The 107,242-nt window shown below is 39.7% G+C and overlaps 1 protein-coding gene across 1 annotated transcript; it reads right to left on the bottom strand.

The window, feature by feature from the left end:
- Positions 1-314: 314 nt before the first annotated feature.
- PALMD (palmdelphin) lies at positions 315-51,848 on the bottom strand. Its single transcript, XM_004775193.3, has 8 exons — positions 51,349-51,848; positions 33,314-33,394; positions 27,189-27,313; positions 8,155-8,269; positions 7,986-8,019; positions 7,755-7,868; positions 5,154-6,245; positions 315-683 (listed from the first exon to the last, which is right to left on the bottom strand). The coding sequence occupies exons 1-8, from the start codon at positions 51,391-51,393 to the stop codon at positions 640-642; spliced, it is 1,650 nt and encodes a 549-aa protein (XP_004775250.1). The 5' UTR covers positions 51,394-51,848; the 3' UTR covers positions 315-639.
- Between the last annotated feature and the right edge of the window lie 55,394 nt (positions 51,849-107,242).

Raw genomic sequence — 107,242 nt, 5'->3', positions numbered from 1 at the left:
TTTCAAGAAGAATCAATGTGTCAGTTATTATGGACAAAAGTCATGAACACTATCAAGATACTACAAACCTAGGCCCAAAATATGAGGTTAATTATTGCATGCACCTTTGAAATGGATGCAGAGTTTGAAGTCTCTAGCAAATAAACTGGTCCTTAGCAGGAGGGTGCAGTTGTCTTAATGCCTTGTAGATTTGGGAAACCATGTTTACTTGTTAGGGTGGAAGATGAATATTTCTGTGATGAGGTTGCAATGGCTTCCTATGATCTTTCAATCTTTGTATTAGCAAAACTACCATGTCAGTTAAGAGACTATAGTCAGGCTGTTTTAAATAACTTTATTCTTAAATTTAACACACTCTTATTAGAAATGCTTTGGTATCAATACAATAAAAATATGCTGGTTTCTCCCCCCGCACTGAATTGTGTCAAGTAACTGGAAAAGTTAAGCATTTGTTCTCCCTAGTTTTTTGGGGATTTTTTTCACAAATGATGACTACTGCTTATTCACATGGCTTAATATGGCTATAATTATAATTTTTGGAGTCTCAGGAAAAAAGAAACAAAATACCGAGAAGAGAAGTTGGCAAACGTTTCTTAGTTTCTTCTTCAAAGGATGTTTAGGTAGATGATGATACACATCTCAGATAACTTTTTTCCCCAGTTTCGCCATTCTCATCCTTAAAGCTGAAAATTTAAAAAACAATAGAGAGTTATAAAAGGAGAGCTTTAGTTTTCACTCTAAATGACCATTTCATAGAATGCAGGAAAGTTTGAAACATACCTCAGATGATTTTATCCAACAATGTGAGCATTGTTTTAGTAGCACAAAAAGATAGTAGAAATAATAAGCTATGGTTAACTAGGGCTGAAGCAGGTTCAGAACTAGAAGGAACCTATTTCTATAAAGATTAGAAAAATTAGTAGGGTAAACACAGCGTAAGTTGAGTAAGTATAGGATTAGTGTGCAATTGTACTATTAGCCTTAGACACATTCCTATACATCAATGACCATGTTCTGTTCCTATTTCTGAGCTATGCACTACTAAAAATAAAAAAGTCATTGACATAAACTTTAATTCATGGTTATAATTTAAGTCATCAAACTTGGTTATCCTGGGGGCTCCAACCTTGGATACAGAATGATAAAAACATTTTTCTTTGTGAGTGAAAAAATGTGAACCCAGTTAATAAGAGCTGGAGTGATTATAAAATTATGTCTTCATCAGGTATACTTTCAAGTGACAATATATCTTTTGAGCATATGCCACTGCTAATGATAAATATGATGTAAAAACCATTTTTTAAAACATAGATTTAGAATTTGTAATACTCCTCCAATGTTCTGGTATCATGCCCTTAATACTTAGGGTATCAGTATAGCTGCCTGGGTCATGTTCCAAAAGTTGAAAGATGCTTTCAAGGCACTGATCATTGTATTCATGTGTAAATATGGCTCAAGAGCCAGCTGTTTAACTGATTGCAAGATTTCATTTAATGAAAAAAAATTTAAAAAAAGGGAAGGCTCTTTCCCTCATTTTCCAGCCATTTAATTAGTTGTCTATTAACAAATGAAATGATCTCATCTCTGAGGTGCTCTTTTTCATAAATATGAGAAGGGATGGGGGATCCAATACTGTAACAAGACTATGATTATTTGTTGCTGTTGTTGTTATTCTACTTATATGAAATATTTTCATTTAAATGAAGTCAAGGAGCATTCTTTCCTCTGGAATCTTATGGGGAATGGTCATTTCTAAGGTCAGGGTCAAGAATATTTCCTTGAACTTAGGACCAGCTGGGAGAACGTCCTTTACTCTGTAGCCAGGAGGATGGTCTCTGTTGCTGGGAGATGATGGATGGTGGAGCCTGAGGAGAGGACTATACTTCCACAGCAGGAGGTGAACTGAAGGCAAAAGGCAAGGCTTTACGTTTTCTACTCTTGGATTTTATGGACCTCCACCTTGGTCATGCCAAAAATGAGAGTGGGGGAAAGTCCATTTTAAGAGACTTTTTAAAGGTCTCTCTCTCTCTTTTTTTTTTTTTTTAAAGATTTTATTTATTTATTTGACAGACAGAGATCACAAGCAGGCAGAGAGAGAGAGGAGGAAGCAGGCTCCCTGCTGAGCAGAGAGCCCGATGCGGGGCTTGATCCCAGGATCCTGGGATCATGACCCAAGCTGAAGGGAGAAACTTTAACCCACTGAGCCACCCTAGCGCCCCTTAAAGGTCTCCTTTAAGACAGTTATTCCTTACAGTTATTCCTCAATTTGAGATTCAGTAAATCAGGCACAGCCTTTGTGCTAGAGACAATTCGTTGAAGTTCTTGAAGGACATCCTAGATGTGCACATCCTTGGGAGGAGGGTGTGCAGTAGCTCACTGTCCAACTTCTTAAGGGAAGAAAATGAATTCTAGGGTGTTAGAGTCTGCTATTTTTTTCTTTAGGCCTATGGCTGGTAGATGGTGTGAGTTTCATGTAGAAGTTTGGGGCCTGAGCATGTTGGCAATAGGAAGGGGTGGCAGGTAAATAACCTGGGCCATCAGCTCTTCTTTATATTTCTGCTTTCTGCTCTTTTCTGATCTTCATCTCCTTCCCCGACAGCAATTCAGACACATAGTTTTGGCTGGTTGAACTTGGTGGAGGAGAGCTTGCCTCCTTACTCTCAGCATTCCTTGGCTCCCAATGATTGCCACAGGTTCGCAGTTTTAACACCAGTAGCATAGGAATCCCTCGGAGCTGAGGTTCCCTGCCTCTATCATCCTGAAATGCTGCAGATGTATCTAAGCGGGGGGAATAGAGCTAGAAGGAATACAAGAGTAGGTTGGTGAGGACTAACTACCAAAAAGCCAGCTGCCTATATGGTGGGCATAGTAGTAAAATCCCAGTAAAGCTTACTGGGACCACTCATTGGTGGCTGTGCCCAGCATTGACCTATACTTTAGAAAATGACCCTGTTACGTTTACATTAGCAGATGGACATAACTTTGCTGAATTTTCTTGTCATGTCTAAACCTGTTCAAAGGTTTTGATTAAGACATATGGACTTCCAGGCTCCACTTTTCAACCTCTTTCTTCCTTTTTTGTGCTCTTTTCCAAGTTCAAAATTGCTGTTATATAAGACTTTCATAACATTTACTCTAAGAGACTTATTATGCCTACCAAGAATATTTTAGCAGGGGGCCTAAAGCTTGGATGAAGGAATTTATTGAGATGATGGATTTTCAAGTATCAAAAAGCATTTTTGGGGTGTTGGGGGAGACGCTTAACCTACATGGTGCTTGTGGAATTGAACTGCACAGGTGGCTATCTGTTCTATGTATATGGATGCCTCCTGAGGCTGAGGGCATATGTCAATATGATACGCTTATTTAAAAACCCCTTAGAAAAATATCAGCTCTGTAATCCATGCACTGAATTTGAAAACAGGATTGTAAAACAATATCATGATGGAAGGCAAGGAATTTGGAGCATTCTGTTTGTAATATGCTTTGATTGATAGTACGGAACTTTGTATTGTTACTTGGTCTGGAAAAGGTCTTCCTGTTTTCATTATTTTAGTTCAGTGGCATGATTAGTGTTGTCTGGAAATGTTAGTCACTTCCTGTCTTTTTCTATGGGGTAAATGTGTTGACATGGGTAGGGGAGAAGGAATAAGGGCATTCGGTGGGAGGTGACTAACATCCAAGTTCAAAAATGGAAGGTTTTATAGTAGGTAATATTACTGCTCTTGACCATAATCAGTGTGATTTTCTTTTCTAAGTCTACTGTGTTGTTGTTTTAAAAATGAATTTAAGATGAAAAATTTGATCAGCAAACAAAATTCATTCTCAAAACGGAGAGGAACATTTAGTTTTAGCAGGTTTTCATTGTGGGGATGCATCACTCAACTATGAGGAAGATAACCGTGTACTTGCCAAGAGGTTAGAAATTCCTCAGGTAATTATTTCAGTGTATGCCTAATTTAACTAACCAAAAGAATGGAAGAAGTCAATTTAATTATATTATTGGCAGCCCCAAATTGAGCTTATGGGTTGCAGAAGAAACCTTCCTGAACTGTGCAAGTACTTCCACACTTCTACAGAATTATCCAGTTCTGCTTGCTGAATTAGCTGAGTCTTGATATTTATTGCTATTTAACAAGAATCCTTCCATTAGATACACTTAAAATTTACCATCCCATCCATTCATCCAGAATCTGTATGTCTGGATAATTTATGTTGGTCTTTAGCTAAGGTTAAGTACAGCTATTATAATTGATTTTGTCAGAATGTTCTTTCTTTCTTTTTTTTTTTTTTTTGTAAGTGAGGAGTAGAATACAATATCCAAGTGGTAATAAGGAATTTAAACCAATGAGCTATCACTTTTGTAGGAAAAAGTGTTATTTTCCATTTAATGCTAAACAAGCTAGATAGCTATAGAACTATAGAGAATGAAAAATATGAGTATGTAGAAAATGGAAAAAATTGCTAAGTTCAGGAAGACTATGGAAAGATAAATGTTACAGATAATTAAAATAAATTGACATTCTGCTTTAAAATGTAGAAAAATTAAGGAAATGAAGTTAGTTTAACTTTAATAAAGTCAGTTTACTTTTAAAGTAACTTTAAACTACTTTCATAGTTCAAACTATGAAAGTAGGGAGAAACAAGATATAGCAAAGTAATAAAATATCACATTGAAAATAGAATTTGTTTCTTTTTTTTTTCTTGCAAAATTAAGGCAACTTGTTAACTTAGGTAAGATGTTTAAATAACAAAAAGGTACAAACAATTAGCTGGCATCAGTTTCTGGTGGGAAAAGGCGTGATGTAGATGATCCAACATATTAGTGATCCAAATACATTCACAAACAGTACCACACTGTGACAGAAGACAAATTTCAAGTTTCTAAGGTCAATCCATTGATTACTATTACTATTGCACTATCCAAATAAGACAACAGTTGTTTTTTTCATTTCTATCTTTCCAAGTGACTTAATCACTTTAGTTACAGTGACAATAATTCAGGTCATCATGAATTTAAAAAAACCCCAAATCCTTAGCTTGTATTAGTCTATGAGATGGTCAAAAAAGCTGAAAGCAAAAGGGTTTGTTAAGGCAAAAGGAAGGTTGTCACATGATTAAACAGCAGTGGCAAGCCTTATCATTCTCATTACCTGTTAAGGATGGGTCCTCAGTCCCATCTCCAGCCATCTGAACGTCAAGTGGAGAATGAACTGGATTGCCCAAGCTTTCTTCTTGCTCTTTCCGGGATATGGAATTTTTGTGGGGAGATTTGTGGTTTGTGTTTTCGTAGGGATTAACTTCTGCTCTCTTTCTAGGAAGTGGTGTTGGTGTGGCAGGCTGGTAAACCTGGCTGTAGGGAGCTACGGGATGGTAAGATGGTTTCTCAGCGGCCCCTTCACCCTCCTCCTCATCATCAATCACAACCAGCTCGGCATGGATGATCCCGTCATACCCTGTCAGAAGCTTCTTTTCTTCTTCATTGTCTTCTGCCTGCTGATACCCCATGAAAATCATTGTCACAGGTTCTGAATCAGCCATATCAGAAGGCAGGGAATGAACGATATTATATCTAATATCTTCCTCATCCTCCTGGCAAGCAGGAGAAGAATCCTGGTGTTTTGACTTTCCAGCTAGGGCTTCACTGGGACTCAGTCTTGCCTCTGGAGAAGCCATATATTTGTCCTGGATCGTGTTGGATTCTTCCCAAGGAGTCATCAGCCTCCTTTGTAGAGTGTGGGGCATCTCCTCAACTCGTTGAGTCATTGATCGGGGTTGAGGTATGGGCCGAACGGGGCTGACATGATTGAAGCTGTTGCCCCTCCCCTCTGAAAGCCCATTGTCCAGATTGTTTACGGATTCATTCATATCATTACCCAGTGCATTAGCTTTCATCTTTATCCTTTCTTGAAAGTTTGGTCCAGGAGTTACCTTCTCCCTCTGTGGAGTCGTAGGCCTGCAGAATGGATTGGCGTAGACAGGCTCATGATACTCTGTTGGGGATTTAGAGTTTCTCTCTGTGGCTTGTCTCAAAAGTTCCTCCACCTCAACTGGGGCCAGGCCATTGGTGCCATTGTACGCTGCACTATGATTAGAGCTTACTGCATATACTGACTTTTGCCCATCGTCGTAAACTTTTATTCCTGTACCTTTAAAGTCATCTGAGGGGAGAGGTATTGAAGACAGGACTGTGCTTTCTCCAGTTTTCAAGTCTTTTTCAACTTTAATTTCCATGGCATACAAAGCTGTTGAGAGAGAAATTTGATCTCTGATGTAGTTAAAATTTTCTCTTCAAAAGTATAGCCTGCTTTCACAGTGTGTTTTTATGCTAAGTATACTCTTTGATATTCTTTTATGTGAGATGTTGTTGTCTGTTTTTACAACTTTTAATTGCATTCGTTGAATAATGGCCGACATGGTAATGACATAGGTCTTTACGTAACGATGCGTGGGATGACTGAGAAATGGGATTGAAAAGCTGATTGGAGAAGAGAAGCTGATGATTCCAAACAGTAAGGCTCAAAATATTATATACCAAAAAGTATTTTATTTATAAATAATAAATCTGACAAGACAGATAGATTATACTCTTACATTATTCAATGGGAGGAATCAGACCTCTTTTTTAGTTAGGAGGAATATGTAGCACTAGGCATTGCAACAGGTAAAAGGCCTAGCACAGTATATTTTGTTAAGTTACATCCTTGCTGTGTGGGCCAGTAGCCCACTGAAATTATAGAGGAGTGTTCTAAAGTTTCCACAGCAGGAAGCTTGTTTAAATGCAGAACAGCTATTGAAGAGGGAGGAGGGAGGTAAGAATCACGTGCTTCTCCTTCTGCCTTTTTTTTTTTCTGTTTCTTTTGCTCCAAATTTCAAGTAGTGGGGACAATAGAGCGGTATCAGCTGAACTGAAAACAACTGAACTGGAGAGCACTGGGTAGTAGAGCTCTGCTGCATGGCCCAGGCAGATTCCTTATGACTGGAGTTTTAAGAACCAATAGGAATCTGGGCCAAATGACAATGTGGCAGTGCTTACTTCCGTTGTGACCTCCTACCTCCCTTTCTGGACCCATCTCAGATTCCATACCTCCTCCTCAGTAGCCTGGTGGTTCTTGGCCTTCCCTAACTACCCAACTAAAACTGCAACCCACCTCCACGAGGGCACAGATTGTTGCTGTTTTATCCACTCCTGGACTCCTAGTGCAAGAACTGAGCTTGCCATGTAGTACATGGTCACTAAATATTCTGTTGAATATTTAAAGGAATGACTGTTCCCTGCCTGTGGAGTGTGGCTTCTTTTTCTAATCTAAACTTCAAAGGTTTCCACCCTGCCCCCAGACAAGCCTTCATTTTGTCTGGAGGCTTTGAAGTATGTTTTATGAAAATCACTCCCACATGGGGGTAAATCATATCTAAAGTTTCCAAGGTGATATTTTTATTTTCATAAAGGACCTTAGTAATCCAAGAGAGTGTCTACGAGATGGAGTACTTGGGGAGAGAGATTTTTGAACAGGGGAGCTTTGCTTTTAAGTTTGTCTCTTTCAAGTCTTGACCTTCTTTGCCTCTACCTAGTTTGCATAAATACTGTAACCCCTTTATCCCTACCAATGCAAGTGACTCAGATAACTCTTGGAACTTTGTAAAATGGACCATTGCTTCACCTGAAGCATCAGATGTCTTAGCAAGTTGCTAATATCTGACATTGTAAAATCTGAATTTGAGAACCCGCATTTGGATATAGATTTTTCATATACCTTTTCTGTTTTGTTCATCATCTTCTATTCCTTCATTTCTTTCCTTCCTTAATCTGGAAGGCACGTAGGATTTTGGAAGGTCAGGGATATTAGCATAGATGTCTTCAATTGACTCTGTAAAATTAATATTAATTCAAAATACATTTAGGATATATAATAATGAGAAAGATTTCTGTGAGTTTATTTAAAAATGTCATAGTTAGCCATAAAATAGGATGTTTGGAAACATACCTTCTGATGTTTCTTCCTTTTCCACCTTCACAGACTATAAGAAAAAAGAATCCTCCGTGATTAATACAGTTAAAACATTAAATTCTAAATGTGGATATAGTTTAAAGAATTATATACTATTTGTGGACTCATTCTGGGAGGAGCTCATAGTTTAAATGTTAATGCTCACCTTTATTATATCTTCTGTTGTCCTTTCAACTGATTTTAGTTTCCTTAAAATTGCCTCTTCGTTGGTTGAGATTTGGAGCTCAGCCTTTTCAAGATCTTGGATTTCTTTCTCAAGTCTGACAACAGAAAGATATGCTTTTCATTGCTTAAGGCACTACAGAGTTCCCAAATATATTTTCTCCATATATACACTTTCCTTGGAATACTGCATGTAAATATCTGGGTACCTTTTAAGAACATAGCATCACACCAACCACCACATTTATTACATATAAGGGATATGACACATGACTTTGATTTAACAGTTTTTAAATAAAGTTGAAACAAAAAATTTTTCTGACAAAGGGAATTCTTAGGTAAAGTGTTTGAACCTTGCCTCATTTTCTTTATTGCAATTACTAATGTTATGTCCAAATAATTAGAGAAATTTCTTTTATAAAGAGACTTAAGTTTAAAGTTGAACCAAAAGGAATGGTTCATTGGTAGTTATTATGTAGCTCACCAATTTTCTTACCTAAGTCTTCATATAAATTATTTGGAGAAAGCATTATAATTACTTTTTTTTCTAACCAATCAACACTTCATAAGACTATAATGTTTAGAATTAATTTAATAATCAAAATTATCACTTCGAAACCCTGTGTATCCTATCACTGGAAATGACATCTCCTTTTAATTTTATAATTTCCCAAGAATTGTGCCATATTATAATGAGTGGAACAGAGACATGAGAAATGGACAAAGCCTAGGGTAGTGGACTCAGTTGCTGCTGTTTATAGAGACTACATTTTCCGGAGGGGGGAAAAAAAAAGCACACATAGCCTGATGAAATGTAAGGGAACTTATAAGGACAAAGAAACAGATATTTGATATTGGACTGTCACAAACATTTTGAGCTGGAATCTTGACCAGAGTGCAGCTGCATATCCGATTCAAGTTAACATCGGGGTGTGTTGTCATGAATTCTGTCCTGTATAAAAACATCAGGCATGGCACTCATAAAGTTAGTAAGGCTGACCCTTGGCTACCACGACATATGCATAGTTTCTCAGCCAAATGCTCTAAACTCCAACGTCAGCTGCCTCTGGGAATGGCTGATTAGGCAGAGCAACTAGTCCAGGAGGTGAGAGCCAGGGGTATTCACATCTGCTATGGTAATTGTCAGTTTTCTTGACTTCCTTCTTTAAGATGATTATGGATCTGGGAGTTCAAAAATCTTGTGCTATTGTCACATCAGTAAGAGATGAAGATATGGTCTGCTTAACTATTCTCCTACTCATTGCTTGAGCTTCAAAATTCTGACTTTCCTGCTGCCTCTGGCCATTGGTGATTGGCTATTTGTAACTAAGGAAGATTTATCATATATCATAGAACTCCAGGTAAAATGTAGTACTTTTGTTTTCTTAGAAGTTACTGAGGTGTGATTGTTATCCTAGAGATCAATGGAACAGAACAGAGAACTCAGAAATGGACTCTCAACTTTATGGTCAACTGATCTTCAACAAAGCAGGAAAGAATATCTAATGGAAAAAAGTCTCTTCAAAGATATTGGAAAAATTGGACAGCCACATGTAGAAGAATGAAACTGGGCCATTTTCTTATACCATACACAAAGATAAACTCAAAATGGATGAAAGACCTAAATATGAGACAGGAATCCATAAAAAATCCTAGAGGAGAACACAGGCAACATCTATGACCTCTGGCTGTAGCAACTTCTTGCTAGACATATCTCCAAAGGAAGTGGGGCACCTGGGTGGCTCAGTGGGTTAAGCTGCTGCCTTCGGCTCAGGTCATGATCTGAGAGTCCTGGGATTGAGCCCCGCATCGGGCTCTCTGCTCAGCAGGGAGCTTGCTTCTCTGCCTGCCTCTCTGCCTGCTTGTAATCTCTGTCTGTCAAATAAATAAATAAAATCTAAAAAAAAAAAAAAAAAAAAAAAGGAAGAGAAAAAGAAGCAAAATGAACTACTGGAACTTCATCAAGATAAAAAGCTTTTGCACAGCAAAGGAAATAGTTGACAAAACCAAAAGACAACTTACTGAATGGGAGAAGGTATTTGCAGATGTCTTATAAGATAAAGGGCGAGTATCCAAGAACTATAAAGAACTTATCAAATTCAGCACCCAAAGCCCAAATGATCTCGTCAAGAAATGGGCAGAAGACACGAACAGACATTTCTTCAAAGAAGATATATATATATATATATACATATATATATATATACAGCAGACACAAGAAAAAAATCTCAACATCACTCAGCACCAGGGAAACCACAGTGAGATACCACTTCAATCTTGTCAGAATGGCTAAAATTAACAAGTCAGGAAAAAACAAATGTTGGTGAGGATGCAGAGAAAGGGGAACCCTCCTGTACTATTTGTGGGAATGCAAGCTGGTGCAGCCACTCTAGAAAACAGGATGAAGTTTCCTTGAGAAATTAAAAATAGAGCTACCCTATGACCCAGCAATTGCACTACTAGGTATTTACCCCAGAGATACAAACGTAGCGATCTGAAGGGGCACCTGCACCTCAGTGTTTATAGGAGCAATGTCTACAATAGCCAAACTGTGGAAAGAGCCCAGATTTCTACTGATGGATGGATAAAGATGTGGTGTATTATATAAGGGAATATTATTCATTCATCAAAAAAGTTGATATCTCACCATTTACATCAATGTGGATGGAACTGGAGGGATATTATGCTAAGTGAAATAAGTCAATCAGAGAAAGACAATTATCATATGGTTTCACTTCTATGTGGAATTTAAGAAACAAAGCAGAAGATCATCGGGGAAGGGGAGGAAAATAAAATAACATGAAGTCATAGAGGGAGACAAACCATAAGAGACTCTTAACTATAGGAAACAAAGTGAGGGTTGCAGGGATGGGATAACTGCATGATAGGCATTAAGGAGGGCACATGATGTAATGAACATTTGGTGTTATATGCAATAGATGATGATATCTGAACTCTATATTAGAAACTAATGATGCACTGTATGTTAACTGATTGAATTTAAGTTAATTTTTATAAAAGAGTCTATCTCCATCCATTGTAGCATGTCTGTCCATCAGTGGAATTATGGGCATGCATGTTGGTTGGGAGAATGGAAAAGTCTATACTAAAAGTGATAGATCGGGATGACTTTGTTTCTGCTCTTCACCACTTTTGAGAACCATTTCCTTTAACCTCCCTGAAACTTGGTTTTGTAGCATAAACAATGAGCAAATGGTATCTGCCTTACTTTATACAGAAATTTGGTGAAGCTAAGAAGAGGTGATGTATATGATTGATATCAGATGTTAAGTGTTATTTTAATGTAATTATTAAAAGTTTTCTGCCATATGCTGTGTTTCTTTCTCCTTCTACATCTTGTTTCACAGGGTCCTTTACTTTACACAATAGCATGTTTGAGACAGTCTAATGAGGAGCCTTTGAGTAGAATATGAGGCTGTTCAAATCATTGCTACAAGTAGCTCTTGGACTGCAGGATTCACCTGTGGAACCAATGGACAAGGGTTTAAACACTGGTTCATCTTCTATCTTATTGTGTGACCCTAGAAAGCAGACCTTGCTAAGCCTCATTATATTAATTCATTCATTCATTCAAAAGTATTTGTTTAGCATCTATTTTGTCAATGAAAATTAATTAACAATTAATTAGGCCATGACTAAATTTTGTCCTGGGCCCAGTTTTAATAATTAATTTTAATTAATTAACTAATTAATTATGTCAATGGTGACATGAGAAAACAGCTAGATATAAAAATCAGGGGGCTCCTGGGTGGCTCAGTGGGTTAAAGCCTCTGCCTTCAGCTCGGGTCATGATCCCAGGGTCCTGGGATCGAGCCCCACATGGGACTCTCTGCTCAGCGGGGAGCCTGCTTCTCCCTCTCTCTCTGCCTACCTCTCTGCCTACTTGTGATCTCTGTCTGTCAAATAAATAAATAAATAAAATCTTTAAAAAAAAAAAATCAGGAGCTCAGAGAAGTCTGGGTTTGATTTTAAATTTGGGAGTTAGTGGGGCACCTGGGTGGCTCAATCTGTTAAGTGTCTGCCTTCTGCTCAGATCATGATCCTATATCCTGGGATTGAGCCCCGCATGGCGCTTCCTGCCCAGTGGGGAGTCTGCTTCTCCCTCTTCCTCCCCCTCTGACCCCCTACTCGTGCTTGCTCTCTCAAATAAGTAAAATCTTAAAGGAAATAAATCTGGGAATTGGTATTTATGGGATTTCCTAGAAAGTCAGGGTTACCAAGGGCTGAATCCTGGAGCAATTAAGCATTTAGAGATCTGGGCAATAATACTAGTACACAAGGTATAATAAAGAATGAAAGAAATAGCAAGTGTTCAGCAAATGCTAGTTTCTTCCTGTTTCTTCCCTTTCCATATGTGGAGCACAGAGACAGATTCTGGATCTGTTTGGCCAATTACATCTCAGGGACTTAGAAAGACACTGTTATTTGTAGTTGTTTTCCACTGTAGAGAGGCCTATGGGTAATGTAAAGAGATGTGATTTTCATGGATGTCTTTAGACTAAAAAGGTAGGAGTATGAGGTTGAAAGCCTGCTAACCTCATCAGAGTATCTGCTAATGAATGTTTTTGAAGGTTTTTCAAGTCACTGGGTGAAAGACGCATTAATATGAGGTTGTAGTCAGATGACACATCTGTTCATGAAAACCAAACAGAAACAAACAAACACCCTCTTTCTGTTCTTTATCATTTACTCACAGCCAACTGTCAGTTAAATCGCATAATAAGGAAGCTTCTTGGTGCTAATTACTTAGAATCACAAACCTCTACAGGAAATGCTTACTGATACAGAGCATTTCCTAAAATTGTCACGTCAATGCAAAACTCTATATCCCATTTTTATATGTTGATTTGTTACTTCTGTATATTATTTGTGGACAAAATAAATAACATCCAAATATAAATATTAGAGATTTGTTCCTCCAGAAAAGCTTTCTAACAGCTCACCATGCCAGCGGAAGTGATGAGAAACCCAGAAAAGAGTAACAGAGCAGGTACCTGGCTGCTGCTGGCCTCCCTCTCCCAGGGAAGGCACTATAGTAGTCTGACAATGGAAGAAAAGGAGAACTAAGGAGCTCCACACTAGATAATGCACCAAGTTTCTGAGGATTGCCTGTTCTTAAAGAACCTAAAACAAAAATTGCAGGGGGCCTGGGTGGATCAGTTGGTTAAGCGTCTGCCTTTGGCTCAGGTCATGGTCCCAGAGTCCTGGGATCAGGAGCCTACTTCTCCCTCTGCCTGATGCTCCCCCGATTGTGCTCTCTCTCGCTCTCTGACAAATAAGTAAAATCCTAGAAAAACCTCCCAAAACAAAACAACCCCCCCCACACACAAAAATTGCAGCTGGTATGTAGGCACTATTTTTGTGTATATAGCACGGTGGGTTTCAACTAACAGTGATCTTCCTACCAAGGACATCTGGCAATGCTGGAGACATGTTGGTTTTCATATCTTGAAGACTTGCTACTGGCATCTGGTCGGCGGACACCAGCGACCCTGCTAAACATCCTAAGAGGCGCAGAACTATCCTTCATGACAAAGACTTCTCTGGTCCGAAGTGTCAATGGTGCTGAGGTTGAGAGACCCTTGACAGGTGCTGGTAGGTGCTTGATACATGCTTCATAAGGGATTTTTAAAATATCCATTTCTCTGATATTTTTACTTTCTTGCCATTATTTCTCTTTTCCATATAGCTAATATGGAATCCAAACTAGTATTTGTTGAATAGAATTTAATCAGTCTTATTTTCATTTAAAATTACTATTTGGGTTCATTTTCATTTCAAATTTCGGGGCACCAGGGTGGCTAGTGGATTAAGCCACTGCCTTCGGCTCAGGTCATGACCTCAGGGTCCTGGGATTGAGCCCCGCATCAGGCTCTTTGCTCAGCAGGGAGCCTGCTTCTCTCTCTCTCTGCCTGACTCTCTGCCTACTTGTGATCTTTCTCTCTCTGTCAAATAAATAAATAAAATCTTTAAAAAAATATTTCTCTGTATCTATATCTATCTATGCATTTATTGATTTTCTTCTGGCTCCGTGACCATTCGTAGTGAAGAGGATATTTAACCTTGATTTAAAGCTCAAAAAGAATTTGGAACTTAAATAAGGGACTTATATTTAATCCTTTTCCAAAAGTTTTGGGTAGAGACAAAAATTTAGCAAGTATAAATGAAGTACTGGGGAAATTTGTGTGTGTATATAGATCTGTGCATGAGTGTATATATGTGTGTTTGTAAGTTCATCATATTACACACATACAAAAACATACATATGTGTGTAAATATGAGGTTTTAGTTTTAGATATAAAAATAGAAATGTATATATATGTAAAGCTCTTTTGTACATGGAAAGCTTTTGGGGAGGTCACTAGGGGATAATTGTCTAACCTTCACCTGCTTATCTCTCAGCAGGTGGGTTAGAATTTCCATAAGTGCCACCATGCCCGTCTTTAAAAGGTATTACCTTTCTGAATGGGAATTGAGCTCCCAGAAATGCTGATTCAGTTTGAGGAGCAACAGGCAGGCGGACAAAGAGAAATATCCTTCTTTGTACCTCCTGGGCTGTTAGGCGGGGCCTGATGGATGAGTTAGCACCTCTCACGATTTCTGAGAGAGGGTGGGCAGGCATCGTGTGCCAATTTAGATAAGCAGAGTACATGGAAAAGGATTTGTAATGCTATCCATTATTGGAATCTTTCTTCTCCTTGCCTATTTGCTGGGAAAAAATAGGGTTATTTTCAAGAGCTCCCTAGGTGAAAGCAGGTAGCTTTCATTTCGTGCACTGTTCTAGTAATAACCTCCCTTAATCATCACAAAGTAATGTCCCCAATCCAATTTCAACATGTAATTTTTTGTCTTAGAAAAAGGACAACACCTAAATGCTGGACGCATCAAGAAGGGCTATTTCAGGAGGCAATTTTTCTGCTGCTAAGTTTCCATTTATCTCTTTCAGTTTTGGGGGGTGGTTAACAAGGACTAATAACCTAATGAAGTTTGCCACTGGGACCCAAAAGGCCAGAACTCGGGAGATTTACATCCTACCTTCCATCCTTTTATTTGCTAGTAATTATAACAACCTCTAAAATGTACTGAGTACCTACACTGTATCAGACGTTGTCCTAATTAGTCCTCCCAACAACCCCCTGGAGCACCATTATTAGTTCCGTTTGACAGATGAGCAAGCAGAGCACCTAGACAGGCAATTGGCCTGGAGGCTTACAGGTGGCTTGTTGCAGCGCAGAATTTGAAATCAAATCTCCACCGACAGTCTGAGCTTTTAACAACTTTCTAATTAACCACTATGGGAACACAACTTTAAAAAGTGGATTCCTGTGAACTTAGACGCAATATTCATTTTGCAAAGCAGTGTCAAAGGATTTCTTGTTTCCTTTCATAATAAAGAGAGAGAAGATTGACATTCAAGTGTTGACTCATCACATATAAAGATAATATTTCTGTCCTGGCCTTCATTAGGGTCACTGTGTTATACTAGGAATTTTTCTGCTTAGTGGACAGCCAGAACAGGATTAAAGTCAAGACTTTGTCTCCTTCCTTCTTCCTTCCTTCCCTCATTCCTTCCTTCCTTCTCTATCCTTTCTTTTCTTTTCTTTTTTGGCTGCTTGAGTTTGGATTTTGGTAGACGTTCTTAGAACAGTCTCTTCCAGAGTCTGAGGTTTCACTCAGCTCTGGTACTTTATAGAGAGCCTTTCTTTTTTCGAGAACAAAACTATTGTTCAGAGTCATAGGTCTTAAATAAAAGCTGGTTGGTGTAATTTGATCATAAAGCTGCAGTTTGAAGGTAATCACTGATGCTATGCTTGAAATTAAGTTTATGACTGGCTTTAGCCAGATACTTTGAAAGGACTGATGACCTGTTTGCCTCTTGGGGGCCCATGCTGTCTTATGAAAAGCAAGCACTGCACCCAAAGAGCACCCCATGATCACTTCTCTGGGATGGTGTGAATCAGCAGGACTTCATCCAGGTTGTGCTACCTCTGTCATACCTCTGAAACCAGTTGATGGACGTGCTAGCAACACCTCACCAGCCCCACCCCAAGCTAGACAAAGAAGGACCCAGTTTCTTTTGGGACTCACAGGCTCTCAGAACGTGTTTGCTTCCAGCAGATGTTGAATGCCTCCTGGAGTGGTGAGCAGTTGTAATCTTTGACTCCTCCCTTGGGTGCAGATTCTCTTTCCTTTCTTTCCCACAGAATCTTGGGAGAACAGGAGGTGGCTGGTGGCTTACCTACATTTGTGATTATTTTGTGGGAAGGTCTACTTTTTTGTTTTCACTTCTACCCATGGAAACAAGAAAGTGAACCCAAAGTTAACCAAAGCTAACACACTTGGCTTACTTCCTCAGCCCAACCAAGTTCCGGTTTTCTTATTTAGTGAATCTTATTTAGTGAAACATAATTTCTTATTTATTGAGTTCACAAAAGGTTGTCTTTGAGAGGGGAAGGGAATCATGTTTATAAGCCCCTAGCACAGGGTGCGACGTGGAAGAATTAGCTGGTAATGTAGTAGTTAGCCTTTTCTCTTCCTAATCTGCTAGGGAGAGGAGGACCATCTAGGACAACTCCAATAAAGAAAATCTACCAGGTCCATTTGGATATTTGATCTTCAACTTTAATATCAATGATTTTGGAGCAAGTGTGGGTTTACTATAGCTTCAGGGACACACCCGTCTTTAAAAATACAGTTCTAGACAGAAAACCAACATAACACTCCAGCATTATTAGAATTTTCATAATATTTATGGAGATGGTGTCTATTTAACAAATGTTATCTATTTTATAAATGAGATAATAGGTCAGTCTGTTTTGACAACCTGCTAATTCCCCCTCACCCCAATCCATTTCTCCTGTTCTTTGTAGTAATAGAAGACCTTGAGTTTTATGTATTTCCCTAGGTATCCTGCCATTTCCCGGTCTCTTTTTCATTTAAATGGTGCCATGTGACTAAATTCTGGCTAATAGGATATTAGCAGAAGTGACCTCTGCAATTTTCAGGTCATACCTTTAAAATAGAACTGTTTGCCCTGCATTTATACTCTCCTTCCTACAATGGAATGTGAACATGGCGATGGTGAGCTGTCTTTGGCCATCCAATCGTGGGCATTGTTTGGAAGCAAAACAAGGGGACAGAAAGAAACAGGGTCTCTCTATCATTTATCATCTCATAGGACATTACTTCTCCTCTTCCCTTGCTAAAATTATTATGGATTGTGAGAGAAATGAACTTTTTAGTCTTGTTTAAGCCATTGCTTTTAATGAATCTTTTACAGCATCAAAACCAGTATACTAAATATTGCATTGCCTTATGGGGATGAATCTTTGAGTCACCACTTGGATGAGATTTTTCCATATTTTTTCTTTGATTTGCAAAATTACTCATTAGTACCTTGCATTTCTGGTAGTTAGCCAGTAAAAATAGAAAAATAAATCAGCTTTGTGCAAAGCGGTTAAGGAATTTATAAGTTTCTAGATGATCTATCAAATCTGACATGGTTTATATGGACTATAGCTAGTTATTATTGAATGGCTAAGGTTTATAACAAAAAAAGAAAGATCTTTTTATTTACTTTTTAACCAAAACTCAGTTAAATTTATAGCATTGGAATCGTGACAAGATACTACTGAGTATATGTAGACGATGACTTTAACCCGGTAATCTTAAAGGAACATTTTTTTTTTGATTTTTATTTATTTATTGACACAGAGAGATCACAAATAGGCAGAGATACAGGCAGAGAGAGAGAAGGGGAAGCAGGCTCCCTGCTGAGCAGAGAGCCTGATGCGGGACTTGATCCTAGGACCCTGAGATCATGACCTGAGCCAAAGGCAGAGGCTTAACCCACTGAGCCACGCAGATGCCCTAACCCAGTAATCTTGATTGCACTGTGTTGGTCATATGTAATGGACAAATAAGTGATTACTAATGGATCAGAGGTTAAAGATATTTTATCTTGATAGATAGTTTGCTTCATAGAATTATCAAACTATATTTTCTCATAAAATTGAGAACATGTAGTCTAGTAGAAGGTGTGCTTCTTTGTTTTATTTTTAAAAACTAGAGGTCTGTTAAATTTCATTGAACATTTAACACACTGTTTAAAAGCACTTACTACATGTCAGGCACGTTTTATTCACCAAACTGAAATAAAAGTATATCAAAAAAGATGAAGAATACTTCTCTGCACAGGCATAGGACAAGAATTTGCCTTTGCCAAAGGGCATGGGTCTAATAAGGAAGAGCTAACCCACCAGTGCAAACAATCACATGCTATGGGTAAGCATGCCAGAGAATTAAAGGGCATTTGGCGTACGACACCCAGCATGCCCTGAGCCAGATCTGTTGCCTCTAATCCCAAGCATTTAAGAACAGGAGGAGCACTACAACACAGCAACTTCAAGATAACAAGAGGCAGAGAGCTAGCCCAGCAGTGACACTGAAAAAGTATCAGTCTGCTCTGGTAATTGGGAAGAGAGCAGATGTTTAGAAAAGCTGAATAATTTATAGTTACATGCGAGCAGCTTTTGCATGGGTGAATCTCATCTCCTAATATAACTTGGCAAATATTAATAATTATCTCATGGGCAGATGATACTGATTTGAAACTGCCATGTAGGCAGGTAATGTTAGAAGATAATAATTCAGTAGAAAAGCAAACCCTCTTAATCAGAATCATATTTTGTAAATTAAGGGTTTCATTTGCCACGAAAAATAAGAAACCAAACTGGTTTTCAGAGAATCAGCCACTTTCATGTGCAGATTACAAACATAATTTTCAAATTAATGCAAATAAATGCATGCTCTGGAGGTTGGTGTGGTATGGCAGATTGGTTAGTTATGGGCTTCTTGAATGTTCTGGTAGGACAGAAACCGGATGTGTGGCTTTTAATTAGAGCCTGGAAAGAGCCTTGTTGTACATGAGAAACACTTAATAAGAGTTAAATAATTTGAATGATAATGATTCAAATTGACCTCTCCATAGGTGTCATGAGTTTCCCAAGTGACCTTTAAATACTGTTATCACCAGGTCATGGCAAGTTAGCTGCAAATAGGCTTATTCATGATTTGGGGAATCTTTCTTCTTTAAAAAAAAAAAAGTTGTAGGAGAAAATATTTTTAGTGAATAAACCACTTGTAACCATATTATGAAATGACAAAACATATCCAATGATGTATACAGCCGCTGACTCTCTCTACTCAGAAATAATGACTGGCTTTGTGCCTGCCAACCCTTAGCCTTTGCCTCCCACAGTATTGTAGAGCAGCCACGAATAATCGTTTCTGCTTTGCTTTTAGTATGAATTGTTCATATTTGATACCAAGAACAGAACTCTATTATTTGAAGACCAATAAATATAATTTCCAACCTTAATATAACATAGAATAACCAACAATGATCAGTTTGCCTGGGGTGGTCTGAATGGACTAAATGACACTTGCTTCGTGGTAGACAAAAGATGCTTTCCAAGGGGCGTGGTGTGGAAGCTTTCTGAGCTGATAAATTTAGCCAAGGGGCTGCAGCTGGGGTGGGGGACACTCTTGGGCCATGGGAGGGCTACACCCTTTGGTAGCACGTTATACAAAAGGCTCTCTGCTTTTGAACATTCCTTATGACCATGACCTGAAGTATGGATCACTGAAACCAACTGCCCTCCCACTTTCTTCTTTGTTCATTTACTCCTTTCTTCCTTCTTGACTCATGTCAACACGGCCAAAGTTTTATGACATCCATACTAATGGTTTTAAATTTGTGTTTCGAGGACTGAATGTTGTTTTGAATGCAATAATCAATGTAAAATACTTTGAAAAGTTCAAAGATCTAAAGAGAGGTAAATGTAAATAATAGTTGCTTTGATGCACTTAGGATTCTCAATCTCCTCTGGAAGATAAAGATGGGTTCAAAGTGAGGGCTTCTCTATAGATGTTTATTGAACTGAATAGAGAACAAGCAGAGTGAGTCATGATGGAATGATCTACAGTCAGAAAGATCTATGTGTGACTCATGGCTTGACTGTTACCAGGTTTACAGCTTTCTGTGGTTTAGTGTCCTTATATGTGACATAACGCCAATCAGACTTCCCCCAGAGAATTGTCACTCTCAGAAAATTCTTAGGACATAATATGTGCTTCGTAAAGGGCAGCTGTTATTATTGAACTTCAGTGGAGTGGTATTATTCTAATCTACATTTTGGCCTACCACAGTGGGAGAGTATTTATTCTATGTGAATTTAACCCTTATTGCTACTAACCTATGAATGAGACTGGCAGATGTGAACAACGGAGAAGTCTAGAAGGCGGGGAATAAGGAAATAAAAGAGCATATGAAAGAGGGGAAGGGTGACAAAGTGAAGTGATGGTGAGCTATCAACAGTGACCTCAAAAACCAGAAGTATGACTGTCATGTAATTTTGCCCTTGACTCAAGATAGTTGGGTCTTATTCTTTATTTTTTAAAGATTTTCAAGGCTTTCCTTTTTAGTTGCTTAGTGTTTAAGTCATTGTGTAGTCTTTTTTTTTTTTTTAAAGATTTTATTTATTTATTTGACAGATAGATCACAAGTAGGCAGAGAGGCAGGCAGAGAGAGAGAGGAGGAAGCAGGCTCCCCGCTGAGCAGAGAGCCCGACATGGGGCTTGATCCCAGGACCCTGGGACCATGACCTGAGCTGAAAGCAGAGGCTTTAACCCACTGAGCCACCCAGGTGCCCCCACTGTGTAGTCTTTAGCTGGTCCCTTTCATAGTTGGTATTTTAAAGTCTGGCCATCCATTTAGCCAACCGTCCATCCATCCATCCATCCATCCATCCATCATGCATATTTTTCCATTAATTATTAAATATGTAGTGACAGGTATTCCCTACTATGTACTAGGCTTTCTCTGGTGGGGGTTGGGGATAGATGTCTTCCTTTTTATTTATTTATTTATTTATGCTGGAAATTTGATTTATTTTGCTCTTTTTGTAAAATTTAAAAATCTCCTGAATTAAAAATTATCAGAATATCTGGGAAATTAAAAACAACAACAGATGAACTCTCGCAAGCCTGATAAACCAATTAGTCAAATATGGAGAGTGAAAAACATGCTTGGAATGATTTTGACTCATGTAATTGCTTCAGAATCATTTCTTAAGTGTTTCTAAGCAACAGCAAATTTAAGAAGAAGAAACAAATGCTAGGTCCTCTTTCTCTCTCTCTCTCTTTTCCTCCTTTCCCTTTCTCTTCTCTCTCGCATTGTCACAGAAGAGCAGACTGTGTCCCTCTCTCTCACAATGTGACGTTAGCTTCGGCTGGCTGGGTCAGAGCAAGAAGGCAGAAACATTTAGAATGTGATTATTTTTCATGCAGCCTTCCTCGCTTTGTTGGATGAACCATCAGTTTCATTAAGGTACAGCTGGCCTTCACAGGTAGATCTGAGCATCAGGTAGGGGTGCAATACGGATAGAAATCACGAGATGAACTTTGATAAATTATAACCAGCAACAAAGTCATTTAACCTTTATTTTTCTACATCAGGCCTTTGGGATCCATTTTGAAATCGAATCTTGCCTGCACTTTTTTGAGTTAACTGGGTAGATTATTGTTTTATATGATAGTGAGCAGAATGCATTTCCTAATACTGCATCTCCATTTGTGGAGGAATTTCCCTTAACTTATGTGGGGGTGGTGGTAGCTGCAGTTATGGCCTGTGCCTCAGATTTTCTCATGGCAAAGAGTCACAGAGAAATCCACTCCTTCATGCAACTTACTGTTAGCACCATATGGGCAGGCATTTCCTAACCATTTGGAGACAAATGAAAGCTCATTAAAGGAAAGTGGAGGGTCAGAAGGGTACTTTGGACTATGAAAAAAAAAATCCTTACTAGAGAACATTAATCATAAGTAGATAATCCTTCTCAAAGGGGAGGCAGTGCGTTTGCCTCATTCTCCTTGGCAGTTAACCTTTTGCATTTTATGCTTATGGCACTTCTGTCAGGCGCTCTTTGTGCTCCAATTAAAGTCAGAGGTCTTTGGACACAGTTCAAAAAGTAGCAAGTGTCTGGAGGGCAGCGTGATGTAAGGCATTTTGGCAGAGGGAGTCACGGAGAGCAGTTGGGCAGCTGTATAGGAAAGAGGAATCTAGAATGTGAATGACATGGCTCCTTTGGATACTTCTGAGGGTGCTCGGAGTGGTGGGCGGGGGGGGGGGACGGTAATTTTGGGTGTAGGCTATTGGATGGAGGAAAGCAACAGATGTGACAGAAGAGGATTTTTAAGCCGGCCAATGAATGTGTGCACATGCTGTCTGGACGGAGAAGTCAGTGTTGAATTTGCACCTGTGCCTATAATCAAGAAGTAAATGGTTCACTGGTCACAGCAAGAACAGGGCTCATTTGGGAGGCAGATTGAAACTCTATTTAAGCAAAGTGATTCAGAAGGAGATGTTCAATACCATTTTCCTCCTGGGAACATTTCTTCCTAAGGCGTTAATCAGGGCAACAGGCAAAATACTCACTAATATTGTTCCAAAGCTAAGAATGTGTCTCTGAGACAAAAACCATGGAAACCTACTTATTTTCTGAAATGTTGCCTCTCTGAAAGAAAAGATGAGAGGATGAATAATCAGACATGCTTTACTTAAAGGTTGGGTGTGAGTCAGGGGAACTTTGGGTGTGCTCAATATAGCAGGGTCATCTGAATGTCTGTATGAAATGATGCATGCAGGAGAGTGAAATCATAGCATGGATTGGAAATGAAAAGTGCTGTAAAAGGGTGGTAGCATTTACAGGATTGAACTAATGTGAAATTTGTCTGCAGGATCTGGGACATAACTTATTTTTATAATGAAGACTTAATTAAATTTTAAATCCTGGGTCTTAATTTTTTAGTTACATGAGTCAAGACAAGTTAGGATCTACAAAAGTCATCTTTCTCACTTATTGAATGTTACCTACCTCATAAGGTGGTTGTGAGGAGTCAAAGAACTAATCCCTATGAAGTGCTTAACGCAGTGCCTGGTCTATAACTACACACTCTGTAAAAATTAACTGCTGCTGTTAGCATTTCAGTCTTCAAGCCGTAAAGAAAACCCATCAATTATGCCTGAATGGGAGGAATCCTTGTGGGGCGGGGATCTCAGTTTACTCAAAGAAAAAGATTCTTTGTACTGACATAAAGAAATAGAGATCTTGGTCAAAAGATAAACACCCCCGTCCTACTTTTAATTATTTTGACTCCTAAAAAGGAATAGGATCTAATATTTTTTGAACATCTACCATATGTCAGGCACTCCGGAAGCTGCTTGACTCACAGTGTCCTGTGAAGTCGCTCTCATGGTCCCACTATTATTAACAAGGAAACTAAGGCCCAAAGAGATGAAGAACGTTTCCAGGCTTCTATACCTTATGGATGGCAGAACAGGGATTTGAAAGCCAAAGGCCACGCTCTTCCAGTTCATCTCACAAGACCGTGTAAGTAGTAGGGGAATGAAATCTCCAGAGGCTGACTGGCCCTGCTACAGACTCTGAGGTAATAGCAACGTTTCTATTTTGATGTTCCCATTAAAATCTTATCCTCTGGCTGAGAGGCCTGGCAGATGGCAAATGTCACCCTTGAGCAGTCACCCAAGTCAAGTGATAAACCACATTCAGGCTTTGGGCTGCTTTCCCTGCTCGGGGAAGGAGGATGGTTCAGCGCCCCGGTCTGTCCGTCGACTGGGTTGTTTCTTGGAGCTCACAGGAAAATGTACTTTATTTACCTGCTAAGAAAAGCTCCTGAGGCTCTGTGGGCAGTTGTTTTGGGGAAAGAATAACTTTAACAACATGCACCTGATAGTTTAGCAGCTTTAGAAAGATCTGAGAAGAAAATGTTCAGTTACAGATAAAGCGGCTTTGGCACCGTGATTTCTCTAATGCTGGGCGGCTGCGGAGGCTGCGTGATACAGACAAGGCACAGATACTTTGTGTCTCCCCCTGTTGCTTCAGAACATTCTGTTCCCTGCCCATTGTCAACCAGACAAACATGCCATCATGGGTCACAGCGATGCATATTCTTTACTAACTCTTTGCAAATACGGCTTTTTAGGACCATTCCTTAAACAAAGCAATTTGCTATGGGGTGTTAGGGGTTTTAGCATTTTGAGAATACTTCTTTAGTTCTATAGTGGGAGAACACAGAGCCTGACTTGCTTTGAGGCCCAAGTTTACCCTTTAATGACTCTGTGACCTTCCTTAATCCCCTTATCCTCTCTGAGTCTGTTTCGACCTCTCTGCCATGGAGCCATCACTGCTTTCTTTCTGGGATTGCTGTGAGAATTCAATGATGTAATGTAAGTCAAGTGCTTTGCAAATTGCACGAGGCCATTTAAAAATGAACCATTTGTGTTATTATTATTTATGTTTGGGGCTTAACATCGTCTGGTATTAATAAAGGATCCCCTGATGGTTAATGACCCCCTGGAGATCTAAAACAAGGTTGCAGTGAAGCCACAGGAATGAAAAGCCAGGCATAGGGAATCCAGTCAATAATAGCGTAATAGCATTGTATGGTTGACCAATGTTGACTATACTTATCATAGTGAGCAGCGTGTATCATACAGGATTGTTGAATCACGATGCTGTACACTTGGAACTAATATAATAACATATTCAACTATATTTAAATTAAAACAAAAAATAAAAAAAAGTAAAGTCTAATAAGTCATAATGAGATGCCAGAAATTGGGTAGAGTATAGATATAGAACCGGTAATTTAATACAGACATCAGCGCAACATGGAAGAAGGTCCAGAGGGTGGTAGGAGCTGTTTGGAGAAAGGAGAACCGAGGGACTGAACATGCTTTAAAGACACAGAAGAGGGGTGCCTGGGTGGCTCAGTGGCTTAAGCCTCTGCCTTCGGCTCAGGTCATGATCTCAGAGTCCTAGGATCGAGTCCCGAGTGGGGCTCTCTGCTCAGTGGAGAGCCTGCTACCCCGTCTCTCTCTGCCTGCCTCTCTGCCTACTTGTGATCTCTCTCTCTCTGTGTCAAATAAGTAAATAAAATCTTTAAAAAAAAATAAAGACACAGAAGAGATAATAGCTTCTCAGATCACAGTGTGTGGTCTGGAATGCTGTGAGCGGTCACTTTATTGACAGCATCGGGAAGTCACATGAACTAGTTTCCGATCCAGCATGTCCTAATTGTGTGGATACTTCAACCTCTGGGCAAAAAGGGACGATGATGACACTTTGTCCCAGGGCTATGAAGATTGAATGATGATATATGTAAAGTACCTGACAGGTAATATGGCGGGTAAATATGGTTTCTCTACTTCCTGCTCCTCCCCCTCCTTTTTTTTTTTTTTGGTCGGATAAAAACTCTAACTAGGCATTCAGAGCATTCAGGCAAGGTCTGAAAGCAATCAGGAGAACCCTAGTAAATTGTCTGGGATTACTTGCAATGCCACCCAAACTTCTTTATGAAGTCTGAGTCTATGTCGCCACTTCAATTACCAAGTGCAGAGAAAAGTCGTAGGTGTTCAGTAGGAGCAAAGACTCTTAACCAGGGGGCTCTGAAGGGAAGCATGAAGGTGTTTGCAAAGTGCAGGGTGTGCAGGGATTAAGTTCAGAAGTCCTTCAGAGATAAGGGTTCCGTGTTGGTGGTGAGAAAGGAATCATCAGTTGAGCCAGAGTTTGGTTAGAAGCTCTTGCTAAGGGATGCCTTACGAGGATCAAGTTTTCCAAACTGGAGAGTTGATATATTGAGTTATTTTTTGAGTATTTGTTATCTGCTTTTCAGAAACATTTCTCTTTAAGCAAGCAACTGAGGGTTCATGAATGTGAACATTTCAATGATTACAACATAACTTTTTAAGAATTGTTAATTTAAAAAACATCTCAAAAAGAACACATAATCAGTGATGTTAGCTCTTAGATATACGAGTGTATGAAATGAGGCAAGTAAAATGAGAATCAGTTTAAAAAGGAAACTTTTCTCCGTGTTGTCAATTTGAGACCTAATGTGATCTGTCTATGGAGTGTGGTGAGGATGGACAGAATGTGGTCGTCAATCCACGGGATATTTTCAACTTCCAGGTCTTTCTTTCTTATAGTTCTCACTAAAGAGAACAAATTTGCAGTGACTGAGATTTTGAAAGCTACCTATGTTTCAAAGATCCATAGGCTTTAAATTATTGTCATTATTATACCACAAGAAATCCCATCTTTTTTCCACGCACAGGTTAGAAAATGATTGTGACATTTCCCACATCTCTTTCTTCCATGCTATCTGTATTTTGCGGTAATACTAATAACCCCATCTTCTATTCCAGTGTTTCAATGGTTTTTTTCACGCCCATCACCTCATTTTAAGCCAAGGCAATTTTAAAACTTTCCTTGTTATGTTGCAAGTTGCTGACTCTGGACTGATTTTGTGTGATGGGCAAGGAAGGACATCGAGAAGTGAGGTCCACACCTGTGACCAAATGATTAGGGAAGTAGAAGAGAGAAAATGCTAGTGATGTGTTCCTACAGTGTCTTCTCTTCCAAAGTATGGTTGTGACTGGGGGCAGCTGGGGAGAGGGGTGACGGAGGAACAGTATAAACACACCCATTGAGTTGTCACCTGTCGAGAGTGGGGGTTGGGGCTGTGAACAAGGACTGGTTTTTGATCACCTGTTATATGCCAGGTAAGTGCCAGTAGCTTAGCCACAATATGTAAAATACATATATTTTTCATTTGCTCAACAACTGTAAAAGATAGATATTGCTACTACCATTTCATAGATGAGGAGATAGGCTTGGAGAACTTTGGGTAAGTCACTAATATGTATTTAAAAAATAAATATTGTGTTGCTATGCATAGGGGATATTTATAGTAAAATTTCTATTGCCTTTGGTGTTGTATTGCCTTGGTCTTTATTAAAAATCCAGATGGAAGATCTGATTATGTCTCTAAAAATAAGAATGGCTCTTATACATGCAACATGGGCAAAGCCAAAATAAAAAAAGTTGTGGAGTAGCCCAGTGAGGGCCGTACCTGAGGATACTTTGTTCTAGAACCTGGATCTGGTGCTGGTCTCGTTGATTTTGTTTCTTCATCTCTTCCTGTTCTTTTCCGGTGCTGACTCCATCTAGAAGCCATTTCTCCCTTAAGGCTTTTTTCTGATATCAGGAAACATAAAGATGTTCTTATATCAGTCAGTAGTTTCCACAATCTCTGGCTGCTTTGAAATCTCATGAATTTTAATAGTGGACAGAGTAAAGAGAAATTATTTTTTCTCACTGTCTTGCCTGAATAAATCTGGTGTCTTCCTTCACTGCACCCTTTGTGACCCCCTTCCAAAGACAGTTTTATGTGTCTAAATCCCATTTTTCTTTTAAGTTCCAGTTCAGGTCCCTCCATCTCTGTGAAAATCTCTGGTCTCCCCCGCCCCATACCTTCCACAGCCCCATCCTCGCCCTCAGAGAACTCTCTTTCCTCAGAATCAGGCTGCACTGTGTATAGACACTCTGTCTTGCAGTTGTACAGGGACCTTATCATGTGATATCTATTATTTGTTTGGTTAATGTTGGTACATCTTGTGTCTTTGAAGTAAAATGTTCCTTGAAGCCATTTTTTTATTCATCTCAATGACAGTGTATGGCGAATGCTCCAAAAAATTTGGGGGGGGGGGATTATTTCAAATGGTGGGTGAAACAAGAAATTGCTATTGTATCTTAAACTAATTCAATGTTGGTCTTAAGTGGTGTGGTCAGCATTTATGACCTTGCCTATCCAATACCCGTCTTTCTTCTGAGAAGCTACCTGGTTCCAGCTACCTAAGCTTCACCTAAATGACTTGTTCCAATAACATGATGCAGAAATTCACTGATCTGTCTAAATACAGGTGAGTTAAATTTTTGTCAACTTTAACAAAACAAAATTTATGTTTTATTACATGGAAAAAAAGTCCCCTTGAATTTGCATGAAAGAATTACAATGCTGGACCTTGAACCTAAGAAGACTTAAAGCAAATGAGAAACATATAAATTTTGGAGGGAACTTAGCTAGCATCCCATCCATGTCTTACATAGGAACTGTTAGACACTATTTCCAAAGAGTTTGAGTTTTTTCTTTTCTTCCTGGAGAAAACTGTTCTCCCTATATAATCTACCTGTGTAAATTATTTGTTCAAAAATTACTTTTTTGGGATTCACTGTATCTAAAGTGGTGAGGAGAGAATAATGGGAACTTTGTATTTCCTGAGAATTCTTTCTCTGATGCATGATTAAAGTGAGAGTGAGTAAAGAGAACTTTTTTTAGAATGGTGCTGGGGTTAATACTACTAGCATATAAATCCTTTGAATTTTAAACAAAATTCAAATAATGTTGACTGTGCTAGGTAATTACCAGATGATGGCTATTTTAAGTAAGGCAATGGTTTTCAAACCAATTAGAAACATTACATTGATTACAAATATATATTATATGGAATTACACTTTGTAGGACTGATACAACCTGGATTGCTCTAGTTGAAGCAATGAGGGGGCTTGGCAGCCTATAGAAGCACAGAACACAGTTTGAAAACCACTAGATCAAGTAGGAACCTTGTCCTAGATCATTGTATTTGTGTTGGCCTTTTCAGAGTTTCAAGCAATTATGGGGTATGTGGACAACATACCCCATAAGAAAAGTTTGTAGCAAGGGAGTCTCTCTTTCAGTGTTATCTTAACCCTAAATTATAGCTCTTTGGCTGTTTGTAGAAATGCTCTCCCACAGACACAGTTAAATGTTATTAATCAAGGTCAAGATTTATCTTTGAGATCAAAGATGCCAAGAAAATCTTAGTATACTATCATTTTAAGAATTTACCTTAATTTTAATATATTTTTATTTGATGGAATGTGATGATAGCTAATGAGTAATAAAGAAGACAGATGACACCTATCCAAGTAAATTATAGTCCTTACAAACCACCTACGAGGACAGTTTCAGTAATTTATATCCATATCACTATAAGAAACATTTAGATGGGATGGTCTTATATTGCTGAGTTAGAGGGAGCAGAGAATAATTCTGGTGATGTGTTATGTGAACTTGGGCCTATGTAGTCTTATATAAGTGTTATATATATAGTCTGATATATAGTCTTATATAAGTGTTCTAAGTCTGGTTAGGAACAAGAATAATTTTAAGTTTAGCCTCATAAAACTTTGTCCATAACTCACAAATTGTCATTTACCTCTGGCGGAGAACTTTGCCAGAGGTAAAATGAAAAAATGAATTTGTGAATTAGCTCTTTGCCTCTGAATATAAAATACATAATTTTGATGTGCATTTAAATGATATGGTACAATCACGTAACAACTTAAACATAGTTATTTTGTTTTTATGTCATTGTTTAGACTTGTACTTTTGTCTATGAGGTTGATGAAAAATCTGTTCCACAACGACATTCATATTCAAAAGCCATATTAACTAAGTAAAAATATAAGGACATGCCAGTAATAGATCTTTGAGCAGTTTTTTTATGGAAAGTTTTTCTGTAAAAAACTTTGCATTTTATATAGCATTTAGAGTGGACTTGAAGAATAAATTAGTTTTGGGACACCTGGGAGGCTCAGTTCTGGTCATGATCCTGGAGTCCCGGGATCAAGTCCTGCATCAGGCTCCCTGCTTGGCAGAGAGTTTGCCTCTCCCTCTGACCCACTCCTCCATCCCCTTCTCATTCTCTCTCTCTCTCAAATAAATAAAATCTTGAAAAAAAAGTAAAAAAAAAAAAAAGAATAAATTAGTTTTTCATACCATGAATCAAATGGACTTCCAGAAAAGTTTTCTAAGTTGAGTGTAGTTTGTGTTTCTGGGTGGCAGACTGTGATCACGTTACTAGGTGAGGAGACCCATAGTGTACAAATCTCAGAAATGTTTGAAAGTTAGAACACTCCTCATGTCCCTGGAAATTCCCTTTCCGGCATGTCATTGGTATGATTGCCCAGTTCCAGAGCCAAAGAATATGAGTGAATTACTACTCTTATTTTGCAACGTATGTACTAATGACACAGAGCAGAGCTTTGTAAATGTTTGCGTTTGTGTTGTTTAAAGTGTGTCATCGAAGTGTAACAAAATAGTTGGCAATCAGGAAAGGGCTGAGGATAGTCAGTGGACCGGAGACAGATGGATGAAGAGGAACATCAAAGAATACCTGGTGACTACAGGGGCCGATAGAGCTTTCCTGACTTGGTGAGGGTATTGTAGAATCAATTTAAAAAAAATATTTCTGGGTTCTGGAAGGCACAGTTGGTTAAGCATCAGACTCTTGGTTTCGGCTCAGGTCGTGATCTCAGGGTCGTGAGATTGAGCCCCGTGGGGGGCCTCCATGCTCAGCAGGGAGTCTGCTTCAGACTCTCTCTCCCACTCTTCTCTCTCTTTCTCTCTCTCTCTCTCTCTCGAATAAATAAATAAATAAATAAATGGATCTTAAAAAAAAAAAACCTCTGCACATTTCCGAGCCCCATTTATAATGGTGCCTCGTTCCTGTTTGGTCCAGCTTACCATTTTCTGTAAAACATGATGCAAACAGCCACTCTTTCCTCTGTGTTCCCTTTGTAGTTTGTGCCTCCAATCAGCAGGACTCATCACGGTGTTTCTGTGTTATCTCAAGGTTCTGGGTCAGTTATTCATTGTAAAGACCTAGGTCAAACTTTATTATGTGTTCTTATTGTCCTCTTTAGTACCTGACATGTAATAAGTAATTAGTAATTTTTTTTTTACTCAAAGGCTCTCTATACACTCATACAAATCCTACCAGTCGGTTAAGACTCAGCTGAAATCCCACACCTTTAATAGTCTTGCTTTGACCACTTCAGATTAAAGAGTTACTCCCTTATATTCTTACTTAAATTAAAAAAAAAAAAATCTCTTAAAAAAATTTTTTTTTATTTATTTGAGAGAGAGAGAGTGAGAGAGCATGAGGGGAGGGTTAGAGGTAGAAGCAAACTCCCTGCCGAGCAGGGAGCCCGATGTGGGACTCGATCCCGGGACTCAGATCATGACCTGAGCCGAAGGCGGTTGCTTAACCAGCAGAGCCACCCAGGCACCCCCCGCCCCCGCCAAAAAACATCTCTTATCTTGTCCTAATTCTTTATTTAATCCTGGGTTCCCCACTAGGTTGCAGGCAGAAGGGCTACAGCTCTCCAGGACCACTGCTAGTCTCTGTGGTATTAATATGAAAATCAGAAAAAATTGCTGTTTCTCACCCCACCCCTTTGGCTCAGGGCACAGCTTGGGAAGATGTATGGCACCTTTGTGCAGAGAAAAAGAAATGCTATCCTTCAGCCAGAACCAGCTCTATGCCAGCGTGCCCAGTTCCAAGGGAGTGTAAGCAGGGATTTTAGCACCCCTTTCTCAGTATTTTTATGCCGTACACAATCTGCACAACAGTGTTCGGCAATCCAAAACATTATAAATATTCTGTTTGGATTGGATTAAACAATCTCCTGAAAGCAAACCTATATGGAAGATCATGTAGGACTTTTTTCTTTAAAATAAAGATTTTATTTATTTATTTATTTATTTGACAGAGAGAGAGAGAAGAGAGTGAGAGGGAACACAAGCAGGGGGAGTGTGAGAGGGAGAAGCAGGCTTCCCGCCGATGCACGGCTCAATCCCAGGACCCTGCCGAAGGCAGATGCTTAATGACTGAGCCACCCAGGTGCCCCTCATGTATGACTTTTTAGACTGACTTTGGCAAATATTGAAAAGAGGTGCCACCTCGGAAATGGAGTTTTCAGTGAGTCAGAGTCAGAGTACTTATGCCTAACTTGCCTCCTAGAATGAACTCGGGATATTTAACCCTTTCTCCTAGTGTGAGCTCTACCGTTGTTTGGCGACCCGCTCGACAAGGATAGCAATTGCTGAATGCCAGAGAGCTATCCATTGACTCAGAACCAGTCATTAGTTTATGGAGAGCCTCAAACTGTGGGTGTGTTTGTACTAGAGAGAGAGAGAGAGGGAGAGAGAGAGATGAGGGAGAGAGAGAACGAGCACTGGTTATGGTGTTAGAAACGGCTCAGCTCAACAATCACTGTGGACTTGCCTTTTGATTTGACTTTCACCAAAATAACTTGGTAAAGTTTGCTTTAATCTCACTGATCATTCTGGTTATGCACACAGCATTTCTTGGCTCTATCTATGCGTCATGTAAATTCAATGTGACCCACTGCAAGGATAGCAGGTTAACTATACTTTGAAATTAACCGTCAAACATTGGAAATGTCAATTTATATAGGGGCAAACAGGCAAACGGAATTTAGAGAACGGAGGCTAATTGGAATCTTGAACGATGTTTCTTTTCAGAGGAGGTCACTTGAACTATCAGAAAGCTAGGAGCAGCTGAAATAGGCATGTTTACCTAAGTGTGTAGACCCCATGAGTGTGCGACATTGTTTCACTGAGGGATTCATTAAATCTGTTGGTAGCAGCCTTGCCAGAGAGGTAGCTCCTTGCTTGGGTCTGTTCACAAGGACCTCCTGTTTGTCATTTGGTTGCATCCTGTGGCGAAGCTACATAATAAAATGTTGAAACCCAGTGTGCTTTAATTACAAAATGACCACACCCAAAGAATATGTAAAGTCTGATTTTAAAAATGGAGGTTTATTTCTGGTGATGATCTCATGGTTTGTCAAGACAAGACAAAGCAAAAGGAAACAAAACCCCCCAAACATACTCAAACAATATTGGATTCATGGCACTGAGCTTTTCAATACTAACATCCTTGACCAGGCCAGACAGTGTCTGTTGTGCACCCCCTGGGGGAAAGCTTGCCTTTCGTTTATTTCAAAAGGGACTTCCTAGCTGGATTGGTCCCTAGGGATCTTAAGCAAGATTGTGTTCAGGGGGCCAAATTATCAAGGCTAAATTCTCAAGGTTACCCAAGAAAATGAGGAAATTCAATAATAAAGGATAAAAGTAATAAAAACTTGTTTTCTACATGTTTACCAGAAGATATTAACCTCCTATGCAAATATTACTAGTTTCTCGGCCCTCCCCTACAGTTATTAGGGTGTTAGTAAAACTATGCTGAATTTTCTCCTTCCCAAAGCATCTTTACTATAGAGATTTTGAATGCCATTAGGATATTTGAATACAAAATCATTGAAATGAAATTAAAATCAGAAATTACCTTCAAATGCTGGTGCTTTAGTTTTTCTTCCTCTATTTTCAGACGCTTCTGTGAGATTTCTTCCTGTATTTTTCTTTTATCCTGAAATAAAAGGAGTTCCAGCGTAATCTATTTTTTCAATTTGCTTAAATATGTTTCCTTGGGGTTGTCGTCATTACCAAATGGCTGGCCAGTCGTACGCTCCTGGCATTGGTAGAAAGCTTCTTTGGAAACTCATATTTCAAAGGGAAGGGGGGCAAAATGAGACATTCAAAACATTTTGCTGATGGAAAACGATAGAAGGTGCTTTTTCAAAGAGAACTTGAAAATATTTCAATGTCTTTCCTTCCCCACTCTCCTCCCGTCCGCTTTAAAAAAATCTTCCCTATTAATCTAGCAAGATTGCGCTACTGAGTGATGCAATGGAAAAAGTGAATTTTAAGGAGGGAATTTTGAAATAAGCCTGAGGAAACCCTGTGAGGAGAAAGACTATTCCTGGCACAGGACTGAAGAAACTGCTGGGTAAAAGGTCTGCTTATGTAGGAAAACAGGATAGCTAGCCTACAGAACGTTTGAAAACTAGGAAGCTAGAAGGTGGGAGTGTTTCCTCCTTGTATAACTCGCTATGTGAAGATAGAGAAAAAAGGGTTCCGATAATGCTTGTTAACAGTAAGAGAGCTTTTAGCTCCAGTTTAAAAAAAAAATTCATGGGATGATGGAGTTTCTTTCACCAAGTTTAAATTGCATTACCTCAAAAAACCCAGGAAGCATAACTGTTAATGCCCAGTGGTTGTACTTTTTAGAAAATACAGCATGTACTGTACTACTATGTAGTACAGGAAGCCTAACTGTTAATGCCCAGTGGTTGTACTTTTTAGAAAATACAGCATGTACTTTACTACTGTGTAGCCTGGGTTTGATTTCTGGCTCTGCCATTTACTAAACCTGTGTTCTTGGACAAAATTCTTAAGTTTTCTGTGCCTCAATTACCTCATCTGAAATAATGGGGATAATAAGGGAATCAAGCTCATAAGATACGAGCGTTAAATATACGTCAAATTTCCTAGGATGGTGTTTGACGCATAACACTCTGTAAGTATTTGTTTAATAAAGTTAAGGAAATAAGGCATAATCTGTTAATCACAGAAAGTAGCACACTAATTCTGATAATGCTTCCATAAGCCTGAAATATCTTAGAGAGTGTCCCTCTCTGGAATTTTCTGAGGCATTTTACAAGCTATGCAAAAAGGCTCTTATTTCCTTATTTTTTGACCAGAGGTGACATTATCCTCCGTCTTTTTTATAAGAGGGGATTTTGAATCAGCTTTCAAAATTGAAAACTCTCAAAGGATAAAAATTTGTTGCCAGTGAAGACAACTGAAAGAATGTGAAGCAGGCTCAGAAGGTAATTTGGAAGGAAGAGTTCCAAAAATGCTTGGCAACATTGTTGAAATAAGTGCAAGCCTTCCTGATGTGACTCCTTTGAAGATAAAAACTCTTTTTTGATGTTTAAGTTCAGGTACATTTGTCGAAGAAAAACAACATGTTACTCTCCAACTTGATGTCATGTTTTTCTTTGTGTGTTAGAAGAATATATGACTTCATCAGTAACCTACTTTGTAAATTTTATAAGCAGTTATTTTGAAAAAAAAAAAATCAGCTAGGCAACAAGGAACAAACTGAGGGTTTTGGAGGGGAGGGGAGGGAGGTGTGGGGTGTGCCAACATGGTGGGTATTAAGGAGGGCACATATTGCGTGGAGCACTGGGTGTGGTGCATAAACAATGATTTTTGGAACACTGAAAAGAAATTAAAAAGAATAAATAAAAATTAAAAAAAATTAGCTAGGCAACAAATGTGGTCTTTAGTATTACTTGTTTAGGTCAGATCTGGTCATTAGGAACAAAAACTCTCTTTGAGAATTGACCTGTGAGTCAATTCTCCATTCTATCTAGAGGTTGTAAATTGAGCAGCTATTAGTAATATTTTAAATATATTAGGCCAAACATTTTGGTAAGTATTTTACAGGCACTATTTCACTGAACATCATAATAACAAAGGTATTGCGTTAATTTTCATCTTAGGAGAAGAAGTGTAAGTTTAACTAACTGAGTAACTAATTAGTCTGAGATCTCACAACTAGTAAGTGGCTAACCTAGGGTTTGATTCCAGGCAATTTGAGTTTAGCCTCCACACTCTTAGCCAACTCACCACACCATTTTCCCTAGTGAGAAATCAGTCCCACTTCTTAAAATTTCCCTCACTGTCCTGTCTATCATGAAGAACTGTGGCCAGTTCTGGCTGGCAACAGGAGTGGGGTCTCTCATTAGAAGGGAGTCCATTTTTCATTCCATATTTAGTGTTGGTGTCTAATCATCTCCCTTACGCCACAGGTAGCCCATAGAGAAGAGTGCCTTAAGTATAAGAGATGATGTTGAACCTAGCAAGGCTTCCCCACCCCTTTCAATAACCAGTTTGGGCTGGTTTCATCTTGGGTTGGTAATAAGGGAAGGAAAGCTGTGTGGGTAGAGGCAGGGCATCTGAAGTGTTTTGGCAACACAAGGCTTATAGAGGGTTGCTAAGGAATACCAGTGTTTTTTCTCTCAGAGGTAACATGATGCCTCCCTTATGTCAGTCTAGGTAATTAAGAAGATAATTTATAATGTTATAGGTATGATTCTCTTTTAAGATAGAAGTGCATTTTCCTCATAAAATATTCAATAGCAGATTATTATCCTTTTGCCAAATTTCATAGGGGCTTATAAGAATTACTGAAAAATAAGGTGGCAGTAATTTAATTTTATTAAGACAAAATAAATAAGTCAACCTTAAGTTACATATCTAGCTCTATTGCTAGTATACCAAAAGTTACCATAGCCTGCTAATTCCTTCCAAAATTATCATGAAACAAATAGATGTGGGATGCCATCTGCTTCCCAAAATTACCCCAGGAGCTTGAGCATGTCTATAGACATCCGTTATAACCTGGCACATCATATATTTATTAATGTTAACTTTTATGAATAACTTGCATTGATGCTTACTTTTTAAATGTTCAACTAAGGAAGACTTCTATTTAATGAACAGTTGCGTAGATAGATTTTTAGCTGTCTGACTTAGAATATTTTAGCAGTTGACACCCACAAATTCCAATTCCGTATAAGCCTACCTCTTGATTATGTTGAAAATTAGTTTATCTTGCGCAACTAGAAAGCTATTGTGAACACCCATAATCCAGTATTATTGCAATCATGTACTTGATAAAAATAAGCACCGTACTTAGGAGTGTGACTATTTTAGAGATATTATAGGTTAACAAGGAGCTAATATTCCAGAATCCCTGAATCTGTAAAGAGGACAAGACTGATCCTAAGTTATTTAATGATTAATTTATCCAATACTGGGGTACTTATGTACAAACACTCTGTTCAGGGTCACCTTTGAAGTTGTGCAGTATTTAAAATTTTTTCAGAAGTAGATACTTTTGGGGCTCCTGGATGGCTCAGTCATTAAGCATTTGCCTTCTGCTCAGGTCATGATCCCAGGATAGAGCCCCACATCAGGCTCCCTGGTTGCCAGGAAGCCCGCTTCCCCCTCTCCCACTCCCCTTGCTTGTGTTCCCTCTCTTGCTGTCTCTCTCTGTCAAGTAAATAACTAAAATCTTAAAAAAAAAGTAGATTCTTTCATCAAGAAACTTACACTCTTTTTTTTTTTAAAAAGATTATTTGTTTATTTATTTGACAGAGAAATCACAAGTAGGCAGAAGTAGGCAGAGAGGCAGCAGAAAGAGAGGGAGAAGCAGTCTTCCTGCTGAGCAGAGTCTGATGTGGGGCTCGATCCCAGGACCCTGGGACCATGACCCGAGCCTAAGGCAAAGGCTTAACCCACTGAACCACCCAGGTGCCCCCAAACTTACATTCTTATACAAAAAGAAAATCACTCATCCAAGTAACTATATAATTTAAGAAAAAAGGTAAGAAATTTCTTTCCTGGGGCACCTGGGTGGCTCAGTGGGTTAAAGCCTCTGCCTTTGGCTCGGGTCATGGTCTCAGGGTCCTGGGATCGAGCCCCGCATTGGGCTCTCTGCTCAGTGGGGAGCCTGCTTCCTCCTCTCTCCCTGCCTGCCTCTCTGACGACTTGTAATCTCTGTCTATCAAATAAATAAATTTAAAAAAATCTTTAAAGAAATGTCTTTCCTGAGACACAAGAGAAGGCTCTATGAGAGTTGAGGGGAGATAGAGAGCAGTTGTTTCTAGATGATGTGGTTGGAAGAGGCTCTAATGTAGCATTTGTGAAGAGTATGTTGGATGGCTGCTGGGGAGCAGGTGAGTGGGGGAGAAAGGGCACTCAAGTCAAGGGCTCAATGTGAGCAAAGGCTTGGAGGTAGAAAATTGGTACATTCTCTAGAACAGCAATTCTGGAATCTAAGTTGCCATATGGGTAGTGGGAAATAAAATAGGGATAAGAGGGAGTGCCTGGGTGGCTCAGCTGGTTGAACCACTGCCTTTGGCTCGGGTCGAGGTCCCGGAGTCCTGGGATTGAGTCCCACGTGGGGCTTCCTCTGCTTTGTGGGGAGCCTGCTTCTCCTTCTCCCTCAGCCTTTCCCCCTGCTTGTGCTCTCTCTCTCTCTGTCAAATAAATAAATAAAATCTTTAAAAAAAAATAGGGATACGAGGATGAAGAGAAGTCCTTAATAGAAAATATTCAATGGTAGGACAAGAGGTTTGGAATTTACTTATGTACTGATAGAGAGCAATGAAAAGTGTTCAGAGGGAGAGGATTCATAGAGTTAAAACCATGTTTTAAGAAGTTTAATCTTGTGTAATTGGGTAGTAGATGTTGAAGGAGGACCGTGCAAATGGGGATCATCAGTTAGGCCAGGACAACTTGAGCAAGGGATAGGAGAACATATGTCTGTCAGAGACCAAGGAGTTAAAGTTGGTTGGACTTGGCAACTGGTGACATATGGATGCAGGAAAGGAAGGGGTCAAATGTGAGTAAAAGTCTTTTATGCTTAGGTAGGGCAGAACTGTCAACAGATGCAAGATATTCAGGAGAAGGAAGAGGGGTTGGTAGGGGAGATGATGGATTCACACCAAGTTCAAGGTGTCTTTGGGACAGCCAGATAGAGTTATCTGGGGGGCCGTTGAAACATTGGTTGGAGAGAGATGTGGGGGTCAAAGATAGAGATGTTAGTGTTTCAGAAGGGATAGCTGAAGTCAGAAGATGGTCAGAGCACGACTGGAGACATATTTATGAAAAGAGAGGAGGGCTAAATACAGATCCTTCAGGAAGCGCCTACATTGAAGGGGTAGAAGAGGAAGGGAATCCATATGGAATTTTATTTCGAAGTCAATCAGAAATTATAATAGAACTTGACAAATTAGGCTAATTCAATTAGTCATTTCAGATTTGAATGAATGAATGAATGAATGAATGAATCTAGCAGATTCATTCTGCTAGAAGCTGAGTATCTTATAATTTCAATGTGCAGATAATGGTAACATGAAAATAAAGGGATGTGCTAACACAACATTCCCAGAAAAGAATCCTGAGCATAGTTAGAGGTTCACTAGAGTGCACTGAAACTTTGATTTCTAAAAGTCTTGAAAATTTCCTAAAAAATTCTTGAAAAAGGGACAAACATTTCAAAAGGGAAGGTAGACCATGAAGCCTGGGCAGTTTACAAGTGGAAACATGGCTACACAATTACAAATGATCTTGGGTAAGAAGAAAATAGAGTTGCTATAAAACAAAACCAAATAGTTTGGAATCAAGGAGAGCTCTCCAATGAGTTCATGAAACCAAGAATGAAGATTAGCCAGTGGTACCTACTTGTAATAGTATAAATAAATGTAAAAAAAAAAAAAAAAACCTCACGTGATGTGCAGATGAGAATCATGTGAAAAACATTGAGAGCACACAAAGCACAAGTGTATAAATGATTATGTATACTTAAGTCATATTGAGAGCAAAAAGGTAAAGGCAATCATTGGACAATCGCTGAGATACATAGTATAATAGCAACATGACGAAAATAGAACTATTCCGTTTCTATTTTGCTTCCACGTTTTTAATTAAGGAGAATAATTCTAACCCTGAAGAGGGTAGAGCAAATAAGCTTAAAGGAAAACTGAAGCATAAGAAGAAATAGAACACTGAAGACAGAGCTGTCCAGACTCTGATGGGGTTCATTTCAGAGAGTAGAAAATTTATAGACATGACAGAAAATTATTAGTATTATTTTTGTTATTTTTAAAGAGAGATTAAGCAGGGGTTGGGGGGCAGAGGAAGGGCCAGTGAGAATTTTAAACACGTTCCACGCCCAGCACAGAGCCCAGTGTGGGGCTTGATCTCATGACCCTGTAAACATGACCTGACCTGAAATCAAAAGTCTGATACTCAGCAGACTGAGCCACCCAGGTGCCCCAACATAACAGAAAATTACTGTCAAATAACCTTGGAATCTTGGGAGAAGAGGTCTCAAAGACTGAAAGTAGCAAATGTCCTAATTTTTGGAAGAGGGACAATGGGGGAATTATGAATATTTAAAGATTCGTGAACTTACTGGTTAATCCCTGGCAAAGTCATGGAATGAATTATTAAACAATGCTGTATTTAGACAAGCAATGTCTAAGAGATAACATTTGATTATTAAAAATGAAGCATTTAAAACTTTCTTTTGCTTAATTTTTCTAGATGGGCCGATGATGATTATGGTGGTTACAACAATAACTAACATTTACAGATATCTTTTTATGAGTCAGGAGCTACTTAAAGCTCTTCAATGAATCAATTTATTTTATCTTCCCCAAATGTTTTGAAGTAGGAACCATGTTTATCCCCAGTAGGTAGGTGAAGAAATTGATAAATGATATCTAGAGTACGGAAATTCAATACCTTGGTTTTAGCAGGGCTTTGGACAAAGTTTCTTATTTTATTCTTCCAGAAATTTGTGTAAATTCAAACAAAAAAATATAGTTGAAAGTGATTATATTAACATTAAAAAAACCCCAATGCCTCTAAGAAGAGAGAACACTAAAATTAAATCCAATAAACCAACAAACATAAATGTATTGAGGTAACTTTCTGACTCAGAATTTTGAGGGTGAAGTAGGGGGTGCTGGAAGATTTATTGTTAGAAACTGCTCCCGGTCGGCTAGTTTTAGGAATCAGTGAAATAAAAGAGGACCAAATCAAGATTTTGAAATATCTTGTCTATTAGGGATGTTGGACCTAAATTAATGATTAATTTTATTCTTAACAAATGTAAGCTATGGAACTTTGTACAATATGTTAATTGTAGAAGATTAAAAAAATCCAGACAACTTTAAAGAAAAATATAAGAATCCCTTGTACTCCCACGGCTTTAGAACTAACTGCTGTCCACATTTTGATGCATTTTATTCCATTCTTTCTTCAGGATACCCAAACCACAGATGTGCACCCTTACATACACATACGTGCAAACCACGTGAGGGGGCCCATACACAGTTTGTGTTCCATTTTTTGTACTTAATATTGTGTCATGAGTGTCTCTCATGTTACTACATTTTACTAATAAAAATATTAAATTTTATTTAGAATACCATTATTTGCTCAGTCTCTCTCTTTTTTTTTTTAGTGGATTATGTATTTTATTTTTCTTTCTTCTTTACATCATCTTTTTTTTTTAAATTTCTTTTCAGCATAACAGTATTCATTGTTTTTGCACCACACCCAGTGCTCCATGCAATCCGTGCCCTCTCTAATACCCACCACCTAGTTCCCCCAACCTCCCACCCCCGCCCCTTCAAAACCCTCAGATTGTTTTTCAGAGTCCATAGTCTCTCATGGTTCACCTCAGTCTCTCTCTTTTTTCTGCCCCTTAGGCTGCTTTGTATCTTTTGTTATAATGAGTAGTTATGTGATGAAGTTCCTTGTATGTAAATTTTGAACCACTTTTCTCTGAATATTTCCTCAAGATAGATCCCTAGAAGTTAGTTACCTAGGTATAGGGATGTTTTAAAAATTCTTAATACAGATTGTTAAAAAGACTTCAATGAAAAATAGTTTTAACTTATATTTCACCTCACCCTTACTAATTACGAATATTGCAAGTAAAAGTTCTTTTAGCAGTTTGCATAGGTCAAATAGTATCTCATTTTGATGTCTTAATGAGATTTCTGAGATTGGTGTGGGGAAATATTCATAATTTTATTGGCTATCTGTATCAATTATTTTTTAAATGCCTGTTTGTGATGTCTACCCTTTTTTCTGTAAAACCTATTAATTATTTACTTATCAATGGGTAAGAACTCTTTGAATTAAGGATAATAACCTTTTGTTTGTCATTTTAGTTGCAAGTAATTTTTTAAATTGCATTTAAATTTTACTTCTGGGTTATTAGAAGTATTAAAAGTTCAGTTGCCTGGGTAGCTCAGTCGGTTAAGTGTCTGCTTTGGGCTAAGGTCCTGATCCCAGAGCCCTGGGATCTAGTGCCATATCAGGCTCCCTGCTGGGCAAGGAGTATGCTTCTCCCTCTGCCTGCACTCCCCCTGCTTGTGTGTGTGCTTTCTCTCTGGCAAAAAAGTAAATAAAATCTTAAAAAAAAAGTGCTGAAAATGTTACTCTATTATCTTGATGTCTTTAATATCTTTATTGTCTGAGATACAGTAATTATCCATCTATATTTTCCTCCAGTTTCCTAAAGAATTTTTTTTAAAAGCCTCTTGCATCTAGCTGAATTATTTTGAATTATTTTGATTTATGGTAACTGCCAAGGACCTAATATTCTTTTTTCCAAATTTTTGGCTGATCTATAGCTCTATCAAAGGATTCTTTCCTATTGATTTACTTTTAAAAAAAAGTGTTAATTTTTATCATTTACTAATTTGGTATGTATATTAGGGTCTGGTTCCAGGTTACCTGCATAGTTGGGTTTGGTATTAATAGTACATAATTTAGATAATGTGTTGATGAGACAAATTAACATTTTATTGGTCAAGTTTTTGAGCTTTATTGCTTTTGTCTAAAATGTCTTAATTAGTAGCAATAGTTTTTTGGTTTTTTCCACTTGGGCTTGGAGTGATTTTTAAAAATTCCTATAGAAATAAAATTGAAAACCCAAACAATACTCTATCCACCTTACTCTCCATCAAAAAAAAAAAAGCCAGAAAACCATGTATTCTGGTAGAATTTTAAAAGTTACTCCTAACAGTAACTATCATTATCCAGAGATAATCAGAGATCAATACTCTTATATATGATTTATATCTGTGTGATATATTATAGCTCACATAAAATTGGAAGTGTATTTTACATATTTAGTAATCTGAACTTTTTAAATAAATCATGAACACAATGATATGTCATGTCATTAAATAGTATTCTAAATTATTTTTAATGGCTTCATATTATTCCATTATATGTAATATACACATATATATTATAGTATATATGTATACACACATACATATATGCATTCTATTTACTCAGCTAAATTCCCATTTTAGACATTGAGTTTGCTTCTACTTTTGTAATATAAGAAATGACTTTGCTATGTCGTGAGCACCTTAGGACTCCATCTGTGAGTGCATCTCTTATTTTTCTTTAGTATAAGATCCTTGTTAATAAAATTCTAGGTCAGAGGATAAATTAATTTTGACTTTTCTTCTACCAGTTGCCAAACTGTCTTGTTTAGTAATTTCATGCTGCCACCAGCAGTGAACAAGAATGCCTCCTTTGGGGTGCCTGCGTGGCTCAGTGGGTTAAGCTTCTGCCTTCGGCTCAGGTCGTGGTCTTAGGGTCCTGGGATCGAGCCCTGCATTGGGCTCTCTGCTTAGTGGGGAGTCTGCTTCTCCCTCACTCTCTGCCTGCCTCTCTGTCTACTTGTGATCTCTCTCTCTGTCAAATAAATATAGTCTTATATAAAAAAGAATGCTTCCTTTGAGGATTTTGATTGGAATTGCATTAAACATAAAATAAATTTGGAAAAATATGACGGATTTTTGGTATTTGAGCTTCACCTTAGGGAATGGTGTGCCTCCCCAAACACATATTGTTTAATAGTTTTATTATATAAATTCTGCACATTTCCTTGTCATAGTGGGTATAAGAGTATAAAAGTTTTTTTGTATAAATCTTACACATTCCTTAAGTAAGATTCTTTTCAGCTTTTAATGGTTGTTTTTTAATTTTATAGCTATTAGGAATGAGATATTTTTGTATTTCATTTTCTGACGAATAATTGTTTTTCAGGAAGTTACTGATTTTTGTGTATTCATTGTGTATCTGGCTACTGGCTTTTAAGTTAATGGTTATTCTTAACTTTACAGACACTGAAGCTAAGGACTAGAGTGTATTAATTTCCCCAAATGGTATGGTTGGTCCAGTGTTGAAACTGGTATTGAATCTAAATTTCTATAACTCCAAAGATGATGATTTTTTTGAAAGATTTTACTTATTTATTTGACAGAAAAGTAGAGAGATCCCAAGTAGGCAGAGAGGGAGGCAGACAGAGAGAGAGAGAGGGAAGCAGGCTCCCTGCTGAGCAGAGAGCCCAATATGGGACTTGATCCCAGGACCCTGAGATCATGACCTGAGCCGAAGGCAGAGTCTTAATCCATGAGCCACCCAGGAGCCCCAGATGATGCTCTTTATACCACACCTTTTCTCAAACCTGTCATTAGAAATATAGCTCCCCAAACAAGATGGTATAGCACTAAGCACTCTGTACAGGTCAGTGTTTTGAGTACCCAATTTTAAGGCTGACACTGACATTTCAGAGTGTCTAGAATGAGCCTGTGATATGAGCAATGATCGAAATCAAGAAAATGAAGCCCTATGGCTTCAGTGACTGGAGCCATGGTGAGTGGGTGAGTGGGATTTTAAGGAAACGAGATTCTGAACTTAACACAGAGGGCTGTTCTCAAATGGGAGAGGGTATTGGGTGAGGTATGGACACACTTTTGGAAGCATTTAAGGAGAAGCTGGGTGAGCATCTTTGGAGCATAGCATCGTGAAGATGGGGATATGGACCTTCTCTAAGTTTTCTTCAGCTAGAGCAGGAAATCTCTATGTTTTCTCCTGGCTCTATGATTATTTCTGCATCCTAGTTCTGAAACACCCTCATTCTGAAGTTATCCACGGGCATTGGATGTGGTTATCACTACATCTTATGAGGTGAATGAAAAAGCACGCATTTTCTAAACCTTATTTTATTCAGTAACTTTAGACTTCTTTCCTAGCCAGAGAACAAACTCTGACACATCTCGAAATGAAACTCAGTTGGGCTACTCATTTATTCCTTTGTCCTTTCCTGTTTGTTCTAACGAATAGTGACAAAACAAACAAGGATAAAGAACAAACACAAGGTAAACCCCCCAAAACTCAAGGGTGATGGTGAACTTTGTTGTTGGCTTTAGTGAAAAAAATATTTTCAGCTTGATGGCCTTCATTCATTTACTCATTCACAAGGTGTGTGTGTGTGTGTGTGTGTGTGTGTGTGTGTTCCAGCTAGTGCTGAGCTCAGTGCTGGGGAGCTGTGTGAGATGCAGTGATGTCCCTGCCTTAGCAAATCTCGGCTGGAGGGAAGAGACCTTGTGTAATGGAAGTGAGATGGGAAGGTCACAGTCTCGGAGTATGGGATGCTCTGGGACATGGTGCCAGCCCAGCCCTGTCGAAGCAATTACAAATGCTTCTGAAATGGCATCACTTTCTCTTTTCGCACCTCTACTCCCCTGTGGACTGTGGAAAGCAGAGGAGACTCTAAGGGCTGAAGGACTGGTTTGGGTTAGAAAATGCGGTTAAGTGAAGCAGAACCTCTACAGATTCTTCTCTCTCTTCCACTTCAAACTCTATTAAGAGTGAACCACAGAGGAAGTTCTAAATGGGGTGAGGTTTGTGGTTTTGAGGTTTCTTAGAATTTTATTGTGATGTTGCGGCCAGAGAGTGTGACAAGCAGAAGAATTGACCCAACTTGTGCTATTTAACGAATCCCTTAGCTTTTCATGGTGTTAGGTTTTCCACCTACAAAATGGGAACGATGACATCTGCTATCACAAATACTCATAGGATATTTGGACAAATGAGATACAGATGTGAAAGTTTTATATATATATAGAATATATATATTTTAAGGTCTAGGTGCTATGTGACAATAGGTGCTGTTATTATCATTATTAATCTTGTAATTCTTTCACTTAAGAAATGTCCTTTATGTTTTAGATCTGTGAGCCTAGGTGGATTTTGAGTAACAGTGGTAGCTCATTTGAATACGTTATACCTCTATGTCAATCACAGACACAGTTACACATGGAAAACATGGTGCTTCGGACAGGAACCAGTTTTGAGTTCTTTTCAGAGCTTCAGAGAATTATCTGGTTCCATGTCTCTAAGGGCTTGACTGAGTCCTCTCAGTCGCTGGGGGTTTTATGGAAAAAAAAAAATTAAAAAACGTAAAAAAAAAACCCCGTAAAAAACATTAAAAAAAAAAGTTTGGATCTCACTCAAACTGCTCCTATGGTCCCTTAGGAAAGCAGACATCCCACAGGCTTCTTGTTGAGGGGACTTGTGGAGGCAATGAATTTTAAGGGAGTCTCTTCCCCAAATGACATCATTGTCACCGACATAAGTTAAAAGATTTATATTTTATTTTTAGAGAAGCTAGGCCATTTGAGACGGGGGATGAGGGAGTGGAAGCCCCGTTTGAGTTTTAGCCAGAGCCCTGCGACCCTTGTTTATACTCTAGTTAGACTTCAGAGCTCAGACTCTGATTTACTTCAGTCCGAGTTTTGTAAAGAAGCAGCTTTTGTTTTTTAACCATCCAGTACTATGCAGAAGGTTCCTGGGGATCCTTGTTCGGAGAAGTCTTGGCAAAGCAGCATTATCATTCTGTAGCACGCTGGAAAAACCTCACCCTGTTATCAAAAAGCAGTTTCCTTAATAACTATCGAAATTATTATACCTCGTCACATGCCCTCCTTTGTGGGTGGGCTATTATGTTTGGCAAAGAAATGTGGTACAGCACATTTTGTTTGAAGCAACCTTTCCCTCTCTGGAAGAAACATGCAATCTCAGTATGGCTCTGTGGAAAATTGGGCTGAGGCTTGATTGTTCTAATTCTCACACTGGACTTCTTTACTGAAGAGATTCCTGCGTCTCCATGTACCATTGATATGGGCTGTCTTTAGATGCCCAAGACAAATGAGAAGACCTTCCTGTAACTTTGTCTTAACCACGAGGTACTTCGGAACAACGGTGCCTCTTGCGTTCTTTTAGCCATTATGATTTTAAGAAGTCCTTAGAACTCTAAATGAGGCAATGATCCAAACACACGTAAGGGTTTATCTTCAGGAAAGAGCCAGGAGGCTTGCTCTCCTTTTTACTTTCCTATCTGACAGGCAGAATGAATGGGGGAGAAATATATATGGCGGGCCCAGGAAGTAGAATTAGGGCTGGTTTCTGGGGTAACTTGGCACCATGCTGAGAAGGGCCCAGCACTTCATTTAACGCTGTGCTGTTGCCATGTTGATATTTTGAGTGCTTTTTGAACAAGGGTCCCCACATTTTCCTTGTGTGCTGGCCCCATAAATCATGTAGCAGGTCCTGCTTTGAGGCCATCAGCTGTCTTATTAAACACTAGAAGATCCCAGATATCGACAAAAAAGGAATGGGATGAAGTGTGGTGTCTGGTGACAGGCTATGCATGCTAATGAATTAACTAGAACCTGTGTGTGTGTGTTCTTGTTTTAATGTTGGTCTTTGTATTGGGTGGATTTCTGTTTTATGCAAGGAAATTTCTACCACCCAAGTTCCCACGTTTACAAGTCTAGAAAAAATTCCTTAGAAGTGGAAAGAAATAGGGAGTGGATCTGGGGAAATGTGAGAGCTCCTTATTATTTTGCGTCACGAGCGGCTTTGGCCGGCAAATCTGGCTCCGTTGCTCAAATTCCAGCGTCAGGACTTTATATGGCTCCCTTCCAAATGGAGTCAGTTCTAGGCAGGTGCTTGTTGTTGTGATTAGTTCTGTTGTCTAAATTGTGACAGAGCTCACCTCCTCCACATCTATGCTTACATGTCACCCCTCTGTGAGGCCCGTCCTGTCAACGTCGCTGTGATCCACAGCCCACTCCCTACTCCTGGTAGTAGTATTTCCCTTCCTTTCCTTTAAATACATAAGGCCTGGCTCATAGTAGGTGCTCGATCACCATTAATTGAATAAAGGAATGAGGAGACGGGTTGATAGCACACATTCCTAACAATTACAGATAAACCTTGATGAGAATTAAAACGTTCGCTTTATTCTTATCTCTTCACTCCCCAGCTGGGTCTGTTCTCGGAAAAATCGATTCTCGTTCTCAGAATTCTTCCGGGGTCAGCCTCCAAACTGCTATTTTTATGATCTCTAGCCAGTTTAAGGTCTAGGAGTCTTCCAATGTGAGTGTCCCCATGTTATTTAGGAACTGTATTTTCTAAGGTCATGGTAGGAATGGAGATAAGCTAAAGCGTTCCTTGCAGAGTAGGATGTCGAGAACATATGGAATGTTACTACTCCTAAGGGAGGGGATCTCTCTTTTTCTGGAAGGAATTGGTCTAGGTCTTTCACTGGCTTTACTGTGGGCCAAGTTTCCTGCCAGAGAGGAGTTCTGTTGGGATAACTGTCCTTCATCTCACTCTTCCTGAGGATGCTGGAAATATCAGCGTCATCTATCCCAGTGATATTAAAAGTGAAATTCAAATTACTAGTCTACTTCAATAGCTCTTCTTTTGTATAAAAACTGGCTATTTGTTAAAATATGTACTAACTTGAAAAAAGCCTTAAGAAACTTTTCATCTAATCACTTTGAAGCAGTCCTGTTTTTGAGTTACAGCTGAAAACTGAACTCTTTGGCTAAGAGATACTTTGATGATTAATTCAGTGAAGGAAGGGTTGGTACATGGACAAAGTAATGAAGGAAGAACGTGAGAGTACATGTATAAAATAGAATCCATATTTGACATACCCAGTCTGATATACTGGTTTTTAAACAATTGTTTCTGTGTACTTTCCATAATTTTTTCTTTATTCTCTTTGAGTTTTTGAGAAGACTTCTGACAATCTAAAATTCAGTTTACTGATAGAAGTGAAGGACACAATTACAGTATTAGTTTTCAATCTGAGAACCTAACTGCCACATTCCACCTACTTACTGTGCTTTATCTATTTATTTATTTATTTTTTAGAGGAATAAGAGGACGGGCGGGCACTTGGTTCTGTCAAGTTCTAGGCATAGACATTTGTGTTTTTCAACTCCTTGCAGTGGAAATAATGACTGTTTGGACACTCAAAACCAGGTGGAATAATTGTACAGTAAAGAGCATCTCGTTTCACAGTGAGGAAATGGAGGAACAAGTTTTAATATAAAAATCAAATAGAGGGGCACCTGGGTGGCTCAGTGGGTTAAGCCTCTGCCTTTGGCTCAGGTCATGATCCCAGGGTCCTGGGATCGAGCTCCCCATTGGGCTCTCTGCTCAGCGGGAAGCCTGCTTCCTCCTCTCTCTCTCTCTGCCTGCCTCTCTGCCTACTGCCTACTTGTGATCTCTCTCTGTCAAATAAATAAATAAAATCTTTAAAAAAAAAATCAAATAGATCTGAGAATGTAAAAAGGTTTTTTTTTCCCCCCGTTCCCTAAGAAAGTCTATGAATTGCTGTGTTTGCGTACATTGGAAAAGTCTTATGATTTTGTTTCTTAAGCATACACATATTGCTTCAGTGAAAGGAAATAGGAAGAAAACAGTTAAAATGAGAAGACTGTGTCTGAGTTTTAGTTTAGGTCAGAGATTTCGAAAATTTTAAGTACTTTCTAAAGTGAAACAGTCCCAGCGAATTTTCTGGATACTGTATGTTTTCATTTTCCCAGGGGAGATGGGGCAGTGCTGAGGTGGCTTCCTGGTAAAACAAGGGTGGGGAAAGCTGGCATGTCCCGGGGTGTCTAGCAGGAGGTGGATGTGTTGTTTCCATGGACACACCACTGCTCTATTTTCCCCTCTAGGTTGTGACAAATGGGACTGAGTTTTGCCTGGTGAGGTGAAGGCTAGTATGAATTTATTCCCCAAAACTTTTTTTTCCAATCGCCCCCCGCAACCTCCGTAACCTTCATATAAACAATTTACGTCCAAGGTAGAATTACTTTGTGATCTTACTTTGGAGATTTGCTTAATTCCTTCTAATGGAATAGTTCAGGCTAATGGAACAATTCAAAGTGTAGGTGTGTGTGTATGTGTGTGTGTGTGTGTGTGTATGCGTGTGTGTTAATCATCAGAAAAAGTACACACCAGTATACTCAGGAACCTACTTACTCTCTTGCCTGCTTGGAAGGCGTGATGCCTCTTGTTCTACCTCTATTTTCATTTGGAACCCTCAGTGTAAATTCCTGGTTTTCCTGAATAACTGGAGGCAGTCATAACTTCAGACCACGTGCTGTTTCAGTGGGAGTTAAAAGGTGCTCTGGAGGGAATGTGGGCTTCAATAAGGCTGTGCTATAGTTCCAGAAGGAAAGTGGGGAACAACGGGCTTGTGTATTTCGCCAGCTACATGATATAGTTTAGTAATTTGGGAGGTAGAAGCAAAGGCTGAGCTGGTGCCCACACAACTCACACAGTGTAATAAAGTAACCTTTAGACAACAGCTGTAATGCAAAAAGCCCATGCCAAAAACAACAGAGCAGGGCCCAGTTCCTGTCCCTTAAAGCCTGACAGCTGAAACGGTGGCTGACTTTAAAGACACACACAAAAAAGAACAAAACAAAACAAACAATAGTTCCAAAGCAAAGTTTTCTGAAGAAAGGGAAATGTACTAATTAGAAGCTAGACATTTCAAAAGCATTGTCTTATGGAAAAGCGCCAACCTTATTGGTGGACGTCTGGACTTCTGGTTCCTTACTATTGGCTGAGAAAATGCTTCAACTTCTTGAATCATTTTTGGGTGACACTAAGACATTGTATCCATTTAATAAAAATGCTAAATTTGGATTAGCCTTATTATTTATGCTCTGGGAACTGGAAGAGCAGAGAATAATATCCTCCTACCCATCCTGATTTAACATCAGTTTTTAAAAAGTACTCATTTCTTTCTGACAGCTAATTTCAGTGGCAGAAAATGCTGAGAAATTGGGATCTGGATTTCCAAGTTTTAAGAAAATTATATCACAAATTGTAGCTAATCGTAACTGACTGTGCCACAGATTTCCAGGTTACTGCCAAATACAGGATTTCAGAAAATTAAAAAAAAAAAAAAAAAAAAAAGCCAGGTCACTTAAGGAAAGTAGTTTATTTCTTGCTTCGATTCTTTCCCAGAACAGACATAAAAAATACACTATTTTCCTTCCCGGTATTAAGGAGATATTTTCCAAATCCGCAGCATTGCATGCATTGCATTCCTTTATCAGGATCTTACTCAGTTTGTGACTCTGCTGAAAACTGATCTCTAAGAATGAATCTGATACGTGCTTTTACCTACTTTTCTCTTGTTTAATGCTTAGTTTAATTAAGTACAATGACATTCATTCTGAATCTGTTAGGCTCTCTGGAACATACTACCTCATAACAGATAAAAAGTTTCAAGTTGTTTGTTTTATTCTTCCTCTTTCCCCCATTTCAAAGAATTTAACTTTTGGGTGTATTCCTTGCTTTAAAAAAGTCTCCAAGTTGAGGATCTGCTTTTTAATCCCCTGTCTGGCAAATACCCACTGGAGGAGAAACTGCCTTTTTTTTTTTGGACAAACTGCCTTTTTAAGGTACTGAGAAGGTACATGACAGTGAACCGAACTGCCTCCCAAGCTTCAGATTGCTCTTTAAGACGGCTGGCCGGCACAGTTGGGCGAAAATACAGAGACCACTGCCCTGCCCGCAGGTTCTGAAGCCCAAGAATGACAGAGGGTCACAGGGGTTAAGAGAGCGCCCGAGCCGCGTCCACGAAGGATGACAGTTCTGTTTTTCCACTCAGCGGCCGGAGCTCGGCGGCCCGGGGCACCAGCAGCGCGTCTGCCCTTCCCCTCAGCAACCACCTCCCCGAGTGATAGCTGGACGCAGACTTACTGTGATGGCCTGAAGTCTTTCCTTCACCAGCTCGGCTTCTTCCATGCTGGAAGTCAGGGGCAGGCAGACGGGGGCAGGAAGTCCCAAGCTACCATAAAGCAGGAGCCTCCTGGGGAAGAGGCGAGGGGTGACAGGGAGAAAGCCCTTGGCCCCCTTGGAGGAAGGCAGGAACCCCCGAGGCAGCAGGAGCGTCTCTGAGCAGATGTCCAGAGCCGGCCAGACAGACACATGTAATGAGAGTGTGCTGGGGAGGCAGACCCTGAGGCTGCTGGCGAGAGCTGACTGACAAGTCTGAGCGGCAGCCGCACCAGCCCTTTTCCTTCAGGAGCTGCCAGCTCTTTGTTGTAATGTGCACAGTTAGCAAGGCACATTTTCTCATTAACTGTTCCTTACCCAACTCATTATTTTCCAGGAGTGGCCCAGGGAGCCCGGAGGCAGAGGGTGTCATCGGCCTGTGCTCTAGCGACACAGGGCCACCTCTGGGTGTGTGTGGGTCTGTGTGTGTGTGTGTGTGTCCAAAGTTTACCTGCACCCTCCTCCCGAGTTTGCAGAGACAGAGCCTCGCCTGGACTGACTGGGGCAAGCCACTCACTTGCCTTTCTTCCTCTGACCGGCTTCAGGCAATAATAATAAATTCTGTGTTTATCTCAGAACTGAGTATGGGGGCAAATTTTCCTCAGGTCACCCTTCTGTCTCCCTCCTGCTCCCACTCAAGCAGTTGCTTTCAAATTTTGGAGTCTTGAGGTCAGGGAGAAATCAAAGGGGTTAAGGTGACGCTCGGCCCACTGAACAGTATTGGGTGTGATTTAAACATCCAGTACCACCCTCGGTTATTTCTTGTCTTGGATTGCCACGGGGTGCCATTCTTCCTCGGACCTTATTCAGAAATGACACTCTGGGCTTTCAGGAAGGTGCCCATTCGGACCTCACCAGTGCTGCAAGAGAAAGGAGCAAGCCTTTGAAAGTGTGGCCAGACATTTTGTAACTCGTGTGGTCTGACATTATATGGGTGTTCCCCTGACCTTTAGAAAAAGAAAGCCAAGCCCAGTGAAACACTTAGCAGAGGCTGGAAGCTTTACCATTGATCTTGTTTTCTTTCCTCTTTGATTTCTTTGATTAAATTTTGTGCAGTAAACCATAATTACCATCTACCTTGTTGTTCTGTGTTTGGATGTTATCAAGCACCTTCAGATCAACATTCAGCTGAACACGTTAAAGAGACAAGCCAGACAGTGACCATGTGGTTTAATTTCCTACACATTGTTGATCGTAATAATAATAGCTAATCTTTGTTGAATACTCTCTATAGAGAAATACTCCACATACTAAATATCATACAGAGTGCTGGGAGATAGATGCTATTATCCTTACTTTACAAACAAGGAAACCGAGGCTCAGAGCCGTAATTTGCTGCCTAGCTAATAATGGCAAACCCAAGACTGGCTGACAGACTTCATGAGAGCCGTTCATCAAGGCCTACCCAAGAAATGGGGCAAGGGAAGACACAGGTTGAAGGCTGAATCAGTCTTCATGAGAAAGAGTTGGACCCCCAGCCTGCTCTTCCATCTAGCTTCCAGAACACTTACATCTGGAAGCAAACCCCTTAGGGAGAACTCCTTGGGAATCTCTACAGTAGTTTAGTGGCCCTAGAGAGAAAAGATTTTTCCATATTGTCATGTGGAGCTACCCAATGGCAGAGTGAATCCCATCAGTGTCAAGAGTCTGAAATCATCCTTGAGAGTAGCCTGACCTTGTTCATACATACTCGAAAGAGATGGTTTGGGAAACTAGAGAAGTGGAGAATTGATTAGGCCTGGGCCAAGTCTGGTGACTATTGGATGGATACTTGTGCTTAAAAAAAATCAAGCCTTCAGAATTTTTTACTTTGTTTGTGTAGGTCCTGGATGAAATTAAATACAAGGGAGAAGTAGTGATGAATATCTCAACCGGAATTGCTATTTGCAGCCCGGAACAGATGGGCAGTTATCCAATTATTAGTCTGGATATTTCCTAAAAACAATTTACCGCTCAAATATCATTTCTGCTGTGGGAAAACCCAAAGGTCTTCTAGTGTAGGGGAGGACTGGATAAAATAAGACCAGGGAATTTATGAGGGAGCAGAGTTGTGACAACTGTTGGTACCATTCTGTGTTTATTCATTTATTTAGTTGATAATACTCCTAATTGCTAATATTTTAAAGGCATTTGTTATGCATTTATTCTGCACATACTTATTGAGTACCTGTGATGTGTCACACACTGTGCTAGGTGTCTGGGATACAAGGATGAGTAAAATTCCTGCTCTCTGGAACTTCTCTTCTGGTAGGTAATGAAAGATAAACATTATAAGCAAGCAAAACAGAGTAGGTAAGAAGATGGTTCTGTTGGACTCTTCTGAGTAAACAACCGGCAAGATGGGTGGAAAGTACTAGATTTTATTAAGAGAATGACTCTGTGAGAGAAGATTGGGGAGGTAGGCAAAGAGGGCGGAAGCCTGGAGTCTGAAAGAGTGGTCAGACCGTGTCACAAGTCTGGCTCAAAAGAGGGAGAGAGGAAGAGAAAGGAGAGTGCTGTGGGAACTGCCTGAGCTGCAGTGCAGGCTTCGTCAAACTGGCAAGGCCATCAGAAAGTCCTGCGGCCAAGGCATCTGGGTGGCTCAGTTCGTTAAATGGCCAGTTCTTGATTTCAGCTCAGGTCATGGTCTCAGGGTTGTGAGATGGAGACCCGTGTCAGGCTCTGTGCTCAGCGCCCAGTCTGCTTGAGTTTCTCCATCACTTCCCCTGATGGCATGTGTGCTCTCCTCTCTCTCTCTCTCATAAGTAAATAAATAAAATTTTAAGAAGATTTTAATTATTTATTTGTCGGAGAGAGAGAGAGTGCATAAGCAGGCAGAGTGTCAGGCAGGGGGAAAAGCGGATTTCCAGCTGAGCAAGGAGCAGGACTTGATCCCAGGATTCTAGAATCATGGTCTGAGCTGAAGGCAGATGCTTAGCTAACTGAGCCACCCAGGTGCCCCTAAAAAAAAAAAAAAAGAAAGAAAGAAAGAAAGAAAGAAAGAAAGAAAAAGAAAAAAAAACTTAAAAAAAATCCTGGAGCCAAAGTCAGCTACCAGAGAGGGCCCATGTCTGTCAGGAATGAGCTTATAGCATTTCTGCCCTACTCACCCACTGGCTGGGAGTAGACCCTGAGAGATAGGGTCCTGATGCAAAGGCAGGGATAGATTTCAGGGTGCAACAGCTGGCACTCTTTATCAGTTATGTTCCTGTAGCTGGATATGTGGGCAGCACATTTCTGTGACAGCCACAGTGATAAATGCATTGGAAAGAAAAGAGAGCAAGGGAAGAGAATAAAGATTGCTAACTGGTGGAAGGTTGCAATTTGCAATTTAGAATGAAAAGGGAGCATTTGGATAAATGCTTGAAGAAGGGGTAACAGTTAGCCACAAGTATTCAAGTGGGAAGAACATATCAGGGGAAGTCTGTGCAAAGGCCCCAAGGTAGACTTTCTCTGGCTTATTTTAGGAACAAGGCCACTGTGGTGTGACAGGAAGCGCTGCAGGGAATGGTAACAGAGGTGGCTGGAAATGTAAAAGGTCTCAATCTGCGTAGGTCTTATGCGACACTGTAAGGACTTTGTTTTTATTCAGTGTGGAGTGAGGAGCCCTTGAGATATTTTTTTTACAGAGAAACGGAGTGACCTAGCTGTTTTGCAAGGATGGAAGCAGGGAGAGTAGGTAGGACACTATCGCTGTAATCCAGTTGGGAAATGATGCCAGCTTGAGCCAAGGTGAGAGCAATAAGGGTATTTATTGGGAATTGGTTGAACTGCGGATATATTTTAAAGTAGAACAACAGGATTTCTTGACATTGGATACAGAGTTTGAGAGAAAGAGAAGATTCATGATAACTCTATGACTCTTGGACTGAGCAAATGGAGTTGACCATCAACTGAGATAGGGAAGTGGTGACATAGTTTTCTTCTGACAGAGAGGGCAGATACCAACTGCTCAGTTTTGGACAAGTTAATTAGTTACCTCATGGAGATGTTGAGGAGAAACTGGATATATGAGTTTGGAGTTCAGGAAAGAAGCCTCATCTAGATTTACAAAATGCGTCACATCTCTGAAAGTGAGCTGGATCACAAAATATCTAGAACTGTAATTCACAATGGAGCAGAATCTAGTGAACTAGCATTCATTAAACATTAACTAAATACTCACGACCAAATTCAGTCTCTGTAAAACACATAATCCGTAGAACTTATCTGCTCCTAGATATCTTGTTAAACGAATTTTACCAAAGACTTTGGTGTTTGCCAAGCAATGTAAATGAAGATGTCAAGAGTTAGAAATTAAAATCAATGACCCAATCTTGTGTTAGGAAGTAAGAGTTATAACAGATTCTGAGACAGTGCCCTTTTCTTTTCTTTCTTTCTTTCTTTTCTTTTTTTTTTTTTTAAAGATTTTATTTATTTATTTGACAGACAGAGATTACAAGTAGGCAGAGAGGCAGGCAGAGAGAGAGGAGGAAGCAGGCTCACTGCTGAGCAGAGAGCCCGATGTGGGGCTCGATCCCAGGACCCTGGATCATGACCTGAACTGAAGGCAGAGGCTTAACCCACTGAGCCACCCAGGCGCCCCGACAGTGCCCTTTCTTAAAATGAATTCACTATCTCATTGGAGAGGTAAGACACATGTTAGAAAAAATTAGGGGACAAAGAATAGTAAACCAGCTGTCATTGTATTGTGATAAAACAAAGTTCTAACTATTGGACTATTTGGAACCACGAGAGTATAGCATAGAATAATGGTAGTGTGGAGCATAAGCAGTAAGTGTGAAACGAGTTGAAGAAGATAAAGATTAATGTATGTTGCAGAAAAGCCACTGTAGGGGAAAAGCAGAACCTAAAAGCCATTTTAAAAAAAAGATTTTATTTATTTATTTGACAGAGAGGGAGAGATCACAAGTAGGGAGAAAGGCAGGCAGAGGGAGGGGGGAAATAGGCTTCCCGCTAAGCAGAGAGTCTGATGTGGGGCTCGATCCCAGGATCCTGGGATCATGACCTGAGCTGAAGGCAGAGGCTAAACTCACTGAGCCACCCAACTGCCCCCTAAAAGCCATTTCTAAGGGTGAGATTATCACATAATGTGATAGAGGATCAGAAAGGAGATGTCCTTACCTGGGAGAGAGGAGAAATGAGACAGAAAGATTGATGGAAATATACGTCCATACCTAGAATTTGATGTTCAGGAAAAATGGACTAGGGCAGTGGCTGATGAAAGATCCAATTCATATTTTAGGAAATTAAAGCTGTTGACCCTTTAGAACATACAGGAAGAGGGAAAGATTAGGTAGGAAGGTAGGAGATATGAAATGTGAGTGCTTGTGGAAAGAGACTAAAAATTTGCCAATGTTCTGAAGAAGGAAAGTCTCTAGGCTTTTGCTTGTCTTTTAGAAGGTCTGAATCCAGAAGCCAAGGCATAGGACAGAGTAAGCGGAATGGTACTTAACATGCTAATTTAAATATTTAAAAACCCCAAAGTGACAGCAATAAGAATGATTTATAAGGGAGGAAGCCAAAAAACATTTCAGTGAGCGTAAAATTGGAGAGAAGAATGAGAATTTGTAGGTTCCAAATTAAGTACAAAAGGGAAGCTTAGATTAGAGATTTTGGATTGAAAACCACAGAGAACCAAAGTCTAAATAAGGAAGTAAATATTTCTTGGATGTCTATGTGAAAAGGCTTTTCTAGAATGTAAACAAATTTTTTTATCGACATATAATGTAGAACTTTTTTGAGCAAAGTAAGTGTTCACTCCTGACTCTTTTCTCTCTCTCTCTGATTCTTTCTCTTTTCTTTCTTTATGACTTTTCAGACTTCTGAAGTCCAGAAGCAGTACTGACCTAAAGACAGGAAATTTCCTTTTTCCTACTATGTCTCTGAAAGAATCGTAAAGGAAAAAAAATTCCTTACCGTCACATTTATTTGTACTAACGAGGCCATCTCCTTTTTTATTTTTTTTCTTTTCTCTTTTCCTTTCTCTTCTCTTTTCTTTTTAAATGTTATTTATTTATTTGAGAGAGAGATGAGGAGGCACAGAGGGAGAGAATCCCAAGCAGACTCCCAGCCGAGCAGGGAGCTCACGACCCTGAGATCATGACCTGATCCAAAACTAGGTGTCCCCAGGCCATCTCAATTCTTCTTACCTTTGACACTTACTCTTCCACATGACTGGACAACATGGGCTTTTTTGCATCCTTTCCTTCTCTGGTAGACCTCTGGATGGGATTTAGCTGCTATCCTCAAGTAACAAACGGGTATGTGAATAGGGTGACTGCATACATTACAAGAGATTCCTGATCATGAGTTATTATCATCGTAGAGTACTCTGTATAGTTGGATTGGCAATATACTGGTGTCTGTTAGGTAATGTGAGCTCTACAGTTCAGAGGACAAGTGGAGAAAATGCATTAGGCTTCAAGACAGTCTGTAGCACAGATGCTCATTGTACTCGAACCATCGACAACATGGAACAGAGTTGCTCCTCCCCTCCTATCTTCCCTGGGCCTCTGGGACACCCCAGTCTCTTGAGTTTACTCTCACCTCACCAGCGTCTCTCTCTCAGCCTACTTTGCTCCTTCCTTCTCTTTTCCACTTGACATTGGAATGTATCAGGGCTCAGTTGTTGGTGCCCTTTTGTCTTACATTAATCTCTACTCACTCCCCAGGGATCTCATTTAGTCTCATCCTAATGCTGAACTCTAAATTTATTTAATCTCCAGTGTAGACTTCTTTTCTGCCCTAGGGTCTTAGGCTGTTACCTCCGCCTGGAACTCAAGGTATCTGTATGGATCATTGCCTCCCCTTTTTTCAGGTCTTTGCCAAGATATTACCTTCTCAGTGAGGCTTCCCTCACATTATACCTCTCTCTGATCTTACCAATGCCCCTCACTTTGTTCTATTTGTTGCCATAGCCCTTATCATCTTCTGCAATTCTTTTTTTTTTTTTTTTTAAGATTTTATTTATTTATTTGACAGAGAGAGAGCTCACAAGTAGGCAGAGAGGCAGGCAGAGAGAGAGAGGAGGAAGCAGGCTCACCGCGGAGCAGAGAACCCGATGCAGGGTCCATCCCAGGATTCTGGGATCATGACCTGAGCCGAAGGCAGAGGCTTTAACCCACTGAGCCACCCAGGCGTCCCATCTTCTGCAATTCTATATTTTGCACTTTTTTTGTTTGTTTATTACCTGTTTTCTTTCACTGGAGTGTAACTTACAGATAGTGAAAGTTCTATCTGTATTTGAAGTGCTTACAACAGTCCTGGTGCCTAGTGAACACCCAACAAATAATTGTTGAATGATGATTATGATGACCTATTTGATTGTTCGTTTGTGTCAGGTGCTTTATTGGTCCACTGAATGGGTTTGGAAATCAGCCCTCAAGAAGATTAAATAACCTACCAAGGGGTTCTGTATCCAGGGAGAAGTGAAACCAGGATTTAATTCTAAGAGTGTCCAGGTCCAAAGCTTCATCTCAGTCCACAATATTATCCTACTTCTATTTTTCCTTAGTTGTCATAGACCCAGGGCATGAGGTTTAACCATGTATATCATTACATGTCTAGAATAATGCATTCTGTGTGACAAGCAAATTTGATAATTTTGATGATTTGTGGAATTGATTTTTTAAGACTGGACAGTCTATAGCCATTTTTCCTTGGGAATTTGTCTAAAGATGCACTATGACTTTTATGTAAGTGAAGTCTTGCAGACATACATCAGTGCAAACAAAATTCTACTAACAGGCAGTAGAAGAGTGTGTGGTTCAGCATGTTGGCTTCTCTTTGAATAGCACACAGCTCTTTCAGGTTGAGACTCCTAGAATTCGAAAAACTGATTTAGTGGAAAGAATATTTAACCTGTCCAATTGTTAGACTTTTGTGGATGAAGGAGGCAGCTGTTTTCTGAACATGGCCTCAAGTTACCCAATAGCCTATCAAAGATAGCCATAGATAAAAAATAACCTATCAACACACCAAACATATGTAGCAAAATAATCCCTCCAAGCTCCCATCCAACACAAGGAAATGTTTTGGCATTTATTTCCCCTCTCATGAGCACATAACCTGAGTAGTTTATTTGGCTAAGTATTGGGGATCTTTTCTTTTTCTCTGCCTCAGTGTACAAACGAACATGAAAATTATGGGTATCATGCAAAGTATTAGCATCGCTGTAAATGGGAGAAAAACAAGGGACTAGAGAGTCTGTAATTATCATCCCACCAAGATCAAGGCCTGTAGATGCCCCAGCACAACGAGTTCTCTGCCAATTTACCACTCCCCTGTATAAACCTTGTGGTACGAATGCCTTTGTGCAGTGTGTACCATAGAGGGGATGAAAAGGATCATTTGGGTTGAACTTTAAATGTTGTTTTGAGTCAGAGCCTTTGGTGAGGACCGCTGGCCTTATTCACTTTCCGTCCTTTGTTTGCAGCGTAAGGAAGCAGCCCTTCCTTCAGCATTGTTTTCAGGTTGGGGTGTTTTAAAAAATGCTGTTCCACTGTGATACCTTCCCTTGATGCTTTCACTTTTAGCCGGTGGATTCAATGGAATGTTTAAAATATTTGGACCTAGAAATGTTCCTTAAGTCAAAATTACCTTGGAAAGTGTCCATAATATATGCTAGCACATACGAAACTGGATGTCTAAGTGGTTCAGGGTGCTCCTGTGTGTACTCAGCTGCTTTTTGAACTTGAAGAGTTTGAACTTTCTTTGCTTTTTGTTTTGAAAAATTGTTTTTTCTTTTTCTCTTCTAGTTTGGGATTTTAGTTTAAAGAGTAACTGATTGTAAGTTCTAGTATTTGAGTACTTGGAAATTTTTGCCCTAGATTTGCACAAAGAAATATTAAGTAGAGTTCCTTCAGTTCACTGAAAATTTGCATTTACTTTTTACTTCCTCCATAAGTTTCAGTGTCAGTTTTTGTTGGCATAACAAAATAAATACCCTTATATCTGTATTGGCGTCATAAATACAAAGAGAGAAGTTGAAACTGATCATTGAGGGGCTCTCTGCCCTAGAAAGAAGTCATTGACTCATCATTCAACTAGGCTCTCACGTTTAGACATGACTATTTCTGGTTGTAATATTTAGATTTCAAATACCTGTATCCCCTAAAAGGTTCCAAAGAACCATTTGGTCATCACAGGAATGCAATTTGGAAATTGGATATGGAGTTGTAGAGCAGTGTCCCTACTAATTGGAGGCTTGGGTATTCTGGGTTCTGAATGTTTGTTCATCTATCCATATATCACACTCTGGTTAAACATCAACCAACTATGTAATCAACATCGTGCTATGTGCTAGAGACAGATGAATAAGACAATGAACTCTTTTTGGTGGAAAAGACGTAAACAGAAGACAAGTAAACACTCTGTGAAAAGTGCTAGGTCGCCAAAGTCATTCAGGGCAGAGGGCAGGCCAGAGTTCAGCCAAGTCGTTCTAGCAGAGGGGCCAGCTGAGCTGTATGTTTTATATTTGGACAGTTAGGAGGTAGTGAACCCAAAGATCAAGCCAGGGTAGGGGGTGGGGAAGCAAAAGACAAATTGTGCAATCACATCTCCTGATTTTCTAGACAGTCAAAGACAAACTGAATAAACCCCTCAGATGCAGATTCCTTAATGGATGATGGAGAGACATACTTGACAAATCATCTATATACAGACTTGTACCTTTATTATAAAAGGTATGTGGTGTCCAAAGACTATACGTACTTATTCATATATATACATGTATTATAAATAAATTTGTCAGTGTATATTTATTAATGATCCTTAACTAATTCACATACATCAGAATCTTAATTCTCTGCCATTAGAAAGTGAATAAATGCTTTAGGAATCAGAGAGACATGGTCTTATTGTCTAGCCTTTCCACTTACTAGGTGAAGGAACTTGGAAAAATCACTTAATATCTCAGAGAGTCTGTTTCTTTGGGTGTAAACTGGTAATAATAGTTTCCATAAGATTTTTTTTTTTAAAGATTTTTATTTATTTATTTATTTGACAGAGAGAGAGAGAGATCACAAGTAGGCAGAGAAGCAGGCAGAGAGAGAGAGAGGAGGAAGCAAGCTCCCTGCTGAGCAGAGAGCCCGATGTTGGACTCGATCCCAGGACCCTGAGATCATGACCTGAGCCAAAGGCAGCGGCTTAACCCACTGAGCCACCCAGGCGCCCTTCCATAAGATTTTTTTGATTAAGATTAAGTGAATCTTTAGGTGAAGTTGGTTATGGAGCATAATAACTATGTAATAACAGCAACTAATTATTATTATTATTATTATTATTACTTAATTATCTTATTGTGCAAGCCAAGTTCTTAGAAAGTCTATTAAATCTTGTAGGCACATTAATAATTCTTTCAGTGCTTTCATGTTTGTAAATGTGTCTTTCTACACATATAACCCAATATCGTAATTGACTTATTTAGGAGAAAGACCAAGATCTCATTCTTCTCTGTGAACCAAGAAGCTATTGGATGTGTTCATTTCCGACATGGGAAAGTGAGGCAAGGATGGCCCGATTGATTTGGGCAGGAATCCAGTTCTTCAAATGGTAACATTCTCTGTTCAGCAGTCTTTCCGTTACTGACTCTAGAAATCTTAGAAGACTTGATCTGATTCTTTGTCATTATGGAAATATGCTATAAGCTTATCCAATCAGGTTGGCTTCTAGGCAGAGCCATCGCTCTGAAAATTAGGGAACCAGCCAGTTATGTGGAAATGGATTTACATGGAAAAGCAAGAAATGAGCCAGCTGTCAGTGTGTCTGCCCACAGACCACTTCAGTATGAAGGAAGGCTCTGAGGTTTTGTTCGGTGACAGATTGGATTCCAGACAATTGTAATTCCAGCCCGAAGATTTTTGGAAATAAGTGTTTTGAAAGATGCCGGTTCAAAGTTTACTTCTAAAATATTTAATGGGTCTCTCTTTGGAGAAATGCCTGCTTTCGCAAGGGCTGGTGATTACTGCATGGCTGAGAGAGATCTCTAAGAAGGAACCTAAACAAAACCAAACCAAAAAACCCAAACATTTTCCATTGGGAAGTTTGACTCCATTTTAGCATCGTATGAAAAAAATCTATCTTATTTCATCATTGGATCCTCCTGTCTCCCCTTGCCTCTCCTTTTGGTGAGATTCTAACTGTAGGAGTTAGATTGCTTCATGCGTGCCCAGGGCGAAGACTGAAAGAATTGCATTATGCAGTCATGCAGTGGTGTGGGTGGAGGGGGAATTCGAGAGAACACGAAGTTCCAAGAATTGCAGTTGCCACAAACAGATCTGTAGGAATTCCCTTAGAGCTGGAGGTTCTTGAGTCCTTATTTCCTGCAAAATCTGAAGGTTGAGTCTTGTGCAAATAGTGACAGAGATAGATAGCTGCCACCTTATACCCACATCAGTTCCCCATTGTGCCTCTTTAGAAAAAAAATCTCAGTAACAAAAATATTTTTTTTATGTTATCTAATTTCAAATCTAATATAAAAATATTTCCAGGAGAGAAATTTAAAAACAATTTAAATGAATGTTTCCTTCTTTTTAATTTATTTTTAATTTAAAAAATTTTATCTTTGAAGTATGGCTGACCTATAATGCTACATTATTTCAGATGTACAACAGAGTGATTCTTCAGTTTTATACATTACTCAGCGCTCACTGCGATCAGCGATCAGCGTAGTCACCATCTGCTACCATACGTTATTAAAATGTTACTGACTATATTCCCAATGCTGTACTTTCCATCTTTGTGACTTATTTTATAAGTGGAACTTCATACCTCTTAATCCCCTTCACGTATTTCACCCACACCTCTGGCAACTACAAGTTTGTTCTCTGTATTTATGAGTTTGTTTCTGGTTTTTGTTTGTTTGTTTTGTTTTGTTTGTTAAATGAAATTCCAAAGGGCAGTCTCTGGTGTTCCTCATGGACCTTGGAATTCTTAAAAATGAAATCTTAAGCCATTGTGGTACCACAATAGTAATCAGCCCTGTAAAATCAGTCCTGAATAGGGGAAGAACCATAATTCAGTTGGAAAAGAAAGGTCAAGCTAGATGACTATCTCTGGTTAATTTTGTCCAAGGCTTTATTAACTTACTATAGTTGGTCCATTTGACATTTGATTTTTATCAAGCTCTATTCTTATCCCCCTCCTTTATTGATATTTCTTTTAGAAATTGAGATAAGTGAAAAAAAAAACAACCCAAATCTTTTTAGGGTGTGGGGCAGATTTCTTTTCCTTTTTTTTTTTTTTTTTTGAATTTGCCAGATCTGTGTGAGGAAGCAAGAAAATGGATTTTATGAACGCTTAATGGAGTAAGTATTAGGTTTCTTGGAGTTCCTGAAGGCAGTCCACTCACTTCTAACACAGCAGTGTAAACACTTTAATTTCTTTTGTTGCGTTTTCTATGACTGGTGAATCTTCCCTCCCTTCCCCCAAATCTACCAAGTACAGATACACATGCTGACAAATGGAATGCAAACAAATGGTATGTAATGGGTACACTGCTGGGGAAATGTACAGAGAGGCTCTTCTAGGCCATTACAGATGATAGCCCCCAAAGGCCAAGTTATTTATAAAGAGGAGAAGCAGTAACTTCTTAACATAGGGCTCCAAATAAAGAAGGGTTTGTCTACAAAAAAGAATGTAAGAATTCAGTTCTGTGCATTTGTTGATTGATGATCACTTTTCCCCCTTACGTCTTGACATTCCACCAAAGCAAACTGTATGATTTTCCCCTTGGGAAGCAACCCAGAGCTTAGCTTTATTTACAAGCTTCATTATACTAAAGAGCAAAATGTTCTAGCCTACTGAATAGATATTACATGGCAGCCTGCTGACCTCTCTGTTTAGGAGAAATATTCAACTCCTACAGAGAAGTCTTAAAGGTTAGCTGATTCACAGTTTTTTCCCTCTTTATTTACTGTAGTCTAAACCACTGATTTCAGTTTCTTTCTCTCTCTCGTCTTTCTTCTCTCCTCTCCTCTCGTTTCGCTTCTCCTCCCCTCCCCCCCTTTTCCTTCCTTCCTTCTTTCTTTCCTCTTTCCTTTCTTCCTCCTTCCCTCCTTCCCTCCCTCCCTCCCTCTCTTTCCCCCTTTATCTCTCTCTCTTTCTTCAGTACGGTGTTCCTCTACTTCTGGTAAGATTCTGCAATGAACAAAGAAGAGCTGTGGCTGCTATGTTGAGCTTTTAAATTTCTCACTTGCGTTCACTTCAAAGGCACCCAATACACACCACAGTAGACTTTTACCTTGATAAGAGAATAATGGTAGCGTGCAAGTAGAGGGAAGTCTGGGATCTACTAATCTTGGAGAATGCTGTGGTATCAGAGCATTTGCATCTGGGCTCCTAGAGGAAATAGGGAGGTAAATAAGGAATCAATTTGGTCTGGGGCTCCAGAAAGTACTAGAAACACCCTGAGGAATCAGGAAACTCACCTTGCCGTAGGATACTGTTAAAAAATTGTGCCTCAATCTCCCAACCCCCCTCCCCCCAGCAACCCTCTGTTTTGTGAGATTAAGAGTCACTTATTGTTTGTCTCCCTCCCAATCCCATCTTTTTTTTTTTAAATTTTTATTTTTTATAAACATATATTTTTATCCCCAGGGGTACAGGTCTGTGAATCACCAGGTTTACACACTTCCCAGCACTCACCAAAGCACATACCCTCCCCACTGTCCATAATCCCACCCCCGTCTCCCAAACCCCCTCCCCCCAGCAACCCTCAGTTTGTTTTGTGAGATTAAGAGTCACTTATGGTTTGTCTCCCTCCCAATCCCATCTTGTTTCATTGATTCTTCTCCTACCCACTTAAGCCCCCATGTTGCATCACCACTTCCTCATATCAGGGAGATCATATGATAGTTGTCTTTCTCTGCTTGACTTATTTCACTAAGCATGATACGCTCTAGTTCCATCCATGTTGTCGCAAATGGCAAGATTTCATTTCTTTTGATGGCTGCATAGTATTCCATTGTGTATATATACCACATCTTCTTGATTTTGGTGAGTGCTGTGAAGTGTGTAAATCTGGCGATTCACAGACCTGTACCCCTGGGGATAAAAATATATGTCTATAAAAAATAAAAAAATTATTAAAAAAATTGTGCCGCAGTTTAGGAGACTGATTAAGTATTATTGGGGAGGAGAAATTTTGGATGTATGATCCTACTGTCTTGGACTTGAAGGAGAAGGTATTTGAAAAACAAAAACAAAAAAAACCTGGATTTTTCTAAAGTCTCTTTGATAAGGTATTAAAATAATAGCTGAGAGTCTTTGTTTCCCACAACAATATTATGCTGTTTTTGGACCTTTCTCTGTCCATTGCTCTTGGTTCTTTCTGCCAAACCAGGGAGCGATAACACATTTGGAGCTTGTAGCCAACATTCTAGCAGCATGCATAATTAATTCCATATCTTGGCCATCTTTTTTATTACCTGTTTCCTTACTCCCTGAATGAAGACCACCTTATCCTTCTCTTCCTTTTAACCTTGGAATTGTAATTCTCGATAAAATATAGCTAAATGAGCTTAAGTATGTTTAATAATCTACCACCCCTCAAAGTGTTTAGGTCAATCTGAGTGGTATATTTAATGGTGAAAACACTTCTTGTAGTCTAAACCGAATGTTAGCTTAAGCCTTCATGCTTTCCTGAAGAGTCAACTCATGTGACAAATGATCCTTTCCCTAAAGAGATGGATTGAAATCAGTAGGCCCATTGTGGGAATCGCACTGCACATTATCACCTGTGTGCCAGTTGGTGTTGTGGTGGTGCCTGTGTGGTTAGTTGGAAAGGATGAAGCACTCGGAGTGACAAAGAAAATCTTGGTTTCACACATGTTTCTGGAATCAAATGATAGCTGAAAGTCTCTTGAGATCTGAAACTCTACCCACAGGGTGAACCTTTTTCAATGCCATCCACTTTAAAGAAACGATTGCTGGGGCATAGTTGAATTCATGCATTCCACCAGTATTTGGTGTCTGTCTACCGTGAACCAGGTATTGTGCATGGGGTTAGTGTTAGGGTTTGGAGCAGCATGCATGCAGTTTTGCTCTTTTGGGCCTTAGATTTCAATGGTGGAAAACAGACATGAGAAAAGCAGACACATAAGCACAGTTTCAGCTAGTGTTAGGTGCTATAGAGAAGACAAAGCAGGGTTTCCAGTAGAGTTACTGGTTGGGTTGGTGGTGGTGGTGGTAGGTGGTCAGCTAATTTAGATTGAGCAGTAGAGGAAGGCCTCTCTGAGAGTTTGTTTCTTTTTAAGAATTACAGTAACTATTTCATGACTAGAGAAAACTGACTCTGGGTAATGGGTAATACTTATTAAAACAAACAAACAAACAAAGCCTCATGATTTTAATAGCCAGACTTCAGCTATCAGCAAGCATAGAGACACAATAGATTTTTTTTTTTCTTCTCACCAATGAAAGGTGACTTTGCTTTTAGGAATTCTGTACATTTAAACCTATTCCAACATCGTTGGCATGGGAATTATATCTTTTTGATGCCTTTCCAAAGAAGTTAGCAAACAAGTTATCTTGGTCTTTTCAGAACTTAGATTATGTGAGAAGAGAAGTAATTTGGCTAATTCCTAACTATGGTAGAGTCACCAGCCCCCTCAGGAAATGTATCCCAACCAATATCCTCATTATTAAGCCAACTTGCTTGACTTTCCTTCTTTATGCATTTGGACCAGCTGCATGGGTAATTGGATTCTGGGGCAAATGTTTCAAGAGTGATAGCATCTACTTGATAGATAGTGAAGTATTGATGTACCAGAGATTCCTTGTCTTGTTGGAGAGTACCAGTCAAGTGTTGTCCTCATGGTCCCTCCTGTGATACTTTAGGAGACATTAGGGAGAGGAGCCATGGACATCTCCTCTCTGAAGAGAGCCTTCCTGTATTGATGGAGCTGATTTTCCTCTCATGTTGCACCATAGCCCCTACTACTTTTATTATACCACTTAATAAATTGTAATTTCAAATGTATTTGGAGATCTGTATGCCCACTAGAACATGAGATCTACAAGTTCAGAAAGTGTTTTAATCATCTGGAAGTAAATTCTTATTTAATTATTCTTATTCAATATTATTATTATTATTATTATTATTTTTAAGAGAGAGTGAGAGAGTGGGGATGGGGGAGGGGGCAGAGGGAGAGAGAGAATCTTAAGTAGGCTCCAGGCCAGAGCAGAGGCCTGGAGGGGCCTGGATGGCCCGTGGGGTTTGATCCCATGACCCTGAGACCATGACCATGACCTGAGCCAAAATCAAGAGTCAGATGCTTAATCAGCTGAGCCACCCAGCTTCCCCAACTCTCATTTAATTCTTAATGTCAAATGTATAAAATATACTTTTGGAGAATTTTACTTAGAGGCTTATGAAAGCCATTTGATGACACTGGGCCTGATTCTTTCACAAAAGGTGACAATACAGCAGTTCTGTTGCATTGGGCCTGAGTATTTGGGTGGAAATGTAGCTCCCCCTGCAATATTACTATTTCTTCTTTATGGAAGAGCAGATTTTACCCAAAGACAGGAATACTTGTCAATGAGGAAGTGTGAGGTAGGAGAGAAGGAAGGAGGGAACACATACTTCTCTTGAACACATGTCTCTTCTTCCAAATTCGCCGGGCCTGCAAGGGCATAACTGTGGGGTGCTGGAGCCTGCCCCTTAATACTTGTTGGAGTCTCTCACCACCTCTCCTTACATTCCTGAAGTTTTATGATTATTAAGCAGTTATTATGTGCCAGCTACTTTAATAAGTGCTCCGGCTTTCTCATCTGCCTTATGTCTTACAGCAGCACGATAAGGTAGATACTGTTGTTATTTCCACTGGGAATGGAGACCAGGACCTATAAGGAGACTTTGCGCCAAGTCACACACACAGCCTGCTGCAGAGTGAGGACTGAATCGTTTTCCGCTTGAAATTTTTTTTTGTTTGTTTCTTTGTTTTTTTGTTTTTTTTTTTCCTGCTTGAATTTAGAAACTGAACTTTAAACACCACGCTCTGAAAACCTTCCTAGGTTAGCTTGTTCAACTTGGGCTTGGGCAACTTTGGGCAATGAGCCCCAACACAGGGATGGAACAGATTAAAGAGGCACTATGGTGGATGGCTTAATAGCAGGGCTCAGGTCAAATTTCAGGAAAGATAAAGCTTCTTTCAATGTTTTCCAAATTCTTTTTTCCTGTAGTCTATTTTAATGCCGTCCTGCAGCTGTCCAAAGCTCACCCAAACTCATGAGAAGCTTTTTTTTTTTTTTAATTGGTTATATTGAGACATGATTTGCATACCATACAATGCACCCACGAAAGTGGCTTTTTAGTAGATTTAGAGTTGTGCATTCATAATGACAATCAATTTTAGAACATATTTATTATTCCAAAAAAGAAATCCACACCCCTTAGTCCTCACTCCCAATACCCACTCCTTGTACCCACAGCACCTGGCAACTGCTAATCTATTTTCGGTCTCTAGATTTGTCTATTCTGAACATTTCATAGAAATAGAATCATACAATATACAGCTTTTTGTTTCTGACTTCTTTTAGTCGATGTAGTGTTGTTCATTTTTAAAGATTTCATTTATGAGAGAGAGAGAGAGAAAGAGAGAGAGAGAGAGAGAGACATAAGTGGGGAGAGGGGCCAAGAGAGAGAGGGAGAAGTAGATTCCCTGCTTAGTGGAGAGACTGATGGAGCTCGGGGGGGCTCGATCCCAGGACCCTGAGATCATAACCTGAGCTGAAGTCAGACACTTAAGCAACTGAGCCACCCAGGTGCCCCTTCAGCGTAATGTTTTTAAGGTTCATCCAAGTTATAGCATATAACAGAACTTCAGATCTTTTTATGGCCAAGTCATAGTCCACTGTTTGGATATACCATTTCATATTTATCTATTAATCTGTTGATGGACAATTGGTCATTTCTACTTCTTGGCTCTTATGAATAATGCTTATATGAACGTCACTCCAAGTTTCTTATTCCATTGTTTCGTTTCTCTACTCATAACTTGCATTTGTTCAAATCTAAGTTCAGAGACAGGAGAATATCAGAACGGTCTAATTATCAGAATCCATACTGACGTGTAGATGGCTGATGGACTACGTGCATGTTAGAAGAGGAATGTTAGAACTCAAATGAACTTCCAACTGGTGAAAAAACTGCAGATAGTTCTTTGCGAGAAAGGAAGTCTTCCCAGTACCCTTTTTCTGACACTGGCTGCCACCTTGTCACTGTTTTCTCTATACACCCCCCCCCCCCCACAAATTCCCAAAGAAGTGATGTAACAGTCACTTCTGAAAAGCTGTTCATCCTTTCAAGTTGAGTGTTTAGCTCCCTTTTCATTTTCTTCTGGTCACTTTATATTTTCTTTCTCTATAGTAATTTTACATGGGTAAATAAAAAGATTGTCACTCTCAATTTTGTCATTACTCATAACTGCAATGTTTTCATAATCTCTTCCTACTCTCTGACAACCACTTTCTGTCTTGTAGCTCTCTTCTTCTAGAATCATGATTCCAACAATTTGATCCCATCCAGATTTCCAACCCAATGATCCTATTACCTTGTCACTGTCACTTTTCCGATGTCCTCTTTTCCATCTTGACCAAGCTTAAATTCCATTTGTAGTCAGTATAGTTATTCCCTTGCATTTACTCCCAATTTCCTAGCCTATTCTTGCTATCGGTATTATTCCTTGCTGAAGCCACTAATTCTCTCTCTTATCTCCTACACTCCTACAGAATGAATCTGCACAGGACTAGAGGAAAACAGACAACCGTCCCTGATTGTATAATTTGTACAAATTTATCCCACTATAAATTAGTGTCTATCTTCAAGTGATCTGCCAAAGCTTTATGCTTAATGCTGTCTGAAAATTATATGTATTCTCTTGGATTTCCCACATTTCTAGTTTATTTTTTTCACATCTCTCCTCAAACTTCAAATACCTTCTCCATCACCCTTCATCACAACTGAAAGATAATTCTCCATCTGCATCCATGCTTTCCTATCTATTAAAATTGTTGGCCCAGCAATTCTCCACTTTCTTTCCTGCTTCATCAATTTTTCACTTTCTAGGAACTTTATTATCAATATACAAATATTCCGGGCACCTGGGTGGCTCAGTGGGTTAAAGTCTCTGCCTTCGGCTCAGGTCATGATCCCAGGGTCCTGGGATTGAGCCCCGCATCGGGCTCTTTGCTCAGCGGGGAGCCTAATTCCTCCTCTCTCTCTCTGCCTGCCTCTCTGCCTACTTGTGATTTCTGTCTATCAAATAAATAAATAAAAAATCTTTAAAAAATACAAATATTCTATTTCCTATCTTAAAAACCCATAATGAAAACCAGAACTTTCTACTGATGCTATCATCCCCGCCAGTCACCACCCCATTTTTGGGTTTTCTTTTACAGCAAAATTCTTTGAAGCAGTTGCCTTTATCCACTGCCTTGTTGAAATCTCCACTAGAAGAGCTAACCCATGTCTTCCACAATATATCCAAAATGGAGCGTCTGATCTTCACCCCTGCAGTATTTCTCCATTTGTCTCTATCTTGGCTGATGGCAAAACCACCCTTTTAGCTGCTCAGAGCCAATTCTTAAAGCAATGCTTTATCTTCTCCTTCTCTCTTGCCCACATCCAATTAGTCAGAAAATCTCATTTGCTCTGCCTCTATACTGCATGCTTTATCTGATCAATTGTCATCTCCACTATTAGCACCTTGGTGAAAGCCCACGATTATCTCTCGCACCCTTAATTAGTCTCCCTGCTTCCATCCTTACTCCTTACCATTTGTTTCAATAAGGATTGATTCTTGTAAGGCATAAGTCAGATCATGTCAGCCCTCCGCATAAAACTCTCAGTATAAAAGCCAAAATATTAACAATGGCTTGCAAATTCCTATATGAATTGGGCCCCTATTCATTTCTGACCTCATCTTCTATTATACCTTCCCTCCTACTCACATAAGCTCACATAAGTGTACCACTTCAGGGTCTTTGCATAGGCCACTTCCTGGAATTCTCTTCCCTGGATACACACAAGACTAGCTCCCTCACTTGCCATAAAGCTTTTTGAACATCCCTTTCCCAATGAGGTACACCAGTCCACCCTATTTAAAATTGTATAGCATTTCTGTCCTGATCATCTTACCTTTTCTGTTTTTGCATGGTGTTTGCCACCTTCTAATACACTATATAATTTATCTCTTTTTTAAAACAATTATTTTTTGTTGTCTGTTTTTTTCCACTAGAATGTAAGCTCCATGGAGTCTGGGATTTTTGTTTTATCCACAACCATTCAGTGATGGCTATAGTTGATGTTCAATAAATATTTGATCAGCAACTTGACCTGAGAAACTGAGAAATGCATTCAATATCATCTGTTAAATTTATTGATCAAATTGCTTTACTGTGTGAAATATCAATTTACATTGGAAGTTTGGTACTAGAACCATATGTTAAATCCGATGCCTATTTTTAAAATATCCTTTATTAAAACGATATATATACACACATATATACCGCTGTGTGTGTGTGTATACATATATGTATATGCTTTTATCACCCCTATTGTTACCCTACCATTAGCTTTTGTTGAAATGGTTGTTATTTTAAGAGTTTGCTATAGAAAAATCTTTGTTTTAATCTACATTATATTTAAAAGCAGCATTCTTTTGGTAACTAAAACCTAAAATCATGCATTTACTCTAAAAAGAGAAGTTTGAAGGGGTGATATGAGCTTCATGCCTTGGAATTTGGCATTGAGGAGTCCCCGGAATTCTCCAACTGCTGGAGACCTAGCTGAGACCTAAGAATAGTGCAGAACGTAAACTTCTATAGTAGCAACTGTGAGAGGAATTTTTAGAAGCAGTGTGAGACTATCGCACTGTCAGAGAGTTTGAGAAATGGCACTCTTTAATTGTCAAAAAAATATTTTTAATTATTTTAATTATATATTTAATTATTTCACTGTCCTATATTGAAATGGAAAAGGTAGTAGGACCCTGCATTCTGGTGTCATTAATTACCTCTCTTCATTCATGTCTTTCTTAACATTACTATGAGGGAACATAGAGCGAAGGTTTCTATTTGGCAAAAGACATGCTTATTGCCACATTCCATAGGAGTACCATCAATCTTCCCAGAAATGCATGTGACAATTTTATCTGACATTGTATTATAATTTGTTAAATTCGTTTTAGAGTCAGGATCCTCATCGTTTGCTTGCAGGCTTTCAAGGTTGGGTTCAAGGAAAGTCTAGGAGATTCTGGGAAGTACAGCAGTGTTGGTTTTGTTTTCCTTCTATTTGTTCTTCCAGCGTTTATTTCCCTTTCGGCATCTTGCAACTTGTGTCCAGTTTGGAGGGGAATCCCACAGAGCCCTCCCTTCTTCAGGACGTGCCTTATGCTTGGGCTCAATCTGGCTCCTTCCCCTTCAGTGGAAACCTATTCTTAATTGGCCAATTGCTGGCAGAAAAAAAAAAAAAAAAAGGAGTCTGCATGTTTTCTTGTGAAATAAGGAAATCGGTCCAGATGATATCCAAGATCCCCTCCTGTTCTAAAGTCTGGTGATTCTATGATTTTGTCTCTTTTCTGGGAAAAATGAAAACTACCGATTATAAACTTTCTCGAGAACATGGTCATCTTCCTCATGTTGTGGAGTTATTTTTTTTTTTTTTTTTTTGTTGATCTCTCTCTCGCTCTCTCTCTCTCTCTCTCTCTCTTTCTTTTGTATTCTTGGAAATATTAACTGGACTTGAAATAGTATTCTGCTTATGGTACATTTCACAGAAGACAGGTCTGTTTCAGACTCAGTTTCTGTTTCGATTCAAGCCCAACAGGGACTGATGGACAGTTTGGTGGCTAGGGACATGTCCCACTCTTGGTGAATGCATTGCTTTACAGCCACTCTTGGACTCAGCAGGGATCCCGGAGTCCTCCATAGGACCATTTTTTGAAAGGTGTAGTATTACTGGTCATCTTATGGTTTGACAGCCATGGTCCTTGTAGGCGGCCCTTTGTGAGACCATTCCATGGACTTGAAGGAAGTAAACGAGGGTTATTGTCCATCCTGAAACCCACAGGCCTCTGCTGAGATGAATTGTTGGCAAACTCTCCTTGAGATCCCTGATTTTGTTTATTTATTTATTTTTTTAAAATGAGGCTTTCTTTCTTTCTTTCTTTCTTTCTTTTTTTTTTTTTTAAAGATTTTTATTTATTTACTTGACAGACCGAGATCACAAGTAGGCAGAGAGGCAGGCAGAGATAGAGGAGGAAGCAGACTCCCCGCTGAGCAGAGAGCCGGATGTGGGGCTCGATCCCAGGACCCTGAGATCATGACCTGAGCCGAAGGCAGCGGCTTAACCCACTGAGCCACCCAGGCGCCCCGAGATCCCTGACTTTAAAGGACTCTAGGGAAGGCAAAAGATTATAGTCATTAGCCTGAGGCAAAGCTGAGCTAATTTTGCCTGGATCTGACCCTCCGGTTCCAGGGAGTCTAGTTATTCGAACCCTGTCACTACGATGACACCCTCTCATGACAACATTGAGAGTGTGATTAGCTGCTGACCGTCCCCCCCCCGCCCCCCCGGCACGTCCCCAGGATTTCCTTTAGAGCTCACAGATATTTCCCTGGAATTTAAAACGCGCCTTCTGAAACTCGGGGCCTTCCATTCTTTGTCAACCATCCCCTCTTTGTCGCTGGGCAGTTGCAGGCACCAGAGGGGGAGGCCAGAGCTCACCAGACACAGGAGTCTGCAGGGAGGTGCAGGGCAGGAGCCCCAAGAGGGAGAGGACAGGACAACAGGTGCCAACAGCCAGGGCACAGGCAGGACTATGTTCTCCCAGCAGGGGGCTCGGGGAACAGAGGCAGACTACCTGCAGAGCCAGCTCATTAAGTGTCATGTTATTTTCCAGAGCTTTCTTCTTTGTTTCCGTATGACTGGCAGACACCCACAGTCACACTTGATTAGAGTATTACTTTCTTCCTTACCAAAGCATTTTTATTCTCGAAACCTGGTGAAATATTATAAAGAAAACTGTCATGATGTGCCACTTAAAGAGGCCCCATGAAGGAAAATAGATTCTTCAAAAGAGAAGAGATGATTTGGATCAAGTTTTCTCAGTACTAAGATGACTGCCTTTGTGATGTAGAATGGATTTTCGGTGTGAGGGGGGATTGGAATAATTTGGAATTACTATTTTTAAGGCAAACTGGGTGCTTCAGCTGGTTAAGGGTTAAGTGTCTGGGGCGCCTAGGTGGCTCAGTGGGTTAAAGCCTCTGCCTTCAGCTCAGGTCATGATCTTAGGGTCCTGGGATTGAGCCCGGCATCGGGCTCTCTGCTCAGCGGGAAGCCTGCTTCCCTCTCTCTCTCTCTCTGCCTGCCTCTCTGCGTGCTTGTGATCTCTGTATGTCAAATAAATAAATAATATCTTAAAAAAAAAAAAAAGGGTTAAGTGTCTGCCTTCCGGTCAGGTCACGTCAAGATCTCAGGGTCCTGGGATCGACTGGGGGTTGGGGGGCCCATCGCATTACCTCCCTGTTCAGCAAGGAGCCTGCTTCTCCCTCTCCATCTACCCCTCCCCCTGGCTCTCCCTGTGTCTCAAATAAATAAATAAAATCTTAAAAAAAAAAAAAAAAGAATGCCAGTTTGAATTAAACAATGATTTTAGCACATGGATAAAAATGGGGAGTTGGCGTTCATTAGGAATGAAATGATTTGGCAGGATCCACTTAAGTCGTAGCTGTCAAAGGGCCTGGCATTTCCTGAGGAGGAGAAGGAGCAGAGAGTTTGAAAAATTCTCCCTGCTTCCTAAGAGTTAATCCTCAGGAAGTGCCCTTTGTTGAAGTCATGCCTCCTACCTGAGATGGTGAGTCTTAAAAAAATGGGCTTGCTTCAAAGGCAGCATGGGGAGTATAGCGCTGTAACCGTGACTGCTCCTCCGCCCAGATTTCTTTGAGGAGACTTGCCCTCTCCTAGACCCTTTCACGCTTCTACACGGCTGGGGCCCTGGGCACACTGTGTGACACTGTCTTCAGGAGTTTCCTTGATGTACACCGATGTGCGGAACTGAACTTGAGTGAAGTCTGGAAGGCAGGACCAGGAAGGATTTGGATGTGAAAGTATCAGCACAGAAACCACATACCAGTACATACCAGTCGTACCAGCATACCAGTCGTACATTATTCTTCGTGAAGGGATCTTGTCTCTTGTGCTCCACGGCTAGGACTTTTTTTTTCTTTACAACCACTTCTCTTTTTAGTTTTTCTTCACTAAAGTTGCTTTGTCCTGACTTGCTCCTTCTATTAGAAAAGACCTATTTATAACACATATAGCTTTGTTAGGCTTGGAAACCCTGACTCATCGTTCTCCTTTTTAATAACGACCTAGGCTGAATCCGTGCCTCTGGACAAAGTACTCTTTTTTTTTTTTTTTTAAAGATTTTATTTATTTAACAGAGAGATCATAAGTAGGCAGAGAGGCAGGCAGAGAGAGAGAGAGAAGGGAAAGCAGGATCCCTGTTGCCCTGTTGAGCAGAGAGCCCGATGCCGGGCTCGATCCCAGGACCCTGAGATCATGACCGGAGCCGAAGGCAGAGGCTTAACCCACTGAGCCACCCAGGCGTCCTGGACAAAGTACTTTTGATGGTACTCAGCTTTTGCTCTGGGGAAGAGAGAGTGACTAAATTTTATTTCTAAGGAACTAGAAGAGCTAGAAATTATTTTGGTAACAATAATAGGCTTAGCCTATATCTCTGCTCAAATGTAAAATGATAGTGAGAGTAACACTCGGTGAGAACTTGCTAACACCACACAGCGTACTTTCCTTGCATATATTGACACTTTCAGTTTTTACTTTAGGCTAAGTCCTATTAGCATCACCTCAAGGGAAGAGCTAAATGGTTAGTGATCTAGGTTCAGTATCTGAAGCAAGAATAAAAGGAGGGAAGGGAGACCTGGGTGGCTCAGCTGGTTAAGTGTCTGACTCTTGGTTTCTGCTCAGGTCATGACGTCAGGGTTGTGAGATCGAGCTCCACGTTGGACTCTGAGCTCAGCACTGAGTCTGCTCGAGATGACCTCTCCCTCACCTTTGGACCTCCCCCACTCCCTCTTTCAAATAAATAAATTAAAACCTTAAAAAAAAAATGCAGGAGGAGGAGGGGTGGTCAGTTCCGAACAGCATGTGACAGGGGCTCTGTTGGATCCAGCTGCCCTGACACGAGGTTGTGTTCTGGGGACAATGGCGAAGCACATGAGAATCAAAGGAGAAAATCCGTGAATTACAAGTGTAAGGACACACTGTGGCTATGACTGTCATCCGGTCCAGTCTGGATGTCACTGCAGCAGCGGACAGCTGGTTAGCTGGTTACAAGAACTTTGACAGGGAGCCCAGCTATGGTGCTAGTGGACTGATGTGCCTTTTCATTCTCTCCTTTCCCTAACACTTGTTTGGGGGGGGGGGCGGAAATGACCCTTGAATTGAACTGTGAAAGCCCTTGTTATTCTCGGACAATTCAGGATTAGGACAGGATGCTATTTTTAGGAGATGGATACTGGAGTTCCTGCTGGGGCCAGTGCAGCTTCTAGCAATACGCTGGAAAGGTAAAGGAGGTCTGACTGTATTTATGCCAGAAGCTGGAAGAAGGTCTTACATCTATGAATAGACCTTTCTATGGGTCATGACCTCATCTAGAAATCTCCAGTGAATTCCCACTGCATATGGTTTTAACCTTCAATTCTTCACACCAGCTTCCAATTTTTTTCTAGTTGTTCTTTTGGGATCCAGTAGAGATCTTTTGTTGGATCTAAGAAGTCTCATTTCTATTTCCTGAATATGCTGTGCTTCCTGATTTGAAGCTTTGTTCCTGATTTATTCTGTGGTCTTTGAAAAGAATATCTCTTCCCTTCCCACTATCCAAATTTTACCTTTCCTCCACTAAAAAACCCCAGTGCCCTTCATGAAGCTTCTCTTTAGTGCATACGTATCTCTTCTTTCTTTGAATTCCTCTTACATTTGCTATCTACATTGTTCCTTTGTTTCCCTGAGAATAAAGTGCTAATTATCATTAATTACTTACTCTGTATATTTTTATCTCTTCACCTTTACAAAGCTTTATATTCTGACAGGATAGGGCTTACAAGACTTACCATTTCTTTTGTACTCTCCACAGGGCAGCTTTGATCAAAGGAACAAAAACTATGCACTGAACCAGAAGACCTGAATTTTAATCCTGGCTCTGCCATTTCCTAATTATGACCTTGAGTGACTTTTTCAAGCCTTAGCTTCTCCATCCATAAAATGGAATTAAATTGATGATAGCTATCTCACACAGTTATTATAAATATTAAACATCGAAGATAACTGAAATTAAGTGTGCAAAGACCAGATACATGTAAATTACTAAGAATATTTGCTCATAAAGTCTTTTTCAAATGAATGATTATTACCATAACCACACTTTTTTTTTTTTTAAAGATTTTATCCCTTTATTTGACAGAGAGCTAGAGAGAGAGCACAAGCAGAAGGAGAGTGAGAGGGGGAAGCAGGCTCCCTGCTGAGCAGAGCACCTGATATGGAGCTCGATCCCAGGACCCTGGGATCATGACCTGAGCTGAAGGCAGACACTAACTGACTGAGCCACCCAGCTGTCCCTGTAAGGGCTTATTTAGCCAGAGCAGCCCCACCTCGGTTGAACAGCCATTTTGTTGTTCATGTAGTAAAACTTAAATTGACCCTGACCGCCCAGAGGAACTTATTTAAAAGCAAGTCTGGGAAACCAGTCCCAGGTAAAAAAGCCCAAATACAAAGGTGGGTCAGGTCAGATGGAAATAACAGCCCGAATGCAGGGATGAGTCGGGCCAGGTGGAGACTTCCAATCAATAGAACGTACATACTGTCTCCCTAGCTACCAAGGAGTGTGGGTCCCGCCCTTGGGGTGCCTTTTGGGTACCCATTCTGACTAAGGTGATAGGCTAATTCAAATAGCTACTATGGGGTGAATTGTAGTACAATTGGCCACCCATGGGTGACCTAGCATGACTGTGCAACTTTCTCTGTATGTTGCAATCTCATTGGCCACCTGTGTGTGTCCAGGCTCAACCACATGGCCTTTGCTCTATAAAAGTTAGTCTGTGAGGCTGGGAGTGGTCTGTGGCAATTCTACAATCCAGCTATGCTCACACTGTCAGTTCCTTCATTAGGGCTCAACTCTACTGCTTGGGAAGGATTCTCCAAGGCTCTTGCCTCTTCTCTCTGGGCTCCTGCGTCTACCTTCTGAGTCTACCTTTTTCATACAGAATGACTAGTATTCACAGCTGAGTGATTTTTTTCCAACCTGCTTCTCACCCAAGCTGCTTGGGAATACAAAGGTCTCACATTTTGTGTTGTCTCTGTCCCTTAAAATCCAAGAAGATATAATTCTTTTTAAAGTTTTGTGAGTTTTTAATGAATTGATTTATAATCCAGTCTATTAAACTGAAGTTACACAAACACATTTTTCAAGATAGGGTCCCCTTCACCTTGCTCTTCCTTCAAGGTTACTGAGAGATGTCATCCAGAAAATAATGAGCCACAAGGACAGACAAATGAGTGTTTATTTAGGATTAAAGAATTTCAATTCAGGGAGATACCTAAATAGTGCTCTTGCTTACAGGGAGAAAGCAAGAGATTTTTATGAGGAAAAGGAAGCAAGGTTGGGGAGACTGCATAAGTTAAGAAGAGAAAAAAATGTTTTCTTTGTGTGTTCAGAAACTAAGCTACTCTGGGTTATACATCGACTGACCACTGATTCTATCTTCAGAAAGTCCACAGCCATCAGTCTTGTGATCAGGATGTCCATTCTGCTGACTTCTCAAACAATGGTTTAAAACAAGTGTCATTTTGCCTGGTCCAAAGGTTTCAGCCCTTCAATCCAAAGGTGGATTAAGCAGTTTCTCTATAGCAGCTTCTCCATCTTTATTTTAAAACGGCACCAGTCATGTCAAGTTTTCACCAAGATATCCCCTTTTAGAGTCTTCAGGGATTTTTGTTTAAAGCAGCAAATCTGTGCCTCTTAGTCTTAGACCTTAGAGGACCTTTTGTCTGACTGAGTAGTTTTTCCAGGTACTGCCCGAGCTCTTTCTAAAGCCGCAAGAAAGGATATTATGGTTCTCCACTGGATTTGGCCTTTGTGCTGGAGTGGTTTTTTGAGAATCTTGGGAGGGGTGAGAATGGGAGGGTTTCATTTTTGAACTCAGCAAGCCTTGGTTTCTTTATATTTAAACGTTTTTCTTCAGCTCATCTTTCCTCTCACATTTTCCTGTAAGGAGCAAAAAGAAGCCAGGTGGCACTCGCAACAACCTGCTGGAAATCTCCTTAGCTAGATCCTCTAGCTCGTTAGATACATTTTCTACTTTGCCCATTACTGCAGACAACTGCTCACATTTCTGTCACTGTGTAACAAGGACACTCTTCCCTCCAGCTTTCAATTACATTTCTCACACTTAGCTTTTTATTTTGTCTTTTAAAGATAGACTTTATTTTTAGAAGTTTTAGGTTCATAACAAAGGTATGCAGAAAGTCGAGTTCCCAGGTGCCTTCATCCCCAGGATGCAGTTTTGGAATATAGGTGAGGTTTGTTGGGGTGGGGTCCGGAACGGATGGTCAAGAAAGAATTCTTGAGACCTCTTTGGTGCAAAAAGGTGGTTTTATTAAACCACAGGGACAGGACTCGTGGGCAGAAAGACCTGCACTGGGGTTTTGAGGAGCAACTGATATTCTGGGGTTGGGGAAGGTAAGGAAAAGGAAGATTTTTAAAAAAACTTCCTAATGCTAGAGAGAACCTACAAGATCCTGGAGGCCTTGCTATTGTCATGTTAAGGTTGTTTTCCCTCTAGCAAGGCATTAAGATTAAGATGGTTGGGAGCTTCCTGGAGGAAATGTCACACACATTCCACCCAGGAGTTTGGGGTAGGGGGAAGTTGCAAGGTGTCAGCTCGAGGTTTGTCCTCAAACAGCCTTCTGCTCCCTCATCACCCAAAGAGACACAGTCCTCCTTCCCCAACCACAGTGGTATATTTTTTACAATTGAACGAACCTACACTGACACATTATCATCCGAAGTTCATAGTTTACATTAGGGCTCACTCTTGGTGTTGTATGTTCTGTGTAGGCTTTGTCAAGTGTATGATGACATGTATCCACCATTGTAGTATCACGCAGTGGAATTTCACTGCCCTGAAAATCCTGTGTTCTGTCTATTCATCCCTCCCTTCCCTCTAACCTCTGGCAACCATTGATCTTTTACTGTCACCATAGTTTTGTTTTTTCTAGAAATGTCATACAGTTGCAATCATCCAGGATGCAGCCTTTTCAAACTGGCTTCTTTCACTTAGTGATATGCATTTAAAGTTCTTCCAGGTCTTTCCATGGCTTGACAGCTTATTTCTTTTTGGTATGGAATAATATTCAGTTGTCTGGCTGTACCACCGTCTATTTACCCATTTACTCGATATTTTTTATTTTTTATTTGTTTTTCCTTTCCTTTCCTTTCCTTCTCTGCCCTGCCCTTCTCTTTCCATCCTATTCTATCCTCTCCTATCCTTTTCTTTCCACTCACTATTTTTTAAACTCTTACCGAAGCACATCAGGCTTTCACAGCAGTCTCTTCCAAGTCCTTATAGGTTCTTCTTCCTTTTTTTTTTTTTTAATTTATTTGACACACAGAGGGATCACAAGTAGGCAGAGAGAGAGGGGGAAGCAGGCTCCCCGCTGAGCAGAGATTCCCAGGACCCTGAGATCATGACCTGAGCCAAAGGCAGAGGCTTAACCCACTGAGCCACCCAGGCGCCCCCAAGTCCTTTAGGATCTTACAGACATTTTTCTCAAGGTCCTTCCAGTTTCTGTCTATCAGCACATCTCAAGCCACTCACTGACATTTTAAATTTTTGTTACAGTACTATCCGTTCCCAGGTACCTAAATGTATGTCAGTTAGAGTCTGATCAAAGAACCATTACCTAGCTCTATGACTGTGTCACGTCTTTGTCCTGTGTTCATATTCATATCCGTACCACATCCTCATCCATATCCAAGTCCATACTATTTCTATAGGTGCATCGATATCCATATCTACCTATCATCTACATCATCTGTATCTATCTCATTATCTATCCCTTAATATATAAAAATCAACACACACACACACACACATACTGTAAAGAAATTTATTTTAGGGATTTGACATCATGCAATTGTGAGAGCTAATTGCACAATTTATATGCAGCTTTGTTTCTTTGTCTGGTAATGGCCCTGATGTTCACAGAATAGGCAGTTGGAGGGGGAAAAATACACAAAATAGTCCTGAAGACAAACTGACCCTGAGTCACTCCCTTCCTGACTCCCTTCAACTCCGGTGATGGGTGTATCCTACAAGAGAAGCTGGCATTCTTTGTCACAGAGCTAAACGTGCGCCTGGCCCAGGGTTCGCAGAAGCTGAAGTGGAAAATCTACTGGAAGATGGAGAAGTTGTGCACTTGGCTGCTGCTCTGTGCCACCCAAGGGAACAGCGCAGAAGCACCATGTCCAGGAGGTGCAGCCATGCCTTAAGCCTGACACTGACTTTCCTGGCACAAAAGGAAGACGGCTGCTCCTTCTCTTTTGCCTTTTGTCATCTCTTGGGCTCCAGAGTCACCTAGTCCTATGTAGAGAAGGGAACTCTGAGAGACTTAGCCAAGTTGACTAATACAATAAAACAAATTCACCAGACTGGACCATGCTCTCCCCCACCCACCCCATAGACTCTTTATTTCTTGTTAACTGCAAGATAAGATGCAAATTCTTTTCATGTTGCATTAACTAAATTCAATGGAATCCTTGTTATTTGATGACAGTTTTAAAAAACTTTCTGAAGCTTTGAAAATTTTTTGAAATGTTTGTTCAATTTCTATTCAGCCCTTGTTGAATTCCTTACAGTTTTTTTCCAGTCTCATTAAACCCTAACTTTTGCCTTATGCTTCTTTCTCCTGCTACTGAAATGTCTTTATTTTATTTTATTTATTTATTTTTTTAAAGATCTTACTTATTCATTTGAGAGAGAGGAAGAGAGTATAAGCAGGGAGCCAGTTGCAGTGTTCAATCCCAGGATAGTGACATCATGATCTGAGCTGAAGGCAGATGCTTAACTGACTGAGCCACCTAGGCACCCCTATCCTGTTACCAATGTTAATTAAAGTAAAGGGATGTAGGCTAGATCAGTGTTTCTCAAACCTTAGAGTGTCTGAGACTCAGCTAGAGGCCTTATTAAGACAGAGATTGCTGGGTCCCACCCCCAAGGTTTCTAATTCCACAGGTATACAGAGATGAGAAGGATGTCCTTCTGGTAAATTCAAGGGTGATGCTAGACTGCAGAGGTCTTAGTGGCAAACTAGGGATGGGGATGGAGATTGAACCAGGGGAGGCTGAGCATGTACTATGTAATAACGGGGTTTTAGGGAGAGATCCCATGTTTTAAACATTTGGATGGCTCCCTTAGTCCTGGTGTCACATAACTTGCCTGCTACATCTAGGGTTACCTAATGGATTTCTAGGAAGTTCTCAAACCTATTCCATGTGTATTTTGGCTTTAGCAAACAAAAACAAAAACCAAAAAAACCCCAAAGCCAAAACCAAAACCAAAACCCAGAACCAAAAACCAAAACATGAAACAAAACAAAAGAAAACAGCAAGACATACTGGAATGAATGCATATCCAGACCTTTGATGAGATGGTGAAGATATGAGGAAAGAAGTTCAAATCTCATCAGCTTGCTGTAGCCATCTGGAGATTACATGTTGTGGCAGCTGATGTCAGGCTTATAAATGCTGCAAATCCATGAGAAAAAACCTCATACTTTAAAAGAAACGATTCCTAGTTTTTACTCATATGTGGGCAAGAATATTTGTTCTGACTATACCTGAGATCTACATCCATACTTGAGCTTCTGGCTTCTCTGACATTGGGTAGATTCTGATATAAGTGAGCAGCAGGCAGTTTTTAGCAAAAGACATAGACAGGTATGATATACTTTAGAATGGCTTCACTTGCTAATAAAAAGGACAGTAGACCTAGGAGTCAAAAGACAAGTTCTAGCTTTGGGTCTGTTATTTGCATGCTGCAAGATTTAAACAAGTTGCGTAAATTATCTGGTCTCAGTTTTCTGGACTGTAAAATAAAGGGGATGCATAAGATAATTCCAAAGGTACAAAAGTTAAACTTCAATGACAATTTTAATGGGAAAACGTGTTCATTAAGTAACAGTATTGATGTTTTTATTCTAAGAAACCCGATCAAAATTCCACTGGTATTTTTCAAAGAGCTGGAGCAAATAATCCTAAAATTTGTATGGAATCAGAAGAGACCCTGAATTGCTAAGGAAATTTTGAAAAACAAACAAACAAAAAAACTGGCAGCATCACGTTACCTGATTTCAAGCTTTACTACAAAGCTGTGATCACCAAGACAGCATAGTACTGGCATAAAAACAGACTCATAGACTAGTGGAACAGAGTAGAGTGCCCAGATATGGACCCTTAAGTCTATGGTCAAATAATGGTCTATGGTCAAATAACCTTCTGCAAAATAGGAAAAAATATACAGTGGAAAAAAGACAGTCTCTTCAATAAATGGTGCTGGGAAAACTGGACAGCTATATGTAGAAGAAGGAAACTCGACCATTCTCTTACACCGTACACAAAGATAAACTCAAAATGGATAAAAGACCTCAATGTGAGACAGGAATCCATCAGAATCCTAGAGAAGAACATAGGCAGTAACCTCTTTGATATCAGCCACAGCAACTTCTTTCAAGATATGTCTCCAAAGACAAAGGAAACAAAAGCGAAAATGAACTTTTGGGACTTACATTAAGATCAAAAGCTTCTGCATAGCAAAGGAAACAGTCAACAAAACAAAGAGGCAACCCACAGAATGGGAGAAGATATTGGCAAATGACAGTACAGACAAAAGGTTGATATCCAGGATCTATAAAGAACTCCTCAAACTCAACACACACAAAACAGACAATCATATAAAAAAAAAAATGGGCAGAAGATATGAACAGACACTTCTCCAATGAAGACATACAAATGGCTATCAGACACATAAAAAATGTTCATCATCACTAGCCATCAGGGAGATTCAAGTTAAAACCACATTGAGATACCCCCTTACACCAGTTAGAATGGCCAAAATTAGCAAGACAGGAAACAACATGTGTTGGAGAAGATGTGGAGAAAGGGGAACCCTCTTACACTGTTGGTGGGAATGCAAGTTGGTGCAGCCACTTTGGAAAACAGTGTGGAGATTCCTCAAGAAATTAAAAATAGAGATTCCCTATGACCCTGCAATTGCACTACCGGGTATTTACCCCAAAGATACAGATGTAGTGAAAAGAAGGGCCATCTGCATCCCAATGTTTATAGCAGCAATGGCCACGGTCGCCAAACTGTGGTAAGAACCAAGATGCTCTTCAACGGACGAATGGATGAGGAAGATGCCTCCATCAGAAGGGATGAATACCCAACTTTTGTAGCAACATGGACGGGACTGGAAGAGATTATGCTGAGTGAAATAAGTCAAGCAGACAGAGTCAATTATCATATGGTTTCACTTATTTGTGGAGCATAACAAATAACATGGAGGACATGGGGAGATGGAGAGGAGAAGGGAGTTGAGGGAAATTAGAAGGGGAGGTGAACCATGAGAGACTATGAACTCTGAAGAACAACCTAAGGGTTTTGAAGGGGCGGGGGGGTGGGAGGTTGGGGGAACCAGGTGGTGGGTATTAGAGAGGGCACATATTGCATGGAGCACTGGGTGTCGTGCAAAAACAATGAATACTGTTACGATGAAAAGAAATAAAAAAATAAATAAATTAAAAATTTTGAAAAACAGATCGAAATGACCTATTGTAGCTTTAGAACTTTAATCAGAGTCTTATAGGACAGACTAATCGGCTAATTGGTTTAGGGTGAGTTGAATTTTTTGAGGAAGGTTGAGAGGGCTGGTTGTACTCCTAGGCATGGCCATCTCTTGCTTTATGTAATTTTCTCTCATGGGTCAATACACCCAGGCACATACAAAGAAAGCCATTGAGTTAAGGTTTCAATGCATAAGTGGCAGGGTAGGTTTTGTTGGTGGAATTTGATAAAGCATTTAGATTGTTTACTTATGACCTTCATCATATTGAAATTTAATTATAAATAGCTCTGAACAAATTTGACATTGAACGTCCTCTGTGAAGGCATCCTGTTGGAATTAAGTTACATCACTCGGTGATGATAACAGCTGAAACAATTTTTAAGCTAATTTTTCAATTTAAAGACATTGAAAATGTAGATTTTTTAAAGCAAAGTAAACGATATTATTTAGTTTTTCTGGGAATGGATGAGGAATTCAAAAATAGATAATTTTTTCCTCAAGGAGAAATAAAGATTTATAAGTAAAATGTAGATGAAAAAACTCTCTTCTTACTTCTACTATCTTAACTAGTGAGAAGGAGAAGCCCAGAACAATCTGATTTGAGAGAGAGGGATGTGGATTTACAGGGCTTAAATGAGACAGGTAATTCTTAAAAAACTACGAATAAACGTTGTTTTTGATGCACTCCTCCTATCTCCTTTATTCTTTTCCAAATAGTTTAATAAGGGTCTGCCAGGTATAAGGAACCTATGTTCTGGAGCCTATTTCAATCCCTTTGTGTTTTTCAGCTAGGATATAAGTATGTTTGATGAATTTTTAATTTTTAATTTTTAAAGAGCCCTGAAGTGAGTGTGGTCCAAGAGGAGATTTAAGGAGGCTTTAAAATCACCAGCATCCAGAGATGCCTGGGTTAGTTCAATTGATTAAGCCTCTACCTTCACCTCAGGTCATGATCCCAGGGTCCTGGGCTCGAGTCCTGTATCGGGCTTCTTGCTCAGTGGGGAAGCCTGCTGCTCCACTTGCTTGTACTCTCTCTCTGGGAGATAATTAAATAAAATATTAAAAAAAAAATCATAATCTTCCAGGGGTGCCTGGGTGGCTCAGTAGGTTGAGTGTCTCTTGGTTTTGGCTCAGGTCATGATCTCAGGCTCGTGAGATAGAGCCCTTACATGGAGCCCCTCATGGAGATACCTACTCAGTGTGGAGTCTGTTTATCCCTCTCTATCCCCCCATCTTTCTACCCCTCCACCAATAAATAAATAAATAGTCTTCCTAAAAATTGTAATCATCCAAAGGTGTGTGACTTTTTGTTTGTATTTTCAAATTTAGAAATGGAATGGTTTCACAGTAATACTGAGCATATAGCATGTTTTCGTTTTTTTCTCTAACTTTATAAAAGTTTATAGAGAAATACCATTATCTCTAATATTTAAATTAAAAAAATATATGCCCAAGCCTCAATGTTTAAGTAATTTGTCCAAGATCAAAAACCTGGTGAGTGGTGAAAAAGGAATTCACACTCAGATCAACTAATAGAAAATCTCACCTAGCACACATTTTCTCCTCTGATTCCAGGCCTGAGAACAGAGTAGATTACTAGATGTAGCCCCTTAAATCAGGAGCCTCTTCATTAATCTGGACCATTAGAAAGGTGCCCCCCCCTTTTTAAAAAATTTTATTTGTTTATTTGACAGAGAGAGAAACAGCGAGAGAGGGAATACAAGTAGGGGAGTGGAAGAGGGAGAAGCAGGCTTTCCGCTGAGCAGAGAGCCTGATGCAGGGTTCAATCCCAGGACCTTGGGATCATGACCTGAGCAGAAGGCAGACACTTAAGGACTGAGCCACCCAGATGCCCCCGCCCCTTTTCAAAAAAGATTTTATTTATTTATTTGATAGAGAAAGATCACAAGCAGGCAGAGCAGCAGGCAGAGAGAGAGGGAGAAGCAGTCTCCCTGCTGAGCAGAGATTCCCAATGCAGGGCTTGATCCCAGGACCCTGAGACCATGACCTGAGCCAAAGGCAGAGGCTTAACCCACTGAGCCACCCAGATGCCCCAGGAAGATCCCTTTTATTTATTTATTTATTTATTTAAGATCTTTATTTATTTATTTATTTGACAGAGATCACAAGTAGGCAGAGAGGCAGGCAGAGAGAGGAGGAAGCAGGCTCCCTGAGGTGCAGAGAGCCGATGTGGGGCTTGATCCCAGGACTCTGAGATTATGACCTGAGCCGAAGGCAGAGGCTTTAACCCACTGAGCCACCCAGGCGCCCTGGAAGATCCCTTTTAATATAAAAACTGCAAAGATGTTTTTGCCTATCAAGCCCCTCCTTGTTTTTCCCTACTGTATCCTCAACCCTGAAAGCAAGGGGAGAGGAATTTATAGAATTGTAGTCTTTGCAAAACCAAGTTGGTTGATTCAGGAGGCTATGACCCTCAAAACAGATCCTGTTGGAAGGAAAACTGTGCACATTTCTACAGAGCGTCCTGCCATGCCTTGATTAGTGGCTAAGATATGATCTTGACAGGACTGGCTACATAATTTTCAGGGTTCAGTACAAAATGGAAATGAGGAGACCCTTGTTCAAAGATTATTAAAAGCTTCAAATGTGAGGTCTTTGTCAGTGTGGAGCCCTGGGTGTCTGCATACTTGTGAAGTTGGTCCTAGATCCTGAATTCAGAGAGGGATTACCTCTCCTGGTTCTTTTTATTGGTTTACATTGAAGAGAGCTTGATATAAAGGTTATAGGTCATTACTATTAATAAGGTTGTGGGATGAAGAGTAAAGATGACATTAAATTTTTAAGAATTTTAGTTTGCATGATATTTATAGACACAGACAAGCTCTAGAATGGTTAAGTCTATCAGTTTGTCCTTTTCTGGTGGGGAGCAAAGACAAGAGTGGGAGAAATGAATTTTACTAAATGGAGAATAAGTCCCATAATGAGCTCAGCTCTTCAGAAACTATATATGATTTCATGGACAGAGGAAGTAATAGCAACATGAAAATGCATTTTATTTATATTGACATCAGGATATTAGAGATTCCCAAGATCGAATGCAGACTTTGCCAATGATTCTAATGAGAGTACAAATGTATGACATACCATCACCAGTGTATCGGGAAAAGAAGCTGATATAAGTTGGAAAATGGAGTTCGCCTCAAAACTGTTAAGCGTGAAGACAAAAGAACTATATGCATACTGTATTCTAGCTGGTGAGTTTGCTTTTCATGGAGGTACAGGTTAACAATTATGAAGCTATTTCACATTTACAGAGATTGAACCAATAAGTAAGTGGATAATGGGTGGTGGGTGCCCTATTTCGTCTGTTAGAGTGGGAGATTACAAGAGGGGAAGGCTAGAATGAATCCTGGGGTACTGGATTAGAGTTGAAGACATCAATCTGAATTCAAAAAGCCAATTTTGAAGATACTGTATAAAATACATAACCATACTCCTTAAAACTCTAAAGTTCATGAAAAACAAAGAAAGACTGGGAAACTGTCACAGACCAGAAGGCACTAAGGTGACATGACAATTACATACAGTGTGGTACCCTGGATTGGGTTCTGGAACAGAGAAAGAACCGTCACGGGAGAATGAAATTGAAATCTGAAAAAAAGCCTGGTATTTACTTCATAATAACTTACTAATGTTGGTTTCTTAGACTTGAAATGTCCCACGGTAAGATGATAACATTTAAAGGAAGCTGGAACTGGGTAAGGGAGATATACCAGAAGTCTCTGTACTATCTTGGCTAATTGTCTGTAATCTTAAAGATATTATAACACATAACCAATTTATTTAAAAAACAGCCCTGTTGTTAAAATCTGAATTGATTCGTTAGTTGTTGAATTTATTCAAGAGATAATTGCTGAAGCCTACAATCTCTAGTCACTGATAAAATGAGGCACTTGTCAGATACTGTCCTGTCCTGAACATACGGTTTAGTAGTGGATAAAGACAATGTTGGGGGTGAGGTGCTAGGTGGCTCAATCACTGAGCATCTCCCAGGGTCCTGGGATCGAGCCCTGCATCAGGCTCTCTGCTTTGCAGGAAGCCTGCTTCTCCCTTTCCCACACCTCTTGCCTGTGTTCCCTCTCTCGCTGTGTCTCTCTCTGTCAAATAAATAAACAAAATCTTAAAAAAAAAAAAAAGACAATAGGGGAAGTTCAAAACAATCTGATAAGCACTTTGAGAAAGTGCCAGAGGCTTAAAAAATATTTTTCCTCTATATTGAAATTGATAGATATGTTGTGTTAACTAGATCCTGGAACATAGAAACCACATTAGTCTAAAAACAATACAGATTATGTTTTATATTGGGTAAACCTTTTTTTAAAAAAAGATTTTATTTATTTATTTGACACAGAGAGAGATCACAAGTAGACAGAGAGGCAGGCAGAGACGGGGAAGCAGGCTCCCTGCTGAGCAGAGAGCTCAAATGGGGGCTCGATCCCAGGACCCTGGGATCATGATCTGAGCTGAAGGCAGAGGCTTAACACACTGAGCCACCCAGGCGCCCCATATTTTGGGTAATCCTTAAACTCTGAATGATTTGCCAATTTGCCAAAGGTTTTTATAGGGAAATTTGGGGATATTTTTAAATTTATTATGCTTTGTTCATCAAGGAATTATTCCCTTACTAGGTGAGGTGGAGAGTTGTTTCCTCTTTTCAAATACAAAATGGAAAATCAGAGCATGCATTCTTTAAACTATCTTTCAATTTTATAAGTTAGCGAGCTTTGTCAAATATGTGACATTTTCTTGCCTATTTATTAGATCAGTGAAAAGGTTTATTTGTTGATCATATAAAAATAAACATGATTATATTTTCCCTTCCTCATCAAGATTCCTATTTCTTCAGTTTATGGGAAATAGAAAAATTTATCCCATAGAGGGAAGATATTCTCACAGTGGAAAAGGAGGGAAAAACCCTCATATATTCCCTAAGGCAAACAGCATACCCTCAAAAGAATGAGAAAACGTGTTACCTTCCTCAGAAGACCGGGCCCTGAAATGCAGGCCCCAAATCACATGTACTACACTTGCACCTCTAGTCAGCCTACCCTGGCTGCCCCCCATCCTCAGGAATGGGTATTTTCAAAGGAAATACTTTCTTTGTGGATTTGCAATTTCTCTTTGCAAAGAGATTTATCTCAGTTTGAAAGAGCTTGTGGGGTTTAAAAGTCAAGACTTACTTGGGAGGGCTGGATGATAGACATCTTGTGTCTCTCTTTTGTTGAGAGGTAATCTCACAAAGGATTTATAGTCTACAGCTGCACAAGGAGACGGCGTCTCTGAGGGGCAAAAACTTGTATGTATTCCAAGTGGAGAGACTGGAGGAGGGAATAGGACACATTATGGACAGTCCTGACATCTGCACGTATATTATAGACAGAGAAGTTTCAGAACCACAGGCTGGAATCTGAAGCCAGAATGAGACGCCACAAGGCGGGAATTCTCAAGAATGGGAAGGAAGGGGGAGGGACAGTGGCCAGATTTCCTCTAAAGTAGAAGAGACAATAGAGAAGATATTTTTAATGGGATAGGAGAACAAAAACAAAACAAACCAAGAAAGCAAAGCAAAGCAAACCAAAATACTTTTAGTGGAAGCAAACCTGGTACAGATCACTCTTTTAAAAGAATTCCCTCTTTGCTGGATTATTTCGTTTTAGCCTTGTCTTTTCCCTCCCTGCCACCGATTTCTCTCTCTTTCAGTTTATTCTGCAAAGTACTTTCTAACTGACCTTCCTAAGACATCTTAGTGACAATATAACCATGATCAAAAACTTTCCATGACTTGTCATTGTCCCAGAGAGGAAATCCAAACACTTCAACTTTGGTTTTCAAGTCTTTAGATCATTAAAAAAATCTCAAAATTTTCTTGGGTCTTGTTTTTTCATCAGTAAAATGACATTGGCATAAAGAAGCTCATAGATAATCTGAGTAGCGTAGGACAGCTATATATATATATATATATATACATATATGTATATATATATATATATATATGTATATATATATATATACATATATGTATATATATATGTATATATATATATATAATCACTAGTGTTCTGCTGTATCTATTTTCTATCATCTCTCTCTTTCTCTCTCTTTCTCAGTAGAAGTAGTAGTAGTTTGTATTTAGGGTAGATACAAATACAGGGTATGAATTGTTCCAGTTTCCAATGTTATGTTGATTTATCTATACAAGTGGTTTTTATTTCAGTTACCTTTATTGAAACATGCAAAAATAAACACATCTAGTACCCAAAAGAAAAATAATCACACTTTTTCTATTTATTTGGACTTAGATCAATCTTGGCAATATTAAAAAATGAGAACGCTTTTTGGTTTCTGCTATATATATAAAATTTTCCTAAATCTGGAGATTTAGTAAATAATTGGTTTAACTTAATCTTGTGATCTTCAAAAATCTTTCCAGCAACCCCCCTGATAGCATCTGCTTCCAGTATGGTTAATTACAAAACAATTAGGTTCTAATGAGGCTTTTGCTTCCTTAGCCTGTTTACCAGCACAGTTTCAACATCCTTCTATTGATGTGAAATGTGTGGAAACGTCATTTTTTCCCCTTTTCTTTTAAATCTTGATTCTGGAATCCCTGGTAGAATAGTTAAGGAGATTTCTTAACAGTGAATAGGGAAGTCTTTTTTTCTCTTTTGGTTTTGATTGTACACAAATTAACTCGTTTCCTCTACTGAGCTGGGAATTCTGAAAAAGGAACCTGTTAGAAATATGGACATTTCTGTTCTTCCTGACTCTTAGTTTCATTAGAAAATGTTTACATTATGTAACTTTATGGAGGCAGGATTTACCACGCATTCTTGTTAATGAAGAACTGAAGAACAAAGTAAAATCACTAATCTTGCGCTGAAAAATGTAACACCATTGCTTACAGAAGTGGCATAGGTCCAAGGAAGAGTTTAAAGTTTAATTCAGGTTGTCACAGAAAGGATATCAATAGTTGCCAAGTACTTACTATGTGTCAGACATGTCAGACATGATGTGAGACATTCCCCCCACCCCCCATATTTCATCTCATCTAATTCTTAGTGCAATCCTGTGACTGGGTAGTTTTCCGACACACATTATTAGAGATAAGGAAGTTGAGATTCAGGGAATTTTTTTTTTTAAAGATTTTTTTTATTTATTTGACAGAGAGAGATCACAAGTAGGCAGAGAGAGAGAGAGAGAGAGAGAGAGAGAGAGAGAGAAAGAGAGGAGGAAGCAGGCTCCCTGCTGAGCAGAGAGCCCGATGTGGGAATCGATCCCAAGACCCTGAGATCATGACCTGAGCTGAAGGCAGAGGTTTAACCCACTAAGCCACCCAGGTGGCTTAAAATTAAAATTAAAATTAAAATTCAGGGAATTTTAATAACATGTTTAAGATCACACAGACACTGAATTTCTGGGCTTAGATTTGAAACCACTTTTGTGTGGTGTAAAAGTGGGATACAAATTGTCTTCGTTTGGTGTTTTTACATACATCAGAGTCTGGTTTCCTGCCTTATGGGACTAGCCAAGTAATCTCAATTTGTTTTTCAAGAATGAATGGGCTAGAGGCACCTGGGTGGCTCAGTTGGTTAAGCATCTGACTTCAGCTCAGGTCAGGATCTCAGGGTCCTGACTGACTTCGGCTCAGGTCATGATCTTAGGGTCCTGGGATGAACCCCTTGGTGTCATCATGCTCCCTGCTCAGCGGGAGTCTGCTTTTCCCTCTGCCCTTCCCCCCAGCTGGTGCTCTTTCTCTCTCGCAAATTAATAAATAAATAAAAATCTAAAAAAAAAATGAATGAGCTAATGAATTAATTACTAATTGTAAAGTATTGTGGTACTTGTAGAGAAAACGTAATTATTGAGAGAAAAATCATGACATTTTATATTTACCTTCTCAGATTTTTTTGCTGTTCAGACAAACCCAGGATAAGGTATGATGTGAACTGTACTCCCTCTTTAATGGCATGAATCAATGGAAAGCAAAAGGCCATTGCAAGCATTTCTGAATACAGTTAACTCATGCTTCCCTGCTGCTAACTTTTCATAAACTTTTAGATTCATGGGGACATAAAGGCCAAACTTCTGTCTTATTAAATTCTTCTTTTGATAAGAATATGTAGGATTCAAATGAAGAAAAAGTTAAAGGTCTATAAGGACCTAGCTGGATTTATAGCCCTGCTTTTGGAGAGTGAATCTATAGGATATAAAGAAAAAAGAACTTGCACAACTGGATACATAACAGAGCTACAATTATGTATCATATCATATAATATATATATATATATATATATATATATATATATATACACACACACACACACACACACACACACACACACACAGAGGAAAGACCTGAAATAAATATTCCAAAATGTGAATTACTGGTCATCTGTAGGTGAAGAGTTCATAGGGCAATTTCATTTCATTTAAAATATATTTTTGTGGTGCACCTGGGTGGCTCAGTGGGTTAAAGCCTTTGCCTTCAGCTCTGGTCATGATCCTAGGGTGCTGGGATTGAGACCCGCATCTGGCTCTCTGCCCAGCAGGGAGCCTGCTTCCCTTCCTCTCTCTCTCTTTCTGCCTGCCTCTCTGTCTACTTGTGTTCTCTGTCAAATAAATAAAAAAATCTTAAAAAAAGATATTTTTGTGCACTCTCTAATTTTTAAAAGAAAAATGTGTTTTTTTTTTCTGTCATCAGAAGGATACAATGAATTTCATCTATATTTTAAAAAGACACGTTCTTTTGAAAGCAGTTCTGGTGGAGAGTGAGGAGGGTGAGACTATCTCAAATGGAAACAATTTTATTTGTAAAGAGAATTTAGCTTTAAAATGGAAGCAAGGCATTTGTCTCTCTGATGCCATGGCAACCAGAAGAAAACCACACAGCACAACAATGGCATAAAAATGTGCCTCCAGAGTGGGTAAGAAGGAGGCAACCTTGGACCTCTTTTTTTGTTTCCACTTCCCCCACAACAGAAGGCTGCATTGTGTTTTTCTAGCTGACTCTATGGCTTCCCAGCTAGGCTGCTGTGATGGGAAAGAACAAACAATAATAAGAACCCTTTCCTTGTGAAGTTTGGGCCTCTCCAAAACAACTGTGTGCTTTGTGCCGAAAAGTGTATTTTCTTTTGATTTAGTGTCTCCGCCTCTCCTTCTCTTGATATCTTCAAATTCAGTCACTTTATTGATGAAGTTTCATCCTCAGATGTCCCCTAATTAGCCCTCCTTTTTGAAGCTACAGCATTGGGTTGATCTTTTCTTCGTGGTCTCTGTTTTCTTCATACCCAAGGGTTCCTTCTGTGAATGTTCTCGTCTCAGACCTTAGTGTTTTTGTTGGTCTCCAGTGACTTGGCTGTCTGATACTTTCTTTTCCTTTGAAAAAAAAATTTTAACCTAGTTTTATTCTTCAGATAGATCAAATTCCTCCAAGTCAGTAAAGATTGCTAAGGGTTCTTATTTTGGGAGGACAAATTCAAATATTTTGATGCTAGAGGTTGCCAAGGGTTTCTTCCTCATTAGACTTTGTCCTGTGGCCTACATCATATTACCCTACTACCATGAGAGCAGGGTCTAACTGGTCAGAACTGCTGACCTCCGTGTTGGATTTTATGTATTAAAACTTCAGTTAACTCAGATGCATCCAGCAGCCTGAGCAAGTGGCCCTCTAGTTTTAACTCAAACCAATGCTCTTCAACTAATGCAAAGAAAAGGAATTGGGGAGACACTCTTCAGGGCAACCAGAAGAGTAATCTTAAAGAATAACTGGTCTTTGGGGTGCCTGGGTCACTCAGTCAGTTGGGCGTCTGCCTTTGGCTCAGGTCATGATCTCAGGGTTCTGGGATTGAGTCTCTGTGTCCGGCTCCCTGCTCTGTGGGGAGCCTGCTTCTCCCCCTCCTCCCTCTCCTGCTCCCCTCGCTTGTGTGCTTTCTCATTCTCTCAAATATATAAATAATATCTTTTTTTTTTTTTTTAAATGCTGGTCTTCAGGGTGGCAGGTAGAGGTGCAGTCTTGGGAGTGGAAGATCCTTGATGACAGAGCTGGGCCATCACCCAGTGTGACACGCCAGCATCAGAATCACAGGAGAGTTGCACACTCTCCAGTAGGACCCAGGCCAGCTGGTCCTTCTAGGAAACTGGTGGCAATGGTGTCATTCCTAGGAGCACAATCCAACCAAGAATGAAGATTTTATGGCCATGAGGAAGCTCACTGTGGGGGATGCAGTGCTCAGGTTATTTATTTTCCTTTCTTCAGAACCCATCAGTAAATATTGCCTTAAATGAAATGGATTAATTCTAGCTACTGCTCTGGACTGATTGGTTGTGGGGTCTGTAGAAAATCTCTTCATTTCTTCAACAATTTTTTGCAGTCTTCATAAGTTTCATTTGTATTGAGTTGGCCCCTGTGCAAAAAAGAAAAAAAAATTACTTCTTATAGTTATAGGCCACGATAATAAATTTTACCAGTCTCTTAACTTCCTGTCACTTGGAGTCTAGTTGGGGACCTTCGCAGTCCTGAACCATGTGGAGCCTGGCTCAGGGTAGCTTGGTGTGGAGATATAAAGCATTTATATGGTATTGTACAAATGTAAAAAGCCTACTCACATAGACTGTAAAAAGCCTACTCACATAGACTATCTCATTTGAACTTTGCTGGGAGTAAAATGAGTATCTAGACTGTTCTCAGTAATGAAGAGCCTCAAGTTGGTTCAGGAGTTCTACAACGTCCTTCTGGCAGCCTGGAGGGTGGATGGGCCTCCGTCTACACCATGTTCTACAGTCTATGTAAAATGTGCACACACGTAGGACTGAGAATGCTGGTGGGGGGAGTGTTGGGGTGGGGGCTTGGGAGGGACACACAATTCAGGTGTGCCTGAGCAAATAATGATCCAGATGGGGTCCAGTCCTTTCAGTCTGACATCGATGCTAGTGGGCTTTCCCAGGTTAGGGGAATTTGAATTAATCCAAGGTGTTATCAGAATGATACCAGGTTCCTTTTCTTGTTAAGAGAGAAACAACAGAATATGAAACTATGTGAGGGACTATAAGAGGTAAGAGGTCAGAGGCTAAAATAGTTTCATTTGCTAAAATGATCTGGGGATGGGTGTGTCTTTAATGATGTTAGCCCATCAATTTAGCATTGAAATAAGCAGTATGGCTTTTCTTTTTCTTCTCCTTTTTCTTTTGTTTTCTTCTTCATAGCTTTTCTTGTACAGTTCCTAAAACATGGAACAGTTCCACTTTTTAAGTTGGCATTTTTGAGAGCCATTTTATTTTATTTTATTTATTTATTTTTTAAAAAAGATTTTATTTATTTATTTGACAGACAGAGATCACAAGTAGGCAGAGAGGCAGGCAGAGAGAGGAGGAAGCAGGCTCTCCACTGAGCAGAGAGCCCAATGCAGGGCTCGATCCCAGGACTCTGGGATCATGACCTGAGCTGAAGGCAGAGGCTTTAACCCACTGAACCACCCAGGTGCCCTGAAAGCCATTTTATTTTAATATTTAAGTATTGCCAAAGATAAACACAGCTGAATACTAAAGTGGTAAAGACAGCTTTTGATCTGTCATATACTATTGCAATAGGGAAAAGAGTATAGCAAGAGCTGAACTCAACTTCGATTTGTAAAGTGGTGACCTAGCATTTAATAGGGAGAATGAGGGACCAGGGAGCAGAGGGAGAGGGATGCAAGAGAACTGGAGAAGTAGAAAATTACGAAAAGAGGGAAGGGAGGGTTGGCTCTTGTGACGCCCATCTGGGTTTGCTAATTGGCATTTGCCCAGTTAAACCTCTGTGATGGTTAATTTTATGTTTCAGATTGACTGAATCATGGGATGCCCAGAGCTGATTAAATATTATTTCTGCAATTGTCTGTGAGGGTGTCTCCGAAGAGATTAACATTCGAATTGGTGAACTGAGTAAAGCAGATGGCCATCCCCATTGTGGGTGGGATCATCCAATCCACCGAGGTCCAGAAATGAACAAAAAGGCAGAGGAAGGTTGCATTTGCTCTCTGCCTGATTGGTTGAGTTGGGACATTGGTTTCTCCTGCCCTCGTGCTCTTGGTTCTTTGCCGTCAGTTTGGGGCTGGAATCTACACCATCATCTCTCTGGCTCTAAGGCTCTTCGGCTGAACTATCCCAGTAGATTTGTTGCCTCTCCAGTTTGGAGATGTCAAATTGCGAGGGGCAAGGAGGAGCTCTCAGCCTCCATAATCATGCAAGCCTATTCCTTATAAGTTATAATAATGATACATAGAAATATTAAATATAGCATGTCCCACATAATAAAGATTCAATAAATGTTGACTCAGCCTCCCTTCCAATCTCCTCCTAGCATACCTCTCCACGAAGCTAGAAGATGGGCATTGCCCAAGACTTCCTTGCAACTAGGGTGCCATATATAACTTTGAGTCTTCCTATCAGATGCACTGGCTTGAGGCAGGACTTGGAAAGTAAGGCGCAAGGCAACCATTTCATAGCAGTGGATTTATACTCTCTTAGTTTAGCTAAACTTGAACTACCTTTCTCAGAATTCCCTTCCCTGCATAGTTCTGGGTTAGCGCGGGCTATGTGATCTTGCCTGAGATCTGGAAGGTGGAAATGAAGGAGCAATCATCATCTTTTCACCCTCAGAAGGTCTGTGGAGGACACCTGGCCCTGTTGCAGCTGTATATATTGTCACTGTCTGTGGGTCACCTTTCTGGCCCGTGGCAGGAGCCAAACCCACAGCTCTTCTAGCTCCCACTAAATCCTCCCTTTCAGATTTAATTCCTGGGCCAGGTTTGTGTGTGAAGGCTTCTCTTACAAGATACCCCATTATTCAAGTGGAAGGCTTAGAAGCAGTAAGAGGCCAATGTGGGATTCAGTTTTTCTGGTGGGCCCCAGCTCATGCTTACCGGTTCTAGGTTATCCTGGTTCTCTTGAACTTTACCTTCATCTTTCCTTCCCAACCACCCGTCTTGCTGACCTGGAGCCGTCAGTCTCCAGCACCAGGTGCAGGAGCAGTAGTCATATGTAAACCACTGATCTACTCCCATAGTTGAGTAAGATCAAGTCCCTACAATAGAGCCCATATTCTATATTATTCCTAGCAGTTCTGCTTTTCTGGCTGAGACACAGGGGCAGTGTGGTCCTCTGGTCAGCAGCCCTCTGCAGAGGAAGAATGATTTTGATGGTTCAGGTGTTTCCTAAAAGCCTAGAATCTGCTGAATTCCGATAATTTCATAAGCTCCAGATACCTCCTGATAAATCCCTTTGTCCTTTTACTAGCCAGGGTGCTTTCTGTTGTCTGTTACAGAACTCTGCCGTGGAAGGTATTATTATTTCCATTTTAGCTGTGGTTTCTGTCTTCATAGTGCTTATGGTTTAGCAAAAGAGATGGTATTACAAGGGTGATATGTTCCCTTTCCTTCCATTGAAACAACTTCCTTTCATTTTTGGTGACCCCTTTTTCACTTCCTAAGAGGGAAGTAGTCTTTTTCCTTTGTTACATCAAAAGAAAGCTGGGGCAGAGAGCATCTTGCTAAAACTCACACGTAAGTTTGATGTGAGAGCCAATGTCTCATTGCTTGCTAGCTCCAGGATTTGGGGGAGTGTTGAGTCCAAGTGGCAGCTGCTTACACACTGGGTTGGGAGAAACAACTGGGAAATATCTTCTTGCTAAACATGATAGTGAAGGCAGATATCTGGTTTAGAACCTGTCAAAAGATAAGAAAAAACAAACCAACAAACAAATAGAAAAAACTATTAGAAAGCCTGGCACGGCCTACAGCTCAATAGATGTAGCTCTCATATCATACAAAGGCAAAACCAAATTCTACCTTCTATTTGTGGCCAATTTTCACCTTTCCAAATGTAGATGGATGTTCTTATTCTAGAATGTTCTTATTCTAGGAAGATTATAAATTGAAATAACTCAGACCAAATTATAAGCTACTATTTCGAATTTAAGACATTGTCATTTGAAAATTCTAAAAGCTGTAATAATATTTTACATACTGTTTTTTTTTTTTCATCTAGCAGGATTTTTAGGATTTTACCTCATTTTGTAAATAAAAGAATGATGAGACCTCTCCTTAGATCTTCTTTCAGTCTTAAAGTGGTTTTTTCTAGTGTATCCATCTGGTAATATAAAATAAACGTTGAGGGGAATGGAACAAAAAGAAAACAAGCATCCTTCCTTCCAAAATCCCAGGGCTGTAGAGCTCTGATTTTAGACTCCATATCTTCCTAATGCACCCATGAAATTCTCTGAGTACTCTACCCTGATCAGCATTACTATCTAGTACAGACTCTTTATTCCTGAATTGAAGCTGCCAGTTTCCCAGCATGGAAACAGTGAAGTGATCATGAAGTTGACGTCACCCACTCAGGAAAGGGTGGGGCCAGCTCACAGGATCAGGCGTGGGACTTTAAGGAAAGGAGCAGCCTTTAGTTGGTTTGGGAGCTCTCGGCACACTCTTTCAGGATGGCAGATTCGGATATAACAAGCATTGGGTACTTATTACGCATTAGGCCTGTGCTACACATTTGAACATTATGTCATTTACTCATTACCACAATCTTGGAAGACTAGCTTTATGATACACCATTATCTCTCTTTCACAAAGAAGGAAATTGATGCTCAGCGAGGCAAAGAACTTGCTAGAGGTTGTGCACTAACCAGCAGTGGAGTCGGATTCATGTCAAGTTGCTCCTTTACCCTGCTGCTGGGTCGAGAGACAACGAAAGCCTCTTATCTCCTTGCCCCCTGTCCATCAGCCCCGTGGACATTTTTTGGAGCAGGTTCTTGGTTTTGTGGGTTTTCAGACAGGAAGAAGATTTAAAATCGTGTGTCTATCCCCAATCTCAGTTCTTGCAGTCAAGCCAAATCTACAACCACTAATGGTGATTCGCTGATTAGGCTCCACAAACCAGTTAACCCTTTAGTGAAATTCGTACCCCTTTGTCCCTTACGAGCTTTCTGTAGTTCAAAATAATAATACCCCACATAAAAGAATTGCATACCTGTTTATCAGGAGAGAATCCTGCAAAAGTGATCTCTGCTTTTTGTGCGGGGAAGGAACTTGAAAAGCATCTGGCAGAATGAGAGTGTGTGCGTGGCAGTGGGCTGGGGGCAAGCACTTAGAAAGTTTTTCTTTTTTTAACCATTTTGGAGTATGTAACATACTAGATGCTAAGTTATTTGTCTACTAAATAAACTAAAATATATTTCTTTCACCTCTGTCTTCCTCCAGCTGCCTCTTCTCAAGAGCTCTTCTGTCTAGGTAATGACTAGCATATACAAGTTTTAGCACATGTCTGTTTAGATTAGTAAAATATTCAGTAAAATTTGTTCAGCAAATGTTCCACATATGAATAAAAATTTTTACCTATTTGTGAAGTGCAGGATTCTCTTTATGTCTCTTAGATTAAGCTTGTAAAATTATGTTGTTTGAATTTTCTAAATCTCAGTTTTTTTCCCTACTTGATCTGTTTCTGATAAAGGTGTTTTAAAAATCTCTCACTGTCATTGCTTTGCCTGGTTCTTTGTTATTCTGTTAGTTTTAGCTTATAAACTTGAGGCCAGATTATTAGATGCATATAATAATAAGATAATAAGATGTTCATTCTTATTATTTAGTGCCCAACTTTCTCATTATTTTTTCAAAACATTTACATTTACTCATTTGAGACATGAGTTTTCTTTTGATTAATAGCCTCATGATACATCTTTTCTAGCTCTTTCTTTCCAAAATTTCTGCATAATTTCATTGTAACATGTTTCCCATTTAATCTATTTACATTTATTATGCTTATTGGTATATTTGGACTTCTTGCTATCTCATATTTTTGGGTTATTAGGCTTCCCATTTGCGCTTTTCTTCATTGTCTCTCTTCTTCTTTCTTTCGAAATGAGAGATTTAAAATTAATTTATTTTTAAAATTCCAGTATACTTAACATACAGTGTTATATTAGTTTCAGGTGTACAATATAGCAATTCAACAATTCTACATACTGCTCAGGGCTCATCATGATAACTGTACTCTTAATTCCCTTCACCTTTTCACCTGTCCCCCCAACCCACCTCCCTCTGGTAACCATCTGTTAGTTCTCTATAGTTAAGAGTCAGTTTTTTGGTTTGTCTCTTTTTTTCTTCATTTGTTTTAGTTCTTAAATTCCATATATGAGTGAAATCAAATGGTACTTGTCTTTCTCTGTTCATTATTTCACTTAGCATTATGCCCTCTAGATCCATCCATGCTGTTGCAAATGGCAAGATTTCATTCTTTTTTATGGTTGAATTATATTTATGTGTTTACACACACACACACACACACACACACATTATCTTTATCCATTCTAAAATGATGGAGTCTTACATATTCTCCCTTTTTTTGTTCCTACCCTAGTTTAGAAGCTAAAACTATATATGTATAGATATACATCCATATATATGCATATATGATTATATACAATTTTACATGTAGGATATATACATACACCTTTGCTTCTCTATGTACATACAGAGATTCTTATCTACATTGAGTCTATAGGTATTCTTATTATGTCTGAAAGTATTTTTATTTTTCTCATACTCTTGAAAGATAGCTTGGCTGAGTATAGAATTTAGGTTGAATGTTATTCTGCCTAAGGTTTTAGAAGCTATCATTCCACTATTTCTGGTATCTATTGCTACCAATGCAAAATCTATGGACAATGAAAAGACTTTAAAAAGTGTTGACAGTCGATGCTTTTTAGGTAATCTCTCATTTTCTTTGGTAGTTCTTAAAAGTTTTCTCCTTGCATATTAATATTCTGATTTACTCTGATGTGTCATGATACAGATTTATCTTTGTTCATCTTCCCTGTACTCAGAGACTTCTTTTAATAAGTGCTGATAGACTTCTTCGTGTCCTAAACTATTTTATTCACTCTATCTTTGAATATTGCGTTGGCGCAATTGCCTCTAACGTCCTTCCTGGAACTACTGTTAGAAGTTGGAACCTCTTAATTTGTCCTCCAGGCCCTTATCCACTTCTGCATATTAAAAAAAGTTCTTTTCATCATGCTATTTTGAATTTTGGTGAGTTTTCCAGTACTCTATACTAATTTAATTTTCTATGTTATGTAGACTTTTGAATTTTAAAATATCGTATTTTTCATTTCTAAGATTTTAATACATTTGTTTCATTTCTTTGATCTCATTTCATAACTTCCCTTTCTAAAAAATGGATGTTATTATCTCAATGACCTGAGGACTTTTACATTTTCATTCATGTTTGTTTCTTCTAGAGCAGAGTTTCTTTTTCTTTTCTTTTCTTTTTTTTAAAGATTTTATTTATTTATTTGACAGAGAGAAATCACAAATAGATGGAGAGGCAGGCAGAGAGAGAGAGAGGGAAGCAGGCTCCCTGCTGAGCAGAGAGCCTGATGCGGGACTCGATCCCAGGACCCTGAGATCATGACCTGAGCCGAAGGCAGCGGCTTAACCCACTGAGCCACCCAGGTGCCCTAGAGCAGAGTTTCTATTGGCACTTTGAATTAGAACACTCTTTGTTCTGGCCTGTCCTGTGCACTATAAGATATAGCCATGCCCCTGACTTCTACATACAAGGCACCAGTAACACCCCCAACCTTACCGTTGAGACAGCTAAAAATGTCTCTAGCCATTGCCCAAAGTCCCCTGGTTGACAAAACCATCCCCGGTTGAGAATCACTAATTCAGAGTGAATTTATGCTCTACTTTTTTTTTTTTAAACTAATTTTCTCAGTTTAATTTCTCCTCATGTTTGGAATTAATGTACAGATTTACTCTCTCCCACTCCTCTGCTGTCTAGTGCTTTTGCAGTCACTGTCTTTGGTTCCTGAGCCCCAAACACAGAACCAGGTCTTACGTTGATGGCTCAGGTTCCTGTCCCATGGTAATATTAAGGATTTCATAGATTCTTAAACATTGAGTGGCTAGGCTTGAGTCCTAGTTAAGAGTATGCATATCGGGACACATTGGTGGCTCAGTGGGTTAAGCCTCTGCCTTCAGCTCAGGGCGTTGAACTCGGGGTCTTGGGCAATCCCAAGATCACGACCTGAGCCGAAGGCAGAGGCTTAACCCACTGAGCCCTGCATTGGGCTCTCTGCTCAGCAGGGAGCCTGCTTCTCCCTTTCCCTTTTTGCCTGCCTCTCTGCCTATTTGTGATCTATCAAATAAATAAATAAAATCTTTAAAAAAAAAAAAAAGAAAGGTGACTTCATTAAAAAAAAAAAAAGAGTCTGTATATGTTTCTTTTATCTCCTGGAAATCCAGCTTCCTACAGCCATAGCTTCACAGAGCTGTATGTAACAGCTTTCTTCAACTTATTTTTACAACCTGTCTTTCTGCAGTGAAACTTGCTGCAATCCACCTTCTTTATTGTGCACAGGGACCAAACTCCTGGCTGTTGCTGTCTGCACCTGTTTCCAGAGTCTAGTAGACTCTTCATCTCATACTGCTATCTGCTTCTGCTGCACAAAGATGCTTCTCTTATTTGTAAGCATGGTTTTGTGTGTGGATGTTCTCTTTCATATATTATCTGTCAATGCAATGGCTGGAACAAGGGCTTTGGGACAATAAGGAGAGGCTTGGAGTGTGAACTGCTAAAATATATTTTAAAATTCATGGTTGCTGAAAATAATATGTTTTTTGGTGGCTCTACTCCAGGATTTCTCCATCTCAGAACTCATGGCATTTTGGGCTAGATAATTATTTGTTAGGGGAAGGGGGCTGTCTAGTACATTATAGAAGGTCCAGAAGCATTCTGGGTCTCTATTCACTAGATGTCAATAGCAACCCCCTCCCACCCAGTCGTGATGAGCAAAAATGCGTTTAGATCTAGCCAAATATACATGAGGAGGGTGTGTGTGTGTGTCAAAGGTGCACCCAGTAGAGAACTATAGCTCTTGTTTGTGAATATCTCTTTTTGTTCTGTCTAATTCCTGGTCATATAAAATCAGTATTTGATTCTTTACATATGTAAGGAAAATTTATTTATTTTTTGATTTTTAATTTTTTAAAAGACTTTATTTATTTGATAGACAGAGATCACAAGTAGGCAGAAAGGCAGGCAGAGAGAGAGGGGGAAGCAGGCTCCCCGCTGAGCAGAGAGCCCAATTCGGGACTCAGTTCCAGGACCTCGAGATCATGACCTGAGCCGAAGGCAGAGGCTTTAAACCACTGAGCCACCCAGGCACCCCGTAAGGAAAATTTAAACTGATTTTTTCATTTAATTTATCTTTTTAGAGTATATATTGCTACAGCATTGGATTTATAAAGCATTCAATTGACAAGGGTATCAAGATGATACCCTGGTTTGGATGTTAGTTGCTTCAGATGATATAATAACTTAGAAGAATGTTTTAGAGGGCATCAGAAGCACATAAATGGTAGTGAGCTTGAACACTCGTGATGTGTCCTTGACCTTATTTTGTTCTAATTCCTTGGACAGCACTGCATCTAAGATACACCATTACTTTCACAAATAGTTTCACTTAATAAATGTCACCTGCACTCACCCCACTGTTGACAGGACAATTCTGTCAAGTGATGGTTTTGGAGAGATGACCCAAGGCTGAGGTTGTTGTATGAAATGCTCTTCACTTCTGCCAGCTCTGGCAGCCCTAGAAAAATAACTTGATTGTCACTGATCTTACTCCTTTCTGAGTGCTCTACTCATTCTCTCAGGATATCTAAGACGGGCTACGGTTTGACATGTTGAAGAGGAACATTTCTACTTCTACAGAAGAAAGACTAACATGTGAGCCTGTCTGGTCCGGGATGAAGTCTGAGCAGGTGGTAGATACTTGCTACATTACTGTAAGGAGGGGCCATGATATAGTGTGCTCACAGGGATGGCTGGAAAGGGCCAGGTCTTGCTGATGCTGCTGGCAGAGATCAAACAGGTTCAGCCTGAAGAAGTAGAGCCAGATCAGAGAGACAGGAAAACAAAACAAAACAAAACAAAAAAAAAAAAACCCCAACAAGCCCAAAGTGAGCATGTCCTCTCACGAAGGGACCCTGGCCTTGGAACAGAGAGTGCTCTGTTTCTGTTGTCTCAGTCTGACAGAGGAAGTTCTTTCTAACAGACACTCACTGTTGTCCTTGTTTTGTGAGGCAAGTTGTTTCCTTAAGGTCTGGAGTGTCTTGTTCCACTTGGGTATTAGATGGCTGTGTGAACTAAGGTGTGGTTTTGTGACCTTTGAGACTCACTGGTGATGAGTGCAATGTTGTGGATTAGTCCGTTGCCAAGAAATACTTCCTCTCCTCATGAGTTTTTATTTTCCTAGCTTTATAGGGCCTTAAGTCTCAGAATGCAGTCCTTTAAAAAAGAGAGAGAGAGAGAGAGAGAACACTACCTCTCTCTACCTGTGACTGTCATAAAGCTTAGAGGTTGTAACACTTCGATGGCCTTCTCCAAAGGATGGTTTACTAGGATGAACTTCACCTTGCCTTTACTTAATTAGTTTTCTAACACCTCTTTCTCTAAATAAGGGGTCTGATTTCCAAGTCATAACTTCAAGTGTAGCACTATGATGTATTTATGCACTTATATAAGGTATGATGATATGTTGGTGTAAAAGGACTATAAATAAAACATCTAAATTAATAAAGCATTTGTTGAGTGAATAACATATATTAGATTTCCATGGCTCTGCTCAAACATGAAAGTACTCCTCGATCCCAGAAATGTACCAGAGGCAATCTCTTTTGTTCTAAACTCCTATTTACATATATTTGTACTTTTCTCATAGCAATTTTTTAATCTTCTCTTTTTCATCAAAGTAACATACATTTGAGACTTTTATTTACTAGATTGTAAGTTCTTAGAGAGCAAGATTCCTATTTTGTTCATCTCCCTTGCTCAACTTTGACAAGGTGTAGCCAGAGGTGGGCAAAAGAGGTTCTTAATAAATATTGGTTTTAATTCCATTTAAATATTAGAATTAATTTTTAAAAGGGAAAAAGAGGAATCATGCACACAAGTCTCCTCAATTTCTCCATTATTTCCCCATTTTGTGATGTTAATGTAAGTACTTAGCTTTGGGGGAGGGCAAGAATACACGAGAACTGTTCTAACACATCCTTATTTGCAGCATATGTTGAATACTTTCCTCCTATGGCTTATCTTCAAGGCTGGGATAGACAGCAGATCCTTCACTACTTGGCTTGGCCTTTTATATAATATAGACACACAAAATTGCTTGAAAAAGACTTTTCTGTGCCCCAGTTTTCACATTGTCTAAACAGGCAGAAACTGGATCTGCCAATAACATTGATCCAGACGCTCCCATGCATTTTCCATATGGAACTCTATTAATTGGGGTTCAGCCAGAGAAAGAGAACCACCATGAATTTATCTAATCATTATGGGAATAAGATTTTTTTAAAATGGGAGGAACTGAGGGAGTGAAATTTAAAAAGGCCAGTGGGACCCATTTTTGGTTTTTGTTTTCTAGGAAAACTAAGAAATAGCCCCGTCATTGATAGATTGCAACTACTGTAAACCAACAATCTTTTGTCAGTAATACTGAGTGCTTTTCACAGCATAACTTTAATGTTATTAGGATAAGCAGCATATCCTGCTCCTCACTAGGAATAAGTAAGAGGAAGGACAAAGGGGAAAAAAGAAGAAAGAACCCTTTTTTGATACCACTTTGCAGAGCAAAGATTATCACATAGTAGGCACTCAATAAATAGTTGTGGAATAAATAAATAAATTGTTAAGACTTGAACATTAAGAGAAGATTCACATGGATCCATGGTAGGCTTTGTTGAAGTCTATGTCAAAGATAGACTCAGTATTGGGTGATCCAGGAGGCCCTTTCCACAGTAGAATAGTTTGAGATGTCCAGATAGGGCCTAATCAAAAGTAAGGG

The sequence above is a fragment of the Mustela putorius genome, unplaced genomic scaffold, assembly GCF_011764305.1.
Source record: "Mustela putorius furo isolate JIRA1106 unplaced genomic scaffold, ASM1176430v1.1 tig00003853_pilon_pilon_pilon, whole genome shotgun sequence".
In the NCBI taxonomy this organism is placed as follows: domain Eukaryota; kingdom Metazoa; phylum Chordata; class Mammalia; order Carnivora; family Mustelidae; genus Mustela; species Mustela putorius.
Note: the sequence above shows the minus strand (reverse complement) of the source record. Positions and strands in the feature narration are given on the sequence as shown.

Bases quoted from the DNA above. Each gene is read 5' to 3' on its own strand.
- PALMD (XM_004775193.3), bottom strand. From the start codon at position 51,393: ATGGAAGAAGCCGAGCTGGTGAAGGAAAGACTTCAGGCCATCACA. The intron at 33,395-51,348 runs GTAAGTCTGCGT...CTTTTATTTCAG, and splicing joins AAAGACTTCAGGCCATCACA to GATAAAAGAAAAATACAGGA. The intron at 684-5,153 runs GTAATGAGAATG...TTAAATTTTCAG, and splicing joins TGAGGACCCATCCTTAACAG to CTTTAAGGATGAGAATGGCG.